We start from the raw sequence: 144,179 nt of genomic DNA, 5'->3' as shown, positions 1-144,179 counted from the left end.
CCCCGCTTACTATGTAGCATCTGAACACCACTTGTGTCAGAGCATGGCAAATACACATGTATTTTGTATCGGTTAGCATTGCTGGGCAGATTACACGCTGCATGCAGCCATTTAAAGAGATACATCTCTGCTACTAAGTTGTTAGTTACATTCTCCGCTTACTACAGGCATACCCGGTTTAAGGACACTCACTTTACGTACACTCGCGAGTAAGGACATATCGCCCAATAGGCAAACTCAAGCAAATGGCAGCTCGCGCATGCGCCTGTCAGCACGTCCTGAACAGCAATACCACCTCCCTACCAGCACCGAAGCTGTGTGCAAGCGGGGAGACTATAGAGCCTGTTACAAATGTGTTATTTACATCAGTTATACACGTATATGACGATTGCCGTACAGTACATGCATCGATAAGTGGGAAAAAGGTAGTGCTTCACTTTAAGTACATTTTCGCTTTACATAAATGCTCCGGTCCCATTGCGTACGTTAATGCGGGGTGTGCCTGTATGTAGTGTTTGTATAACACCATATATGTCAGACCTTGAAATGACTGTTTTGCTGTCCGAGGTACATTTAAGCCGCCTCCTAAAAGGGTTTATTTTTTATTTTTTATGCACTGTAAATATTTTTCACTTACGCCGTTGTTCATGTGTTAAATAAAATGTGTTTTTCTGTATTAGTGGGAGGCTAATACATACTATAAGTTTGGTATTTATGAGACAATATATGACCTCCTTTAAGTATAAAGATTATTTATCTTGGGACTACTGTGTCTATTAAAATTACATTTGAACATTGAGTACAAGATATGGGCTCGTGTGAGTCTAATCTCACACGTTGTGGTGTATTCCTGCTTCAGCACAGGTGGGCCAATCAGTGGCTGAGATTGAGCCACCTGTGTTGAAACAGATATTCTGAAACCCTGACCTGTTGGCAGCTCTTGAGGACTGGGAATTGGCTACCCCTGATTTAAGCAATGTCCTGTTCAGGACATCTTGCAAACAGACGTGTCTCTGTGATAACTAGTCCTTGTGGCCTGTATAATGTAGGTATGATCACAAGTCCAAGGGAAGAGGTATCAGGAAGGGGGGGTACTCACTAAGGATTTCTAACTTTGATATGAGCACCAACTAGAACTCCAATACAAACAGAAGCAGCAAGTGGCTGCAGATCGGTACGATGGGTCACAATGCTCGGGACGGAAATAATTGCTCCTGTTGAAATTACCTCATTGCAGTCGTCCACAAGAATGAAGAAGAGGTCGAATCTGGACATGATGGGAGCGGACAAGTTTACATTTTGCTTGAGAGACTTGGCTCGGTCATATCGACCGCTAACAGGGTTTGCGGCAGCCAAGATGGACGTTCGGGCGTTCAACGTGGCCTACAGAGAAGAGAGACCAGTCAGGAATATGGGACCAGGAAAGAGCAAGTAAAAACGGCAACTCGTGGAAGAGATAAAAGTGCTGCTGTTTTAACACGTGTGTCTCACCTTAACACCGGCTTTGGTAATTGAAATGGTTTGTTGTTCCATGGCCTCATGGATGGCAACCTGATCCCGCAAGTCCATTTTGTCAAACTCATCGATGCAGCAAACACCCTGGCGAAAAGAAATACAAATGTGTATATTTTACTATAATACAGTAAAGATACAACCCCTGAATGTAAAAAGGCAGAGTGAAGGGTGTTCCAGGAAAAGCCTTGAAATGTGCTACAGCAAGGAGTGGCCAACTCCAGTCCTCAAGGGCTACCAACAGGCCAGGTTTTCAGGATATCCTTGCTTCAGCACAGGCATCAATCTTTGATTCAACAACCTGTGCTGAAGCAGGGGTATCCTGAAAGCCTGACCTGTTGGTGGCTCTTGAGGACTGGAGTTGGCCGCCCTTGGTCTAAAGTGTTCAGAGCTAAATGGTAGCTCCTAGCAGCAGAAAGATCCAGAAAACCTTGGACTGGTTGCGTGTGAAATGGCAAAAGCGGAAACTTCAATTCCGACCACAGAAACATCAATGGCTGAAGTTCAGCTTGCCACAAGGGAAGATACAAGACACAACAGTGACCCATTTGGTCAGCTAACAAAGAAACTAAGGCCACGGGCATGGTCAGCGCCCGTGCTGAGGCGCGCTGCTGCTCAGCACTGAGCCCCTGCAGCCGCAATGAGAGCGGCTTTAGCAGGGGCTCGCGCACGCTTCCGGAAGCGTGTCTTAACAAATCTTTCGTTTCGGCGCTCCCCGGAGCGCAGGGCCGGTCACGTGAGCGGTTCGCCCAATGAGCTCCGTGACGTCACTGGCCCGCCCCCAGACACGGGACGGCGCGCGCTCTAAGGCCAGGGAAAGCACCGCTTTCCCTGAGCCTCCGCACGGCTTCAGTCTCTATGGACTAAGCCTAAAGTCGCGAGTCTTCCCTGCACGCGTCTGTAAGTAACATGCAAATAATACAGGTACACAAAGTCCTGAGATTCCCGTGAAACTGGACAACTGGATTCTGCTCCAAGTGCTGTTAATATTTCGCAATCTAAACATTAACACAAAAATAGGAGCGCATGGAAAGGAAACCAAAAAGCCGGAATTAGTACACAAATCTTTATCGCATATAAAAGACACAATCACATAAAATGTGTCACAAAAATGGTACCACATAGATAACACGTATATCTAAAAAATGTCCTAATACACCCGCCTAGGATAAGGTGCTAACACCTATAAACTCGATAGGGGCCCTAAACCAGATGGAACAACGAGCACAGGCTGCTAGGATGATGTAAAGCAGACCTGGCAGCTCAAGGGAACCTCCTAAAGGCGTCCTCGCGGTGTAACAGGATAGCAGCTTGTGAGTCCGTCGTAACGACGCTGCGTATGACGTCACCACCTACGCGTTTCGTGTAATGACACTTCTTCAGGGCGTGGTCATGTGGTGTCTTAGTGCTGCTTATATACCTCTGCAGGTTCATACAGCAACCAATCCTAGACACCTAATGAACTTAAATGGCTAAACCTTCCAACCAGTTACCATACGTAGCACAACGCTAGCAATGAACACGTGACACCAATGACAAAAACCAACAAGAACACAAACAAAATAACAGTGGAATGAAAAAAGAAGGGGGGGGGGGGGGGGGTCATGAAGGGAAAGGTGAACTGGAGGGAGAAAAATAGGGGGTAAAGTGAAAAATAGGAGAAAAATAAATTAATATCACTAAAAAAGTGCAAGAGATGGCAGATATATAATGTCTGCCTATCGCAGCTTGCAAAAAAGGTTAGCAAACCATTAGGGAAAATAGAAATAATTTCTCAATGGGGATAATCACCTATGAAATAACCGTCTAATCTTAACAAGAGATGGAATATATTATTAGTATATATATATATGTGTGTGTGTATGTGTATGTGTGTGTGTGTATGTATATGTGTGTGTATATACACTAATATATAAACATTTCCTGTAAAGCAGAAATCCGGCTTTCCTTTTTTTTTTTAGTGTTAGCTCATTTCATCTCTGGGGATCCTCTGCCTCTCGAGATACTCCCCTCCCTAGGGGGTGACGGTAACAGCCCTGGTTGGGTTGTGTGGGGCTATTGAAATAGCGGCTGTAAAGCTTGCGCGTCACGCGGGCCGATAAGAAGCCGTGAAGTCATCCCATGCGGCTTCCTATTGGCCCACGTGACTAGGAGCTTTAAACCTGCGGAGCTGCTACCGGCACCTACTGAGGCCGCGCTTATAGTGCAGCCGATGGCGACACAACGGGTCACCCGTCGCCATAGGCGAAAGTTATATTTCGCTGTGCGGCGGCTTGAGTTTCCTGGCATTTGATTGGTGACAGCCCTTGAAAAAATCAAATATTGCCGGCTACCAGTTTTTGCGACGTCGCTCCGTCGCGCTTACTATAAGCGCACGCGGCGGCGGCAATGCATTTGTTTTCGGGCGACGTCGCGTCGCCAGCATTATAAGTACGGCCTAAGGCAAATATCTCAGGAAGCAGGAATGAAAGCGGTTCAGCTCAAGAGACCCCTGCTTCAAACTGGTTAAAACACCCTGCTGCATTAATATTATTTAGATGTTTAGAAGCTGTTGGGCAGCAAAGCCAGGAGCGTGTGCAGAACACGGAGTTACTCACATTGTCAGCCAGCATCAGAGCTCCAGCCTCGATCACAAATTCGTGAGACTCTTCATCCCTCACAACAGCAGCCGTCAGACCTGCGGCAGTGGAAGCTTTGCCACTCGTATACACAGCCCGGGGACTGAACTCCTCAACATGCCTGAAGGAACGAGCGCTCTCATTTATTTTATAATCTCTTGTACCAGACGCAAAGAGAACAAAACCCTTGCGTTTACTTGCTGAAAATGGACATTGAATCGACCCACTGGCTCAGGGGTGGCCAACGCCAGACCTCAAGGGCCACTAACAGGTCAGGCTTTAAGGATATCCCTGTTTCAGCACAGGTGGCTCAATCTGTGGCTCTGCTGAAGCAGAGATATCCTTAAATCCTGACCTGTTGGTGGCCCTCGAGAATTGGAGCTGGCCACCCCTGCACTAGCTGATCTTTCTGCTCCTCTGTGAATGTGCAGAATACACGAAAAATTACTGTCATACAACTTTAATAGTTACCACATTATACAATGTAAATAAGAATCCCAGTTTAAAAGTACTCTAAATAGGTTAATAACAGAAGTGAAACATTAATAATTATTTAATATGGGGGGCTTATCCCATCTCTGGAGATCCGGTATAGAGACCACCTGTTTTCATAGGATTTCTCCCCAATAGACTACTCTTACACATTGCATTTCCTATAAAATGATCACCTATAATAACAAGGACCACACGCCAGGTGTCTATATTCACCAGGCACCACATGTACAAGTTCTCAGGTTATTTGCTCGTGCCTGGAACTGAAACTGAAGTTGTACTCACTTGAGGAATTGGCTCTTAGCCGTACTAGGATCCCCAACGATGCACACATTGATGTCCCCACGTAACGATGTGCCTTCCATTGTGGTCTTGGGGACGCCTCCAAATAGCATGAGTAGGATGCCTCTCTTAACCTCATCATTACCTGAATTGGCAAAGAAGTATTAAGGTCAACAGTATTGTATGGACACAGTGGGGAGTAACAGCCGGTTGTACACGGCACTCTAACTGGCTGGAAGAGCTGTAAATGGAGGTGAAGGGACTTACCATGTATAGTAGGAAAGAGACTGGTGCAGAGGTTGTGGTACAGGTTTTTGTCTTGGCTAATTTCAAACACTTTCTCCCACTCCTTCACAGACATCTGGTTTTTGATGCTCTCTGCATTGAGGTCTTCTTCGCGGAGTTCCTTACCACCAAACTGCAACAGGGATTCCAGATGTAAATGACCTTGAACTTCACCTTGAAGTTCAAACTGATCTTCATGGTGCAGAACTGATGTGTCCAACAAGATGCATACACGAATATGGGACGATGTCAACTTATTTACACATCCATCTTCCAACCCACCATAAATATGTTGTCAGGAAAGGAGACCAACAGGGCCTTAATCCCCGTCTAAAAGGGCTTCAACATAAGCCTGTATTTGTCTGAGGAATCCAGCAGGGAGTTGGTTAATTGCAGCTAGACAATTAACCAGTCTCCACCTGGCTCATCAGACACGTAGAAAAGCATCCTGCTTGAGCTGCAGGGGAGATCTCTTGAGCGCACACGGACTGTGTTGCCAGCAAGAGACTCACAGGTACAATGTTTTGCGCACAGGACTGTGCTGCAAGCCAGATTCCAGACCTCTATTCCAGGGCGCAGCGGACCCTGGAACCCGCCGGAGGGTGAACCCCCAACAGACAGCAACCCAGAGACTGACAAAGGGCCCCCTGCTTACAGGTACCTCTTTGAACTTTGGGGTCATAGGTTGGCAAGAGGCCTTTCCTCCCAGCCCCGCAGAGGGACTGGGAAAGGGAGTTAGCCCGTACTAAAGGGCTATTATTTATTTTGTATTTCCTTAAAAACTCATATTGTTTAAAGTGACACGCTGAATAAAAGCCGTGGTTTAATTCCCCCAAATCTGTCGCCCTGGTTGTACCTCCGCACGTCTCTTACAAAGACCCTTTCACTTCTGGCCAAGGCACTGTTACGGTTTCCCTTAGTTGCTGCTAACTAGTTGTCTAAGGACAACCAACGTACAGGCGTACATACAGAAAGCAGTACAGGAGTACATACAGACAGCAGTACAGGAGTACATACAGACAGAAGTACAGGAGTACATACAGACAGAAGTACAGGAGTACATACAGACAGCAGTACAGGAGTACGTACAGAAAGCGGTACAGGAGTACATACAGAAAGCAGTACAGGAGTACATACAGACAGCAGTATAGGAGTACACACAGAAAGCGGTACAGGAGTACGTACAGAAAGCGGTACAGGAGTACATACAGAAAGCAGTACAGGAGTACACACAGAAAGCGGTACAGGAGTACATACAGAAAGCGGTACAGGAGTACGTACAGAAAGCGGTACAGGAGTACGTACAGAAAGAAGTACAGGGGTACATACAGATAGCAGTACAGGAGTACATACAGAAAGAAGTACAGGGGTACATACAGATAGCAGTACAGGAGTACATACAGAAAGCAGTACAGGAGTACATACAGACAGCAGTACAGGAGTACATACAGAAAGCGGCACAGGAGTACATACAGAAAGCGGCACAGGAGTACATACAGAAAGCGGCACAGGAGTACATACAGAAAGCAGTACAGGAGTACATACAGAAAGCAGTACATACAGACAGCAGTACAGGAGTACATACAGACAGCAGTACAGGATACATACAGACAGCAGTACAGGATACATACAGAAAGCGGCACAGGAGTACATACAGAAAGCGGTACAGGAGTACATACAGACAGCAGTACAGGAGTACATACAGACAGCAGTACATACAGAAAGCAGTACAGGAGTACATACAGAAAGCAGTACAGGAGTACATACAGAAAGCGGTACAGGAGTACATACAGACAGCGGTACAGGAGTACATACAGAAAGCAGTACAGGAGTACGTACAGAAAGAAGTACAGGGGTACATACAGACAGCAGTACAGGAGTACATACAGACAGCAGTACAGGAGTACATACAGAAAGCAGTACAGGAGTACATACAAAAAGCAGTACAGGAGTACATACAGAAAGCAGTACAGGAGTACATACAGAAAGCAGTACAGGAGTACATACAAAAAGCAGTACAGGAGTACATACAAAAAGCAGTACAGGAGTACATACAGACAGCAGTACAGGAGTACATACAGACAGCAGTACAGGAGTACATACAGACAGCAGTACAGGAGTACATACAGAAAGCAGTACAGGAGTACATACAGAAAGCAGTACAGGAGTACATACAGAAAGCAGTACAGGAATACATACAGAAAGCAGTACAGGAGTACATACAGAAAGCAGTACAGGAGTACATACAGACAGCAGTACAGGAGTACATACAGAAAGCAGCACAGGATACATACAGAAAGCAGTACAGGATACATACAGAAAGCAGTACAGGAGTACATACAGACAGCAGTACAGGAGTACATACAGAAAGCAGAACAGGATACATACAGAAAGCAGTACAGGAGTACATACAGAAAGCAGTACAGGAGTACATACAGACAGGAGTACATACAGAAAGCAGTACAGGAGTACATACAGAAAGCAGTACAGGAGTACATACAGAAAGCAGTACAGGAGTACATACAGAAAGCAGTACAGGAGTACATACAGACAGCAGTACAGGAGTACATACAGAAAGCAGTACAGGAGTACATACAGAAAGCAGTACAGGAGTACATACAGAAAGCAGTACAGGAGTACATACAGAAAGCAGTACAGGAGTACATACAGAAAGCAGTACAGGAGTACATACAGACAGCAGTACAGGAGTACATACAGAAAGCAGTACAGGAGTACATACAGACAGCAGTACAGGAGTACATACAGAAAGCAGCACAGGATACATACAGAAAGCAGTACAGGAGTACATACAGACAGCAGTACAGGAGTACATACAGAAAGCAGTACAGGAGTACATACAGAAAGCAGTACAGGAGTACATACAGACAGCAGTACAGGAGTACATACAGAAAGCAGTACAGGAGTACATACAGAAAGCAGTACAGGAGTACATACAGAAAGCAGTACAGGAGTACATACAGAAAGCAGTACAGGAGTATATACAGAAAGCAGTACAGGAGTACATACAGACAGCAGTACAGGAGTACATACAGAAAGCAGTACAGGAGTACATACAGACAGCAGTACAGGAGTACATACAGACAGCAGTACAGGAGTACATACAGAAAGCAGCACAGGATACATACAGAAAGCAGCACAGGATACATACAGAAAGCAGTACAGGAGTACATACAGAAAGCAGTACAGGAGTACATACAGACAGCAGTATAGGAGTACACACAGAAAGCGGTACAGGAGTACACACAGAAAGCGGTACAGGAGTACACACAGAAAGCGGTACAGGAGTACGTACAGAAAGCGGTACAGGAGTACATACAGAAAGCAGCACAGGATACATACAGAAAGCGGTACAGGAGTACATACAGAAAGCAGTACAGGAGTACATACAGAAAGCAGCACAGGATACATACAGACAGCAGTACAGGATACATACAGAAAGCAGCACAGGATACATACAGAAAGCAGCACAGGATACATACAGAAAGCAGCACAGGATACATACAGAAAGCAGCACAGGATACATACAGAAAGCAGTACAGGAGTACATACAGAAAGCAGGGAATTTTGTACTTGTCCATTTTACACAGAACAGATGTTCTCGTATAGTTAAATACCACATCACTCATTTTTGGGGTCCTGAACAAACTGATACTTTTCCCGTTTACATGGACAGTGATTCCCTTTCTGCCGCTTGCTGGAACATACCCTCGGATTTGTTGACGAGACGTAGCATGCGAGAAAGACAAGTTTGTAGGACAGGTCTCGGACCCCGAGGGCTCGGAGCCCACGCACTCCCTCGGTCTCATGCCCGTGTCCCCCGCCGACCCGAGAACTTGTTTCTGCGCGAACACCTGAAAAGGGAAAGCAGCCGGTTTCACACAGAACCTTTAATCGGGTCACTGGACTGAACAGGAGAAAAAGAAAAGAAAGTCCGATATTCAAAACGAAGCAAAAATAGCAATAACTACGTCCAGTGAGAGAATGAGATGAGTTACCCCCAAGTCACGGTGCCGTCCCAAAGGAACCAGATGGCAGCGGGATGTTTAAAACATGTATGTTATACAATACAATGTCGCATATATGCTGCTCAATTCAATAGGACCCTCCTTAGATCCTCATGAAGATGTTCGGGGGGTGCAGATCATGTGAAAGATATAAATAAAAATGCATACATAGATAACAGTGAAAGTTCAAGTGATGGTGATAAGGTAACAATTTTGGATGGACAATGCCACTACTCACATGGTCATTTTTATTTATATCTTCCACATGATCTGCGATCCCCGAACTTCATCTTTTCAATTTACGTGTGTGTGTGCGTGTTTTTCTTAAATATACAACCAGACAGGCAGGGTTGGTACATAAAGTCTGGTTATCACTAAAGATAAGCTATGACCCCCAATGTGAGCGATTTAGGGTAGGCGCTGTGGGGTGGCGTGTATGAGGTAGGGCCACAGTTCCCACAATTCATCTGCACAGCGAGAGAAAGTCGGCAACATTTGCATCACATTAAGTTCGACAACACCAGAGGAAAACGTCAACGTCAAGACGCAGGAGCCACATGTTACGGGGGGGATGGGTACGTACCCGGGGTCGCCAGCTGAGATATGTCGGGTACTACAATCAGAGATCCCGTGAAGTCACATTTATCGCCAGCCTGACACGATTCCACCGCTTCAGCCCGCAGAATCACTTCTACGCTGCGTGGAATGCTGCCTCGTGGCAGCTCGGCCTGCGTCTCCTGCATACGGACCTGCGCCAAGACACAAATACAAGGTTTGCTTCACACCCGGGACTGAGAAAGCTTTGGCCTGTATTAAAGTGAAACAGTCCACAAACAGGACGGTTTATTCAGTGTGGTGCAAACGCCTCTATAAAATGTTCTTGAACAGTAGTCATATCTCTATACTTAAATAAAAACACTGCATTATAATTGTCAAGTTGTACACAGTTCCAGGAATGATGGGAACCTACAAGGATATATAATGTGAACGTACAAAGTTCCTGCATATCTTATCACGGTTATGTTGCACTTTGATCCCAACCAGAAGAGAAATATTTAGTCTAAAACTCACCTTTTGGAAATCAACAAATCTGGATTTGTTGGTGTCCAGCATGAACCTCTTCCTGTTGGCGCACACCGGATTCCTGCAGATACTCGGTTGCGTGTATTTGAACTGCTGCTCCACGTCCTTCACCACCGTCTGGCAATCCAAGCACAGAAAGGTCCCGCTCACCAGCTCGGGGTGCACCGGGTGGGTCCGGACAACCTGGCCGCTGATCCGTAGCAGAGATCCCACACGAGGAGTAGTCAACTCCCTGATCCTGCAGGAGCATCACAGGGAGAGTATTGAGCAGGAATCCTGTTTGCTTTCCTTTTTATTTTTACAGTTGTAGGATTGAAGAATGGGGGTTCCCAGAGCTGAACCACATTCATTTCAGCTTTAGGGAACGCCTGCTCCCAGAGTCACCTCAGTAGAGGGTGCCGGTATCTCTCTGCAGGTTTAAATGTCCCGGTCGCATGGGCCGATAGGAAGCCGTAAGAGATGACATCACGGCTTCCTATTGGCCTGGCCCACGAGACATATAAACAATGCCATTTCTATAGCCCCGTCGGAGCAGCTGCCAGCACAGAGATACCGACAGCCCCTATGGGAGGTCAGAATCTCGGAAAGCAGACATTAAACCGATATATAATACACCAACAACACACACACACACACACACACACACACACTTTAAAACAGATGGTAAACGTATGTCGTGACAAGTCTAGAACGCTGGTAGGTAAGCAAGTTACCAATCCCAACTGAATATGTTCATTAACGTTTGCAAACGTTGATCAAAATGGATCAATTTATTCCAGGTGGACAACCTTTAAACATGTGTCAGTCCTCAGCTAACCTACATTTTTAGTATCGGTTATAATATGTGACCAAGTTACACTACTGGATGAAAAGGGACAGGGGAAAAAAAAAATACAGAGATGCTAGAAATAGAAAACCAATATCTTCTCACGAGGATGTTAAGCTGCAGTTCAGTCAATATCCTGCATGTGTGTTTTTTTTTTAATAAATCAGTTCTGTAGTAAGAAAAAATACTTTTAGCATTTTGTTTTAAAAAACAACAACTTCGAAAGACCAATTTTCTTGTATTCTATTTTAACAAGCATGCTTGTTCCTATAGCAACGATTTACATTCCCCATATTTAAAGATGTCGCCAAACTTTGCCGATCAATAGACGGAGAACGAATTGACCGGCAGCTATGCAGTTCTTTAGGTAATTAGAGATTGCCCACATGAAACTATTGAAGTAAAAAAAATTAAAAAAAAAAAAAAGACTGAACTGCAGCTTTAAGCTGATTTACTGAAGCTTTAAGAAACCAAGCCAAAAAAAAAAAAAAAAAAAAGCTATCACTGACAAGTGTGCGAGTAAAGCCCCCTATGGGTCCGGTCACTAGCACTAAATCGCTTAGTTAAGAAATCTCAAATCTTACTTATGCCTGGTAGGAAGATCTTGAAAAGCGACATAGAACTCCTTGTTGGGAGGAACATTTCCATGGTCCCTGGCAAACGCCCGCACTGCTCGGCACAGGTACGGGTAAACCCTAAAAGGGGAACAAATAGCAAATCAGAAGAGCGAGATCTCTTCGGCAATGCAGAGATGAGGGCGATACGAGAGAAAGTTGAGAGGGGGCGGGGGGGATTCTTGAAAACTGGAGTTGATCCCCCCGGCCCTATATTCTGCTCGAGGTCCCACGTGGTAATCACTGGCCCCACCTGTAGAATTCCTCTTGGATGGTTGTTGCCAATTGCTGATTAAACTGCTCCATGTCTACGAAGCTGACAAGCAGGGTGTTCCTCTCGGGGCGGATCAGCTCCTCCGCATCACTGCGATACTTCACCTCGCCATCGCTGCCCTGAAACCTTAGGTTTAAAGAGGCACATAAATCACACTGGTTTTAAAAAGTGACTGCAACGCCACAACGGATCTTGCCCAATTTACAGACAACTAGCCAATTTACCAGTAGAATGTATTAAACATCAGACAACAAAGCAGGGGTGGCCAACCCCAGTCCTCAAGGGCCACCAACAGGCCATGTATGAGGGATATCCCTGCTTCAGCACAGGTGTTCAGTCCTTCTGACAGCGACCTTGCGCTGAAGCAGTGATATCCCCAATACCTGGCCCATGAGGACTGGAGTTGGCCATCCCTGAAAGGGATAATGGCCAAGTGTTATTCTACTGGTTCTGGGAGCAGAGGATGTTAACTAAAATGGACAAGGTCCAGAGTGTGTGTATAAGAGCACTATGCATTATTACATCATGCCAAGAGCAGCACTACATCCCCAGGACTATGGGCGAATGTGCTGCCAACAAATCTTTGCAGTTTGTTCTTCACTGGTGACAACACAAATGTCTCCTCTGCGTGTGCACAGAAAGAATTACCCACGCTGCATACACGCGTGAAATAAGGGTGAGAAGCAGCAGGGAGTTGGCAGAGGTCTGTGGGCATCACTGCAGTCTAATCCATGGCTTAACTGGTCCAGCAGCCAAACACAGACCTTTCCTACAGCTGGGATTCCCCACTAGGCCTCCGATCCAAACTCAAATCTGAGAGGGAAGGTTAGAACTACAGATGTGCAAGCTTCCCCCCCCCCCCCCCCGAGCGAGCTTGTCAAACTTCAAAAATAAGCCATTTAACTTCTACACCTCCCCAAACATCGATCTATACTGATACCTGGGAAATAAGTAAAGTAGCTCATGTGAATATGGAAATAATTATTTTCCAGGTATCTCTCCATCTGTTGTTTAGATGAGTGTTGTGGCAGGTATAAGGCCAATTTGAAATCTACTAAATGTGCTCTCCCCCTACTGAAAACCCCTTATTTCGAGGTATGTTATTTTCCAGTTAAACTGAAATGGTTTAATATTCCAAATTTCACTTGAAAATGTGCCAAAAAGTTTTTTGTTTTTTTTAGGGTTAAAAGTTCAAGCAAAACATAAGGTAAGCAGATTTGGATAAGTTTGCAGATGGCTAGTTGTGGCCTACTGGACAGAGGCCTCTGTAAAGCCTGTGGCAACTAAATATTTACCAAGGATATAGAACAAACACACCTATCCAACTTGTGCCAAAGCATCTGGTCACTATAATAAAGTTTGATTGATCAAGATCCAAGTGTGCTGGACTTTCTACATTGTGGGTGTAGTCACTCTATAAATATGATTTTTTTTTTTTTAATGTAATCGATGTTTTGTTCCCCATTGGGAACCAACTTGTTCCTGTCTAATTAATGCATCGTAGTGGGACCTAGTTTGCCTGGCCACTATCCCACAGTATGCTGCCCTTTAAACCATTTATTGCAGAAATAGATCTGCCTCCTCATTGCTGAGCAGAAGATTTTTTCGCAACCTAATCCTAACAATTTATAGTCTCTTAATGAATTGCATATAAAATGTGATTGTAGGACACCCACACCGGAATTGAACCACAGGAAAATATAAATAAAACACGTAAAAAATATTATACAACATTTTTAACAGAAAACAATGCAGTCATATTGCATGCGATAGTACAAGGTACATGGAAAAGCCAACTCGCCATTCTCCATATACATTAATATATTAGTTATTTATGTGGCATAGTTTGTCTTTATTTTGGTATAAAGCACACAGCACTATACACAAGACCCGGGGAGTTATTATTCTCTCTTTCCTCCTGCTGCAGGACGCAAGACTGAAGCCCTTGTGTTAGAAGGGGGGAGGGGAGGTGTCTCGGCCCTCTGTGTTAGGGGGACCCAGGACTGGCACTCACTCCTCCAAGAAGTCCTGGAAAAGCTTCTGACACTTCTCCGCCACCTCATCTTTAACCTGCTGAGCCGCCCCTGCCGCCTCGGCGCCGGGATCCGTCACGTCCATGATCCGATGCTGCAATGGAGGCGAGTTGTAGCTTCTTGCTGCAGGGAGACAATGCTGCGATTTCGCGCCAAACTCGCCGCCCACGTGTCCCGTTTCGCGCCAGTCGCAGCCAATCAGAATCCTCCGAGGACTTCCTGCTGAATGGGGTTTCGCGCTAAACTGGCAAAAAAAAGGGGCGGGGCGAGTGGAACGTTGGCCCGGCCGCTGAGTTTTTAACCCTATCTTTGCTGCATATATTTGCGCTGGTTATCTGCACAGAGAGCTCCCTCATGCGGTGCTTACACGTGGGGTCTCTAGGTGCTTGTTACTGCAGATGGGAGGGTGCATCCTTCTGCAGGAGCTGTGAATACAGCTAACGTGTGATAACTTTTATTGTATGTTCAGGAGTAAATTCAAATCTCCCATGTGCTTAATAGAGAACAAAAATAGCACTGATTTTATCAAATGGGGGGAAATCCCATTAATTATGTTTATCTTTTATTTGTGCACCTGTTTCACCGCCCTGATTGTTGGTGCACAGCAAACACTTCTTCAGACAGAAAGCTCATGCGTAAGCAGGGACGATGCGTTTTCCAGGGGGGCCAAATAATTAGAACTTTTTTTTATAAGGCGAAGGGCCACTATAATATTTTATTGTAATCTCCCGCTCTCTTTCTAACTTCATCTCACTTTCATTCTCTCACACTCACACTCAGCCTCCCAGTTCTTGGAATCTAGCCTAAAACCTGCTCGGGCGAGAAGTGCGCGCAACTCCACGCGCCCCTGCACTATAAACAAAGCCTAATTACGCCTTAAAGTGAATTGGTTCCGTATTTGGCTGCCTGATATAACACAGAACCAGAATGTGTGATGATGGCGGCTGTGTGCGTTACTAAGCGCGGTGGCATGTGAGAGCAGGAAATAAAACGGAAAAATATAAATAACCTTGTGCTTTCGTGACAAAACCTGCAATCAAAAGAAAAATCCAGTGCTTTTCATTGCTTCTCCAAGGGCAGCGGACGCATTAGCGGAAGAGCAGAGGTGCCTCACGTACACACCTTTAGACACACTCACAAAGCTTGAAGCTGACATTGGCGGATATATTTATGTCTGTGCCAGGGCAGGGAGCTGTACCTTTCCCTGCAATTTAACAAGAGGTAGAAGTGCTGCGGTCTTATCAGTTAATGTGATGTGAGCGGGTGACCTGGAAGACACTTCTCTGCTGCTGATCACAAGAGTGAAGAATTTGGGATAAGGGCTGTTAACCCTTTCACTGCCAAACTGCATTGCTTTCTCCCCCCCCCCCCGTGGACGTTAAGCCACATTAACCATTAAAAGCAGAATTGCCACATAATGGATCATCTTTATTTGTCCACTCATTTCCCACGTCCAAACATCTTAATAAAATATAAATCAGCAATCCTCACGGCTCATTCCGTTTCATTTTCATGTGACCGCGTTTGTCGTGATTGTGTGCGTCCCAGCTTCTGGCCCTGGAGACTATAGAAGTATTCCCATGTTTGTTGTTGATTTACGAAGACAACAGAGTTTGAACAGTGCCTTTCTCCAGAACTGGACAGATCCCAGGGTTACGAGTCTGTTGGCCATGTAACTGTACAACCCGTCCTCTTGGGTTTATCTTACTTAACACCAAATGATAGAATAATCCAGCCTCAAATGCCAAGAATATTCGTAAAGAGTGGACAGGTAGCATAGATACCCCTCCCCTCGAGGGCTGCCATGTTTGATTGGGCCAAGTGGAAGAGAACGAAAACTTCAGCCCAACAGTCAGACTGGAGCCACTACCACTTGCTGCTACACCCCGGGTGTTTTGGCGTTGTGTGTTTGTAGTTTGTATTTTTCCAACCCTTTTGTGTGTATCCTCCTCGCCATCTTGAATATAGCTTTTATTGGTTCGTATATAACATGGATGACCAGCTCCAGTCCTGAAGAGCTACCAACCGGTCAGGTTTTCAGGATATCCCTGCCTCAGCACAGGTGGCTTAATTGGTGGCTCGGTCGTTTATTGAGCCACCTGTGCTGAAGCAGGAATATCCTGAAACACTGACTTGCTGGTGGCCCTTGAGGACTGGAGTTGGCCGCTCCTGGCAAATAAGAATGACTAGGAACCACTAGGTTAGAGCGTCCCATCTTAATGACAAAGGGTTACCATTTGTGGATCGAACCATGCATCATAGTACAGACTAATTCATCCCAACTCCATGCTTCCACATAATTGGAAAAAGAAATACAAACATTTTTTTCTACAGAAATGCACCAGTAAGAAACAATGTTGGCCTGATCAGTAACACCCCTGGTTACTGATCAGTAACAGGTGATCTGCTGCTATACCTGTGTAGCCATGTGTAAAATTGGTGTACATATCTCTTTCATGCTGTCAGTAATCCTGGTAAGTATGCAGGGTTGCCAGTAACAATCATGGAGGTTTGCCCTCAAACCCTGGTGAGGTGTCATATGTCCCAAAGGAAGTGACAACATGCTTTGTGTCTACGATTAGTGACACAGAGGGTGTCTGTTTTCTGGAGGTGATATAAGACACAGAACTGCCTAAAGTTAGAGTTCTGTTGGTGTTCTGACGGTGTTCAGGAGAGTCATGTGGAGGTCTGCAATTGTTGCAGTGTCTGATGCAATAGCTGTGAGTCTGTGCAGCTCAAAGCAGAGAGACAAGCTGGTGAATCTCCCTGAGGGGAGAGGTGGAAAGCAACTCTATTAGAGGAGAAGGAACCTTCCTAATGGAGTGCAGCAGAAAGATGAGCGGCTGAGTACGACCGCTATGAGGGGCAGTGTGAGGAGCTCCATCAGCTTTATTTCCCTTAGTCTCCGTAACACAGTTGAACCAGAAAACTGACAAATTTCACAAAATTTGGGAAATATGGCCAGGAAACTAGAGACCCCATAGAAATAAATTCAGAAAGACCAGACAAATGGGCTCGTCCTACCCCCCCCCCTTCCACCCCTCCCACCCTTCTTTTTGTTCTTTTCTACGTTCTTCTCTTTCCTTTGTTAAGCCCATGAGAGACGCTTACGGAAGCGGCTGCTTCCCTAACACAACCGGAAATAGGAAGACAGACCACACTTATTCAAAAACAGTGTTATAGCAACTATTTTATTTCAGTAATGATGACTAACTGTTAATGCCCTTTGTTGTATGGACAAGTGACACTGTTAAAACATCACATGTATTCCAAGACTATATATTTGTTATGTCTCTCTAAAACAATAAAAAAAAAAAAAAATGAGGGGCAGTGTGACGGTAGCTTTGAGACAGGCTATTAATAATACACACCAAATATCACTGGGTTGAACTGAACGAGGCTTAGATATGATAAAATGTAATTTATTCCTTGAAAAAGGTGAACACACGAAATTATACAAATAACAGACAAAATATAGACACTTACTTAAGATGGAAATGATGAAATAGTCAGAAATCGTGACTAGCAGTTCATACAGCAATCTTGAAACTCACAAAGACACGAAAGACCATAGCCATAGGCTGAGCCTGGTTCTTATACAATTATTTCCCATTGAACACAACCTAAACCCAGCCCCTCTCATAAATCAGTGGTGAGGTTGACAGTTTTCCTCAGAGTAAAACTCCTCCCACCCAAGGACGTTTAAAAACTGCTTTTCCTATCTAAATAACTTCATAACTTCAGTTCAGTGATACTTACTGGCACGCGAAACATATTAATACATTCCGGCACGCATGACGCTCCCAATAAGACTAAATATTACAGTGTAATATTAAAATTAAGAGAGATATTAATATCTGTCTCTTAGTACCGGCTAGACATCATGTGTCTGTAATCCTTATGTGCGAATCAGTCCCACGAATACACATATGTAGCTTTTAGCACGTTCAGCCAAGGACATCTCATAATATTCTTATATTTAATAAGGTCACTCATTCTGATATCTCCTTGGGTAACCGCACCCCTGGCCCCCATCAAGAAATCCTTTGAAGCTGGGCTGTGTGTAGTGAACATTTGTCACCGGTGCTATATTTCACACCCAATGCCCCAGCCATGGGCCTAGCTGTCTCTACCCGCAAGATGTGTTAACATACACCAAACCCCCTCTGTACTTTTCACACCCAACTTCAATCAAGCCTTTTGAAGCCCAGATATTTCTGAAAAGACACACCACATTTGTATTTTCCTAAACTGTAGCTCATTAACCTCTTAAGCCCCAGTGTGTGTGTGGTGCAGACACTGTCACAGAAACAATACATTTATACAGGGGAATAAACAGTTGGATGGCTGAAGCAAGGCAAAAACACATTACTGGACCCCAGTCCAGTTAACCCCTTGCTTCCCAGGTGAGAGTAGAGGGTGGCCAAATGGGGTGTAACCCCTTTAATCCCAGGCCAAATCCCCTCTCTCTTGACAGGCAGCCTGCCCATAAAGATGTCAATAAAGATGCCCAAGTTCACCAAACCCTTGCTGTGTGGGAGTGAAGTTCTTGCACAGGAGGAGGCACCACAGAGGAGGTCCTCATCAGACCCATCTCCCTCCGGACGCAGAGATCCTGATGAGGTGGAGGCGCTGCACTGGATATAGGTAGGACTCTAAGCACACTACCTCAGCGCCTGTCTTGCTGATATCCCCATACCATCCAAGTGGGAGACTCAGGAGTCCTGTAAGCCAGCAGGTGCACCACACCATACATGCATGTAATGGGGACCAGTTAGACCACAGGGGCCAATCTGAAATTGGGTTGGTCCAGAAAAACCATTACACCTGTAATAATTATCTTTCAGTAAACTGGATCAGATATGCCAACTCCACCCTCTACTCTGGTACCTGTCCAGTCTCCTTCAAGCACACAAGTTATACCTTTACTCAAAAACATCAAGCTTGACCTTACCTGTCTCTCTACTTATCGCCCTGTCTCCCTCCTGCCTTTTGCCTCTAAACTCTGTGAACGTCTTGTGTTCTCTCACTTACTCCACTTTCTGATCACCTACTCTCCCCTACACTCTAGCTTCCGCACTGCTCACTCCACTGAAACAGCCCTCACAAAAATAACTAATGACCTCCATGCTGCTAGACAATGGTCATTACACTTTGCTCATATTACTTGACCTCTCTGCAGCCTTTCATAGTGTGGACTACCCTCTTTCTACTTCCTATTCTTGGCATCCGTAACAGAGCTCTATTCTGGATTTCCTCTTACCTCTCCCATCGTACTTTCAGTGTCTTATTGTGTTGCTAACACCGCCTCCTCTATCGATCTCTCTGTGGGGGTACCCTAGGGCTCTGTCCTGGAACCTCTTCTCTCTCTACACTCTCTCGAGGTGACGTTATCACGTCTAGGGTTCAAAAATCACCTCTATGCTGATGACACACAAATGTACCTTTCTACCCGACCTCACACCTGCTGTACAGACCAAAGTTCCCGAATGTCTGTCTGCCATATCAACATGGATGGCCTTTCGCCAACTCAAACTTGACATGTTCAAGATGGAGCTCCTCATACTTCCTCCCAAGCCTGGCCCTACTGCCCCCTTCCACATAACTGTTGGCAGTACCATCATATACCCAGTATCACAAGCACGCTGGCTAGGGGTCACATTTGACTCCTCCCTGACTCACAATCAACCTGTCATTTTTACCTCCGTGACACTGCAAAGATACTCTCCTTCCTCTGTGCCTCTACTGCTAAAACTTTAAGGCCGAGTCCACACTCTGTGCGTGCGGCGTGAACAAAAGGCTGTACCTCTATGAGGCAGGCCATAGAGCGCGCGACTGCACGTGCAATGAAGTGCCGTGGTGCGGGCAATTTTCGAGCAGACATAAGATTTTGCTTTGGTCGAGCGATGGCCAGGTAACAGGAGCGGTTCAGCCAATGAGGGCGAATCACTCATGTGACATCACGGCCACGCCTCCCCATCACACACATCATCGGAATCCCATAGGCCACGGATCTCTCAAACGGCAGGCACACACGTTGCGCTCCGTTGCACGTGCGCCTACAATATCCGCGGCTTAATGCAGGCTCTCATTCTCTCCCGTCTCAACCATTTGTAACCTCCTGCTGTCCGGCCTTCCTGCTTCTCACCTGTCTCCCCTAGAATCTATCCTTAATGCTGCTGCCAGAATCACTTTACGCTTTCCGAAATCTGTCTCAGCGTCTCCCCTGCTGAAATCCCTCTCCTGGCTTCCTATCAAATCCTGTATTATTTACAAAATTCTCCTCTCTTTTAAAGCTTTACCCTCCTCTGCCCCTCCTTACATCTCATCCCTAATTTCTCGCTATGCACCTGGCCGAGTTGCATTCTGCTCAAGGATGTCTTCTATCTACCCCTTTTGTACCTAAAGCCCTCTCCCTCCTAAAACCCCTCACTCACTGCCCCACACCTCTGGAATGCCCTTCCCCTCAATATCCGACTAGTACCCTCTCTCCACCTTTCAGACCTATCTAAAAACGCACCTCTTTAATGAAGCATATGGGTAGCTCCGCTGGCTGATACTACACATCTCATACGCACAACTTCCCCTGAGGAAGACGGACAGTTGAAACGCGTAGGGCGGAGTCGTGCCATACTAAGACTTTGCGGGGGCATTCATTTACAGCCTGTGGACTACACTATTCAGCCAAGTGACTGCCTAAACAGCCGTGCAGCAGGATCTGAAGCTGTTTTTGAGAGTGTTATCGGCTTGTTGTGACCCCGGGGGTCTGGATACCTACCACAAAGACACTTATGTACGTGCATTTCTTTGTGTTTTATATATTGAAAGCAATTTTACACTATATTTGCGTTCACTTTTTTTGCATGTGGGGTTTCCTTCCCTCTATCTCTTTTATGGATCATCTGAGACATTACCTGTGATGGTGTGCAGTACTTACCTGGACGACTCCAGAATTGGTTACTCTTTAATACCCATCTGCCTGTTTATCATGTGAAATACGCAAGTGTAAAATTCAAAGATTATTTCACATTGTGTTATTTTGATATACAGTGTTGCACTATATTTTGTTGTATATTTCTTTACATATCCTGGATGGAATTTGTGCATCTATCGTTCTTTCGTCCTATTATCTAAAGCAGCAATCCCCACTGAGCACATTATTATTATTATTATGTACTTTATAAGATCAATACTTGACCTTTCCAAGGCTGTTTTTTTTTTTTTTTTTTTTTTTTTTTTTAACCCAATGCTCTATTCAGGAGATATAAGCTTTGAAATATTAAGTGTCCGGGAGGTTAAAATGACGCCCAGTGCAGTAAGAGGTTACCGCCCTTGACGTTCTATTAGTATGAGCTGTAATCTTGCAAAGACATGGTACCTCCTTAATCGTTTAACTACTAGCAACCTTAACTTCAAAAGACATCCAGTGAAGCAACGTGAACCCGTCTTTGTCATTCTGCACACATCATTTTAACTTTGACTTTGCAAAATCCCGACAGTCCCAAGTTAGAAGGCAGAAAGCTGAAACTTCAGGGAGCCGAGCTGGCCAGGTGACATTGAAAAGCAAGCTCATAAATCCACACTATCTGGGGACTGCATGGCTCTGGGAGCACGAGTTATTTACTCCAAATAAAACGGATGTTGACGGCCAACTTTCAGGTGCTGCAAGATATCACACTAACTGGCATGTGCTTTCATTTTCCCGGGCTGGGAAATATTACTGTATTGTGAGCGTGACATGACTGCTAGGCGTCTTTGATTGATGGCATTTTGGCAGTTTTGGACGTTTCGGACTCCTTGTTCCAGCCTTTTACCTTGTGCTTGAAGATAAACCAACAGTTTATGCTTTCAGCACATTTTAGTGACATTTTATTTATTTATTTATAAAATGTGTTACCAGGAAGTAATACATTGAGTGTTACCTCTCGTTTTCAAGTATGTCCTGGGCACAGAGTTAAGATGACAAATAATACATGGTTACAAATACATAGTTGCATAACTGAACAGGGTATTAGTTATATACAAGACATTGCGTGCACAGTTAGAGATAATATATATTATGGGCGTATGAAACAGTTACAGACCAGATTAAAATGCGTGGCAGCCTTAGTTTTGAAAGAACTTAAACTGGTGGTGGGTGTGCAAGGATGCTGCCAGTCGTGTAACATTTTTTGCCATTGGCTTCACCATCCACATTGGCACTAGTTGATCAAATGCAGTTCAATAAAAAGACCAACTTTAAATCAGCAACCTGGCCAAATTCTGTAAATTAAAAAAAAAAAATACAACTTGGGTGTTTTGAGTGTTTGTAGCTTTTAAAAAAATAAAATTTTGTGTGTATCTTCCCTGCCATCTTGGATATAGCGTTTACTGGTTCGTATTTAACAGGGGAGGCCAGCTCCAGTCAGCAAGTGCTACCAACAGGTCAGGTTCAGTGCATCCTTGCCTCAGCAGAGGTGGCTGCCGTTTATTGAGCCACCTGTGCTGAAGCAGGCATATCCTGAAACCCTGACCTGTTGGTGGCCCTCGAGGACTGGAGTTGGCCACCCCTTGCATATAAGAATGACTAGGAACCACTAGGTTAGGGCCTTCCATCTTAATGACAGAGGGTTACCATTTGCGGATTTAATCATGCAACAAAGGTGTAGTAATTGCTTTTGCGTTACTCCTGTGGATTCAAGGCAGCAATCCGCACTGCTCATTTACCCCCCACCCCTAAAAAAAACATTGATCCTTACAAATAAAGAATTGTTCACATCAAACAAGTCCTGAGAGTGCCATCCTCCTCTTTTACTCTTCCCCCTCGGCATATATATTGTTACAGTACCTGGACTGAGTGTCGCCCCCCTGATGGTGATCCAAAGCCTGTCGGCCTCCAGGAATGCCTTTTACTGATTACCCTAGCAGACTTTATTTTTATTCTCCTGGCAAGTAATTTAGCGGTCATCTCAGATCTGGTGGTGTAATTAAAACAAAATAATATTAAGGGGGTGGGCGGGCACACAGGGCTATTTTGGGCAAAGCTCTGACATTGTGCCCAAGGTACCCGCAAAGCTTTGCCCGGAATATGAAAGGTATAACGCTGTAAATCTCAGGAGATGCAGATGCTCCTTACACCGTAGTATCAAGGGCTCAGTGTGACAGATGTTGACACATTTTCAGTCCATTTAAAACATGAAAAGGGACATTTAAAAAAAAAAAAAAAAAAAACATTCCACCTGCAGCTTGTGGAAAACAGTTGTCACGGCTTATTTGGCTAACCCGGTAAAGCCCTCTATTTGAAAGTACTTTGAAGTGATTATTAATCCATAACTAGTGGAATTCAGATAGATGTAATAAGGGATTTACTATTGTTTATGCCAACCCATAAATCACATTGTTTTCTGGCACAGGACTAGTGCCGTTACTTGACTTTTAACCGACGTGTGCTTAAAATGTGTTATAGAACCTGTCACAACAGTTGAATATCAGCGAGCACTAAGACGTAGGTTTTTCCCACAAAGGAATTGCTGCAGTTTGCAGTCACGACTCTTTGCAGAAATATGAAGTGTCTGGAGAGCTCAGTTTTAGAGGTGCAACCCTAATTTGAACAGTACAAATCTCCAAAGCAATGTGTATCTGCAGGTCAGTGGAACCCAACTTATTTATACTTAAAAAAAAAAATCTAAATTAATCATAAACCAATTTATATAAAAGTATACCCCACTATAAAAATAATTATGAAAATACAACCACGTCTCAGCAGCATAATTGCTTTACATTGAGATGATGAACCTGCACATTCTCTGCCTCAGAATGGGATTAAGATGAACTCCTGCCTTAACGTTTAGATGCATCAGCAAATTCTCACGTTTATGGAAATATGCACATCGTTGGCATGTCAACGCACTGGCAAAGTAGCACAAGGTGATTGGCACGAGGCATTTTACAATGTCTGTGTGGAACATTGGGGCTTTGATGGGTTAGCCTGCAACAGGACCTTTTTGGGGGGCAGTGTGTGTGCCTCTACATATCTATATTACGTTACTTCAGGGACTTTGCAATCCAATCAGACTTAATTAAAGCCCCAACAGGGTTGGATGATCGTTGTGCTTCACAATATTGTTGCTTATTTGCTTTGTTCACTCACTCAAGTGAGAAACTCAATGACACGGCTAATAAACCTTCACTTTGGCAATAGAACGGCACTGCCCTTATTAGGGAATGAGGCAAGCGTTATACTGTCAGAGAACGGAGAGACGGAACATTATAGCACGGGTCTAATGTACTAATGCGGATTCTACAGCTGCAAGGAGTCTCGTACTGTGGGCTTAAACACAAGTGTATAGATGGAAGTAGTATCTTTATAGATGACAGAATACTCACATACCCAGAAGACAAGGAATCCCTCTGTGTGAACTTAAATTGCTTATTAACGTGCTTTGCAATTTACTGCATCTCAGTGACTGCGGGTTGCTGTGTTTTTCTCTTATTTAAAAAACGACATTAACAGCTCTTATGGCGACAGCTTCATTTCATCTGATGTTATCTCCCACTTGTTAGGGATGTTTATTGAGACTTCCAGCCTTTATATTAGGCTCATTATCGCTGATTGTTCTTCTATTTGACCCAATAACTTATGGTCTGTAGTCAAGTGCTGAAACAGCTGTCACCGCAGAAATTGGAAGCAACAGGTGGCTTTTCCCAGTCTATCTATGTCAGGCCTGCACAACACGCGGCCCGCAGGCCGCATGCGGCCTGCCGGCACTCACTGTGCGGCCCGTGGCGGCAGCTGTCCCCCTCCTCCTCCCTCCCGAGTCCGCTCTCCCTCTCCGCCACGAGCCGAGCCCGCTCTCCCCCTCCTCCCCCTCAGCCCGCTCTCAAGACTGCACGCTCTAGCAGTGCAGCACTTCCGGTGATCTGCCGCCGTGATCTGAGGTGTAGGGGCTGAGGGGTAAGGAGGTGCAGGGGGGTGAGGTGCAGGGGGGGTGAGGTTAGGTGCAGTGGGGTGAGGTTAGGTGCAGTGGGGGGGGGGGGTGAGGTGCAGTGGGGGGGGGGGGGTGAGGTGCAGGGGGAGGGGGGTGAGGTGCAGGGGGAGGGGGATGAGGTGCAGGGGGAGGGGGATGAGGTGCTTGAGGGGTGATGTGCATGAGGGGTGATGTGCATGAGGGGTGATGTGCATGAGGGGTGATGTGAGGTGCAGGGGGGTGATGTGAGGTGCAGGGGGGTGATGTGAGGTGCAGGGTGTGATGTGAGGTGCAGGGTGTGATGTGAGGTGCAGGGGGGTGATGTGCAGGAGGGTGAGGTGCAGGGGAGTGATGTGAGGTACAGGGGGATGATGTGGTGAGGTGCAGGGGGGTGATGTGGTGAGGTGCAGGGGGGTGATGTGGTGAGGTGCAGGGGGGTGATGTGAGATGAAGGGGGGGTGGAATGTGTGTGGTCTGCAGGGGGGTATTGTGTGTGATGTGGAGGGTGAGTATTGTGTATGGGTGAGGGGAAGAGATGGGGGTGTGAGAGAGGGGGAGTCACAAACGTTGATGATGAGGGGTGCAGGGGGAGATATGAGGATGAGGGGTGCTGGGGGAGATATATGAAGATGATGAGGAGTGCTGGGGGAGATATGAGAATGAAGATGATGAGGGGTGCTGGGGGGATATGAGGATGAGGGGTGCTGGGGGAGATATGAGGATGAGGGGTGCTGGGGGAGATATGAGGATGATGAGGGGTGTTGGGAGAGATTGAGGGGTGCTGGAGATATGAGGATGATGATGAGAGGTGCTGGGGGAGATATGATGATGATGATGATGATGATGATGATGATTTTACCCGTGCGGCCCGAATCTGTATTCCTTGGAGCAGTTCGGCCTTTCTCACTTGACAAGTTGTGCAGGCCTGATCTAGGTAATGAAATGTACTATGCTTACTTAACCAAAATAAAGATACATATGTGCATAATGTAATGCTAATCTTTATTCAGTACTTTAATACAACCTGAACTTGTCTCATTACAACTCACTTGGTATTCTTTCTGATTAGGTTTTTGCACTATTAGAATGCAACACATTTTATAGTAGAACAGATGATTAGCTTTTTATCCTTCGATGCTTCTTTACACACCATTAAAATCTTGTTTTTATTTGAAAACAATGTTAAAATCTACTATACCAAGTGATGTTATTATTTTGTTTTCGTACAACAATGTATTAAGCTGTTGTTGTTAATATTGTGGCACTTGAATCCATTATGATGCATATTATAGTGCTGATCAGTAGCAGGTGACTTCAGATTGGGGCCATCGGATTTCTTATGGTGTCAGTCTCTTAGGGTCACGCGGGAACATGGAGGTCTGACGTACATTGTGCAACCCAAGGTACAGCATGGTTACCCGCTCCAAACCTGGAATACAAGTAAACAGTTAGCAGATCACATTGATGTTGCTCATAATGTCAACAGAGAGGGGGGGGGGGGGGGTAAAAGAAGAGATGGCAGTGCACGGCAAAATAATGGTAACTGGTAATAATAGCTGGACAAAAAAAAAAACTTAGAATTTTTTATATTGAAGTTGAAGAAAAATCACATCATTCCAGCAGTCATCCTCTGGCGTGTTCCATACCGCATGAGCACTTTATCAAAGAGTGACTGCAGGGAGACAGGAGGATTCTTTTGTAGCGGCTTCCGGTAAATAATTGAATACAGGTGTATCTAGGTAAGTGCAGACCTCACCTGTAAAACATGGCAATTGGCCCCAAACAATAGAAAGGAAGCCGCTATTCTGTGATACCTCCTGAAGCCTAGTATGAACATAGACAAAACTGCATCGTATTTGTTACATTGTAAAACAAAAGATTTGTATATGCAACAATAAGTAACAAATATAACACATATCCACTGCCAAAGAGAAACCTATTTAAAAAAAACCAACAAGGTAATGTGTTAAAATAAATAAAAACAAATTGCTACTGGAAACCTGTGAGATAATGAAATAGGAGCGGAATCATATATAAGAACTACAATGTTATTGAATTGATAGTGTCAACATGGCTATTTAATGCATGTAGTCGCCTCCACTGTCCCCAACTGTCAGACCCATCACCATGCCACCAACAAGACTAAATCCAGAGACCTGACCCAACCCCTGCCCTCCAACCAAGCTCTCAATGCACCTAACCCATAGCCCAACCATAATGTCCCGTCCCCCATCCATCCAACCAAACAAGCTCTCAATGCACCTAACCCATAGCCCAACCATAATGTCCCGTCCCCCATCCATCCAACCAAACAAGCTCTCAATGCACCTAACCCATAGCCCAACCATAATGTTCCCTCCCCTGCCCACCAAGCAAGCAAGCTCTGAATGCGCCCAACCATAATGTTCCCCCCCATCCACCAACCAAGCAAGCGCTCAATGCACCTAACCCATAGCCCAACCATAATGTCCCGTCCCCATCCATCCAACCAAACAAGCTCTCAATGCACCTAACCCATAGCCCAACCATAATGTTCCCTCCCCTGCCCACCAACCAAGCAAGCTCTGAATGCGCCTAATCATAATGTTCCCCCCATCCACCTACCAAGCAATCGCTCAATGCACCTACCCATAATGTTCCCTCCCTTGTCCACCAACCAAGCAAGCTCTCAATGCACTAGACCATAACCCAACCATAATGTACCCACCACAAAGATATCCAACCAATGACTTCTATGCCCATCACATGAAACGTTCCCTATGTAACCCCACCATTGTTTTACGAAGTAGTATACAGCGCCCCGAATAAGGGCGCTATATAAATGTTATAAATAAATCTTTTGGAACCCGCAATAAAAATGAACATGTCGCAGTATAAAACTATAATAAGTAGGGTTTCTCTTGTGACATTAGTGACTCCAAAAAGCATAATTTGGAAAACTGACATTGCTATTCACGACTGCAATCGATGCCCAACTTTATAAAAACATCTGCTGGGGAATCCCTCTTATTCTTTACTTATTGGTGTTAGAAACACACACACACACATAATGACTATTAAATGTATTTTTTAGCCTAATGTAGGAGGAAAACGTACCTATCCCACCGCCTGCATGAGGAGGAGCTCCGAAACGGAACGAGTCTATGTAAGCCTTGATTTTTTCCAAGTCTAAAAAAAATAAAGTTTAAACGTTCATCAAAACATTCATTTTACCTTTCAAAATATGAAGCGTGATGCGTTATGACGAATATCATTGTACCGACCCAAAATTAAATGCACCCGTTTTCTTAAACTTTTTTGAAGCATGAGACTTCACTTGATGTCAGGAGCCGGTACGTATTTAGCATATTTCTTTGTTTACCCCAAGTTTAGAAATATTTGGGTGTATTAGCCTCCATCACCTCTGCTGGGAGAAGGTTTCATGAATTAACCACCCTTTCAGTGAGGAAGGTCATTCTCATTTTTCCCATAAGCCTTCAGTGCATGAACTTGTTCAAGCATTCATCTCCTTTGCCCCCTTCAAGTCTAGGAAGTTAAAGCACGAGACGCATTCTTATCACATAGGAAGTGGGCACTGCCATCCATATCACCATATAGCAGGGGTTCTCAACTCCAGTCCTCAACACCCCACCTAATAGTTTAGGTTTTTAGGATATCTCTGCTTCAGCACAGGTGTCTCAATCAGTGGCTCAGTCTTTGACCACGGATTGAGTCACCTGTGCTTAAGCAGAAATAACCTGACCTGCTGCGGGGGAAGGGGGGGGTGGCAGGGTGTTGAGGACTGGATTGGAGAACCCCACCTTATGGTACAGAGAAAGTCTGGCAGTCATATCTCAGCTTTGCCTATGGCAAATTGTGTCACTGTAGGTCCGATTGATTGTATCCGAATGTATACGGATCAGCCTTTCGTGTTTTCTTTGCAGAACCCCTCTGGAAGTGGAAGAGTTAATGGAAGATGGGTCGAGCCTTGAAGGATTGATGATATTTGCTTACCAATGCCATGGTGCTGGGCTCTTTCGGTTAGCAGCTGAGCGTCATGCACTCTCTGGGCCCCAGACAAGATTTCTTCTCCCCTCATAAACATATCATAGGAGTTAGAGTATTTCTAGACGGAAACAGGAACATTGAGTTATTCACCATGGCCCGTGGAAGCTGTACCTTGCACAAAGTAATGGGAGATCCCACAGGGCATCCTTAAACAAGGCTATATTTTATCAAACAAGGCATGTTCTATTAAATAGCAGAATAAAATATACAGAGGGCGGTTAATGATCCTGAACATGGAGATTAAACTATGTATTACACTGGTGGTCGTGCACATAGCTATGCAAATCTCTACCCAATGCCTGCATTGCTGGAAAAGAAGTGGTCCCGTGGCAGTGACACTGAGGAACTAGTCCAAATCCCAGCGCCTGCAATCCACCCGGTTTTGATTTTCATACCTGAACCTGTGTGCTTGACAGAACATACTTACACCACTCTTGCCCCCGGGGCAGAACTCTTCTTCAGGATGTGACCAGGAGTGGCCAACTCCAGTCCTCAAGGGCCAGCAACAGGTCAGGTTTTAAAGGATATCCTGGCTTCAGCACAGGTGGCTCAATCAGTGGCTCAGTGCTGAAGCAGGGATATCATGAAAACGTACCTGTTGGTGGCACTTGAGGTCTAGAGCTGGCCACCCCTGTGGTAACTGTTTCACAGCATACTGAAGAGGGTCAGAGTCTAAAGTTGGGTCTTCTTTTTACTTTTTATTTCAAAACTTGCACACACCTGGTTTAGAGTCACAGGGGGCAGACGCAACACCCTCCGATAAAATAAAAAATATCAGGTCTCCGAGTTGAACTTAAATAGACTTTTATGTTGATGTTTTACTCCCGATCGTGATGTTTAGTCCTAGGACTCACACATTTTCAGCACGCAGAGCGCTGTACTCACAGGGTTTTGCGGATCAGGCATTGTATAGAAGGGTCTCACTGCCAGAGGATACTTATCAAGAATATAGAAGTCTGTATCATACTGAAAAAAAGAATAGAAATCATTAGAATAGGAAGTCGGCTATATGCAAATCTGCCTCATCATTTTTACAGTCTCTTGTATCATGTACCCAGTGCTTCTTGCCAATGGCAAACATTAGAAGTGCGTCTCGCATTCGCGTTAGAAGTGCGTCTCGCATTCGCGTTAGAAGTGCGTCTCGCATTCGCATTAGAAGTGCACCTCACGTTAGAAGTGCGTCTCGCATTCACGTTAGAAGTGCGTCTCGCATTCACGTTAGAAGCGCGCCTCGCATTAGAAGGGCGCCTCGCATTAGAAGGGCGCCTCGCATTAGAAGGGCGCCTCGCATTAGGAGGGCGCCTCGCATTAGGAGGGCGCCTCGCATTAGGAGGGCGCCTCGCATTAGGAGGGCGCCTCGCATTAGGAGGGCGCCTCGCATTAGGAGGGCGCCTCGCATTAGGAGGGCGCCTCGCATTAGGAGGGCGCCTCGCATTAGGAGGGCGCCTCGCATTAGGAGGGCGCCTCGCATTAGGAGGGCGCCTCGCATTAGAAGGGCGCCTCGCATTAGAAGCGCGCCTCGCATTAGAAGGGCGCCTCGCATTAGAAGGGCGCCTCGCATTAGAAGCGCGCCTCGCATTAGAAGGGCGCCTCGCATTAGAAGCGCGCCTCGCATTAGGAGGGCGCCTCGCATTAGAATCGCGCCTTGCATTAGGCCTCGGCCATGTTTAGCGCTTGCTTGCGGAAGCGCGCTGAGGCGCGCTCCCGCTCAGCACTGAGCCCCTACAGCCGCAATTAGAGCGGCTTTAGTATGGGCTCGCCTACGCTTCCGCAAGCGCGCGGAAGCGTAGGTCTTAGGGGAATTTAAAATTCCCCCGCTTGCCGGCGCGACAGGCCGGTCACGTGAGCGGTTCGCCCAATGAGGGTGAACCAGCTCCGTGACGCAATTGGCCCGCCCCCTGATGGTGCGCCGGGCAAGCAACCGCAAGGCCAGGGAAAGCGGGAAAGCCTCAGCGCGCTTCAGCACGCCAGCGGTAAGCCTGGCCGAGGCCTTAGAAGCGCGCCTCGCATTAGAAGCGCGCATGGCATTAGAAGCGCCTCCATCCTTACTGCGCTGCTTAGGAATACAAATGATTACCTTCTCTTTGACCAGGCGCCCTAGAAGCTTTTCATTAGGCGTGCTGAAACAAAAGCAAACAATGGCAATCATCAGCATGAAACTGCTCAGCTTAAAGGGGGCAGGCACACCTCTGAATGGGGAAGTGTTTGCCAATAGAGTGTGTGCTCTTCATTTATCCCACCCTGTCCTTAACAATACAGTAAGGTGGGGAGGGGGGACTGGCTGTACAAGCACTTGCTGATCACACAGTGACATCACACACAATGGAGCAGCCAGAGGATTTCAAAACCCTCCAAAGTCTCACTTCAAAACATAAATTAAAAATACTTATAGGTGACAAAAAAAAAAAAATGAATAAAAAGAAGTAACAATTGCCCATGTGAGAGCCCTTAAACAGGTCACAGGAGTTGGTTTACCTTGGTCCTAGGAGGGATTGCCCCTTGAAATGAATACAACTTTAGTGTGTGTTTGTTCTGCAGCAGTAATAAGATGAGAAAGGGGACTCTCTCAGGAAAGGGGGTGAGGGGGAGATTTGGAGAGGATGGACAGCAGCAAAGTGAATACCTCAGGTCTTCTTCGTCTCCCATCTCCACGCCGGCCTCGTGCAGCATGGCGAGACCCTCGCGGTACTCCAGGTGCAGGGTGGGCTCCAGGAACTTGAATGGCTCGCAAGGAAACTGCTTGCAGACCGTCTGAATTTCTGTTTGAAACCTGAGGGGGGGTGGGGGAGGGGGGGTGGGGGAGGGGGAGTGGGGGAGGGGGGGAGGGGGAGTGGAGGAGAGAATAAAAAAGTCAATATTTACATTTTTAGAGACCCAACTAAACATATCACATCAGAAATAATTCAGTCATGTATTTCATTGTTGTATTTTTGTCATATAGCCAAGTACGTTGTGTCGTCTTTAATGAAATTGCTTGTGTGTTATAGTGTGTGCAGAGCTTTCTAAGCATTACCGGTCTCTCCCTTAAATATACAGTATGCATGCAGAGGGGGGCCAGCACATACTAAAACTGGGGAGGCCAACTCCAGCCCTCAAGGGCCACCAACAGGTCAGGTTTTCAAGATATCCCTACTTCAGCAAAGGTGGCTCAAGTAGTGGCTCAGGCATTAACTGAACCACCTGTGCTGAAGCAGGGATATCCTGAAAACCTGACCTGTGGGTGACCCTTAATGACTGGAGTAGGCCACCCCTGTGCTAAAACAATGATGGAGACTTTCTTATTGACCCATTATTCCATTAAACTCTACAGGAACCAGCAAAGGCATTTAAGACCCCTATGGCAGAGATGTTAAAAGCCACAAAATCCTATGAAAGGCATAGGAAACATGTCAAAAAGATATCGATATGAATTGATGCTCAAAACACATGTTAAACCTTTCACTGCCAGAGGAAAGTGTTGCGTACATAGCTACAATTGATTTTACCCAATATCCCAACATAAAAATGCCTCACAGACAGCCAACAGATTGATCCCCTAGAGGGAGCTGTTGCAATTCTTTTGAATCAACACAACAGCAAGTAATAGAAACCAGATGAGCAGGTGCTGCAAACTGCATAGACCAGGAGAGGCCTCGTCCAGTCCTCTAGGCGGGCAGGGGTGCGCAAACTGGGGGTGGGGTGGGGGGTGGGGTGGCGCGGGCGGTTGCAGAGGCCCCACGCTCTTCCCCAAGGCATTACATTTAAATGCTGAGGGATGGCGTGAGGCCTCTGGAACCTCAACTTGCCGTGATTCAGCCGGCGTCCTGAAGCGTCTCCGTCGCAACGCGGCGTCATTTGGGGTTATGCGGCATAACGTCACAAGGTCATTGCCGTAGCAACGTGACGTCAAATGATGCCGCACATCATTTGACGCCGCACTGAGCGAAGGGGTGGGGGGAGGGGGGCGAGCACCGGGGGACACAAGGAAGGGGGCGCAGGAGCAAAGGTTTGCGCACCCCTGCTCTAGGGCCATTAACAGATCAGGGTTTAAGCATATCCTTGCTTCAGCACAGGTGGCTCAATCAGTGGCTCAGATTGAGCCACCCGTGCTGAAGCAGGGATTTCTTTACAACCGGACCTGTTGGTGGCCCTTGAGGGCTGGAGTTGGTCACCCCTGGCTTAGACAAATTCATTTTTTTTAAAACAATATTTTTATTTTTAAACCCGATTTAAACCCGTCACATTACTTTATTTGAAAATCCAGTCTACTTAAGAGTCACAATGGCCTAAACATGGCCAATAAAATCCCTGAGCTGCTACATCACGCTGTTTGAGGCTCACACAAGCATTTCCTCCGTGCAAATAACCGTGCCAATTTCTCAGGGGGTTATGTTGTAAAGTGCGCTAGAAACGCACAAACCTCCCAATCGTGTGGCTCCAGCACATTTTAAAGCGTAACTCCCGTAGTGCATTTTTAACCTTCTGTGGTACACGTCACATTCTTATTGTGGGGCACCCTAAATCGACCTATTTTATGTACATAAAAACTGTATCGCAGTAGTACGTTTTAGTATCATTTGTTAGAAGTTTAGTTTTTTTAATGTTATATGTAATTTATCATATTCCGCTTTCTAACCTTCTTAAGGCTTTTACATGTAAAAAAAAAAAAAAAAAAAATTGAAAATACGGTGTGTGACAAATATCAGCCACACCACGTTATTTTAGATGGAGCCCACTTACAGAACCCCCCGCGACCCATCAGGCTGCCAGTCAGTGTCACAGTGAATACCAATAATCTAGGCCAGGGGTGCTCATCTCCAGTCCTCAAGCCCCCCCCAAACAGGTCAGGGTTTTTAGGATATCCCTGCTTCAGCACAGATGGCTCAATCTGTCCCTGATTCAGCATAGGTGGCTCAATCAGAGGCTCCGTCTTCAACTCAGCCACTGATTGAGCCACCCGTGCTGAAGCTGGGATATCATTATAACCTGACCTGTTAGGGGGGGCTTGAGGACTGGGAGTTGAGCACCGCTGAACTAGACTCAGATTAAGCACAGAGCAAGGCATGATTAGATTGAGTCTAGTTAAATCACGTATCCATGTAACCGCTCTGCAATTTGTTAAATGTGTTTCCTAATAGAGCCCTGTGTTGCCAGCGATCCCTGCAATGCAGTTCTCTCAGTATCTTTAACCCCTTGCTTTGCTGGAGCCTCTGGTGGCATGGATGCGCTTAATATTAAGCTAGTCCTCCCCAGTCATTAAATGGCAGGGGCATGTCATAATGGGCCCATGAACATTACGACTGTCTAATACGACTGCGAAAAACCCCATTCCCAAGTGATCGATGTGTCCAATTTGAATAGGTTCCCCCGTGAATGAACAGCTGTCTAAAAGTTGGGGATTTTATGCCAGTACAGACTGCAGTCACCACAGGGGCTTATTCTATAAAATTCCAAAGCGCCGATACGCACGGAAAGCCCCATTGTTGCAATATGGGGGCTTTCCGTGCAGGCCATGCTGATCAGCACTTTCAGAGCTTGCAGAATAAACGCCAAGGAGTCTTACACAATAGACTCGGACATCGACATTACCTCGCTTGCAGTCCTTTGAATATCTGAACCATGGTGTCTGCAATCACACCCACCACCTCGTGGTAGTGGTAATTGAAAGCCATTTCAATATCCAGACCAACAAACTCTGTCAGGTGACGATGGGTGTTGGAGTCTTCTGCGCGGAACACTAGAAAACACACATGGAATCAGCGACCACGAACCCATAAGCCCCAATGTAGGTAGCCCTAGAACTTTCATTGGCTAAACCAGTCTGAACATTACCAGGAGGGACCACCACAAAACAGCCGATTTAAATAAATAACCCAGTAAAAGCAGAGAGATATTTCATGCATTGTTACAAACTCCCAAGCACGGGAAAGAAATCTCGCTGCAAACTCCCCGTCAGCGCAATGTGTTCACTTTTACATTCAAATATTAATGGCCTGACACCAAGTTTGAGAACAGAAAGGCCAATAGCAAAAACTGTACCTGGAACCCCTTCCCACTGCCCCTAACCCCACCTTTTACCCCACAAAAAGTACCTTCCTAAAACATGTTTCCAGGGATTCTCCTCCTCCGCCCCCACAATGTTGTTATATAAGGTTAAGTGAACCTAAATGAAGGTTATCGTTCTAGGTATTGTACAGTGTGCACCCCGTCCCGTCTTCGTTCTGCCCCCCCCGCTCCCCCATCACCTTTGTTTTTGAATAATGCTAAATAAATTGATAAAGATCTATAGATATATCTATCCATATATTTGGCTTTTCAAGCCGATTGGGTGGAGAGTCATCGGCGTAAAACATGTGAATGTCATCTCAATGGAGGGTGAGGGTTCTTGTTATCGAGACACTATTGGCAAGCTTGTTAATCTTAAAGCACCTCAGTATGCGAGTTAGATTGTAAGCTCTTCTGGGGTGTATAGAACACAATTCAGTCTATTGTTACTATTATTACTATGATACATATACAAAGTTATTAAAGTTATTAAAGTTCAACTGCACCATCTCACATTTTAGGACTAAACACCAACATGAAAATGCCCAAACCTAACATATGAATAGGACAATCATTTCATCTGTGTTTGCATGCGAGTCTCCTAACTCCATTGAACTTGAGGGTATTGCAGTTTAAAGAAAGCTGCATCTTGCCAGACTTGGAATATTATTGCTGCATGACCTAAGTGCTTACAACAAATGGGCTTGCTGAAATGTAGCTTGATGAACTGTCATGTTGTGCTCTTTGCACCATCAATTGAAGGCTTTAAATGCCAAGTGCAGGCTGGGCAGTCTTGCGAGCCTGCAAACCCCTGCTACCTGCATTATTTCATACAACTCACGCATCCCTTCAAAGAAGCAGCACTGCTTAGCAAGATATATTGGAAATGCTATAGCTGGTCTTTAAAAATGTATAATGTATTAAATGGCTTCTAAAATATAAACCTAAAAATGTCTAGTCTACACAGCCTAACAGCAAATGTGTAAGAGTTTAGAGGGGTAATTGATCAGTTTATAGTTGTGACAACGGTATCGTTTTCAGTCTCCAGTTCAAAAGTTATATGTATATAAAGGTATGCACCCCAAACATGGAGTCTGCACAGCACTCACACACGGTGTCCGAGTAACAATCTCAAGCCAATCTACAAAACGCACTGTGGCAGCCATCTGTAGTGAGCTCCAATATATCACTTTATTTGTGTTGCACTCAGAAATCGATGACTACAGGATACTTGCACAATGATGCAAGAGGGCACTAAAGGTGTTCAGGGCTTCTGAATACACTTCGCCTAACCAGTGGTCACCGGTATCCACATTGAAGATGGTCACGCTAGGCTCATGGCTTCGGAGCTGCCAAGCTCATAGCATTTCACCGGGCAAACACCGTTATTTCTTACCCGGCCCGATGCAGAACACCTTCTCAAAGTCAGCACAGATACACATCTGCTTGTAGAGCTGAGGGGACTGAGCCAAAAAGGCACTGGTTTTAAAGTAGGATACGGTGAACACATTGGCTCCTCCTTCGCTGGCAGCTGGAACAAGAAGATAACAAATTGTTAGATCGAACCTAGTTTTACAATAAAGCATTAATTCATCTAAATATCTCAACTCAGGTGTACCCTGGGTCCCATTAAAGAGAAAAACGTAGCCTTATATGTGCACAGATTGAACAAGTCAGAGTAAACAATTATAGAAGGAGCCAGCAGGTTATACTTCATGCCCTCTTCACCTGTTCTCTGGGTTATTAGTTAACAAATTATTATTACCACTAATGATGCTAATCAGAGCAAAAAGACCACCTTAAAAATGTTACGTAGTCGAGGCTTATTACCAGCCATTCACACTTGGGGTGTGGAAGTATTTGCAAGTTCCCATCACAACTAAAGTACCCTATGAAAGAGAACAGAACAAGGATACCCAGACTTCACGTAGCCAACCCGAATATTGTCACTGTTTCAGTTTATATACTCACTCCTTCTGCAACGAACGTGCTATGAGAAGCTACACAAACACGGACGTGATCAGAATGATTACGCCCGATTTTCTATACAGTAGTTGTGTCCTTGAGGTTTAAAAGTGCTGTGTGTTTTCAACATACTGTACGGTCACAAAGCTTTTAATCAGATTGGAAGGTTTAAGAAATAAATTATATGGTTACTATACACCAACTTGTCTGGCTGCTCTGCTGGATTTTTTTTACTAGTAGCCAATGGCAACCTAACTCAAGAAATGTTTAGCAAAAGTGCACAGGGAAAACGTACATAAGGAATAAAATGCATTTTTATTTTTTTAAGCTTCCCCTTTTATTATAATCTAGCAATATCACAGATCTCTCTGCTCCAGTTTCACCCGGGTTCATCAAAAAGCAGTAGTCAAGGATACCAAAAAGGAAAAAGTCAAAACGATCAAGTGAAAGTTATTTTAATGACTTAAAGAAGTCACAGCAGTATCTATGAATGCGGCCAGCACTTCTTTAAGTCACTAAAAGGACTTTCACTTGATCCTTTTGACTTTTTGGTATCCTTGACTACTGCTTTTTGATTACCCCTTTAACCTGACAAGATATTCCTCTTTTTTGTCTCCAATTGTACAATTCTTGAGTTTCTAGACCCTTTTTGGGGTCATCCCAAGTTGCTGGCATTGGACTACTTTTTTTGCGAGCACACTGGTTCAAAATGTATTTCAATTCGCTGTTCCAAGCATTTTGTAGGCCGTCAAATGGACATATTCCAAAATACCCTTTAAAATACATGGAAAAAAAAAACATACCAGAAATTATTTTGGGAGTCTGGATTTCCACAAACCCTTTTTGAGTAAGAGTTTCACGAAAGAGCTGACAGATACCAGACTGGAGACCGAACACAGCTTGACTGGTGGATGTCTGCAAAGAGAATATTTCAGTCAAGACACAGCTAGTATAATAACTGCCCAGATACATCAGCAAGACGCAGGTAGTATAATAAAGAGCCAGATACATCAGCAAGACGCAGGTAGTATAATAACTGTCCAGATACATCAGCAAGATGCAGGTAGAATAATAAGGGTCAGATACATCAGCAAGACGCAGCTAGTATAATAACTGTCCAGATACATCAGCAAGACGCAGGTAGTATAATAACTGTCCAGATACATCAGCAAGACACAGGTAGTATAATAACGGGTCAGATACATCAGCAAGGCACAAAGGTATAACATACTGCTGGTAACATTTAAAACTAGTGAAAAGCTCTTGTTGCAAATTATTTTTGCAGCCCTCGGGGTACTTTTTTTTAAAAATATGACAACGTTCTAATTATACATATATACCAGAGTAGCCTGTACTGCACTTCTGCAGGGGCCCTATTTGGTCATTCCAATGAGCATTAATCCATTGTATGTTACAGCTTTTATATCTGTACAACACAAGTATAGAGGGTTTTATTGTGACAACCCACAACAAGGATGTAAGACTTGACTTATTTCAGCAAAACATCAAATTAACACTTTCCCCATTATTTTAAAATGTGAAATTTTAAGCCTAGAAGCCTTTAAAGCTGCAGTTCAGTCTTCTTTTTTTTTTGTTTAATTCAATAGTTTCATGTGGGCAATCTCTAATTACCTAAAGAACTGTATAGCTGCCAGTCAATTCGTTCTCCATGTATTGATCGGCGAAATTTGGCGACATCTTTAGATATGGCATATGTTTTTCATCTGCTTCTGTCAGTCAGTGGAAGCTCATGAATATTCATGAGAACTCCTGCACTGACATTTTCAAGCGGGAGGGCAGGGCTGACAAAGGGGTGTGCCAGGGCTTGTGACAGGACATGAAGGGGCGGTGCCTTAGTAAATGCTTGTTAAAATAGAATACAAGAAAATTGGTCTTTCAAAGTTGTTTTTTTTAAAACAGAAAATGCTAAAAGTATTTTTTCTTACTACAGAACTGATTTATTAAAAAAAAACACATACAGGATATTGACTGAACTGCAGCTTTAAAAAGGCCCAACAACAAACGCACAGAAAACACAACACATATGATTTTAGTTAGGAGCTACCTAAAAGCTCACGCCAAGAGCAGGAAAAAACACAACAGCAATTCCAAAGTGTGACACACACACACTTTCCCTCAGGAATTAAAAATATATATATTTTAAGCTGTAAAGCGAAGGGATTTATACCTTAAAAATTATATGTACAGCTCTGTGTACACTGTGGTGCAGATTGATTTTAAGAGATCCCTTCTTTCCATTTCTGTGGATTTTTTAAAATACAACGCTTTGTTGAAGCAGTACGATCTGTTACATCGTTACTGCCGTGTTCTGTCAGCCGCACCCTCTGGAATGCTAATGCCCAGGAGGACACAAGGACTCTGAAATCACAGCTGCGTTCATTCCGAACCCCATCAGTCTACATCTGCGTCGCCCCAAAGGCGCAAAGCTGAACGGCAGCCAAAGAGAGTGAGCCATTTGTTGGTGTTAAAATTGCTGTATTTAAATCTGAAGCACTCCAGTCCTTTTATCCCCTGCACCCAATTTTCCAACTCTGTACATGAAATGTCTGTGAATTGACTGTATAACACCGTTCATTTAATGTAACCATGTATTGTTATAACTTTGTGCCCAGGACATACTTGAAAACGAGAGGTAACTCTCACTGTATTACTTCTTGGTAAAACATTTTGTAAATAAATAAATAATAAACAGTTACATATTAGATGAGGTTGAAAAAAAAAAATATGTCCATCAAATTCAAACTATGCTAAATTTAGACGACAGATACTTATGTTTATTTACAGTATATTGATCTAGAGGAAGGCAAACAAAAAAACCCCAGGGAAATAACATCCAATGATGCATCATAAGGAAAAATAAATTCCTTCCTGACTCCAAATATTGTCAATCAGATCTCTCCCTGGATCAACATCCTTCCCATGTTTACTGATTTGGTATATCCCTGTATATACACCTTTCCTTTCTAAAAAGTTGCCCATTGTATCTGCCATCACAGTCCCCATGGGTAACGAATTCCCCATTTTAACTGCCCAGTTGGAATATTAAGGTCCAGATTCACAACAGGGTTATAAGCCTTTGTCCGCCTCAGCTTCTAGTCATATGATTGGCAGTAAAGGCATGCTAAAACTTGGCACCCTTTGTGGCTCTAGTCCCAAGAGTCCAGAAGGTCAAAATGGACATCTCCCTAGTGCAGTTTGCAGTTACCATAGTAATGCTAGTGTTTAAGAAAACAAATGATTATTAAACAAAATAAAATAAATCAATAATAGCATTAAACTTGTTAGCTTCTGGGAGGATCTTTTGAAAAAAGGTTTGCTTTTAGGTCTTATTTTGCACAGTTCCATAAAAATGATTCAAAACATCCACTGTACGTGCATTGGTTACATTACAGTCCTAAATACAGCTCAACCCCCTTATAACGCTGTGCTTGGGGCCCAAAGAATCACAATGCGTTATAAGCAGATCGCGTTAGAAATAATGTACAATCGTAGGCATTGTACAATAAAGTATTTAAGATACCAATAATCGTGTTGTAAAGTATTCATAAATACGAAAATTGGGAGCCACGCTTGCACCGCGTTATAAGTGAATTTGCGTTGTAACGGGGTTGAGCTGTATACAATAAATAAACATTTTGTTTAAAACGGGACCACTGAACTTCTGGTAAAGTTGACATATGATCAGACAGTTGGTCACACAGGTTGTTGCAAGAACCACTTTTTTTTTTTCTTTAAAACCACAATACGTCAGCGAATGTGTTTACTTCTCATTTTTCCCCCGTGGTGCCAACAACGGCTTTTGTGGTTTCTCACTCATCATGCTGCCTAGCTCCAACCATCAACTCGTCAAAACAAATGATGTAAGCTTCTGATTTTAGAAGCGCAGAAGAACCGAAATATACACTATACCAGCAATAAGTAAAAAAAATACCCAAACCCTGTCACCTGTTTTGCGACAAAGACCCGGCAACCTCAAATAAACACTGTATCGAAACCCGAGAATATGTTACATTACTTCAAGATCACCTGCTAGCGAAAAAACCCCAAAACAAAAACACCATTGCCCAACTTGTAAGGTCGTATAAAAAATTAAAATAAAATAATGCTGGACAGAAGTGGCCAGTTTTGAAAATGGGAAAAGCAGTAGAAGATTTCACCCTCGAATTAACCTTTCAATCCGAAAAGGATGATGGTGGAAAAACAAATACTACAGTTGTTTAAGGATGGACTCAACTTTGTCAGTGTGGTTTATTGTGGATCACCATTCAACTGCACGTTCAATAACCCAATCCCTTCCCTCTTACAGAAAATAACAAGCCTTAAAGAAAATGAGACCATTGGTAGTAATTAGAAGGTCTTCAAAAGTGCGGCGCAGCATTTTATTGGGAAATTTTTTGTAAAAGGTCACGCTGTCTGAAAATGAGCAAACATCCTCATCATCATCCATTTCTTAAGTAAATAGAGGCCTCAACTTAAGGGGGCATCGCAACTACTACAATTAAATACAATTATTTTGTTTCACGTGAGAAAGACAGGTAAAGACAGTATAATTATAATTATAACCAGTGGTTGACAAATCACAAAAAAATCTACTCGCCACCTAGTACCAAACGTGTGCTGCTTGGGCCAATATTTACTCGCCCGGGGGTTAAATCCACTCGCCCGGGGCGAGCAAATGTATAGGTTTGTCGAACACTGATTATAACACACCAACATATTCTGTAGCGCTGTACAATAAGGTTGAAGGATGAAATATAGTGAATAGGGCTACAATTAGGCCTAGATTTGCCAAGCGCCATTAGGCTACTGAATCCAGTCCGGGGTTTTGTTTAAAAGAGATTAAATCGCCTAAATACTTGGAAAATATTGTCAAAGTGGTCAGATTAAGCACAAACGGCACATTTGGCCTTGTTTGTAAACAGCGAAAAGAATCTGATCTTAGCAAAGCTTCTAACAACGAAATTTACATAAGCGTTACAATGAAACAGCGCACACTAATATTGATTTTTTTTTTTTTTAAAGCTCACATCTCATGGTTTGGAAAGGTTTCCTTTGCACCCATTGTTTTAACTGTGTTCACAATAAGAGGAAAAGCTACTTAAAGCAAGCGTAGCACCTTTAGGGGGGGAATTGAGAAGGAAATAACTATACATCCCCTTTCTATACACACTTAGAAGACCGAATGTATTTCTGTTACGAGTTATAAATACTGGGTAAAAACATAGGTGAAATCCAAAGAGATTTGTATATTGGAGCTTTCACACTACAGGTCACATGCATTCCAGACATGCTGCACAGACGTGGATGAAACTGGGCAGATGTTGCATGCATCAGAGCATAACAATACTTCAAAGGAATTTGCGTCCAGGAAAAATATAGGTTTATTTTGTGCAAATAATAGCAAGTGCGTTTCTTCCTGTTTACTTAGGTCCCAGCAAGGTCAGCATCCATTCCACTGGTATCACACAGTTGTGGGATCAACTTTTTGTATTTGCTTAGCAGCTGTAGATATATATTTTATTAACAATGAAAAAGGATGCTGTAAAAATATTTAGATTAAAAAAAAAAAAAAACCAGAACGGTTGCTATCGCTTTTCTTGGCACAACTAATTTAGTGACTATAGTTCAAAGGAACACCTGACATTACCCAGCACAACACATGCATTTCGTTACACGAGTCTATGAAATAGTCTTCCCAATGTTGCGTACAACCACAGAGGGATCAATGTTGCTGTAATTACCAGTTCCCAACTAAATAAATATAGTCACAAAGCTCCCCTTCCCCCCCACCTCTCTGATCTATGTAGCATAACAAAATGTGCTTTGATGCAACAGGCCAACGCTTACTGTGGAATGGGAGGGAATCCAATTTATATGTAAAACTCTGCATCTTAATAACCCTAGTTGGGGCTACTTTTGTAGGTGAACTGAATTTAAACTCCCCCTTTAGGGATCTACAAGAAAATTGATATAGTGCTTGTGGAATTAATGGAAATGGACTGGGATGCTAACTGGGAGTGAATAAATGCTTTTTCTATCACATTTGCCAATTTATTGCATCTTATATATACACATCATTTTTTTCTTACTTTTTCAGCACTCTTTTCCCTACAAAACAACCCACTAACTATAATATGTATGTTGGGAACTAGTAGGGCAATGAGCGGGTAAGGAGAATATAAATGCATAAGGTACAAAGAAAGGTGTATTTCTTTGTGGTGTCTGCTGACAAACCATTCAGCTAGGTTCACTCGTACTGCACGTGCCTTTTCATGCTTATCATCACTTTATACAATTCTGCAGACAAGGGAAAAAAATAATAACTCGAGAAAGATTACACAATTGTTGTCTGGGTGAATTGCAGCATGATGCAGGCCTTGTGATTAGGGCACTTGTGTTCAATGTAAGCCTGGCCCAATATGTAACTCTAGTTCAGTCAGTGAGCTTACACAATTTTATCTCCTTGCACCAGGAATTCATTGTGCTGTACATTATATATGTGCAGTGCTGTGTGCACAATCAGTGCTATATCACAACAACATAAATCTCACGCTCAGTTTGTGCTGCAAAGAATAAATGTTATCAGAAAGAGACAGCAAAAGCCTTACATAAAATAATTAATTCTAGGTGATCTCCCATTGAGGAATCGTTCGGCTGTTTATGTTACTTCACACCTGTAGAAATTCTTGTTTGTGATTAGTGAAATGCAACAAAGGAAGTTTGGGTTTTGTGTGAGCAATAGCAAGATTCTTACCCTTAAATCAATGACTCTATTGTCCAGTCTTGTATCCTGGTTTACAGTAGCTCTTCCTTCCTACAGGAGAAAAAAAAAACAACAAAGAAAAACACATACAAAACATCAAGCGATGCAGAATGTAACGGCCAGCTTTGCCGTGAGTTTGATGGAGAGATAAAGACTATAACCGATAAACAAACAGCAGGCAAAGGGGGGAGGTGAGGGGGGGAGGGGGGAGTGTCACCGTGTTGGTCCTTTCTTCCATGTAGTAACCAAGGAGGGAGAGGGAGTAGGGGGTATGATCCCTTTTATTGGACCAGCAAGTAGTTGATATGTTACAAACTTTCCCACCTCTCAGCTCTCAGGGTCCTTCATCGGGTTACCCTGATACTGAGAGGTTGGAAAGCTTGTAACATATCAACTACTTGTTGGTCCAATAAAAGGGATCATACCCCCTACCCCCTCCTTTGTTACTACATTACAAACTCTGTACATGTTTATGAAGTGCAGTGCATGAAAGGTCTCGTCTAACAGGGTTAATGCCGAACCCCACAAGCTTAGATTGCAAGACAAATGTTGCCAACAGCTTCACAGTAATTGGAGCTCTAAAAGTGTTAATTCGGAAGTGCAGGATGCTGTGCGGTTTTAAAAGCGCCAGAACACCTTCCCAGTGGCAGACACCACCCCAGAAGGTATGCAGGGTAAAACTGCTGGAGAGTTTAGCAGCGAAGTATGCGATTAGGAAGAAAGGGAAAAGCCTAAGAATAACGGAGAGAGGAATACGGTTTGTGCATTGTAAGTGGGACTGGAGCGTTACAAAGTCAAGTAAAACCAAGTTTGCAGAAGCAATCCCATCTCCTTCAGAATATACAGCTGGACCCCGTTATAACGCGGTGCTCAGGGTCCACATAATGAGACCGCGTTAAAACAGGGCTCATGTTATAAGCGGATCCGCGTTGTACCGGATCGCGCTATAACGGGGTTGAGCTGTATTACAGACAGAGAACAGGGCCTATTTCTCCGGAGGACTTTGCACGCTCCTCCAGCACAGAAAGGCTTAATGCTACAATATGATTTCTAAAGTTACTAGACAATAAAACACATACGGTTTATGCACGGTTTTAAAGCCATACAGTATGTCCCAACTGCATGTGTAATTCCAAAGTGCGGGGAAACGGTTCTGGGTGAGGAGAATCCTGTGTGTGCAGCCAACACAACACAGACAAACAATTTCTTCAAAGTGCAGGTCTCCTCTAAGACAGATACAAAGTGCAGGTCTCCTCTAAGACAGAGATACTAAAGTAGAGATCTAATCACAAGTGGAGAATACAATTCTCCATTTAATGTGACAGCCAAGAACAGTGGAAAAAAAAACACATTACAGGTCCCTGATGAAAGTTCCATATGGGACCTGAAACGCTGTTTCTACTTTGTATCTCTGTCTTAGAGGAGACCTGCACTTTGAAGAAATTGTTTGCCTCCCGCACGTGTGCCATGTTTTGCAATTTTGGTTTTAAAAAGTGCTGAAAACATGGCAAAATTAGTATAAGATGCTGTGTTTTTCCCAGCTTTTGGAGACATTTTCCAAATTTCTTTTAATGGCTATTTAATCCAGATCCTTAAATAAAGATTTCTTTCTTAGAGGGGGTGGGGACAAGTGACTAGTCCTATTTAATAGTGTACCAATTTACTTAAATACCTCTGAAAAGAATAGTTTATATTCCATGTGACCCTACCAGCGATAACTGGGAAATAAACTCATTTAAATATACAAATAGGCAAATTTCCCACGGTATATAAAGGTGTGTTCACAGGTATCTCACCGTGTGGAACTTTAATGACCATGTGGTGGCAAATAAGCAGACAAGTACTCTACTAAATAGGACACAGACACTCACTCGTTGCTTTTTTGGGGCAAGCACTCACATGTTTTGAGAAAACCAATCAGCAACGTTTTGCAAACTTGAAAAACATGGTCACAGCCACTGTTTATACCGGGGCATTTCCGCATAACTTCTTGATGGAGAACTAAACATATTGTTGACATGTAAAATTACCCGGGAGAAGCATGTAATAAAAAAGGAGTATAAACAATGATGCATTCTACTGGATCAGCAGAAGCTCTTGAACCGCACGAAGCGGCATATTACTAAGCTGTGCTAAGTGGAAAAAAAGACATAATTTGGTCCATTCAAGTGAAAGGGCCGTAATGGTGCTTTATGCTTTAGCACTGCTTAGCAGACAAGGCCAAGAGAGCTTCTGTATGTGTTTTGTAGCTCTAAATCACATCTCCGCGCTGTCACCTCTTCTCCCTCGGTCTCGGGCCGCACGGCGTCTTCCAGCTGCAGGGGCAGGCGGGGCTCGGCCATGCTGATCACATAGATCTGAAAGGCAGACAGGACAGAAATAGCTGCAACAGAAAACACAAATATGTCGGCATACACAGCACAGCTGCTCGCAGAACCGCTTAACTGAAACCCAGCCAGCTCCTCGGACAAGAGAAACTATCAGGTGCACAACCAACGTATGTTTCATGGAATCTGAAACCAGAGGGGAAGGGAGCTCGAGTTCTGCCGTTTAATTGTTTGCTTCTTTCTCGCCGTCGCTTGGTGAACACACAAAATCATTGTGCACATCAATAACACTGGGAGGCCAGCTTCAAACTACTAATCAAGGCAACTTCATGGGTTAATGAGACTTATGGCGATCTCTGCAAGCTCATTGGCACAGTGTGGCTTTAAGGTGGTTTCTTGTTATGGAAGCCATGTCTAACTGGATCCTCAGAAAAGAAACACACACACCTGCTTCAGTGCATTTAATTGAAAGTACAATACAGTTTAGCTGACATCACACATCCTGGGACATCAGCACCTTCCCTCATTGGATTTGCTCAAGTCTTCCCCTTCCCACCTTACATAGACCTCCTGACCCATTGTGTTATTGTGTGTAAATTCATGCTCATCTGTTTGTTCCACTTGTTGTTGTCTTCCCCCTGTTGTACCGCACTGCGGCGATTTATAAATAATGATGATATTCTACAAATGCGATGAAAACACAGATGTTTATGGCGTTGGTACCGGCAAAAAAGCAAACTATTAAACCACCTGCAAACTATTAAACCACCTGCACTGTTCAGAAATGTAGTTTTTATGCTTTATGGTCTAAATATTCAAACTGCGTGGTTACATATGTGCTGAATTGCAAAATGCGCTTACCCTTTCAATGTGCAGCTCAACATCTTGCTGAGTGCAACTTTCAATCCTCTGATCCACCTTTCTTACAAAGCCTTCCACGTCAACGATGCTTTCTTTGGTGATGCTGTTAGCATAGAAATGCACAGTTATTTTCTAAGGCAGCCATCGCATGGTTAAAGCAGCATTTTATGTTTGTGTACTCAATAAAAATAAACCGGTTGCAGCATGAGGCAAAAGACAACACACCTTTTACTGTCTACAAAGTCTTATACTTATTGTGCTTAGGGAACAAATAGAGAACCTATTCAGTGGTAAACTGCAGCCACACACAGGGTTAGTGGCACTGCGAGCTAGAACGCCTCTTATTTCGACATTTCCTTGCACTAATGACAGCGTTTCGGGGGCGCAGACTCGTCATCAGGCGGTACCCTGTAATACTGAATCGATTCTGTATTCGTTCTCAAGGCGTCGCTAGGAACCAGAACATAGTGCGGTAAGGCTAAGGGAGTGCGTCAGTACACTATCTATAGACAGAGAACAAATACTCAAAAAAACATCATTTGAGCACCTGCAAAAGTTACAGCTATTACAGCTGCCCCACTGCATGCTCTCTAAATCCATTCATTCCTCAACAGAGAAGTCTCGCTGTGAGAAGGGCTTTCCGGTGGGTTATTACTGGTGTTTAAAGAGCAGCAGTTGCGGCACAATCAGCATGATCGTTCTCCTGTGATTGTGTTCTGGGGCTACTTATGATTCACGTCTCAGGTCTCCAAACCTGTCTGACCCCATAATAAAACAGCAGGGATTGTAGGGAATGACATGCAAGAGAGCACTTATATTGCCCTCATTTGCATGTCATTACCCAGACTCCCTGGTTGCAGTGTGATTATGGCTTATGGTAGGTTTGGGGACCTGCCTAAAACATGTGAATGTGCTCATAAGTGTTCTTTATTATTACTGTACTCAGTACGGGGGAGTCTCTTTGGCACTTTTTTTTGTAACTTTCTATGAATTCTCAAGGAGCTGTGGGTACGCTCCCCCCTTTAAACCCTACAATCCCCCATCACAGACTAGTATTTGAAGCTTCCAGTGGGTAGGTTTACGGTAGCAGCATCTTTTTGAGTTCCTAAAACCCACCCTTTCCCTGTAGAACAGTGTTTCTCCACTCTGGTCTTGGCTGGGTTGCATAAGAAGAAAATTGAGGCTAACCAAATAATTATCGGTCTCGCATGCACCTAGTTTATTTGCCAACACTTTATTGATAGGTTATTCCAAAAATATCGTCTGGTTAGGGTGGAGGAAAACCATTATACATTATAAACTTCGCTGAGCAATGACCTTGTCATGCACACGCAGTCTGACTGCGTGTAAATAATTTCATGAGACGTGTCACTGTGTTTTCAATATATTTGCTATTGCCCCCAGTTAGTACTTCTTAGAAATAATAATATCCATTAGTCGGGTAGCAATATTAATACTCATCATTAGAGAACATAGCAGTATGTATGTATATATGTACACCCAATGTCATACATTAAGGACCAGATTCACCAAGATCCATTAGCCTATTTAACATGACATTAACCTACAGTATATTGACGCACATTAAGCATAACGTGGTACTCACTAGAGTAAATAATGTGAGGTTGACCAGGACTTACACTCATAAAAAGCACTGCGTTATTTATAATGGCGAATATTCTAAATGATGTGCAAATGAGCTCATTACAGCCTAAATAATACTCATCCCATACTCGCCAAGCTCAGGTTAACACCAGGAAATAATGATGCATTACTCCCATCCAAACCCTGAAACAGGGGAAGAGTGAGGGCATGATTCAACAAAGCCTCTTCACATGGCTTTGTGTTCACCAAAGCAAGGCTCTCTGGAAAGCAATAATGCCAAGACATGAATGACATCTTGTTATTGAACATAACGCGGCGTTTCCTAAAATAATGTGCCGTTAGCTCTACGCCAACGAGCTCAGTTACAGCCATTATTGTTGCATACGAGTACCTCCGTTATTTTCTCTTTAACGCCCTATTCACGGTCGTTCCTCTTTATTTACCATGATTTAGAGCCGCAATCCCCCCCCAGAAGCCTAGCTTAATATAGGTATCTTGCCTGAGCCTATCATTATTTTCTTGATCTCTAGCTTCCTAGGTTACCACTGCCCCTTTTGACTTCAATGGACCCTAGGTAGACAACAATTTCTAACTCCCACACACTTCATATTTCAAACATTTATATCTCCTGAATGGAGCGTCAGATTGAACAAATAAACACAATGTTGGAAAGGGAAAGAAGAGATCTCTTCAAAGACTCCCGCTGTAACGGAGATTAATGAAGCAATAACTTTACACAGCATAGAATTGTGCTGTATACGTTGATCCACCCAGACAACACAGCTCTCGACTACAGAGGTTCATAACTTCAGTCCTCAAGATCCGCCCCAACAGGTCAAGATTCCAGGATATCCCTGCTTCAGCACAGGTGGTTTAATCAGTGGCTCAGTCAAAGACTGAGCCACCTGTGCTGAAGCTGGGATATCCTTAAAACATGACCTGTTGGGTGGGTGGGTCTTGAGGGCTGACGTTGAGAACCCCTGCTCTACTAAACTAATACAGGAAAGATGGCACCAAAATGGTTTTAAGTCAGACCAAATCAGTAAGGAAAACAAAACAAAGGTTTATATCTAACAAGGCGTATAAAGTCGTCTTCTTGCACAGACATTTCTGGTGAGTAACCACACTATTCTGGTTAACTGCAAACCACTGGAACAGATTAAAAGGTAGCAGTAAAGTAAAAGTTCTGCTCGCCAATTAACTACCTCGCTGCAGGAAATAACTAAAAGCAGTGCCGAGTACTACCAGATCTCGCTAGCCACTCAGGTACAGATTAGTATGCAATACGGTGAACAGTATTCGGCTTATTTTACCTTTCAGTGCATATATGAGCAGCCACATGTACAGAATTGGGGATAATTGCAGCACATCAAAAAAGGATTGCTTTTTAATCCTTATTCAAACAATATGAATATTTAACAAAGGAAAATGTTAGCTATAAAAAAATATTAATGAAGGACCAAAAAAAAAAAAGGGTCTTAAATATGATAGTTAGATTAAAAGGGATGTAGTGCAATGTTCCAGTAGCGGAATTGGCCTGCTGTGTATACATAAAGGTAAATGGTCTGTGGGGCTTGAAAGCTCCGAACTTATGATCTAGATTCTAGAATTATGTGGTTAGTTCATTAAAAAGGTATCTATACAGTACAGACAAAAATAACATTGTACATGTTTACAACACTCTGATATAACTCATGACTTCCTGGCTATAGGCTTGACACTGAAGCATGCTGCTGTTAATCTCGAGTTGTAGCTAGAAAAGGTGTAAAGCTTTTTGGCTAATTCAGCACAAAACAATTGAACCCTTTAGGAGCCTACAATGTATTAGCTCTTGTGGAACAAAGCAAGTGGCAGCAAAGGGTTAATAGTTTATGTGAATCCCTGACCGCTATGTCCATACGCATCACACATCTGAGATAGGTCCAGAAACCTACATTACCCCATAACCGCACAGCATACAGTCATTTCACTGCAGCAAGGGATTCTGGGTATTTGACAGGCAAATGAGCCCTCACATGGTTTCATTTAAAAAGGAAGTGATTGGGGTTTTCAAATATGGCAGCCACAGTGATGTTAGGAATAATAGTGCTTTTAACTTTTATTTAAAACTTAAAAAAAAAAAACCCGCGACATTTCCATAAGTTGCAGAATGTAGTATTAGTATTTCAGAGGCGAGTGCATTCCATTGCAACAGTCAGGGTAACACAAAAACAAAACCAGCAGCCTCATTAGGCTAAATCACGGGAATCTTAGCGTCGGTCTGTGAACCTGCAGCCGTTATAACCACACATTTCCTTTACCATGTACTTTCGACATCTCATTGTGTAACTAAAAGGTAATTGAAAGTGGAACTTGTATGATGCTGGGAAACAGGTGACAGGTTAACCTTGAAAAGCAGAAGCACCCCCTCCCAACAGCCTATATTATGATTATCTCTAGACATCAATGGGCTCTGAGCTCCATTTTATCCTCCTGGACACTTTATATATATATCTTCTGAACAGAGTATCAGATTGAAAAAATACGCTGGTTTTCCATATACAAGTTGAACCTCCAGGATGTAACGATAACTCACTTAGGGTGAGTCCCCAGTCAGCACTGTGGCACGCGCGCCCGGCGGGGGGAGGGGGGGGCGGCGCGTGCACAGCGCTACACCGCGATCTGAGGGAAGGTTTGCGACGGGAGAGTGCGTGGCGGTGGGTTTGCCGGGGCGTGGCCATGACGTCCCGCGGCTGGTTCGCCCTCATAGGCTGAACGCCTCCGTCCCAAACTTTGAGGTCAAATTTTCCTGCCTGCCTGAAAACCTGTCGCGCACCGCAGGGGAAAGGTGCGCGACAGGGTACCAACTAGGACCGGCCTGACTGGGTTGAACACACAGCGCACGCCGTAGCAGTCACTGGGACCGCAGCCTAAAGCAGTCGGTTAATTCCATGGCGATTCCTGGATACCACGATGGCTCCCTTCTAGTTCCGTATGTTTGTAATGTATGATGCTCTTTACGGCATCCCTTACATTTTCAATGGGTGCAGACTCCAAAACATAAAATGTTCAATGTATAGTAGGCCCCATCAGCACCAAAAGCTTCTGTGAAGGCAAATACGGATCCATGAAAAGCTTTCGCAACCGAGAATCTAAAGATCTAAAAAAAAAAAACACATTGGTCTGACCGGAGCAGAAACACAGACCCTGAAACTTCGAGTACTCTGCATGTACTGTACTTGGTATTTGTAGAAGTGCAGAAACTGACAATTTTACCTATAAATAACAATTGGGGGAGAAAAAAAAAAAGCATAGTTGACTAAAGTCTGGTTAAGCAGCAATAGGGTGTTTATATGAGATATTAAAAGAAAGCCATATACAAAATCCTATTAAAAAAGCTGAATCCACAAATTGCTTATGGGTTAAATCACTGGCCTTGCGCCCTCAGGGATGTTGTTGTTTTCAATACATTAAGTGGAACAGAGCCTCGTGATTGCAGGAAATTAACACAGCCACAGATAATACATCAAGCCAATTAGTGTGATTGAAGATACAGCACTGTCACTGATCAAAGCAGCATCTGTAATTTGTCCTCCTGAGCTGAAAATAATGGATCCATTCTATAAAGCGCAATACAAGGTATGTGAGAGAAACACAAAAAGGTAAGAGACTAACTTGACCAAGATGAATGGTCTGCATGGATGATATAATGCCATCATTCGGTAGATGAAGACACACTAAAATGCAGTGACTTGTTTTCTGGATGTTCAGGCCTCTAACACCCTCAGGGTTGGATACGACAATTGCTTTCACTTGTTTCACTGTTATTTACAGAATTTCTCCTCACCAGCTAACAAAACGGGAACACCACTTATCAAGGCTTAAAAAGCCCCTGTCTGGTGTGAGGAAGAAAGACAGAAAAAAAAAAAAGAAAAGGACTGAGATAGAAAAAGCTTAGTGTGTAAGACACTTGATTAGCAATGAAATATATTAGCTCATTAAGAGGGTCTCTCCATTTGATAATTGGGCAATCTTGGAGGCCACCAAGTTTGCAAAACTTATTGACCGTCATCTAAATTTGGTTTAAAAAGTGAACTAGTAGTTTAGACCAGGGGTGAGCAACTCCAGTCATCAAGGGCCACCAACAGGTCGGGTTTTTAGGATATCCCTGCTTCAGCACAGCTGGCTCAATCAGTCGCTGACTGCACCCCTATGCTGAAGCAGGGATATTCTGAAAACCCGACCCGTTGGTGGCCTTTGAGGACTGGAGTTGCCCATCGCTGGTTTAGTCCCATGAGCTCCTTTCTTTAGAAATAGATTAGAGTCTACCATGCCTTGATTTTTATATGTCATATTGAATATCATCATGTCCCTCCCTCCATGTTCCTGCAGAGTCGCACCTCTACCTACTGCTGTGCCATTGTACAAGAGTAGCTGGGATTCTGTGCCAAGTACAGAACATAAAAGCGAAAGGACAAAGTGATACAGTATGTATTGAACATGACCAAGACTGAAATTACAAGAGAGTGCTTTTGAAACTATGGGCTTTTATTACGGGCAAGTACTCTTCCCCATCGTCCCGTCATTCATCATCACAATTAATTACGGAGGACAAACTTGAGAGAATCCGTCACTGAACCTTTCGACATAAAGACAGAGGTAGGACTGTGCTGTCAGCTGGAGACATCTGAGCAGATGACAGGTTTGGGTAATGGAACGTTACACCCATTACTAAGACTTCAAGGTTTTGGAAATGTGCTATAAGCAACAACATGATTATTATCTCCCGTCGTCTGTGGAAGTCAAAGAGGCATCTCAATACTATCAATAATACAAAGTAATTAATACATCATTGTAAAAGCAAAGAATCACCACTTTAAACTAAAGGTTAACAGGTTTTTCTGATATGCTGTAGGCGTTATGTCTTGCTTACACGACACATGCGGACCGCAATTAATACATATTGATTGCTCACTTCAAATATCTGACATTCAGCACACACACACATGCATAGAATGCGATACACAATGCACGTTCTTAAAAATGTTATAAACGCACGTCCCAAGTGAGAGGAGTTCAGGAGATCATTTAAAAATACACACTGAATGACAGACACACTGACAATTGTAGAGAATCCATGAATACCATGGAATAATTTCAGATGGCAGGATGTAATTTTGGAGTGGAAGTTCAATACATTTGGTATTTCCCACTTTTCAGCTTATTCCCTTTGGATCTGTAATGTGTTTACAGTGATAGATAGATAGAGTAGATAGATAGGATACACATACACACACAACAAAAAAAGAAAAGAAGCGCCAGCTCTATAGCATAATACTGTGTATAAAAATTATTTATTACAACACAGTAGTCATCAGGACTTGCACTCACATAGTGGGTTCAAAAGCATTAATTTGAGAATTTGTGTGCCGACGCTAGCAGCTGGAGGACAAATTTGATGAGAATACACAGATGCCGAGTTGCCAAGGCTGTGAGGGATACTCATCTGTGGTAGGAGACACCTTGGTAATGCTCCTCCAATGGTAGAAGGCCCTCAGCAGGGCTCAGGCTTCTTCCCGATACTCCCAGTAATGATCATCTCTGACCGGTGTCCCAGACGCACCGTGATCGGTGTATAGGCAGGGCAGAGCAACCTCTCGCACCAAGTCCACGCCCCCAAACTGCACACCAACGCGTCACGACGTCCAATGCTTTTTGGCACGTTAGTAACTTTCTGAGAAAGTCACTAACGTGATAAAACGCGTTGGACGTCATGGCGCATTGACGTGGTGACGTGCAGTTTGGAGGCGTGGACTTAGTGCCGAGGGGTTGCTCTGCCCCGCCTATACACCGATCACGGCGGGTCTGGGACGCCGGTCGGAAAGGGTCATTACTGGCAGTATCGGGGAGAAGCCTGTGCCCTGCTGAGGTTTTTTAACCCACTATGTGAGTGCAAGTCCTGGTGACCACTCTATGTTGTAATACATCATTTTTATACGCAATATTATGCTATGGAGCTGGCGCTTTTTTCTTTGTCTTGTAGGTGTGTGATGAGGCTAGATCACTTAAGAAGCTTTGCCTACTCCATAACAGACTATTCTCTGGAACTAGCAAATGTCCCAGAATCTCTCCAAGGAGTAACTGATGCTACTAATTGTACACATATGCGTACTACAAACAGTCCAAGAAAATTATAGCACAAATAAGTTCATGAACACACTCCCATCCAGTGTCCCACTGATGGATAAGTAATATGAACACCCCACTTGTGCCGTGTAACGTGACTATCCCACGGGTAGGGGCTGTGATGTGGTAGGGAGGAAACGAAGCAGCGGTACTGCCGTGTCCCCTGCCAGGGAACCATAAACGGCTAAGTATGCCGCAACCCTCCGCCACTGCCCTCACTAACCCGGTGTCACACACGGCCAAGATCCCCACACAAGGAGAAGGGGGGGGGGGGGGGAAGAAGAGAGTAATAACTCACGATCTTGACGCGCCGGGTCTCCGCTCAAACAATGACGTAGAGCTCCTCTGATCCGGAAATGTTACAAAGCGTGCTCCAGCCCAGGGAAAATAGACAAATATAGGGTAATCAGGCGGTTCACTGCTGCCGTTGGAGTATGAAATAAGAGATCCACACGCAGATGAATAAAAGGTTGTTTTAATTAGTGCATATACACTGAAAAAGTCTGCTACAGAGAGAACTCTGACGCGTTTCGTCCACAGGTAGGGACCTTGTCAAAGAGTATCTGGCACTATATATGCATCACTAAGGGCAGTGCCAGATACTCTTTGGCAAAGTCCATATCTGTGGACGAAACGCGTCAGGGATCTCTCTGTAGCAGACTTTTTCAGTGTATATGCACTAAATAAAACAACCTTTTATTCATCTGCGTGTGGATCTCCTATTTCATACCCCACGGCAGCAGTGAACCGCCTGATTACCCTATATTTATTCTCTGGAACTAGACTTTTCATCTATTGGGATTGGTTTGATTTAATATTATCACTGTTTACATTACACATTAAATTTAGATATTTATTATCAATAATATTTTTTACACTGTTACATGATCACTAGTTACATATATCTCATCAGCCTTAATCTCCATTTAAATACACGAAGTTAGCGCTACTATTTGTTTGTGTTTTTAATACACACACACACACACACACACACACACACACACACACACACACACACACACACACACACACGTTTTAAGCGTTTCACTGGTAGTTTTGCAGAGAAGTGAAAGTACCCATCAGCCCAAACGTTAAAAATAAAATAAATTCCACATGCGGTTTCTCAAGCCCACACTGCGGTAATTAATGGCAGTGCTGTTTAATGGGGTAAAATCAAGTTATTTAAAGGAAATGGAAACACAAGCAATTTTATTATCGTTGTACGTTCCCGTGTGAATGTTTGCAAAGACAATCATTAAAGTATAGTGTAGATTTTACTTCCCCTATAGCTGCCTTGTCCTACTCTTTCCCTTTCTAGTATTTACAGATGTAGCAAAGATTATTGCACTCGCTCAGAACGCATATTACAGAATGTCCTGAGAGGACACGCCAGCGGGAGCAATAACCCTCGCTACATCTGGATGTTACGCACGAGGTGCGAATAAAACGAATTCACATTATCACAGGAGGTGGAGCAAACTACATTGACAACCGCCTGGTTTGCGCCTGTTACACCAGGGGTGCTCAACTCCAGACCTCAAGGACCCCCCCGACCCCCCCAAGGCAGGTTTTCAGGATATCCCTACTTCAGCACAGATGACTCAATCAGCCCCTGCTTCAGCCCAGGTGGCTCAAATAGTCGAAGACTGAGCCTCTGACCTGCGCTGAAGCTGGGATATCCTGAAAACCTGACCTGTTGGAGAGGCTTGAGGACTGGAGTTGAGAACACAGTCATTAGTCTGGGTAGATCCTATGTGTGACTGCCCGTTTACCGAGGACTAAGCAGGAGCAATTTCTGCCGGAAACCTTTTAGCTCTACTCACATACAGTACTCATCCTTACTTACAGCCCAATGAAGGGATGTTTCCACAAACCCAACATGAACAAAAAGCCACTTTAAAAGGTGCGTTTCTGTCTAGGGCTTTTCTTTTTGTGCTAGGTAAAAAGCAGGGGGTCTCCGGAGCTGAAATTAATGCAGTTCAGCTCCAGGCCCCCCATCCTGCTTCCCACTTAGGGGGGGCATTTTACCCCTTTGCATCAAGGAAACACTCCTTTAAAAAGCAGCAAACCCGACTGGTTTCTTTATTAAAGGATGGGAATCCACAGGGAAACTGCGCTATTTTCACCACCATGCACCCCCCTTGGTTAGCCCCAAGGCCTCCCCATCCTGTTAAAAAAACAAAAAGGTGGGGGGGAAGAGAGGGAGAGGAGTCCTTTTACTTTCCCCACGTGGTTTAAGGAAGAAGCTTGTACCCTTCAGTACTGTGAATTCTCTGATACGTGAATGCTAAGTGATAAACAAGACATTCACCAGTGACTCATTCTTTTGCTTCCCCTGCTTTTAAAGCATGACAGGCTCTGATCTAAACATAGATCTTCCCTGCGTTTGAAGAGGCGAAAGCATCTATTCCTGGTTCTTCCTCGTCTTCCACCGTGAAAAGCAAAAGAAAAACCCACAGGAAATCTGGGCAAAGTAAGAAAGAAAATGCAGTTGTTTTAACAACAACAACAGAGGCAGTAAAACGATTGTTTCCATGTGAGAAAAAGCCATGGTTATAATTGGGTTAAAGCTTAAAAATACAAAGAGGGATCTCTAGAGTGCTGCATAAAGAGGAAGAAGGGCTGTACAATGCATACAGAATACGTGTATATATAGCAACAATGCGTCTCTTTACAGTGAAGGAAAGAAACACCTGCTCTTTCTTTTTTTCTTTAAATGAAACAAGACATAACAGAAATGCTACTGACAAACATGTATTCGATACCGAGCAGGGCTGGAAATCCCCAAACGGTCTTCTCTCAAGAGCTCAGTCATCACACCACAAAACAGAAGCTGAACGAGTGCTCGCATTTAAAAAACGTGATTTTACTAGTTCTTGTTTTGACAAGAGAATCAGACGTGGTCACCAACAAACCACCCACATTAACAAGAAGAAACCAATTTGCTATAAAACGAAAGCAATGTTGGGATTCCTCAGTGGTCTTTGGTTCTGCAGAAAGGATTAATGTCCCCACTTCCTGTATCATCATCAGATTAAAGTCTAATCGTTCCCCATATTCTATAGAATGATCATTCTGGTTCCGAATTGACCTAAGTTCAAAGTGATGACATGGCGGTGTCTTGGCATAGCTACACTTTCCATCATTAAAAAAAAAAAAACCTATCAAAGCACTATTTGTAGTTTATGATCTATAGGTCATGTCTACAAATGCAAAAAGGATTTTCCCTACGGCATTAAGAGGAGGCTACGCTCCTAGACCCAGATCCCCAAAAAGTGCTAAGATTTAGCACACCCTAGGGTCGCGTTTATAGTGTCGGCGACGCGACAGATGACGTCACCCTCGCCATTGGCGAAAGTTAAACTTTAGTTTTAAGCGACGTCGCTGGCGACAAGGCCAGCGACGTCACCAAAGAGGAGGGCAGCGCTCTGCGATTGGTTTAGAGACAGTCACATGTGGCAACTGTATCTCTAAAAAAAAAAAAAAAAAAAAAATCAGAATTAAATGGCTTCAAAATTTTTGGTCGCTCCGTCGCGCGTACTATAAGCGCATGCGACTGATTCAATTGATTTGTTTTGGAGTGACGTCGCATCATCGGGCACTATAAGCGCAACCTTACTCCTATGAAAGTTAATGTGAATAATGGCGGTCTAAAGCTTAGCACCCTTTTATGGATCTCAGCCCTAGAATGTTCGGACACGCACACGCAGAGACACACTGAAGGTCCTGCTGTAAGGACAGAAACATTGGATTTGTGTGCACAATAAACTTTTTTGGATTCACTTTCCTGCAATGTGCTGCTCGTTTTATCCAATCCATGGGTTTGGACTCACACGAAAAAATAGGCCATTTTATTTAAAGGTCAAATCTTCCTAAAGGTTCCATTGGGGACCAAAATGTCATCCTTTAAATATAACTACCTAATTTTTAACTTGCATAGTTAGGGTTTGGTTGCCGTTTCTCTACATACAGTGGCAAGAAAAAGTTTGTGAACCAAAATGCTAATTACAGAAATTCCATAGTTTATCTACAATAACCTTCTTGAATCAAAATCAGTTATTTCTTAAATATTCAATAGGGTTTATATTAACCAATTCCATGTCTTCTGAAACAAAATGATGTATGAATTAGACAAACGATGAGTAATTAAGAGTCAGGGTATGCGCAAAAGTAAGTGAAATGCTGGTTTTATCAGCTAAAATTAAAGGGGGTAATTAGAATCTGGTGTTTAAATAATTAGGTAGATCTTCAGGGGTGCGTTTGGGAGGCCTCGCCCTATATAAAAGATCAGAAACTTTGTAAGTTTGGTCTTCACCATACAGGTGTGTGGAAACATGTCATACCACGATCTAAAGAAATCTTTTCCGGACCTCAGAAAAGCAGTGATTGATGCTCATAATTCTGAAAGGGTTACAAACCCATTTCTAAGAATTTGAGGCTCCAGCAACCCACTGTCAAACAGATATTCTACAATGGAGAACGTCCAAGACCACAAATCGCTCTACCCAAGAGCGGTCGGTTGTCTTACCAAAATCTCTCAGAGAATAAACCGTAAAATCATCAAGGAAGTCACAAAGAACCCCAGAGTAACATCCAAGGATCTGCAAGCCACTGTCGCCTTGGCTAATGTGAGTGTGCATGACTCAACTATCAGGAAAATAATGGTGTTCATGAAAGGATAACCAGGAGGAAACCACTGCTCTCTAAAAAGAACATCGCTGCCCGTCTGAAGTTCACCAGAGAGCACATAGATGATCCAAAAGACTTCTGGAACAATGTTCTCTGGACAGACGAGTCAAAGGTTAGAACTTTTTGGCCTCAATGAGAAACGCTATGTTTAGCGAAAACCAAACACTGCGTTCAAACAGAAGAACCTCACCCAGGAGGGGTGGGGGGCGTGGCCAAGACCTCAAGCTAGCAGGACATGTGGAGACCTAGCTCCGTCCTAGCAGAACTAAAAGGAGCATAATTAGGACCACAAAATTCCCAAAATAAGAGAATATCGCTGGGGAAAGACTTACCCCAAACTTTGCGAGGCATAAAAGAGCAAAAACAAAAACAACAAAACACGACAGCACACTGCAGAAATCCACGGCCGGGCCGTCGGAGCTCCAGAACCGACAAATACACGTGGCCGAGCGCCCAATATGGCCGCCAGGCGCAAGTGAAGTGGCTCTCACCGGCGGTAGCTAATGTAGAGCTCTGATCGGGAGCAGGAGAAGCGAAGGAGGAGCACTTGGCAACAGTCGGACGTCGGAGAGAGCCACCGGCTGCCAGACACCGACCGGCGAGGTGAAAGAAGGACCACGAGTTGGCGAGGTGGCCATTTGACCCATCACTACACTGGGGAGCCGTTGGAGCTCCGAGAAAAGAGAAGAGGGGGATCTGCGCTCCTGATTGGACCGGGCAAAAACCAAGGCACTAGGTGAGGGCTCGGGTGCAGGCTGGTGCAGGAGAGAAACTGTGGCGCGTGCCCCCCTCCCCCCCTTCCTGGGATTCACCTTGGAGGGCCGATAATCGTTGTGGCGTCAAGGAGGCAGCGAGATAAGCTTCCCCTAGTAGATTCAAGCCTCTGGTGGAGCCCTCCCCCCACCCCCCGGACAGGACCGCCCGTAAGGGAGGACGGAACGAGAAGAGTCGGGACCCGGTCCTCCTTCCCAGCTCTGCCGCAAGATGGCCACTGTCAGCCCATAGGGAGAGGGGGAAGCAGCTGCTAGGGACCTAGAGCGGTCATCTACTTTCAGGCCCTGCCGCATCAGCGTCGCAGAGGCAAGTGGATTCTCTCCCCCTCCGTGGAGTAGTGGTGGGCTCAAGGGACCTTTCCCCCAGGTGGTGGGGGGCCCGAATTTTCCTGGTACAGGCCCCGACCGAATCGAGCCACAAGATGGCTGCTGCGGACCTTTGAAGGAGGGAGACGGAGCGCGGTCTAACTCCTGCATTGTGAATTAGTGCAATCGGGGCGCACAGACCCCCCGCCGCGCACCGTGCACTGCTGAGGCAGCAATAAGGAAACAGGGGAGCTGTGCGCCTCCACAGCCAGTGAAAGAAAGCTGCAGCTGACAGAGAAGGCAGCCCAGTTAAAGCAGAAGAGGTTGGGGGCCGTCTAGAGAAAAACACAATGGCTGGAGTCCCCATCTAAGGTACTACACTGGTACCTGAAATAAATATCAAAAGCTCTACTATAAATAAAATAAAAATAAAGAAGCAACAGGACCCTGCTTAGGGTGCCTGTGAAGAAGCTACACATAACCTTCTCCACTAAAAACAATACTCATATGATATCCAAAAAATACATGCAGCTACCTATGATATTGAATGTCTCACTAAAAGTATTCTAAATGGGGAGACTTCCGGTGGCGTCACCGTGGATGGCCACCTAGGTGGGGAGCTCATGAGACCCTCCAACTAAACCAAATCAGAAAGTGAATTCCCGTAAAAAAAAAAAATGTAAAAAAAAAAGAAGAACCACCTCATCCCAATCGTCAAGCATGGTGGTGTGAGTGTGATGGTTTGGGGCTGCTTTGCTACCTCAGGGCCTGGACGGCTTGCTATCATTGACACAACCATGAATTCTGCCTTGTATCAGAAGATTCAAGAGGAGAATGTCAGGCCAACCGTTCGTGAGCTGTAGCGAAAGGTGGGTCACGCAGCAAGACAATGATCCTAAAACATACAAGCAGATCTCCAAAAGAATGTCTGAAGAAGTAATTCCGCGTTTTGGAAAAGGCCAAGTCAAAGTCCAGACCTAAACCCTATCGAAATGTTGCGGCAGGACCTGAAGCGAGCTGTACATGCAAGAAAGCCCTCAAATGTCACCGAGTTGAAGCAGTTCTGTGTGGAGAAATAGGCTAACATTTCTCAAAACCGATGAGACTGACCAGCAATTACAGGAAACGCTTAGTTGAAGTCATTGCTGCTCAAGGGGGCGCCACCAGGTACTGAATCTAAAGGTTCACATTCTTTTTCACACGTGGATATGGAATGTTGAGTCATTTGTGGATAAATACTTTTTTCAACATTTATCATGTTTTCGTGTCATTTTTTAGATCAGGTTATCGTTATCTTTATCTATCTATTATTAGGACTCAAGATCTAATAACATTTATGTGAAAATACTAAGGAGTTCACAAACCTTTTCTTGCCCCTATACATTGTTGATGTCCGTCCCTCGCTCTACCCATACAATACATACATACACACCCAAAGGTAATACAGCTACACTCTGCACTGGCGCCATCAAGCACCATGCAAAATGGCTCCACCCTCTTTACCCAACTGACCACCACTTTGAGGGCCAATTTTGGGACACTGGCAGATTGTACATGACAGAGTTAACTAAAGATTTACTAAAACATGCTATTTGGATTCGATTTAAAAGCAGACAAATTGGCTGTGATGGTTGCAAAAGCGCATGCGTAACAATGTAACTGTATGTGAATGCTCTCCTATGGTAGGCTAATAAAAAGGATCACATCCATCATTTGCATGAAACAATACATTACACAAGGATATTAGCATGTGACTAGACTGACAAAACTCAATTCCTTAAAACTGCTGCGCCACATCTATGTTTAGAAGAGACTGCCCATTGTATGTCTTTATTTATATAGCGCCATTAATGTACATAGCGCTTCACAGTAGTAATACACGTGGTAATTGACCATGGTTCCAAAAGTCTATGACTATCGTCAAACAGGTTGTGTCATCTACCGCACTACGATTATAAAATTGTACATGCTCAATAAAAGTCAACAATAGGTTTTAACCTCCATAAGGATCATGCTTTTTCATCATGGAGGTGTGTTCCAGGTATACAAAATGTGATTGCTTTTCAGGCCTGTAAATTGTACTCTGCACTGCGTAAGGGATCTCATCCATACAACTAAAAATTATTACCATGGCATTTCAGTTTGCAAACAAGCTCGCTGGAAATCAGCATGCTTCATACAGGAAATAAAAGTTCACGAGGCAAACAAGAGATCAGACATACAAATAATTTCATTGATGGAAAGAACCAGATAAGGAGAATGAACTTCCTCCCTTTATACCAATATTCAGTGTGCATTAGCAAAAGATATATGTTCGTTAGCAGTGGTCTGAGAATCCTCTTCCTGGCCAGCTAAGAGTCCCAATGACTGCCAGTTACGGGGGACTAACGAATATGGCAAATCTACATACACACAAAAACCTCGAGCCCCCTCACTCCACTGGGACTGCCAGGCTTTTTGTTCCGAGTCTGAGAGCAATGTGGTCTGTTGCTGGATAGTCTGCCGCTTCAGCAACTCCCAATGAATTTCAGGCCTGGTCTCCATTTATAGCTATTGTGAGCGGAATGTATTCAGTGCAATAGTGAAGTGACCATTTTAAACTACTACTTTTTCCCCCCCTTCAACAAACGGCGCATTGAGGAGAATGTGTGAAAATGGCCCCAGCCCTTTGCAGACTTGGTTCCCACCATTGTTTACTCTGACAACAGGATATAATTGCTTACTTACTTGGCAGCAAACTTAACCATCTGCTTGCTAGCACGGTCTCCCACCGCCACCAGGGCCTGGACGTTGAACTGCTGCTGACGTAGGACTAAGAAGCACTGCTTTCCTGAACACACAAGGGAAATACAGGTGTAATGGGCACTTGTGCAGCCTTTCATGTTAGAGTCGCAAACATTTCCCCAGCCCTCGTAATAACACACAAACGCACAACCCATGAATAACATTGGTATAACTGGCACAACGTGCTCAAGTGCAGAACATTAAAATGCAAACACAACGGGCAATGTGCTATATTAATTTTACATTCAAATCAATAGTCTGTGGTTCACCTTCATAGTATAAAAACAGTTGCAATTAACCTTTTTTTGGCACGCGAGTCCAAGAGACGTGCTTCAAGCAGCTGCCAGCTGGGGCCAAATATGGAGCTCAGCTGAGCTGGAAAACCAACAGCTCCCATTAACCCTGACACGTATTACTTATTGTATGCCCAGTAATGGAAAACAAACTGTGGCCAAGGAAGTGAGCTTTCCACTCAGGATGCTGAAGCCTGAGCCACAAGGAACCTCGAGGCAGCACCCGGAGTGGAGACCTCACTTTTTGGCCAGTCCGTTATTGGGCATACACTATTTGAAGGCAGTATTGCCTGTATTGTTATTTACAAGCAGTGCTGGATATGTGCTTCATGAGGGCTCGAGTAGAAAATTGTAAGGTTTGGACATGATAAAAGTTAATTTCAAGATGAAGACATTCCATACTATTCTATTCCATTCCCATTTCTACAAGACAAAGAAATTGTACCTTACTTTTGTGTATTCTACGGGCTAACACGGGACTATCCACTATTTGTGTCACTTTTACAAGGCAATTGAATTCCCATAAAAAAATATGCTACCTTCTATTTACCATACATTTCTCTGCAACATATGTAAATCAGAAACAGTGCTGGGTTTCCAGAAAGTATAAGTAAATAAAATATTATTTGTGCCAGGGGCATTCTTTATCATTATTTGAACGTACAAGGGTTTTTATTTAACCGTTTCCATCAATAACAAAAAAGGTGATATAAACTGAACAGTAATCATTTGTAAAAGGTTTCTGATATGTTCTTAAATCACTTAGCAGAGCTGACAATCGCCAATGATAGACGCCCTTATAATCAGTTGTTAGGCAATTGTTCTCCGGGCTGGTAAAATGCAAGAATGTTTATTTTGAGAGCTTAGAATAACATGCCATTCTGAAAATGTTCACCGCACCCCAACAATACATTATGTTTGTAAGGCTGGCAAACACTGGTAGAGCTGAGCTAAGAAATATTGTACATGTGGTTTGCAGCTGTATGCTCTGGTACACACAAAGCAGTCCCTCCACCTTCTGTCCCATTAATTAACTCAGGTGTATGAGCTGACACAGTTGTTGATTTAATTGTATATGGTGCCAAGCCGCAGCACAGACACGTGCATACTAATATTGTAGTTTACATTGGGATACTGACCCAGTCCATATGTAACCAGAGAAATCCAAAGTGACACCTGTGTAGCCACTTGAGAAATTAAGCAGAGGATATGGCTACTATTTGCATTTCAGCCCCATTGGCATTGCAAGGGGTTGAAGCACAACATCAATCGATATCAGTTCCTCATCCTTCAATGCAGCAAACATCATGAAATATGGTCAGGGGCCATTTGTTCGAGCAGTGTCCTAAAGAAAAGGTTTCCACTGCTCTTCGAGTTCCTTCAGGACATCACCATTTATCTTCTCCCTCCATCCCCGTAACAATTTAATTTAGTAATCATCAATAGATTCTCTGCATACGTGTAGTGCAGAGCTGGGTCACATCTGTCCCTGTGCCACGGTATAATGCCTGGGCAACGGTATAATGCCTGTGCCACGGTATAATGCCTGTGCCACGGTATAATGCCTGGGCCCACATGCGCGTTCCAGATTGCAGGCAGCAGGTCGGGGAAAGGTTTTATTTTTTGTACAACATACCTTAGTAATAATAGGGTTTTCTAAAATTCACATGGGATGAATGTGAAACTGAGGGACCAAGGAGCAATCCTCCGCTTCTCCTGCAGTCTCTCTCATACTGCGGACCAGGTTCTGACTATTTTTCTAACTTCCCCAGAATCTTACACAGGGGTGAAGGGGGAAGAAAAAATACACCCCAATGTGAAAATGTAAGTTCAATGGTCCTTCTTGCTGTCAAACCCCAGTGCTGTTCACTGTAGCTTATTATAACTTTATTGGCTTAATGTGATAATATAGCTCATACATTTAGTTATACACATGATTTTTAAGACCCTAACAGATCCCTTATGCAGATGTACTGTCACGTAACGGAGAGGTTTGTACGGTCTTTGAGTTCTTGTGCAACTACATGTATGGAGAATGCTCATGTTGGGCCATATAACAACTTGCAACAAACCAACACTTCTCTAAGACCAAAACAACTGCTAGAAATACGCACCGACCAAGGAAAAGTACAAAAGAAATGATGAAACGGTGGAGAACAAGAGGAGCTGGAAATCGCTGGTGAAAATTGAACGGCTGCTTTGAAGATATCCATGCGCTAATAATATAACCATGGGGTGGACAACTCCAGTCCTCAAGGGCCACCAACAGGTCAGGATATCAGGATATCCCTGCTTCAGCACAGGTGGCTCAAATCAGTAGCTGCGTCTTTGACTGACTGACTTTGGCTCTTTGACTGAGCCACCTGTGCTGAAGCAGGGATATCCTGAAAACCTAAGCTGTTGGTGGCCCTTGAGGACTGGACTTGCCCACCCCTGACATAACCCATTCACTAACAGAGAGAGGTGCTCTTTTCCTGGTTCTTTCAACAGTAAAAGTCAAATCCAATGGAATGTAAGAGGACAACAAATAAAATACTGACGGAAATAACATTCTCTAACAAAGCTGGCGACATTGACACAGTTGATCATGCTATCCTGCTTAACAAACTCCAGAGCTCTGGAATAGGGAAGCATGCTTTAAACTGGTTTCAGTCCTACCTTCCAGGAAGATCCCAACATGTGTCCATCTCAGGCTCTAACTCCAACCCCCTGGATATCACCTGTGGTGTCCCGCAAGGCTCTGTTCTGGGGCCCCTACTCTTCTCAGTGTTCATTAATGATCTTCCCACAGCTTGTAAGGAAGCCTCAATACACATGTATGCAGACGACACAATCCTATATGCACACAGCCAGAGCCTCTCTGACCTGCAACACATACTTCAGTCTGACTTTTTGAGACTCGTAAACTGGATTTCCCAAAACAAACTGTTTTTAAACACTGACAAGACTATAACAATGGTATTTGGGACCAAGACTAAATTTTTAAAGCTTCCAGTGACTGAGCTCCTGATTAGAACCAACGCTAACACCATCCTAACCCCTGTCACTAGTTTTAAATACCTGGGCTTATGGTTTGACTCCCACTTAACATTCGGGATGCACATTGATACCCTGACAACCAAGACCTATGCCAAACTAGGGGTACTTTAGAGGAACAAATCCTCCCTAAGTCTCCTGGTCAGAAAGCGTATCGCACAGCAGATGCTAATGCCAATTATTGACTATGGAGACATAGTATATGGCTCAGCACCTCAAACCCACCTTGGCAAACTTGACACCCTCTACAACTCAATTTGTCGTTTTGTTCTCCAATGCAACTACAACACACATCACTGCGAAATGCTCAAAGAACTAGATTGGTCATCACTAGAGTCTAGGCGCAAAGTTCACCTTTCCTGTCTTACCTTTAAATTCTTCATGGGCAAGCTACCCAGCTACCTGAACAAGCTCCTCACCCCTACCACACGCAGCACTTATCATCTGAGATCAGACTCCAAAAGACTGTTTCATGGTCCCAAGGCTCAACAAAGTATCCGGACGTTCCTCCTTCTCCTACCATGCACCCCAAAACTGGAACAACCTACCAGAGACTCTCACATCCACCACCAGTTTAAGTTCTTTCAAATCTAAGGCTGTCTCACACTTTAATCTGGTCTGTAACTGTTTCATACGCCCATAATATATATTTTCTTTAACTATGCACGCAATGTCCTGTATATAATGTATACCCTGTTCATTTATGTAACGGTATTTGTAACCATGTATTATTTGTTTTACTCTGTGCCCAGGACATACTTGAAAACGAGAGGTAACTCTCAATGTATTACTTCCTGGTTCTAAATATTTTATAAATAAATTGCTGCATTCCCTCACTATTTTCCTAGTGAACACGGTGTGATAGAATCCCGCTGGTCTCAGTCCGAGCTTAGCAAAGACACGTGGAAGGCTGTGCTTACCCTTTGCTCTGCTGGTATGAACTCTGGCACGAACCCAGACAACTTCATCCGCTTTCTCTACGGTCAGGTCCTTCACTCTCACTAAAACCCTCTCTGGTGAAGAAGAGCAAGACAAGACATCACCACAGATACATTTAATGTCGGCACACGTGGCAATTTCTGACCTGATTTTGACACACTAAACCTGCACTGTGATTGGCCAGTGTCCCTTGGGGATAAAGTAAAAAGATACCCACAATGCAGCATTCACCATCATTTATTAACATTGGAAGAAGGTTTTAGCTTTTCAGACTTGGGTTTTTAAAAACATATTAACCTTATTTCCCATTTCCACTCTGGTCACCAGCCCTCTGGTAGTTTTCTATTTGAGAGAGATATTGATGTAAAAACAGTTTTTTTTTTTAGAGAGACAGAAAAATATCCGTCAACATGATTTTCTAAAAAATGGCTTTATAATCCCGATTAACAATGTTCTACTAGCGATGACCGCCCTGCTCACTCTTAATGGCGTCTAGAAATCAATATATCATTAGAATACTATGGTGTATGGTTCTCTTTATAATCCCGCCCTGATTAGAACCAGCACCTAAATAGCCCCTAAGAAAAACCGGTGTCTTCTGTGGTATTGGTTATTGTGCTTTTCCCCACACAGCAACGTTTTTATACAGAAATTTACACAGATAATAAATATTCCATAATGTATGAAACAAACATGACTGATTTGTGGCTAAGGGCTTTCAGTTTGCATTAGTTACAATATATGACCTTTGTGTAACTGCGCCATTAATTCCTGCGATTCCTTGACTAACACGCTGTTGTCCCCTCTGGCCACCAAGAAGTTAAACATAAACACACGGTTTAGTGAGAAACGGTTTGCAAAAGTGAAAGGTTTCAGCAGTGGAAATGATCTGCAAGACTCACACTTATAACTGTACACCGACAATTTCCCTTCTTTGAACTTCCCCCGCCATTTGTTGCAGTAATGATAGAGGTAGCTGTGCTGAAAACCTCAGATCACTCCTTGGCTTCTATTCAATATGCGGCCAAGCGTCTTCCCTGTGCTGGACAAGACTTTAATCCCGTGCACTGGAATGGAGCTGAACTCTTCTCCAGCATGGGGGAGACCTCTTCACAGGGATATTGAACATGCCTTTATGATGAATATTATGGGCCTTGTAAACTACAACACTGCATTAAATAAACTGGCCGTAGTGCGGGTAGAACAATCAGCGACATCACACCTTAAAGTAACATGCACAATGGTAGACACCTGGAGATACGATAAATACATTTGAAATCTTCATTATGACTTGCAAGAACAAGTAAGACATTTGTTGGGCAAATGAACCTGGAATTCCCCACCTATTAAAGTGTTTCAGCAGTTGCTGACTTTGCATGAAAGGGTCTGAACCAACTCTTTCTTGTACAATCAATCAGCGCTGGTTTCATGTATCAAAACGTCTACTGATTAGTTCCGTTGGTTTTGGAATCGTTCACCTCCAACATACTGTAATGCAGGAAGCATAACGGCCACTTATTAACGCCTTCACTACGGAGAATGCCTGCAGTGCACTCAATATATTATGTTTAAAGAGGAAATCCAGGCCGTGTTTTTTTTTTTTTAAATACAGGATTGAAGCATGGGGTCTCCGGAGCTGGACCCCATTCATTTTAGGTGCGGGCAGCCCTTGCTTCCGGAGATACTCACTTCCTCAGTGGGTGCCGGTAGCCACTCTAGGATTCACATGATGGCTGCTTTTCAAAGCTCCTGGGCCAATGGGAAGCCGTGATGTCATCCGGTGTAGTTTCCTATTGGGTCATGTGACACCGGCCTTTAAACTGGAGGCAATACCAGCACCCCCTTCAGAGGTAAGTATCTCCGGAAGCAAAGGGGGTCCCCGGAGCCGAGATTAACAGGGTTCAGCCCCGGACACCCCCTGCTTCAACCCTGTGCTCAAATATGAAAAGAAAACAGCTTGGGTGGCTCATTTAAGGTAGATGTAGTAACCCCGTCAGCGACTCTTAAAATTCATTATATTTAAACCTACATTTCCTAAGCCTTTAAATGCTGGAAGAACCTCCAATCAGTTAAAGAGTTTCTTGTGCTTCGCAAAGTTCCCCTTCATAGGTTGTTGTTTTTGTTTACTGAAGGAGTAGTTAAAGTATGGAACAGCACTCCAGCAGAAGTGGTTAGGGACAAACCGACTTAAAGAATTAAGATAATTCTCAGCATAATTCATAATATACAGTGCTATCAGGATATAATGCGTGACCAAGTAAAACAATGCAGGTACAGCAGCTCATAAACGCCACAAATACCCAATGATAAAAACATATATATATACTGCTGTGCAGTGCTAACAGAGAACACTACACAAAGTATAAAAAAGTACTAGTGGTGCAAGGACTTCCCCTGTAAGCCCAGAAGAATCAAAATCGGTCTCATCTCTGAGGCCTAGCTGGTGCTAGATCTTGAACAGGCCTTACAGCAGGGGAGCTCGACTCCCGTCCACAAGCTTCCCCCCCCCAACAGAGCAGGTTTCCAGGATATCCCTGCTTCAGCACAGGTGGCTCAATCAGTCCCTGCTTCAGTACATATGGCTCAGAGGCTCAGTCTTTGACTGAGCCAATGATTGAGCGACCTGTGCTGAAGCTGGGATATCCTAAAAACCTGACCTGTTGGGGGTGGGTGGGGAGGGGCGCGAGGACTGGAGATGAGCCCCCCTGCATTACAGCGCAGTTTCTTCACCTACCCGGTTTCTCTTGTGACTGGATCATGGTGGGCACGCCATACCGGTCTTTAGCAAAGTCCTGGGAAAACAACACGGGCATATTCATTATATCTCAACACCGTCTTTTAAAGGGAACACTGATCCACTACTTCCCCATCTAAAATCAAGAAACTTGGTATGCTCAAAATGTAGAACTTGTCTGATATATTTACACAATTTTTTGACTTTATTACGGTGCTGTGTATATGAACAGCTGATGAGAGGTCCATATGGGACCTGAAACGTTGTCTTTCCTCTGTTCTTGGCTGTCACATTAAATGGAGACTTGCGTTATGAACTTGTGAGTACAGCTCTACTTTGTATCTCTGTCTTAGAGGAGACCTGCACTTTGTACCTCTGTCTTAGAGGAGACCTGCACTTTGTACCTCTGTCTTAGAGGAGACCTGCACTTTGTACCTCTGTCTTAGAGGAGACCTGCACTTTGTACCTCTGTCTTAGAGGAGACCTGCACTTTGTACCTCTGTCTTAGAGGAGACCTGCACTTTGTACCTCTGTCTTAGAGGAGACCTGCACTTTGAAGAAATCGTTTGTCTCTTGCACAACAAACAGGATTATCCTCGCCCAGAAAGGTTTCCCCGCACTCTGGAATTACAGCTTGTATGTGACCAGCCATGCAAAAGCTGATACGATAGCACCAGCGCACTAACCTAAAAGCCGGCTTCAAAGCAAGAACGCTTTCTGTGCGAGGGATTTTTTTTTTACTTCTCTAACCTGGAAGTTCGGCCAGAGATGTGACATAACACCACCGTCTTGCAAACAGAGGCCCTCCCAGATTCAAGAAATATATACCTCCAATCTCACAGCCAGCGGCAGAACTGCTATTTGTGCAGCCGGTTATGCCTCTCTAGATCCCACCACCTTTAGGGGCCCATCCTCCATGTGCTGAAGTGCTGCTCCGGCACTAATTTTAGCAGCTGAAACAGCGTTCCTGCATTATTCAAGGCCTCCCTCTCACTCCGGGGTCCTACCTGTGGAGCAGTTGTGGTGTCCGGAGCCGACCCAGGTGGTGCCAACACGGAAGTCAGTCCCCACTGGAAGTTGGGCACAACTTCCGCAAATTGCCGCCTAGCACGGGCCCTCCATCGCCACCGCTCCACAGGTAGTGCCCCAGGAAGAGAGGGGGGCCTGCGGTTTAAACTTGCACCGGCGCCTGGTTCTGCTACTGCTCCCAGCACTTTCGGTTAACAAAAATAGTTCCCAGCACCGTCATTGCCATGTCAGGGCAGCCCCTTTCATCAGGTCCCAACAGTACCAATGTCACAATGTGTGCTTTGTATTTCCTCCATTGCACAGAGGAAAGGGGTAACAAAACAATGATATAGTCACTAGCATCGGATGCCTGACATGTATGCGGTGCCTCAGGGGTTAAAATGTAGAGGCACTATGTGTGTTGTTTGAGCTAGAATGCAGTTAAAAAAAAAGCAAACGTGACCTAAAAATTGTACACGTTAACCCCTGAGGCACTGCATACACGTCACGCATCCCATGCTATTGTCTATATCAGGGGTACGCAAACTTTTTGCCCTGCACCCCCTGCCTGCTCTCCCCCATTACCTTGTCTCAAGCGTCAAATTACACTACAGGGTAAAGTGACATCACGTGACCCCGCGGTGTCATTTGATGCCACGTTGCCATTTAACTGTGCATGCAATGTCTTGTATATAATGTATACCCTGTTAATTTATGTAACTGTATTTGTAACCATGTATTATTTGTCTTAACTCTGTGCCCAGAACATACTTGAAAACGAGAGGTAACTCTCAATGTATTACTTCCTGGTAAAATATTTTATAAATAAATAAATAAATAAATGGTGATGCGTCGCCCGAAGCCGTCCGAGTCAAGGTAAGGGACTTACAGAGGCCTCACACTGTCCCACGGCATTTCATTAAAATGCTTTGGGGGAAGAGCGCGGGGGCCTCTCTAAGCACCGGGCCCCCCCAAAAAAATCTTGCGTCTCCCAGTTTGCGCACCCCTGGCCTATATCATTGTTTTTGCTTTACTCTATGCAGTGGAGGAAATACAAAGGACACAGTATAGCATTGGTACTGTGGGTACGTGCTGAAGGGGCTGCCTCGACATGTTTAGGCCTAAAAAGATTGAACTAAATGACCTATACTTATGAGAAGAAAAAACATCGAAATTAATCAAATAATTTGGCATATCAGATGGGCATTGGGGCTTCATTGCTTACGGTTGTATATTTGAGGTCACTTCCCCAGAACCACAATTAAATATATAATACGGTGAGACTGGGTTTTGAGCTTGCTAATAGTGTGTGTGTCCAATTGTACGGTGCAGCGAAGAGCAGAAACTCTTGCGCACGCCTTCATAAAGCGCAGCAAAAACGATCAATATGTGAAACACGAACATCAAGGAGCAGAAACCAGGATAAAACGTTATATGTTTTGCATAGTTCAACAGACTCCTAAACAATATTAATGGACACGGGTGCTCACCTCTTCTTCTTCAGCTTGTTCAGATGCCTACATTAAAAATAAACACAACATTATTGTGGACACGGCTAGAAAAGCACACAAGGCACTGCAGTAACACAACTTTGGGGCACACACATGGCCATCCCTATAAACCAGGGGTGGGCAACTCCAGTCCGCAAGGGCCACCAACAAGTCAGGTTTTCAGGATATCCCTGCTTCAGCACAGGTGGCTCAGTTGAAGACTTATGCTGAAGCAGGATATCCTGAAAAGCTGACCTGTTGATGGCCTTGAAGACTGGAGTTGCCCACCCGTGCACCCCTGGGGCAGGGGGTGTGGGGGGGAGGGGTGTGAGGTGGAGGGAGAGGAATTCCCCTCCCAAACCTGATGCTTTGAAACATGACAGTCTGCCTGCGCAAATTGTTTTGCCTTTCTGCATCGTCTCTGTTTAACCCTTGCAGGGTTACAACATGCGCCAACTACTGACCACCTTGGCTTGTTTCTCCGCCTTCTTAGCAGCTTTCTCAGCTTCCTTCTGTTGCTTCTTGGCAGCTTTCTTGGACTGAGCCTGTTCCTCGGCCGTACTACAGGAGGAGGAAACAAAAGCAATAGTGAGGCCCGGCACACAGCGGCAAATAGGATATTAAAAGGTGACCTTGCCACTTCCACCGCTATTTATTGCACTTCCTATAGGAAGTTTTTAGTCAATGGGAAACTGGATACCCATTCATAGCCAGAGGGGCACTTATCCCCCTTTGTTGGATTTTCCCATCACAGCGACAAAATATTCACTGAATACCATTTTCCCCCCCTTCTTCTTCTTCTTCTTCTTCAAGAAAATATAAAAACAGGAAATTTCTGGGGAAATGTGCATGGCAATAACAAGCGTGGGATATTTCTTTTAACACTTACAGCCCGCACACACACACAGACATATCCTTTTTCAATTAGGATGCTGACAAGGATTTGGTTGATCTTGGAATATGGGGACCCCTTTCAGGCGATTTAGAGGCCGTGGAGGCTCTTGCACAAAATCAGGATATTGGGCATAGGGGCAATAATACAGTTTCAACTTCCCTATTTACGTAAAAATCATATGAGGTGACATACAGATGTTGCCCCCTAATTGGATAGGCCCTGCGGATACGTTTATTCGAAAAGGTGCTGAAAAAGCTTTTGAAATTCCAAACAGCTCCATATAACAAACTGGAGCGATTCCGCAGCTGCAGTATTCAAGGCTGAATAAGTGCGTTACTCAGACAATGCCCGGTAGTGGCATAACACCATGTGGTATATATCTATATTTTTCTTTAAAAAAAAAAATATTAATTAAAAAACACTTTAGAGTACTGCAAGAGAGGCTATGGGATACAGCATACAGCTATATTTGCATATTTGCTTTCCTGTGGAGGGTTTTTGTCACTTTTTTTACTCACCATAACTTAACTCAGTATTATGGTTTAGCCTATCCCATAGCCTCTCTTGCATTCCCAGTAAATCCAACCCCACACTGATGAGACCCATCAAGGTCGAAACAGCTGTCTGTGGGTGGTTTTCTGGGTATGCACCTTAACCCTGGCTATGCTCAAAGCTGTGACCATGCAGCAAGCTTAAGCCTATAGGGAACCATGTTAAAAATGGTTATTGAGGCAAAAAGTGACACTGTGTGCTCATTTGCATGTCATTTCCCAGAATCCATTGCTGCAGTGGAAGTGCTGTATGCTGGGTGATAATGGGGAAAGGCGGGGTTGCAGACCTGCCTAAGACATGTAGATGAGCATACAGATATATATATATATATATTTGCAACAACCAGCACTCACATGTCACAAGGTATCCAGATGCTAGTCCCATAAAAAATCAAATAGATGAGATATTACCAGATGGAGGTCCAGCAACAAAGAGACAGCACACCAGGGGTATATTCAAAGTAGTATGTATTGTAGAAACATACAGGCACCTTAGCCAACGTTTCGGTCTGCAGAGCCCTGAGGAAGGTCTCTCTCTGCAGACCGAAACGTTGGCTGAGGTGCCTGCATGCTTCTACAATACATACTACTTCTTTATTGCTGGACCTCCATCTGGTAATATTATATATATATATATATATATATATATATATATATATATATATATATATATATATATATATAGTAATAATATATATATATATATATATATATATATATATATATATATATATATATCTGGTAATAATATATATCTCACACATTTTACTGGCCAAGCAGGAATGCACACTTAAATGATCTTCTAAATATCCATGTGTGGTCATTTGCATGTAATTTCCCAGGATCCCTGGCTGCAGAGGAAGCATTGTATGCCAAGAGATAATGGTGAAAAGCAGGTCTGCAGACCTGTCTGAGACAATTTGAATGTGCTCACACGTGATATTTTTATTTGGTAAATATGTATTACTATTTCCACCAGCTAGCCTAGATCCTCCATTAAACCTAAAGTGCACCATTGGCACAGTATACATAAACTATTCGCGTAAACAATCTTCAGCGTTGATTAAACTAGCAACAATACTTCCCTCCAGGCGTGGAGAACCAAACTTCAGGATGATATCAGTACAGGAATGCCAAGTTTAGAGATCACAGACAAAAGAGATTTTAAAAGGAAATGCGCATGAGAACAGCAGCTGAGCTACAATCCCATAAGCCAGGAAAACTGCACAATTACAGTAACAGGTGTCGGTCCACTTCCAAGCCAATAGTAAAGGTCTGACTCGTGTGTGTCCCTGCCTACAGCTGGGTATTTGTGTTCAAGTTTTGCTACGCTGTGAATCATGGTTAATGATGCCAATCCTTTATTCCACAACATGCCACGGTGATGGTAAACACGTATTTTTTTATGACAAATTCACCCAACACTGCAGATCAAATCTCTGAGGAAGTTACAATGAAACTGCAGAAATCCAAACAATTAAAGCAGCACCCGTCCGAGCCGAATGTCACACAAATCGATGCTATGTTCTATTCTGGGACATAACTATAACAAGGCTAGTTTCTCAATGTCTGCAGCTGTCTACTTTGGCCTCATTGCAATGACTGGACAATCTGAAACGCTACTTTGTGCATATAAAAAGGTCATCAGCCTAATCACCGCTCCACGTGTTCTCAGCTTTGTCCACCGCATAGCTGCTCATCCAGGCTTCAACATATGGAACGGAGTAGAAATTGCCGACCCGAACTGAGCTCACCTGCAGCAGGTTGCTCTTCTGGAAACAAAAAGTTGTAACCCTTTTGCTGGCAGAGAGGCCTGCGTGATGCCATGAGCAAGGGTATTATGCGCTGGTCACCTACCTATTAATGTATCTGGAGTCCGCAAAATAATGAGGTTTGAATACACACATTACCCATGAGCCTTGATTTGCATTTTGCACCATTAATACTTCACCATTTTTCATGTGCAAATTAAATAGGACTAACGTGACTCATTTAAACTTTGTTGAAGCCAATCGATCTATATATCAAAAGAAGTTACTTGTGACACCGTATAACATGCAAATGTGATAGTGTGCTTTTATCACAGGTTTCAGCCTCGTTCCCAAAAGTGCTGGAATTTTCTTTTAATACAAACTGGGTGCATCATGAATACAATCTTTCTAACGGTTGCTCAAATCGCAGTATTTATAGCAAACTGATGAGAAAATATATACCGGAGAAAGAAAACAAATGCCAGTAATTCCCCGACAAGCTGTCGAAGCTGCAAAACCTCCCATATTTGCATAAGAACAAAGAGGTTTGGCCATTATATTTATCCATTTAATATTCCATCTTGGTTGTCTGGTAATACAGATTTCTAACAATGGACACAATGCTGAATATTTTATGGTCCTTCTTCATACTTGTGCCACCTGCTGCTCATTGACATCGAAATAGCAGTTACCAGAACCTTTGACCTTCAGGTAACCAATGTAACAATGGGTGTCATTCAGACTCTGGAGAGAATGTGCCTATTAATTATGGGATCAAAATTACTACCCAGCAACACATCTGGAAGTCAAGACTCAGCTGTGGGTAACTGGTGAGAATGGAGCAGGAGAAATGTATGGAACTTAAGTGCTTCACAGCATGGGGATTGAGACGAATCTACCCATCCATTCAACAGCCATAAATTATTCAACGGCTTCAAGTTCTCCAAGCTTCATCCTGGATTACCTTTCATTCCTGAACTCTCTATGTAAAAGGAAATGGTTTAATTGATTAAAGTCAAATATTCTGCTGTCATCAAAGTGCCATCTGTATAGTGGGAAAATGGCCATCTGCACTTGACTTCTAATTGCATTAACTCCCAAGAGAACATCCAGGGTATCTGAAGGTTCCTACAATGTGGTATTCAAAAGGAACTCCAGTACCAATAATGCGTGTACGTACGGGCTGTACACAGAACGATTTTTAAACATGTCTAGGGGAAAAAATTGTAGTGGCACTATGATCAATGTACGTAACATTCCATCACTCCCGTCTGCTGCTCATCTAAGGATACCGAAGGCTGCCGTCCCACCTACCTTTAGTTGGTCCAACAGCAGAGGGATACCCAATGTCAACCTGCGCTTGCATTTTTCAGGTAATAGTTTAGATGCCCATGTATGGTACTACCCAGTCACCCACACCAAAGTGGGAGAGCAGGCAGTTTTACAATGGCCATCAATTGTACTTTCCCCTTCTTCCACAGGTGTGGTAAAAGCACATTATTGTATTATAACGTTTTTATTTCAGCGTTTCTTTAGCAGTGATGAATCGCCAGTGCTGAAAGCCTATATTCTGCTAGATCAGGGGTGGGCAACCTACTTTTCAATGTAGCCACAGGTGTGGCGAATTAGAAGTGAAAATAGCCACACCATGTAAAAATTGAGGTATTATGTTGCGCATGTGAAAACAAGTTTATAAATTCTCAGGCCCGTTCTATAGTGTGTGCGCGCGTGCCTGTGCGAACGCGCGTGCACGTGACACATGCTTTTTGTGTGTATGCTGTGAGCGAGTGAGATACTGTGTACAGTGTGTACAGTGTGTACAGTGTGTACAGTGTGTACAGTGTGTACAGTGTGTACAGTGTGTACAGTGTGTGTTATAAATACGTTTGAAATAAATAAATTAATACTTTAATAAATTATTTATTAACATTGTACATGCGTACATACACACACATTTCAGCGGCGGTAGCAGCGCGAAATCTTTCTTTTCCTCCTCTTCCCCCGTCGGCTAGTTACACGCTCACTGCCGTGCGCACGCGCGGCACCATTATAGAAAGGCTGACTAACCTCAGCCAACTATAACTGCCGTGCGTGCGCACGGCGCAGCAAGCGCACGCACTATAAAACGGCCCTCAGACCGCAAACTCCTTCATCCTCTCACCCCCCATCATCCTCCTCTCACGCCACCACCACTACCATCACCATCATCATCCTCACCCCAATCATCATCATCTCATTTAATCCCCTCTCATCTCCCCCAGCACCCTTTCCTCTCCCAGCACCCCTGTCCAGCCCCCAGCACCCTTGTCCTCCCCCCAGCACCCTTGTCCTCCCCCCAGCACCCTTGTCCTCCCCCCAGCACCCTTGTCCTGCCCCCAGCACCCTTGATCTCCCCCAGCACCCTTGTCCTGCCCCCAGCACCCTTGTCCTGCCCCCAGCACCCTTGTCCTGCCCCCAGCACCCTTGTCCTGCCCCCAGCACCCTTGTCCTGCTCCCAGCACCCTTGTCCTGCCCCCAGCACCCTTGTCCTGCCCCCAGCACCCTTGTCCTGCCCCCAGCACCCTTGTCCTGCCCCCAGCACCCTTGTCCTGCCCCCAGCACCCTTGTCCTCCCCCCAGCCCCTTTCAGAAGTCCCCCTCCCCCATTCCTACCAGATCGCGGCACAGAGGCGATGGAGGCAGTGGTGGCGGGAGGGGGGGAGGAGGGAAGCGCAGCAGCACGTCAACTTCAGCTGGAGCCGACTCGGAGGGGAGCGCGGTAGCGCGTCAACTTCTGAAGCCGGCTCGGAGGGGAGGGAGCGCGCGCATTCGGAGCCCTGGAGCGGGCGCGCGCGTTACGTGCTGGAGCGCGTGCGCACGGCACGCATGTGCTGAAGCGGCCGGGGGTGAGGGAGGGGAGCGCGTCACACCGCTGGAGCGCGCTCCTTCCCTACCAGGGGAAGAGAAAGGGGGTGGGGGGGAGGGGGGCACACAAGAAGTCCTGGCGGCCCTGTTCGCCACAGTTTCAGTGCCAATTCGCCACAAGTGGCGAATGGCGACAGGGTTGCCCACCCTGGCGCAAGATCATCTAACTAAATTAAGACTTCCTGACTTCTATACAGAGTTAATTACCCTCATGTATATGGTACCAAGAAATGATGCCATAAATGACATAACCAATGTGGCATGGTGACACCTGGTTTAACATGTGCAGCAGCAGACATACACTTATTGAGCTCCAAGTTAAAATGGACATGAAGCAAAAAGTAACACTGCTCATTTGCATGTCATTTCCCAGAATCCCTGGCTGCAGTGGACGCACTGTATTCTGAGAGATAATGGGGAAGGGCAGGGTTGTGGACCTGTCTGAGACATGTGAATGTGCTCACACGTGGTATTTTTATTTGCTGTACAGTGTGCAGTGGAGGGTTTGCGTCACTTTTTTTACTCGCCATAACTTGATTTCTGTGTCCCACCCCATGTTATTTATTTGTTTTTTCTTATTTAAATTATATTGTCATTGTTTGAATCATATTTGGATTATGATTTATATTTTCACCACGGTTCGGTGTTAAGTTCCATAATGTATTTATTTTTGTTTATGTATTATGTACCCCTGTAGTCCCTGTCTGGTTTTTCTGTACCCCATTTAAAAACTGCAAATAAATAAAAAGTTAAAGAAAAAAAATGTAAAGAACAAAAGTACTTAAAATTTGGGGCCTAACCTGTATGTAAAAATAGGTGTCTGATAGATATTAGCTATCAATCCCCCATGAGAATAGGATTATCATATTAAACTGAAGGCTAATGTACACATGTTATACTTGAGTTGCAGCAAATGTGTGTGTCACACAGCATGGTACTAAACTTGAAATGTCGCACAAGCGTATTAACAAAATGACTGATATCTTGTATAACAAAGACATTCACCACATCAAGCTCAATTTGCATTGCGCAAAAATTCAATCTCAGTTGCTTGACCAGAATTACCATAACAATCTGAAAACCTTCTGATGCGAACGTCAATCAGTTTTAGCTTTCAATACTCAGAACACGCATGTCTAAAATAAAATAGGTTTACAATTCGATTTCAACAGAGGACCAATAACTGATAGCAATTGAAATTAAAAGGCAATGGAAAACCAACGTTTAAAGTGTCTCTCCTATTTCTGCGCATCCTCGCCTCTAATAAAAACTATATATTAGTACAAATTTCATAACATTCATATTGTAATTGTCACAGATACTCTTGACATAGCTACTAGGCACAATCTACACTGTATGCAATTCCAATATCCGTAGCTGCACCGGAATTCACCTTTTAAAAACACAGGGGGCACAGATGCTGAATTTTTAACGAACTGGCTTTTCTGCAATACGCTAAAAAAGTTCAGATTTATTTTTGACCAATTTTAACCCTTTGCGTGTTTGAGGGGCATGCAACACTTTGCTCTTGTTGGCCTCTCTGGCACTCAAAGGACAGATGCATAAGGGGTTAATTGGCTTGACGATTGCATGTTATGAAGACTCAATTTAATAATTGTGTACATGTCCGTTTGGTGGCAATGACAATTTATAATACAGTAGGAAAGCTGCTGGAAGCGTTTATTGTTATGAAGATATATTTAAAAAAAAAATACCTTAATTCATGTTTGTACAGATGTTACCTATTTTTAAAAGGTTTTATTTACATCTCTGAAAGGGGTTATTACTTTGTTTCCTTTGACCAAAGTACACCTATAAACAGCTATATCAGAGCATCAAATAAGAAAGGTTTAGGAAGAGGGAGTGTATTTAACATGCAGGACAGACAAGGAACAGAAGGTAAGGAAAATAATCCTCAAGTTCATAAAATATTTGCAACATTTTCAATAAACATTATTAAATGACTGACATAAAATAATAATCGTGTATTCATCATCACCAATATATATATATCCCATTAAACCCATCATTGCCATTAATTTACTTTGGTCTTAATTGCAACTGCACTTTTAACCCATGTTCTATGGGGAACTTGTCCAAAATAGTAGAGAGGTTCAATGAATTAGGATTTAGAATAGCACAGTTGAAAGCATTTCTGAATTGTTTTTGAAACACCCCCATGGCTAAAAGAAAGAATGTATATTATCTATGTAAATGAAGTGTACAGTTCATAAAAATTCTAGAGCAACGCTTGGGTTTGAAAGGAGACCGTGTCTCACAGATGGAGAACAGACAGTTTAGTCCATGCTGAGGTATGCATTATGGGCATGTATATTGACAGGAGCATGTGGATTTGTAACCCAGGAATGCAATACTGTCTCTATGCCACGGGTGGGCTACTCCAGTCCTCAAAGGCCACCAACAGGCCAGATTTTCAAGATATCCCTGCTTCAGCACAGGTGGCTCAACAGTGGCTCAGTCTGACTAAGACTCCTGTGCTAAAGCAGGGAGATCCTCAAAACCTGGCCTGTTGGTGGCCCCCGAGGACTGGAGTTGCCCACCCCTGCTCTATGCTGTGAAATCATCTTAACAGAAAGAATAAAGAGAGAAATAGATAGGAGCCTTTATTTTTTCTACCCATTTGTAAGGACATAGTATGCATATTCCAAACACAATGGAACAGACCCCCTTTTACCAGCTAGCAGAGATTGGCAAACATAAAGCAGCAGTACTGGCTAATGGATGTGTGTGTATTGTTCTGTGTGTACAATATGTGAGGTCTGCATTAACAGCAATTTATACACAATAAGGGTCTTTTCTATTTTGCATATGCAAATTGGCCTCTATATTTGCCAGGAATGTCCTTATTGATGCCAAGTTTCCATGGTATTCGTTTAGACCTGTGAGCGGCATACTGAAAAACACATTACCGGGTTACGTGTTGTATTAATTGCATTCATTTTCAGCAATTTGACAACTGGTGAAATATGAAAATGCAGTTGTGTTGTAAAAACTAGAGAGTTTAGCATTTTGCTGTTGTAGTTTTATGCAATTCTCACTGTCTCAACCCAAGAAAATCTTAGTGTTGAGTTTCACATGAAAAAGTTATGTCCTTTTGTACTTCTCTGCGCTTAGATCTTAAACAGTAAATGCTTTAAATGTTTGAAATATAAAGAAAAATAAAAGATAAAACATGAAAAAGCACCCCCCTCCCCCCTATTTTTGATTATTTTTTTGCTAGAACATAAAATTGCTGTTGCCTTTTACAAATATAGCAGGAAAGAGGCCTGGGTGATTTGATACTTAGCTTAAAGAAACTGAATTGCAGCCAACATCTCTACCTCTATTATACACTTCAGTTCTCATGCAGTCACCTCTGTGGTGGAATCCCAGCACCATAATTTAGGTACAGCTTTTTCAGTGATCCAGAAACAGAGAGGAAGAGAAATAAAATCCTATATTTATAGAGATATTTTTGTTAAAAAATTAAAATCTGCTAAATTTAAGAGGCTAGGCTGTAAACTTTTTATTTTATTAATAAAATGTCCTCTCTCCTGGTCACTCAACATGTGTTGTAACAGGTGCAGGCTAATTAGAAACGCCCATAAGTCTACGTGAACAGCCTCACTGCATCCTCAAGCAGAAGCAAACCCTAGAAAAGCAGCAATTAGCGAACACCCCTAAACAAATATAGCATAGCCAACATGTTGATATATAAAGTATAAGCATGAGTGCATTCTGAAACAGAACCAGGATGTGATATAATTCCAACATGTAGCTTAGCGAAGAAGCAGATAATTGCTTTAACATCGACTCGAACGTCTATTTGATATGAAGCTAAAAAGAAAGCTTTCAGTAAAGAGTAACACAATAGGACTGTGTATGTATCGAAATGGAAGAAGCTGATAAAACTTGCATATTAACCACAACAGAAACCGATTCATGAAGGCAGAAACTTTCAGCAGCTGAGATATGATGAGGGTGGTGACCACACTCAAGATGGCTCAATCCCCAAAACCCCATGCTACCCCGTCAGCTAATCAGTCAGACTAACTATTCTGCCCTTTCTCCTCCGTGTCACAAAGTCAGACTGTGCCACTTTGAGCACAAACATCAGACTGACTCCATGCGTATTGTCCTTCATCAGACTGATCTAGGAATGTAGACCATGCAGAAAGAAAGAGGGCTAATATCAGACGTGAGTAATCAGACAAACTTTCTGAGACAATAACAGAAATGGAGAGCTGTGGCTTGTGGTAAGACACTGGCCTCTGAAGTGGATTAAGAGCCAATGCAAACTCAAGGTGACCACAAAGCAAGTCACCATCATCCTTTGCCCCAACCTCTGCATTGCGATTGTGATATCTGCCGGGCAGTGATTCAGTCTGCCACTGTCGATCTATATATAGCTATTCTGAGCCGACAGGCAGACGGGTTACATAGCAAAACAATAACTATTAAAATTACAATAAGATAATATATTCAGTGTAATTCAAGATCTGATAATTGTTTCAGATGTTAAAATAAATATTATATATATTTCTACAATAGCAGCTTTCATTGCAACCAATGTAGTCTTACAGGAGAAAGCCACTGTAACTAACCTCCATTCTTTACACGATTGGACCTGGGGGTGGGAGGGGTTCTCCAGAGATGAACCACACTATTTTCAGCTCTGGGGACTCCCCAGTTCCAAAGATACTTCCAGGTGAAAATACCAGTATTACTTGATGGTTTTTAAAAGGGTATTTCAACGGAAGTCGAATTGGAAGTCACAAAACTATGAAATTGCAGCGTCCTATTGGCCGGAGATTTGGCAGCTACAGTATTTTGTTTACCAAGGGAGTTTTAAACCTAATAACTTCTCCGGTAAGTATCTTAGGAGGCAGGACGTCCCCGGAGCGAAAAATGGTGGGGTTTGGCTTAGGTGGACCCCCTATGGGGACTTTAAAAAAAAAAAAAGTGTAGGAGGAGGTTCCTCTTTTTCTTTATAAATAACTTAGTCCCGAGTTTTACCATGGGATGTCAGAAGCACCTTTATTAACCCTTTTCAGCAAACATACACCTATTACACACTGCATCATTTTAGCATATTTACCGTAATTGAAAACTGATATGTTTGTCAACGACTATTTTAACAAAAACCCTATTGATGATAGATTGCAGCGAACAGTTACCGCCCCATAATGCACTGCTGGTCTCCAAAGGGTTAATACATTCTGGAAATGTATGTATGTCTTTATTTATATAGCGCCATTAGTGTACATAGCGCTTCACGGTAGTAATACACGTGACAATCATATAAATAACAAATACTACAAATAACAGATCATGGGAATAAGTGCTTCAGTCATAAAAGTAACATTTCGTAAGAGGAGTCCCTGCTCCGAGGAGCTTACAATCTAATTGGTGGGGAGAACGTACAAAGAATGAAGTGTCTCTGATCTTTAATGCAACGCATCCTTGAATTGACAGTATACTGTTCCTCTCTGTCCCCTTGGCTTACGCTCCTTCAATTTTTATCCTGGAAAATGTCTCCCTAAAATTAAAATTGCGAAAGAATCTGCTAATTACACTACTATTTCTCTTGCAAATTGGACTAGTAGTCCGGCATTATGCGTCCGAGCTCAGTTTATAGAAGGCGAGCAGAGCTAAAAGCAGCAACATGATGCAATAAGACACCTGTCAAGTTTTACTTACTTGGAACTATTCTCTTAAGGGCAGTCAGTGTCGCCCACCCACTCATAGACTTCAGTGGGGTCATTTTCATGACATACACTCACTCCCACCCTAATACAACAAAACTGGCATAAGGGGTGCAAAGACGGGCAGTTGTGTCACGCATGCATAATGCACTGAATTACTCAGAGCTGACCACAGTTCAGTGTGCAGTCTGAAAATAGCAGCCAAGTACAGTGAGACACAGACTGCATGTCATCGATGGGTCACCAAATACAATATGTTTGCTATACACACACAAATTATATTACAATACAATGAACCACTGATTAGTGACAGGGAGGGTGAAAAATGCAGCATGACCCAATAGACTATATGTCACCTATGGGCGTTTACAAGGCAAAACGAATACAAAATCTTCTAGAACAAAGTGAATTCAAGAGCAGCCAGTGTATATATTTACATATGTAATACTCGTGCTCAAAGTGAAGAATACAGCAAACTGGATAAAAGCAGCGTATTTTAATATACTGCACCCAGGGGAGCCATCACTCAAACTACTATAGTAAATGCCTAAACTGAGCACATTTGTCGTGTTTAAACGTAGAAACATGGCGTGCACATTTGTAGGCACGGTGGCTGAAAAAGGGGTACACCAAGGCTGAAAAAAAGAGCAGCATGATGCAAGGCACTGCGGGTCACCCATTGGGTGCTGCTCACACAATGCACATATCTCTGCACTAATGAGCAGATACAGTACTTAGTGGCCATGTGTTTATGTAAAATGAAAGCAAGGCTGAAGAGCAGCAGCATGGTGCAATACACTGCATTTACTCACAGGAAATACCAGACAGATATATACATACACACATACAGTACACAGTGTGGGGATTTACGTCTGCGATGCATATGATGCTGGTTTGTTATAGAGACTCTGATAAACAGTCCTGTAAATGGCCAATTGGGGCCAAAATCATTAAGTTTTTAATAGCAACAAAAAAACAAACAGCATTTTAATGTGAAATTACTGGGTTTGTAATCAGTGAGACTGAAGTGTATGAGGCTGCTGATAACACACACACACACACACACACACACACACACACACACACACACACACACACACACAGTGTAAAAGCAGGTCTGGGCGTGTGACCCCATTAGCTGCAGGGGGTTAATGCGCACTCCCCCCCCGGCCTACCCTTTGTTCTCCTCCTTAGTCATGGTGACCGGGGCTGGGTGGACAGATGTCACGGAGGCCGAGTCCTGCGCTGCCGGCCGCGTGCACAGCGAGAGTGGGGGAAGGGACTCACTGCAACACGCTGCCTCAAAGTGTGGGCAGAGTGCAACGTTACCGGTCCGGCAGGGAACACAGGGAACCGCACTACAGTTCCTGGTAGGACAGGTTCCCCCTCATCAGTAGAACTGTGACTTCCTTTCTGTGCATCTCCCTTTTGGGGCTCACGGATCTGTGTTAGCGGCCATCTCACTGACGTACACTGAACCTTCACACTTTGAAGACATCTTTCCATTGAAATGTCATTTGTGTTGGTTAAGAAATGGGCGTTTCATTTGGTCCCTTGCAAGCCTACACATAAGCCTAAAATAACCAGTGGGTCAGAGGGGTGAGAATTGGGCAACGTCGGCCACGAAAAATAAAATGTGTGCGTTCGCTTCATCGCTGAGGGAGAGGTTCACCAAGGCGTGTTACTTAACGTTTCAAGGCAATGGTAGTCAACGCCAGATCTGGTGCGTTGACCCACAAAAGAACTTGGTGAATATTCCCATACATTTTGTAGACTCGCACTGATTTGGAGTCGGTCTCCCTGATTTGGAGTCGGTCTCTCTGATTTGGAGTCGGTCTCTCTGATTTGGAGTCGGTCTCCCTGATTTGGAGTCGGTCTCCCTGATTTGGATTCGGTCTCTCTCTGATTTGGATTCGGTCTCTCTGATTTGGAGTCCGTCTCCCTGATTTGGAGTCTGTCTCCCTGATTTGGAGTCTGTCTCCCTGATTTGGAGTCTGTCTCCCTGATTTGGAGTCCGTCTCCCTGATTTGGAGTCCGTCTCCCTGATTTGGAGTCCGTCTCCCTGATTTGGAGTCCGTCTCCCTGATTTGGAGTCGGTCTCTCTGATTTGGAGTCTGTCTCTCTGATTTGGAGTCTGTCTCTCTGATTTGGAGTCGGTCTCTCTGATTTGGAGTCGGTCTCTCTGATTTGGAGTCGGTCTCTCTGATTTGGAGTCGGTCTCCCTGATTTGGAGTCGGTCTCCCTGATTTGGAGTCGGTCTCCCTGATTTGGATTCGGTCTCTCTCTGATTTGGAGTCGGTCTCCCTGATTTGGAGTCGGTCCGAGTCGGTCTCCCTGATTTGGAGTCGGCCTCTCTGATTTAGAGTCGGTGTTACTGATTTTTTAACATCAGCATCTCATAGACTTCAATGGAGTCTCCGGTCTGAAAATAATATTTTTCCATTAAAATGACATTTGTAGACCCAAATCTGCCAACTCACACTGATGTTGTTTCTTGAACGTTGTCACCTTTGTATGGTCCCTAAAAAACAGGCCCTGAATACGTATCTCCAGTGCTGCAGGCGGTGTTCCCATCCCATCCACTCTTCACAGCATATTGCATACGGTTCTATATTTGCACGATGACGACAAACATTGGTGCCCTAATAGCGCCTTCAGCGACTTTGATGGAAAATATCCAATTACTTTCAATGGAGATTTATTTCTGTGATGTATATGGTGCTGTTTTCAGTTTTGTCCCAGCTTGCTGGAGTTAGGGAGCCCTATCTAGGTGGCACCTACAGAGGCCAAGTATGTGGTGCTGCCCCTGAACTAAACACTGTTACATTAGTGGGCCCGGTGGCAAAAAGGGTTACAGCTCTCATTATTTATCTAACCAGCAAGTGATCATCTAAACCAGGGGTGGCCAACTCCAGTCTTCAAGGGCCATCAACAGGGTAGGTTTTTAGGATATCCCTGCTTCAGCCCAGGTGGCTCAATCAGTGGCTTAGTTATTGAGCCACCTGTGCTGAAGCAGGGGTATCCTTAAAGCCTGGCCTGTTGGTGGCCCTTGAGGACTGGAGTTGGCTACTCCTGATCTAAAAGGTCTAATGATAGTGTTACCTCAATGTAACTCAAGGCCGTGCACCGCCAATGTACTGATCACAGTGTAAGATTAACATCAGCTTCTGCAGCCATCTGAAGAAGTAATCAACATTCTTCCAGCAGATGTAAAAAAAAGGCTGAGAGAAGTGTCCCGGAAGTCTAATTAGCAATGGATACCGGCTACAGAAGGTGATCATAGAGGCCTTGAGATCCCAGTTCACAGCGATAAACAAGCAGCTAGGCAACAACCAAAAAAACATGTATCATTTATCATCACCTCTAACAGCTTTATTTGTAAGACCACCTGCTGGGGTGAAGAAGCAGCCTCTCACCTTCTAGGCTCGAAAGGTTTTTCAGATCATTGATCCGAGAAAATGCTGGTGATTGTGGCTAACTATTTCTGCCATTGCTGTATTTTACTGTTGATCTTTTTTCACACTGAGATTTTGACCCAAATATGATTCTGTTGTGTTCATGGTCACCCAGGTATATATGTTATTGGGCCTGTAAACTGATGGCCCTTGTGTGCAGTAAATGGCGGCCCTTGTGTGCAGTAAATGGCAGACCATATTTGCTTGTGTGCAGTGTAGGGTGACCAGATTTTCACAATCAAAAACTGGGACACTTTAAAAAAAAAAAAAAAAAAAAATATAAAACAAATGACATTACTTAAAAATAAATATTATAATGGTATTTGTCTAACCGGGTCTCCATTGATGGTGCATTGTTTATTTATTTATTTATTTCAGTTTTCTAACATAACACATACTCTCGAGTGTAGCAAAATGAAGGTTTGGGTCATATTAATAAATTGTTTAATTAAAGTTTACCAATATATTTAAAATGTTTACTCTTTGATATAATCAATCACATAAAAAAAAAAACATGCAGTGTCTATTTTTACAGTTTTAAGTGAGTCCAAACAGTGAAATGCTAAAAATCGGGACATTTGAACGGGTTTTGAGAAAATGTAATGAAAATCCGATATCTGATCATGACTGCAAAGGAGAAGGAGGATTTGCTGCTCCATTTCGGACATTAGGGGATGGGTCAGCACAAGGCTATAGTGTTCCCAAGGCCCTGGCGCCAGAATATTTGTGGCCCTCTGTTGCTGCTGGCACTTGAAGTGTTAAAGTTCCTTATGCCATCTGAAAATGTAGGTCCTCAGCAACATTGCTCTTCAAACATATAAGGCCGCATCCATAATCCACGTGACGCGGGCACGGACAAAAGTCCGTACTTCTATGAGGCAGGCCATAGAGCACGCAACCGCACACGCGATTCTCAAGCAGACAAACAATTTTGTGTTTGTCGCACGATGGTCGGGTCACGTGCGCGGTTCAGCCAATGAGGGCAAACTGCTCACGTGACATCACGGCCACGCCTCCCCATCGCTGTGGATCACAGGCCACTGATCGCTTGGCCGACAGGCATGAGTGCCTACTATATCCGCAGCCTTAGGCACGTTCTATAGTGCCGGGCGCGCGCGTGGAATTTTAGTTGGGTGACGTCAGTCAGCCTTTCTATACAAGGGCCGCGCCCACGCACGGCAGGGAGAGGGGAGCCGACAGACAGCGGCGAAGATGAGGAAATTCATCTTTTCGCGCCGCTGTGTGTGTGTGTGTCTGTGTCTGTGTGTGTGTGTGTGTGTGTGTGTGTGTGTGTCTCAATGATTGCAGAAGTTAAAAAAAAAAATATTTATTAACGTCACACACACACACACACACACACACACACACACACACACACACACACACACACACACACACACACACACACACACACACACACACACACACACACACACACACACACACACTACCTGCAGCTCCCGGCACTATATACAGGAAAAGCATGCGGCACATGCACGCGCATTCGCATAGGAACGCAGGGCCGCCTGCTGTATATAACAGCATCAAGTCTCCAGTCTGCAATTAATACCATTTGTCTGCTTGAAATCCTAAAACATACCTTAGAACTAGCAAATGTCCCGGTTTATTGTGGATAGTCCTAGTTTGCATAGAGCTGTACAGAAGCACACACAGGGCAAGGATAGCCGCAGACGGCATCAAAAAGATTGTTAAAATCAGTAACACTTTGTTGTAAGATTAGATATGTAGTTTCAGGGACCTCCTGACCTCCTGTGTTATCATACATCATACATCAATCTGTTTGTTATGCTTGTTATACTCTTCTACCCCCATTGTACTGCGCTTCAGAACCTGTTGGTGCATTTCAATAGAAGACAAAAATGACATTTTTAGAGCAGTTCCTTATTCCAGGGGAGCGCAAACTTTTTAAGCTGTGCCCCCCAGCCAGGCCTCCCCCGGTCTCGCGCCCCCTCTCCTACCTTCCACATGCGTCAAATGATGCTCCGGGGTCGCGTGACGTAACGTCACATGACCCGCGGCATCATTTGACGTCGGCGACGTAACGTCACATGACCCCGCGGCGTCATTAGATACCGTGTTGCCATGGAGACGCGTCTGAAACAAGTTAAGTTTCCTTGTTGCAGAGGCGTCGAGCGATCCCCCAGCATTAAATTAAATGCCTGGGGGAAGAGCGTGTGGCCTCTGCAACTGCCCGCGCTCCCCCAGACAAAACTCCTGCCCCCCCCCTCCAGAATGGAGGTTGCGCATGCGCAGAACGGGGGTGCCGAGGTTGCGCATGCGCAGAACGGAGGTCACGCATGTGCGAAGGGGAAATTGCAGGTCTGCGCATGCACAGACGCAGAAAATCGCCGGTTCCGTTTTCTGGCGATTTTTGCTTTGCGGCGGGGCCATAGAATGGAACCCACCGCATGACCGGGGCCCGCCTGTACATAATTTCCCCCCCTTATGATACATCATTGGATAATGTTTCACTGGGGGGTTTTTGTTTACCTTAGTCTGGATCAGAATACTGTAAATATAACTATAGGATAAGTATCGGTCATCTAAATTTAGCATAGGTTGAACTTGATGGACATGTCTTTTTTTTCAACCTCATCTATTATGTAACTATGTAATAAATAAATAAAAATGTACACTTTGCTTATTTTCTCTTTCTTTCCATGTGGAGCAGTTTTCTTGCACCATTGTACACAAATCACAGCTTCATTGAGCTAGTTTGGGTAGTTAATACCAAATGTTTGCTTAGTCTCAGTTTGTTCACAGGTTAGACTTGGGGCAACATTTACATATGTGTGTTGATTTTTAAGCTGTGTCAAATGAAAGCTCATCCTTGAAATGTCCCCCCCCCCCTTTCCTTTTCTCCCATCCCTAATAACCCAAACTCTGGTGGATCATCAAAAGAGCAACTTCAAAGCTGATGGCTTTTCCAAGTGGCAACAGACAGTCCTTTTTATTTTCCTTTTTACAGCGTAGAAACCCACAATAACGGCAATCAAAAGAAAAATATACTGGCAAGAATTGAGTTGTACATTTATTTATTTTACAATATTTTAGTGGGAAAGAGGCATTTAGGTGAATATCTCATGTTCAGATAAGTTCACATATATTGATAATAGACATGTTTTATTCAGCACTCTACGGTGTGTGTCCTCACAATTACTCCAAATATAGCTTTATTTTTAAAAGAACAGATCATTGAAGTACTCCAACACCCCCAAAAATTACTTTAATTTCAAACCTCCTTAGAAAAAAAACTAAAATAACCATTTAGCTTTGTTACTTTTACTTATATGGGAGGAAATAGAACAAATCTTTTTTTTTTCTGGCAGTAAAAATACAAAATGTAAACTGGAGCTTCTCAATTAAAGCTGCAAACCAAGTCACATCCTATGTGTCTTTTTTAAAATAAATCAGTTCTGTACTATGAGAAAATACACGCAGCATTTTGTTAAACAACTGATTGACATTTTTAATGTATTATAATATAACACACCTTTTTCGTTTCTATAGCAACCATTTACAAAGTCACAGATGCTGAGTCAATACTCCCCTGCAGCCATTTAGTGAACCCCCGAGCCGAATCTTAGCTGATCGATCGGATCGATCGGCAACTTAGCTAATTACTTATCATTGTGTGTATTGTATCGATGGACATATTAAAAGGAAAAACATTTTAATAAAAAAAACAGCAGCTTTGACTGCTGCTTTAAACCATAATAATAAATATTTAGCAATAATTAGGAATCACTAATAACCAAAAGGTTAAAAGGTAATCAAATAGTTTAAAAGACTCAATCACCCCCCCCCCCCCCCCCCAAAAAAAAAAATTAAACCTCTTTGCTGCAATAGGACTTTACTTCAGTTTGTAGAGAGACCATTAAGTGTTACCAGGGAATAATGTTTAAAATGTCATCCCAGACATCAATCCACTGCCTTGCAACAACTGAAATAACTTTGAGGACATTGATTGTTTTTCCACAACAAACAGATTTTAATTGCAGTAATACTACAACTTTTTCTCCACTCCCTAAAAATAATAAAAGGAATAAATGCTGAAATAAACCATATTATTATAACCCCTTATTTGTATTTTCTTTCTTAAATAAACCATAGCCCTTGAAAAGAAGTCATTGCCGCACTTGGTTGAGGCCATCCTTTGAGATGGATATTTTAGAAAGCTGATAGTGTTATATCAGGTTCGGTCTCTGGGCAGTCTGTGTAATGGCTCCATTCTGAGAGGCTGTTTGATATGTGAGAGCACTGCTCCCCTGCCTCATGCTGATCCCAGTTTGTGAATGCAGGAAGACACCGTTCTCTCAAGATTTCAATGCAAATGGGAACATGGGCATTTTCTACTTTTGTGTTTCACTAAAGGAGTTTGGAAGGGGTTAACGCCGATGGGTAAAAAGCAGTGTTGTTTTTGTACAGAAGAAGTTTCTGGAAGAATAGGCAGAGAGAAAAAAAAATACATTTATATCTAAAATATAGCGAATAAACTGCTTTAAATAAGGAATTGTGGCAGAAAAAAAAAACCCGCCAGCCACTGTACGCAGTGTTTACAGACCTATTATCCATTACATAATATAGGGGAAAGGAATACAAAAAAAGCAAACATTGGGGGAAGAAGCCTCTACCCACAAGAGCTTACAATCTAAATGGTGTTTTGGGAGACAAACAGGGACTAAAGGAAGTGCACGATATAGTGCTAGGTTAAGATGGTAAGTGCGTCAACTGAACAACTCTGTTTTGTTAAAGCAGCAATATTACATTATTCCCCCTTTTTTGTATTTCTTATTTGTATATGTAAAGCCTGTGACAATGTATAATTCTATGTTCTTACCTAAGCTGGCAACCGTTTGGTGCTCCTGTTATAAACCTGTTAAAATACTGATTGTGTGACTAACATAAAGGCTGCTTCCATCAGTGTAACTCAGCAGCTACAAGTATCCTTATATTACCATGGTAAAAGTATCTATTGTTACAGTTTGCAGCTCAAACTGTTGGGAACATTTGCAACAAATGATCACAAACAGGAACGTGTTGCAAAGATCTTGCACTGCTTGGGAGGTGAGCTACAACCTGCTGTAGAAATCAAAGGATGCTTTAAAACTAATTACAAATGGCATTGAGTTGAATAATAAAAAATGAAAAATGCAGGGAGTATTATCTAATATTACAGAACTGAATTATTAAAAAAAAAAAAACATACGAGATTTCCCATGTTTTTCTGCTTTAATCTTCAGTCTCTGAATTCACTCACAAAAATGTAGCTCTAAAAAAAAATAAACCCGGGAGGATGCAATGTATCCAGGCACTGACTTGGTCAGTTGTAGTTACCAAGTGCATGTGCTGTGCAGACATCTCGGTAAACGGAAGGCAAAGCATGTTAGGTTTTGTAGGTCTTCTACTTTTATGTTATGTTGTGTTCCACCTAATTGGTTCTGATTTGAATGCAGATGGATAGCACCCATGGGAGATATATGCTGCCTGCCATACACTGTAAAAACACCAGGCACTATTTACCAGAGTCTCTTGGATACAAAACCGGTGTGAGCTGTCGTGCTGAGAGCACTGGCATTTTCATGTAATAATCTGGTGCTGTTGAAGCTACTGATATAACTAACGCAAAACACAGCACCAGGTTTAAGTCATCCTTTTTGGTTAAAGACCAGTTTGCCAGCATGACAGCTATAAAAAGGCTTCCAATAAAATGGTGTTTATTTTTTCCGCAGCGAGATTTTGATATGTAGATCTCCACTTGCTAAATCAGCCATCTGAATGCCGAGATACTCCGGGGCGCATGCGTCACCTGCTGCTATATGGTTTATCGCACCCGTTAAGGTCAGTGAGAGGTAACGCCAGAAGAGGTGTTATAACCCAGGGCTGATCAGTCCTCAACCCCCCTTCCCCCCCCCCCCCCACAGGTCAGGTTTTATGGATTTCCCAGCTTCAGCACAGATGGCTCATTCTTTGACTGAGCCACTGACAGAGCCATCTGAGCTGAAGCTAAAATATCCTTAAAATCTGACCAGAGGGGGGGGGGGGGCTGGAGTTGAGCACCCCTGTGCTGTAACCCATATTAGCAGGTTGTCACTGTGACCCGTAGATAGATAAGTATGAAGACAATGCTGTGCTGTAGGTACTTATTTATTTATAAAATGTTTTACCAGGAAGTAATACATTGAATAATCCAGTATGTCCTGGGCACAGAGTTATGATGACAATACATGGTTACCTGCAATTAATAGATGTTATATAGTCAATTCACAGACATTTCATGGACAGGTACCGTAGGGTGAATATGGTAAAAATCACCCAAACTATGTTTTCTGTTAAATAAAGTATCAGAGAACATTTTTGAGCAGCACCCATATTCTCTCTCCAATATATTGGGAGCTCACTTACACCCCGTACCAAGCTGAGCCTCCAGAAATTCAGAACGCTTACTGTGAATGCTCATGTTTGGTCTTATAAACAGTAGCACCCGCAAGGTGCACAGTGCTGTGCATATCATGTTTGCAGGCTCAAGGAATTCCTGTCCCATGGAGCTTGCAATCTAATTTCTGGGGCACAGGAAGATAAAGTGACTTGCCCATGGTCACAACGAGAGTCTGCACAGGGATTCAAATCACCCACTTCAAAGACAGTGTGCTTCCGACTGCAAAACTCCAGTGGAAAACCCCCCACTAGATTCATAAAAAAAACAACTAAATTTCCCCCCAATTTTGCAGCCCAGTCTTTGGTAAAAGAACTTGAGTATATTGAAATATGTGACCTGTGTTGTTAACTGCCATGTCACAATATTTTGTGTTTTACCGTGCATAGTGTGCGGCGTCTTGGCTATGCCGTGACATATTGCCATATGGTGTGCGATCAGTGTAGCCAATAGTGCAGATCACATCTACAGCAGCAGCTGGTCACTCGCAGGAAGTATTATACATTTCATGGACATCAATAAAGCAAAGTCCCACGAGTTCAAAGTCCAGATGATGAAAGTACCAGAAGGCTGTAAAGGTAGCAGGGAAGATTTTATCATTGTAATGGTGAGTTTGGAGGTCAGACTATTACTGTTAACAGCCTTAACAGGTCTAGCTTAGTCACCAATCATTGTGCGAGACAGCAACCAGGGAAGTCAAAGGGATTGCTTTACTTCTAAAGTGACAAGGAAACGGGGAGTAACGGCACAAATTGGTCATTGAACTTAAAATCGCATTTCACGGCTACAAAGTCGCTGAACGTCTGTTTTGTATATTAAAGCAGCAATACTACATTCTCTCTTTCCCCCCTTATTTTTATATGTGTAGCACGTGCCAATGTATAGTTCTGCATTCTTTGGGTGCTCTTATTATAAATCTGTCAAAATCCTGGATTGTGTGACTAACATAATGGCCGCCTTTCAGTTTCAATCAATCCTTCAGTCAATGTAACTCAACAGCTACAATGTATCCTTATATTACTAAAGTATCATTATCTACTGTTGCAATTTACGGCTCAAACTGCTGGGAACATTGGCAACAAATGATCATAAACAGGAAAGTGTTTCAAAGATCTTGCACTGCTTGGGGAGTAGGCTAAATCCTGCTATAGAAACCAAAGGATGCTTTAAACCTCATTAAAATGGCATTAGGAGTAAAATAAAAGAAAAAAAACTTATCTAATACTACACAACTGATTTATTGAAGAAAACACCCCTCCCCCCATCAGATCCCCGGGGCAGGTGGGTACAGGGAAAATGGAGGTGATCCCTGGATTTAAGCCACTTTATTTTGAGCTCTGGGGACACCCCACTTCCTGATATGCTTCCTGGTGATGTTACGGGGGCGTTACTTCCTGGTTTCTCCAGGGGATTTAAATAGACGTCCAATAGGCTTACTGGGAAATGTGAGCTTTAAAGAGCCATTTCGTTTTGGGGCAGAGAGACCCACTTCTCGGGAATTCAGGGGTCCCCGGAGTTAAAAATAGCGCCGTTCAAACCCCGTTTTCCATCTTGTAAAAGAAAAGAAAACAAACTTGCAGCAGGTCTTGCTGAAAGTCAAGGGGAGCAATACTTCGCAGACACAAACTCTTACACATGTAATCATTGGTTGGGAGTTTTTCTTGTTCTATTTGAACAATGTTAACAAGCGGCCCTATCTTTAGTTCAGCCTGCTTTTTAAAGGTGGCTAAGGGAAACAAATCTAAATACCCCACTTAGGGGCCTATGCAGAGAGCAGCGCTAGAATAAATTGGAGAGTTTAAGAAAAAGTAGCTTAAATGGAGAGTTTTATTCTCCATATGCAGAAATGGGCGAAATCCGCTATTTTTAGCATTACTGCATGTGGAGAATTGTAAATGAGGAGATGCGCGCAGCTGAAAGGGAGAAAAAAAAATCGCGCATTTTTTTTTTCCCTATAGCCGGCGAGCTCCTGCTTCTTGCCAACTTTAGTTGGCGGAGAAAATTTAAGAAAATCGCGCCAAAAACAGCCGCTAGATGGCGAGCGCGCCTTTCTGAATTTGGATATTTTTCAGTCTGGCGAGATGTAGTTTCTCGCCAGCCGCGCGGCGAGATTTTCAAATAGAAAAAAAAATGGCGCTTTTTTCCTACCTCGCCATTTTCAGCTGTTTTTTGCGCAATTTTCCCCGGAAAATGGCGAGATTGTAAATAGCGCTGCTCTCTGCATGAGGCCCTTAATCTCCAAATGTGCTGCAACGGACACTAAATTGTCTTGAACTTCTTTGGAAATTGCTTCCTGGGTATGAAAATAAAAAAGTACCTGTTTGCTACCTACTGCATTTGAAATGGTCTGCTATGTCATGGATAACCTTTCCGGAAAATAACCTTGTTATATATGTAAAAACACCACTGCGTGTATGAAAAAAGCACTACTAATTATTCTAATGAACACTGTAGCACGGAAAGTCAAAGGGTTTGCTATAATTATACGAAATGCCTCCTCCGCATGGCACATTTTTAATTGTGATGTCACTAAGTTGTAAATGATGTAATGCTTAGCACTTCTGAAACAAAAGCGGGACTTTTCTTCTGTATGTCCCTTTCCTCTGTCAACACCTACTGAGGTCAGGAGAATTGCGATTTCTCTTTTTTGGGTTCATATTTTTCTTCCTGTACTTGTCGTTAGCCTCCTGTGATCCAGACATACTGTAACATGTTCGCTGAAAGTTTTCATGCCCTGTCAAGAGCCATGAAATTAAAGCTATTTACATTGTCTCAGGTTCAGTTTGCAGTACGGAGTGACTCATGGATCCTCCGCATACTGCGATCAGACACGCTGTAGGCCCATGTCATACAAACATGATGGAAAAGTATCATGTTATTCACATATTGGGCTTGCATATGAAAGAAGAAAACGAGAGCCACCAGGGGATGTGGCAGGACACACGATCTACCTCAAGGACGGCACCTGGCGACCTTGATCCTTCAAAAGGGGCCGCACCTTACCCACGTATGTACGGTACACGGGCAGAAGGGACGTTGCAGCCGTGGGTGCGAGCTTCTCCCCTCCAGGCAGCTTCTTAATACCGTCACACTGATGAATACGGCCCCATTCCTCTCCGTACACTGGGAATTAGTGATTAGTACGGACATTAGTCAGCTCAGGGAGTGGGAAGAAGCTACGTTTCACACCAGCAATATTTCCCCCTTGGCACTTAGCTGTATCGGCCGCTTCCTTGCTGCCATCCTCTATCTCCTTTGGAACCCCAGCGTCAAAAGACGTCACGGACGTCATCAACGTGACGGCGCACTGCGTCACATTACCCTTTCTAATGCTGCTTTTATTTTTTAGGAGATACAAGTGTTTGAAACATCCGGGAGGTTAAAATGAACGCCAACCCAGAGCCCATTGCAGTCTAAACGTTACCATGGTAACCTCAGAAGCTACAGATGTTTTTTTAGCATTGTCATTTTCTTTTAAAGAGCAGGACATGCAACATACTAACGCTATGAATTTAACTCATACACTTCTGGGGATGATTGCTGCTTTAATTGCATTTTTGGTTTTGCTACACATTGCTAATGCACATCCTGTTCTGCCATTAGAATGATGTTTTATTAGTTGACACTTATTAAAATCAATAATAGCATTAAACAAAACAATGAGTAAGTGGTCTCTATGCTAGGATACAACCCCCCCCCCCTCCCATTCATTAGCAAAAATGACTAATTAGTGTATCTTTGTGCTTGTTGTCCTAGCTGATGTTTTGATGCTTTTTACACTCAGCCATTGTCTTCAATAGCCTAACAGCAAACATCAGAAGTGCCATGATCTGCACCAGTGCCAGACCGGGGACTCTGCATAGGACACTTCTGTAAAGTGAGAGAAAACGTTAACACAGAAAGCAGGTATTAACTTGTTCTTAACCCCCGGTGAGAATATAACCCCTTCCGTGCCAGAGAGGCATGAAAAGCAAAAGCAATAATGTTACAGGGTGTCCCGAAATGATTAATCCAAAATATTATATTCAGCATTGATGAATAATTTGGAGACACCCTGTACAGTGCTCTACTACAGAGCTAATACCGTACATAGTGTAAGGTCTTTGAAGTAGGGACTACTTATCCTAATGATTACTTGTGTGCAGAGCACTAATTCCCATTACGTATGCTATTATAATATATTTTTCACATATATTACTGCTGCAAAGCGCTAAGCACGTGGATGGCGCTATGTTAATACTGACATCTCACTATGTTTATAGAAACGCACAATAAAGCGTTATTAGAAGACCATGCAATCTAATTCCTGGGGTCTGAGTACAAGAAACGTGTCAACGTCACAGGGAGCGGGTATTGCGTTTTCATCCATTTCTCCTACATTACAAATTGCTTTCTTACCAATAGATCAATTTGTTGGTAAAAGAGAATAAGGCTGCGGCCCCGCTGCCTGCGATGCACGCACGTCTGCGAGGTAGGCGGCGTGTGCAGCCGAGTACTCCGGTCTGCAGAGAAATGCAGGGGGAAAGACGGGGGGGGGGCGTGATGGGAGAATGACGGGGGCGCGGCCGTGAGGTCACCCGGCAGGTTTGCCCTCATTGGCTCAACCGCTGAGGGGCGTGGCCTAGCGCTCCGTCGCGACTCCTGCTCTCAATTTTCCTTAGAGCAGGAGTTTCTGTCGGTGCAGCGCTGCAGCCCCTCCCTCCCCCTTTGTGGGGCGGCTCTTGTCCCTGCAGCATCCGCCACAGCAGGCGCTGCAGTAGCCAGCGGGGACCTGGCCTAAGGCGTTGCAAATGTTTGCACAAATCCGAATCATTGAAGACCCACATGTTATAGGATGATGCCAAAGTTGCAGGATTACCAGCACCCTAGAGGTTAACCTTTTTGCTATCATGCATTGCAGGTCACCCTGGCAGAGAACAAGTTAAATGGACCACAAACAGCACTGGCAGAGACAGGAGTTAAGCTGTTTTAAAGTCTCTGGAACCTGTTTGCTTTGCAGCAGATTAACATGGCGCAGACAATGCAGCATTTTTATGCTGTGATGAAAAGAGCAGACTGAATTATCACAGGTGTAAATGAGCCTTAATTGTCCTTGCAGCACATGACAAGCGGGATACAATATTGCCTGATTAAGTATGTGTTTGCTGCCCTGGTGATAATCAAGTATTCTAACATTTGCTTGTTAATTCATCATTGCAAACGCCATTTTTCGCTTTATTTTTTTGTTCACCTCGAGCAACATAGGTTGAAATTGCAATTAATGCAAAATACTCATCCATACGACACCATCGCTGTCATTTTTAACCCCTTTGCTGTCAGAGGAGCTAGTAACACATGGCATAGCTGTGCTGAAACAACACCTGAACCCCTTTAAGCCATTTTAACCCTGTCGTTGCCATGGGTGCCTGTTACACATTGCATCATGTACTGCAGGGGTGGGCAACTCCAGTCCTCAAGGGCCACCAACAGGTCAGGTTTTCAGGATGTCCCTGCTTCAGCACAGGTGACTTATTCAGTCCCAGCTTCAGCACAGGTGGCTCAATCCGGAGCCACTGATTGAGTCGCCTGTGCTGAAGCAGGGATATCTTGAAAACCTAACCTGTTGTTGGCCACTGAGGACTGAAATTGCCCACCCCTGATATCACCACGAGTCTCTCTGGTCGTGAAAGGGGCGAAAAATTATCAAAAAACCCATGGATTTACAAGCAGGGATAAAAAGGAAAAGGATCCTGTGGGAAAAAAGGTTTGTTAGAAAATACCATAAATGTGCATTTTTAAGTCTAGCAGGAGTGACTGAGCCTTTAACAGCCAGCAAAGACTGGCTAGCTTTCCTCTTTAATGTTAAAAAAACCCACCACTGAGTTTGAGATCAGGAGCGGCAGCTGAAGGGAGCAGACTGGCAGTCACAGAGCGGAGACTGTGAAATAGTGCTGGATCTGCCAAGTTACTGTGTAAATTGCACACAGATGAGATTTCTAATAGCAGACAAGTAACACTGCTATTTCTTGAAAACACAAAGAAGTCCATAGAAATGGCACTGTGTTTGATGAGTTTCATCAGTAATGTTGTGTCAGCCCTGTGAACGTAACTCTTTGTGGAATCTGAGCATCTGAAATCCTATACATTGTGCGCAAAAAAAAAAAAAACCTCGCTTTGTAAAGTGTGTTGATGATAATACGTTATGGTAATCGCGTTTCTGCGAGGCCTAGGGAACGAAGGGACGTTCTGTTAACTAGCTTTCGCTGAGCTGACAACATTCAGCATTCATGCAATATCAGGAGGCCGTAATAAACAGCTCGGCACAACGGAGGAGATATTTTAATTTCATTTATCACAGTCTTCCAACTAGCAAAGCATGCTGCAAATATAGCACTTTATATTGGAGGCAAAATAAATTATTTATCTCAATCATTTTTAGTGGCTTAAGCCAGGGGTTCTAAAAAAACCCCAACAGGTCAGGTAATAAGGATATCCCTGCTTCAGCACAGGTGGTGCAGTCTTTGAATGAGCCACTGATTTAGCCACCTGTGCTGAAGCAGGGATATCCTTAAAACACAACCTGTTGGTGGGTCTTGAGGACTGGAGTTGAGAAACCCTGGCTTATACAGTAGCCCCCAAATCTGTGCCTGTTGTGGCAAAAGGACGGAAACTCAGAAGGTTTGATGGTATTCTTGGTTTTACACCTTGTATTTTGCTTGCTTCATGGTTTGTTATTTTGCTTCAGAGATTGTTCACCATCCTCTATTTTCTAAACATTTAGGGGTATCAAGTGTCACAGTCTGGCCATTCTGAGATAACACAGAGTATAACCTGACCGCACTATACACTGACACAGTATAACCTGACCGCACTATACTCTGTCACATAGTATAAATTGACTGCACTATGCACTGAAACAGAGAGGGAGTAACATGTGGGATTGGTGAAAGGGAGTGACATGGCAGGGGGAGATGGAGTGAGACATGTGGAAGGCGGGAGAGTTGGCAACATAGCGAAGGGTGGGGAGTGCGTGGCATTGTGGAGCAGTTGGTTATAGTAGAAGGCAGTGGGTGACTGTGGGTGACATTGGGGGTTGATGGGGGCAATGGGCAACAGGGAAGGTCAGTGATGGACAGAGGTGGACAGTGGGTGACAGAGTGGGGTAGAGGGTGACAGAGAGTGATAGATGTGTGCTGTGGGAGACAGGGAGGAAGTAGGTAGGGTGGGCAGTGGGTGATGGGGAGCAGTGTGTGACATGGTGGGATAAATGGGTGCTGTGGGTGACGGGGACATGAGGTGGACAGCAGGTGATAGGAGGGCAGGAGATAGAGGGTGTCAGGGGGAGCAGTGGGTAACAGAGGGGGATAGAGGGTGCAGTGGGTGACAGAGGGGGTAGAGGGTGACAGAGGGGGTGCAGTGGGTGATACCTTCTCCGTGCTTCTCTCTGCCACCCCCCTCCTTGTACCACGTGGAGCGGTCACTCCCGCGCCGGCGCTGCTCCTTCTATATGAGGCTGCACAGTGCGGGAGTGAGAAGCTTTGTCCGGCCTGGTCAGCGCGTCACATAGGGGCCGGATTTTGTAGTCTGGCATTTGGTGTATCAGAGTGGCCCTCTGCCTCCCCGGCCCTACCCTGGCTATGCCTACGTTATTACATGGAGCAATAGAGGAAATCAGGGGTTGTGACTTAAAAACAAAAAGTAGTGGTTCTGTGCCTGGTTTTAAATATACTAAACGTATTAAACATTGGGGCAAAGCTCTTAGGAGGAATCCCTATGCTCCAATAGGAGGTTTCGCAGCTTGATCTGGTGTTAACCGCCATACAAGTTAACGCCGGATCCAGCTCCTTATTGAAGCTTAGTGAATCCCAGATTTTGAAGAGATTTTTTAGAAATGTCCAACTGCTTTGTTACCAGACGAACCCCTGTTTCTGGCTAGTCTGGCAGCAAAGGGGTTAAACCAATGTTTAAACTGTAAAAACATAAAGGAGAGAGTCGGTCAAAAAAAAGATAATCTTTCTTTAAAGCAGCAAGTCCCCGAGAAACCTGTGCAGGTCTAACTCATGTCACGTAAGTATCTTGGCCTGGGAGCCTGCCCGGCTCTCTCGCTTTCTCTCGCCCATCTCGGCCAACATAATTACTAGGGAAATTCAGGCTGGTGATCCGTGTGGCTGTGCCTGCTTCTGATAAAAATACCACTGGATTTATATTCCACATTTGTTATGCTTTTGCACCCGTTTGCTCCTTGGGTTCATAATACATGAAGAGAAGGGTAAAACCGGGTGTGAAATCAGAACTTACCTGAACCTGACTTTCCAAACCAAAACCCGTTGTGAAAGCAGAACCTACCTGAACCGGAATTTCAAACCAAAACCCGATGTGAAATCAGAACCTACCCGAACCATACTTTCCAAACCAAAACCCGGTGTGAAAGCAGAACCTACCTGAACCTTACATTCCAAACCAAAACCTGGTGTGAAAGCAGCACCTACCTGAACCTTACATTCCAAACCAAAACCCGGTGTGAAAGCAGCATCTACCTGAACCTTACATTCCAAACAAAAACCGGGTGTGAAATCAGAACCTACCTGAACCTTACATTCCAAAACAAAACCGAAATATTATTTAGAACCCAAACCAGAACACCGAGCTATGCGCTCATCTATACTGCTACTCTATGGGCCTCATGCAGTAAGCGTCGATTATGTGAAATCGGCAATCTTACCGATTAGTCATGTTATTGGCGTTTTTTCCTCTCCGTATGCAGTAAGTGCCGAATACATTCAAAATCAACCCGAAAACAAATCCGCCCACTCTCACGATGATTAGCCGATCACACACAGGTGTATCGGCGTGCGTGGCGGGGTGCTGTTAGGTTGCCCAATCACAAATCTTGCTGAATCAGGCGAAACAAGCATGTTTTGGATTGCGCGCCATATTTAAAGGCAACGTGTACTGCTATTCATTCTCTGTGTTGTTGGGAGTGAGAGAGAGAGAGACGCACAGAGCTGGCTGTTTGAACATTTGCATATTGACTGAGAGACTTGTTGTGTATTGGGTGAGCTTTGTCCATTGTTGTTTTGTTTACATCTTTGTCTTGTTTTATATGTGGAAGTGTTTCGTGTGATTGCCTGTACATTTCTTGTCTGTTTTTTGTGAGTGCTGGAAGTATGCCCGCAAAGCGTGGGAAGAGTGATGCTGGTGGGAGTGGGAGTGCTACTCGTGCGAGTACGCGTCGGAGTGAACGTACTGTTCAGGGGAGTGATGTTGCTGAGAGTGAGAGTGGTGTTGCAGGGAGTGGGATTGCTGGTGCTGCGAGTGGTGTTGCTGGGAGTGGGAGTGCTGTTGCTGGGAGTGGGAGTGCTGTTGCTGGGAGTGGGAGTGCTGGTGCTGGGAGTGCTGGTGCTAGGAGTGTGAGTGCTGGTGCTAGGAGTGTGAGTGCTGGTGCTAGGAGTGTGAGTGCTGGTGCTAGGAGTGTGAGTGCTGGTGCTAGGAGTGGGAGTGCTGGTGCTGGGAGTGCTGCTGGTGGCGCAGTTGCTGATGGGGTGGATGGTGGTGGCGTGCTTGCTGGTGGGCAGCTTTTGGAGGCTCTTCCATTGGAAGAAGGAGAGTCCAGTCAGCACCAGCCAAGCTCTGACCCTAAACCTGCTCGGAAGAAACGTGTGGAGAAGCCACGTAATCCTCGCTTCAATGACCAGGAAAATACAGCTCTTGTCACTGGCATTCTGGAGCACTATGACAGTATATATGGACATTTACTAGGTAAGTGTACATTTACATTTATTATTCAAATACATGTGATCCTAGGTCATCTGAGTTTTGTTCATATGCAAATATGGCTTCAGAATATCTTTCTATGTTAATTAGTCTGGAAACACAGCTTTTTAGCATGCCTTACAAGGACAACTAAACACAGGCGGTCAATTTGCCATAACTGCATACAATATGAATGCAACCTTGCTTACATGTATAGGTTTAGTAGTGAATGCTCATGTGCTTCACATATTACACATAAAACAGCATGTTTGCTATCTCTTGGAACAGCTAGCAGTGTAGGAAACTGGTGCTTATATTATTATTCATTTACCTCATATATTTGATATGTTTTTCAAGGGCGGACAAGTTCAGCAAGCAGAAAAGAAATGTGGGACACAATAGTCATTGGTGTCAATGCGTGTGGGAATCATGTGAGGGACAAGCGGAATTGTCACAAGAGATTTGATGATATTAGGTCCAAATTGAAAAAGAAAATACAACACCAACGCATGCATGCTACTGGCACTGGAGGTGGGCCCACACCACAACGTCTCATATTAAGTCCATTGGAGGAGCTGCTTCGGGCAAAATTACTTCCCGTCGTCGTGGAAGGCTTACCTGGTGACCGTGATATAGGAATTTACCCCTCACAATTTCCACCAGGTGAGAAATATTACTGTACTAGGCGTGTCGTTGCTTACAGTTATTTTGCATAGTTACACTGCTTTTTATACTGTCTTCACAATATAAGCATACCTGCATCTATATATGTATATGTCTGATTCTGTATACATATATATCTCAAAATAGACATATATGTTGTAGTCCTACTAAAAGCAGTAACTAATATAGCACGTGCCATTGCGTGCTCATTTACATGTGAATTCCCAAAATGCATTGCTGCAGTGGAAGCAATTGATGGTGGGCGAAGATGGGGAACAACAGGGTAGTACACATGTGTAACACATGTTAATGAGAAATTATTACTAGCTACAGGTACAGAACAGAAATATGTAGAATATTATTGTGTATTTTATTTATTTTACTCCGACAAACATGACATTACTGCCTATTTTAAGCATGCATCAAATATATTGCATGCAACGGCCTACAAACATCACTTGCACTAACACATCTATAGTTGTTAATGAAAAGGTCCATTTTTGATTTAAGTCATATACAGACAGCATAATGAGGCACACGTATCATATTTTATGTCATTGTTTTCATAACTTAAAAACTGCACACGACTATTTAGCTCATCTACCATTGTGTTAAAGCAGCTGCAATTAATATCTCATCACAGCATACACTTCAACAGAGGGGGTGGGGTTCAGCACACACACTAATTACAGCCTCATTTTAGGGGCAACTTAGTTCACACCATTTTCACCTGTTTCAAGTAATTGAAAGGTGTGGCTCATTAGGCTTTTTGGGGAAGGGAATACCGTTCTTACAACCTGACTAGCACAACTGAAGTTAATCACACTCATTTGAAAGCTTCACTTTAGCTACTAAATGCCCCAACAACTCATTACTTATCAAACCGTACGTCACACATTAGTTCACTCATATCTATAGTTGAACTACTATCAACGACACATTATCACACACTGCATGTGTTGTCTTGTTTAGTCACAGCCACATTCATGTGTGCCACATCTTATATTAATGTACCACACATATCCTCTACCAAAAGCAACACTTTTTGCAATATGACCACCTTCATGATAACCATTGTGAATGGTCAGCTCATGATAGTTATGTACATTATGATACTGATATCACTACACAACATATGATTTTTATGTACAAATTTAATGTATTTTTCCTCACGCATTACTGCAGAACCATAGTATGTTGTATGTTAGGGAACTCAAAACTTCTAAGTACACAGGCATGTACATTGTTATTACAACTATTTATGTTCACTTTCACACACACATTTTGGGTTAAGGAAATGATGCTGTTAGGTACTCATAAATACAGAACATACAATAACTGTTTGTTCAATATTTACACATGTAAATGTAAAACTTATGTTATTGTTATATATAGTTGCCCCTGAAGGACATGTGTCACCTGAGACTGAACAAGTGTCTTCACCTGGGTCAGCCAGCTCAACACACCTAGAAGGTGAGTGTATCAGTTGGTGGCCATATAATATGTGCTCTTCTATATGTTATGTTGTCATGTTCATTAATTGTTTTGCACATCTTCTTTAAATAGGATTACTTAGTGTCAGTGAAAATGAAGTGTAAGGCAACTTGTATTGTGTTAGTGATGTTAACTATCATGTAGGAGTTGTGAGTTTACAGCAAGTTTTCATTCACTCATATTTCATTCTGAGTCCAAACATTATTCTTAAGTCAAGGTAGTTTTTAATGTGAGGTTATAAAACGTATGGAAACATGTTAGTTGTTACTTATGACACAGTACAATTACATAGTAACACAGCAGAGATTAACATGACATTTAATAATTTGTACATTTATTTGTAGAACATGATGAAGAGGATTATGATGATGATGATGATGACGCCACCGCCATACACACACAAATAGAAGCAAGTGACCATGAAGACGTTCCAATTGAAACTGTTTTACCGGCAAATCGTCCAGCAAATACGACATACGATGCAATTGTAGCTTCTGAGGGAAAAATTGTGGAAGCAGAAAATCGTCGCCATTCTGACTTCATGACAGTGCTGGAAAGGATGATTGCACTGCAGGAAGAAACAGTTTCACAATTGGCACATCTCCACAGAGTCTTCATTGAAGTGCCGAAACAGTTGCAAAAAATCAACACCTCATTCGAAGCATTAGTTGTTCAGCAAACACAAGCTAATTACTGGAGAATGACTAATGTACCACAATTCAACACCTCCCAGCCAGGATCTGTTCATGCAGGTCAGTTTTCACCACATTCATCTGATATTCATTCACCAGGCCCAAATGTTACCGGTCAAGTAGCAGAGATTGCTGTGCAGGTTCCTGACGACATACTACCACTGCCATCTGTACAAAATCAGCAGCTGACACCTACAAAGGAGCCCACAAAAACAAAATACAAGCAGTTACTACTGACCAGTTTTTGGTCAAAAACAACAAAAGACACACATGAAACAGACCAACCATCACTTGTGCAGTGTCTACCAACTTGCTCACAGTCACTACCCAAAAGCCCTGTAGGTGAATCACTGCCCAAAAGCCCTGTAGGTGAATCACTGCCCAAAAGCCCTGTAGGTGAATCACTGGCCACAAGCCCTGTAGGTGAGTCACTGGCCACAAGCCCCGTAGGTGAACAGTCACTGCCCAAAAGCCCTGTAGGTGAGTCACTGCCCACAAGCCCTGCCCGTGAAGTGCCAGAGGCCACTCAAAGTGGCTCTGCTGTGCCTAAAGTTGGTGGCAAAAGAAAAAGGAAAATTCAAGAGACAACAAGCAGGCCTGTTACTCGCTCGCAAAAGGAACAAAAAAAATAAATGTTATAATTCAGAAAATATGTCTTTGGCCTTGTTTTGTTGACTTCACATTATCTAATTACTATTGTATGTATGCTGAAGACTGTGTTGTTTCCAAACTTTCAAGTATGTTCTTGTACACGTGAAGTTTTGGAAATGTTAACACTCAATTAATGAATAGTGTTATAAATATTTATGTATTAATCGTCTGTTCAGTAATGGTCCACCTGGAACCAGTTGCAAAGTTTAGAGAAGCTGCCATTGACTTTGCAGCAAAACATTGCATTTGGGTGTGTTAATTGATGTAAGAATTGCATATGCATATTAGTCACATGCATTTATAAAAACACCTAAGTAACTGCAAACATCTTTCTTGTACGTGTACAGCAGGATTATGTGTAAATTATTACTTACCTTTGCCTTGCTTGGGCATTCTAATTTTGTCCTTTAATCATTTGTGTGTTCTTGTTTCAATAACATCTCAGAATGTATAAAAATATATATACACACACGTGTGTGTGTGTGTGTGTGTGTGTGTGTGTGTGTGTGTGTGTGTGTGTGTGTGTGTGTGTGTATGTATATATATATATATATATATATATATATATATATATATATATATATATATAGTACTATATAAACTGGTATACATGTATTTTACAAACTAATACACTTCATGCTTCCTTGTGAAAGCACACTATTTTAATAATACAGGCATAATGTTTGAGAAATATCCTAAGTATGAGACTCTAACAGTATTGTGCTTAAACAAATGTTTATTACTTCATTCAATCATGTTTCTCACCATTTAAATAGGTTTCATACAAGGTATACTTACTGCCATCAATGTTGTGTGTACTCCTGCAATATTAAAAAAAATAAAATATAATATATAAATATATATATATTTTTATAAGAGAGATATATTTAGATATATATATATACACACGTATTTAAACTCATGCAGACAGGGAGTTAACCAGACTTTCACATACACACAGAAATGTAAGCGGGGAAAAAACATTTCTTTTTGCAGGTGTGTGTTTGTACTGATATGCCTGGCTAAGAACTATTTTCACACAGTGGTCTTTGTTAGTTTTCAAAAAAACACTATGTGAACGATTTCAAAGTCTAGGGATGTTTTTCAGAAACGAGATAAAAGAAGGAGAAATGTTTCTCCCACAGTCCCATATCACTAACCACAACTGTTAACCCAATTAGATTTACAAAGCCAATTGGCGTTTGAAATAAGGAGTCAAAGTAGTTAGTTTTGATGACCTTGACAAGGAAAAACAGGAGTTTGTTAGCCATTCAGCACATTCATTTTGATGAGCAAATAACACAGACCTGCACACAGCTTTTGTGCTACTCAGACTTGGCTGATGAATTCGTTACCAATATTAATCCCCTTTTAGGGTATAAGTACATGATCTGTGAAGCCATCTTGAACAGTCGCGGACAGAAAGCAAGCACACGCCAAATCGATGATTTCATTCGAGCAAAATATCCTTATTACCAAGACCGTAAGCATGCACGGAATTTTAATTCCTCAATAAGATTCACTTTATCAAGTAATGACTTTTTTGAACGTGACCAGGATAAGCTACAACACACCTATGGTTTCTGGAAGATTGCCCAGGAAAAACAATTTCTCCTGAAAGACGGCACTTATATTGTCGTGAAAGGCATATTTATTCCTAATGGCAATAGCAATGTATCCGCTACTACTGATCCGTTTGAATCGATACGTGCTGCAATATCTGCAGCCTCCATTCCTGAAACCCACATTGTACAAGAACAAAAGTACTATGATTATGTACCAAGCCTTTCAGCTGAAAATGCATTGGAATGGGAACCCGAAGAAATGAACCTACCTCCCGACCAATTATTTGAAGAAAGCAGTGGCGATTCCTATGAGCGCTTCCTGGAGGAGATATGTGTCATACTGGATTCAGCGGTTGGGTCAAGCGTGGATGAAAATGCCTTGCATTTCTGGAGCGACCAGTTGCAGCCAGGCGAAGAGTTAATTCTAGAAGAATGGTAAATATAACAATCGTTATGCGTTGACTCTGCGTTTAAATTTTTTTTTTTTTTGTAACCACCATTTTCACTTTCAATGCGTGGATACAGCGTAACATTGCAGACTGCATAACATGTAGCGATCACAAACAAATTGTTTCCTAATACAATATAGTAGAACCTGAAAGAGTAGTACACATTGCTGACGGTATACATATACGTACTTTCCTATCCCTTTAAACATATTAGCAACATTTTTCCATAACTCTAACACATACCTGTTTTGTTATCATGCAACATCTACAACATTGAAAACCGGGTCCACCACGTATGACGTGGGACCCTTGTCATGGGCCAAGGCGTCCTTAAAAAGGATTACGGATGTAAGTCCCGCCCCCAAGCGACGTGCGCGCCTCAAAGCCTATTGGCTGTCATGTTTTGTTATAGTAACGGTAACTGCAGTGTGTGATGCGTGCGGCTCAGTGTTTGTAGGCGTACCCTGGGCGTTAGCCGAATGTTAATTGAGTGGGAGGAGTGTTAGCGTGCGTTTCACGCTGGCTTAACATGACGTCACACGTATTGCATTTGCGCATTGTGTTATCGGCCGTCCTTTCTGTCCAAACACGTCTGGTTTAAAAGAATACAGATGTACTCGTTTAGAATGATTTTAGTTTCATCTTCATTGTATTTGAAATAAAGATGTGATGTTTACTGGTATTTTCTACATGTATTGAACGCACAACGTTCGCTTTGTTTTGCGCATGCGCTAACAGTTAGTGGAGCCAAGCGTGAAGTGCGTGCGCACACTAAGATGTGCGCGCACATTTTTCAGTATACAGGCAACGTTCACTTCATATACATAGTTATGGCTGCTACAAATGATAATAAAAATTACATACTGATGTACACTTGTAGTTGTAACATATAAATGAGTGACGTGTGTATGTACACAATCATATAGAGCTGTGTAACGCGTTGTCACGGATACATATATAGTAAGGTGCCATATTTGACCATCATGTGTTTGCTGTATTTCAGAGATGTCGGGGAAGATACAATCGGATCAATGTATGATTTCAGAAGAGTCTACCTTTATATGAGATGATTGTGAGGAGGAGCCACCGACTACTATACTACATATGGAACTAATTTTATATTGCTTGCAGCGCTTATTAACAAACAATTAAAAAAGTGATACCCTTATGCCTATATTGCATAAGCACTTAATTAACATAATGATGTTGCAAAATAGTGCCTATTGAATTTTTCTTGAGTGTTCTTTAATGACTACTAACATTTTATGACATGGTGTGTTTTTTATATAACAACCATTCCCACTCTGCTAACACATTTGTGTATTCTATTGTGTAATGGAACCTATGACTGTCGAAACTATGTAACAATAATAATAATAATAATATGAGCATGTTCATGTATAGGGCTGCTAGTTGTACGCAGCGATTTACAGACACATGTTTCAGCCTGAGGTCCCTGGCCCGTGGAACGTACTAATGTTTTTTTGCCGCATGAGGCACAGGGAGATAAAGTGACTTGGCCAAGGTCACAAGGAGCCCACACCGGGTCCCCTCCAATGCATGATGTTCTGAATATGACATCACCATCATGTTATGAAGTACGTTTCTGTGTATATTTCATTAACCTAACTAACTATAGTTTACGGTGTTTATTAATCGTTTAAAAATACATAGTATAGTCAATATGATGATATAAGCTACCATAATAAAGCTGGTGTTATCATTTGTCGGTGTTATACATGGATCCTACACCAATTGATAGAGACACAAACAGTTGTCTTAAAAAGTGTGTCTATGCTAGTGATGAATGTGCTCCCGTAAGTAAACAAATAAGTACAGTTATCCCCTTTTCTCCAAACACCTCTATATTACATTAATGGAAATTATAAGGAAACATACATAAAATGTGATGAAATGTGAGTAATCATTTTGTAATACAATGCACATGATACCTCAAGAGTAGCTAAATGCATATACATGATACAGAAAGTACATATATGTAACATTTGTGTTTAAACCAATATGTTGGGTTTTTAGTTCAAATAATTATAGGAAGATTGAGGTAGCCACATCTTATGAGAGATGTCAGCAAATATACATACCATGATCAGTCATACTGCAAATATACCTATAATGCAAAGGAACAATATATAAATTGCAAACATTGACATGCCATCTTCAGTACCGTAAACAACACATCAAAGTGTGTATTTGGTGTTAAATGTGCAACACCATGTATATTTAATGACATTCAAAATGTAAATGAGCCTGGTGTACACATCATATGGATGTACATGTTACACTGCACCAATAACATTGTATGTAAGCATACTAGAAGCATGAATGAGTATGGGCATAATATGTGTATTGTGTTAGCATAAGGAACAACACAATGCTAAAATATTAGTGCTTTGTTACCCCAGTTGTATTCACATACACACAACTAAAGTACAATTGAAGAGGGATTATATAACCTGTGCAACAATAACATACCGGTGCCACATCCCTTTGTGCACACAGCAGAGAAAAGAAAGGTGTGCAACCCATATTCATCTGTGTCCTAACAGAAGGTTATATAAAAAAAAATTATTGTTAAGATAACATAATGTAAGTATAAAAGTAGAACTTGGAACATATCTGTTTTTACTTACAAGAAAAAAATGAATTGATGAGATTCTGGCGTGTCTGGCCACCACTGGCTGTTTGTTCATTTTCAGCAGCTACATGGGTGGGATGCTCGTCTACCAAAGGCTCAGCTAGGTCTGATTGTACATTGTGCCTGAGTGCAACATTGTGCAAAATGCAACAGGCAAGGATAATATCAGAGACTTTTTGAGGCTTGTATAGAAGAGCCCCACCAGTTCTGTCCAGACACCTAAATCTGGTCTTGAGTAGGCCAAATGTCCTCTCTATAACAGATCTTGTAGATATATGGGCTGCATTGTACCTCTCCTCTGCTTCAGTTTGAGGGTTTAGCACCGGAGTCAAGAGCCACGGCCTAATTCCGTATCCTGAGTCACCTATAATGAATGGAGCACACATAAGCTTACATTAGTGATCAAATTCTACAATGCCAACATTCCTAAATAAAAATGTGTTTTGTGTTATAACATGTAAATGTGTACTCACCCAGCAGCCAACCATATTCAAAATGTCCCTCTTCGAACGCATGGAAGACTGAAGAGTTCCTCAGGATAGAGGAATCGTGACTGGAACCAGGGAATTTGGGTACCACATGCATTATCCTCATCGTGGCATCACATACCACCTGTACATTGAGTGAATGGTAGTGCTTCCGATTGCGGTACACATGCTCACTCTGACTAGGTGCAATCAAAGCAACATGTGTGCAATCGATTGCACCCAGCACACATGGTATCCCTGCTATATTATAAAAGCCAGTCCTGACTTCCAGCCACTCTGTCGCCTCTGTAGGAAAATGAATATAATTCCTAGCGCGTCTATTGAGTGCATAGAGAAACTGGGTCAAGGCCCGCGAGAATGTAGATTGCGAGACCCCGCCCACTATGCCCACAGTTGTCTGGTATGACGCGGAAGCAAGATAATGTAATGAGCACAGCATTTTAACAAGCCCAGGGACTGCACGACCTCTGGCTGTGAAAAAATCTAAATCTCCCCTTATCTCCTGATAAAGAGCTAAGATTGCTGCTGAACTCAAACGATAGCGACTTACAATCTCCTCCTCACTCATCCCATCTAACAGGGTTCTCTCCCTGTACAGACGCGGACGAGGCACAACTTGTCTCCTCTGTCTTCTCCTCTGATCTCCTGTCCCTCTCCCTGTCCCTCGGCCTGTCCCTCTCCCTGTCGTATCCGCGTCACTGTCCCTGTCACTGTCCCTCGGTGTGTCCCTCCCTTGCCCTATATGATTGTCTTCATCATCAAGCATGTCATAGAAAAGAATGTTCCTCCGTCTCCTAAACAATCTCAACATTTTGAAATGAGTAGCTGTGAATGAGCAGGTAATGGGCGTCCTTTAAATAGGTATAATGATGTCAGGTGACATAGTAAAATGCAAGGTTTTACATGAACATAATAAAGTACTTGTGTGGCAAGCTGTGTGCAGTTGTTGTGTGTATTCTGCAGGGAATGATGATATTTGCCAATGATGTGACGTGATGCTTTGTAGAAACATTGCTTGCAAATAAATAGTTGCATGTGCAATGCATGTAAAACTTGTGAACGCAAGAGTCAGTCATGTAATGAGACAAAAAGGCTGAGATTGATGTGGGAAAAGTTTTGTGTAACATGTGTAATTAGCCATGTTATTGTGACATGTTGCCAACAATGAATAGTCGTGTGCATATGCATGCATTTCTGTAAGGAGGATAGTTGGTATAGAATGAGTTAACAAGGTGTCCCAATGCTGAATTACTGTACATGTGTGTATAAGTTAGGTTGAAGTGCTTGTAATGCTACGGTTACAATGTAAACATGCAATGTGATTGAGCGTCCAATAATTGACGTCATGAAAATAGGGAGGACCAAACGTAGATGTAAACATGAGAATTTAGATGTACATGAACGTTTAAAGATGCGTGACACATTACAAGCATTGTGTAATGTAAAGGAACATGAATATACGGTGTATGTGTGACATGTGTGACATGTGTAACATCATGTAAACAATTGTCGATCAATGCAGTAAAATGTGTGCTATGATGTGAGGTTCTCCTTTAAGAGTTGAGTATAGTATTTTCCCTTGCCACATCATCACATGATGAGTAATGTGACCCGCAAATGCTGCAAACATGTAAAAGTATAATGTTATGCAAATAATACACGTCAGCCGTGACACAATGCAGGGAATGCCCCCCACACTGTAATGCAAATGACGTTTGTATTGTGAGCAATGAAACGTAAACAGTACTATACTGTTATACGTCCCCGCTCCATTGACTCCATTGATGTACAGAAGATTTTTTTTTTCTAAGTGCCGTTCCGGCAGCCTTAGCGATCGTTCTCCCGTCCAAACTGCCAACTTTAGTTGGCGGGAGAAATCGGCCATAACATCTCAATTTCGTAGTGCCGATCAGCCCCGATAAGCTGTTTTTTTTTGTTGAATCCAGCCGATTTAAAAAAGTGGCGATCAGTGGCGAAAACAGGCTTATCGGCAGCCGACTGGCCATAACAAAATAATCGGCTCCGAAACCTGGCGAAATCAAGCACTTATCGGCGCTTACTGAATCTCAAACCCAATTTTGGCTATAAAATGGTGATAATTCCCTTATCAACGCTTACTGCATGAGGCCCTATGTCTCCTTTTACATTATTTGATGTTTTTAGGTAATTTCCTAAATGATTTTTATTATTTTGTACTAATTTAAGCATTTTTCATGTTTTATCCCATTATTTTCTCACGTTCTTGCCTATTTTCAGTTTTTCTATCATTTGGTTAAAAAAAAAATCAAACAAATGAAAGATTTGGTAGAATCAGAATCAGAATCAAAACCAGGAAAACATTTTTTAGAACCAAAACATGTGAGAAGTGGCTACGCTTTGTTTTGATCCATTACTCTTATAGTTTGGAACTCTGTGGAATGGTCTCAGCTCATAGAGACGGGATCATGTGTGGGACACTTTTACCAATTCTATTGTCTTTGCTTTTCATGCCATAGGTTCCCCAGCCAGACTCAAAAAATGAGAACATCTCACTGAGTGTTTAAAGAAAGAACGAAAAGGCCCCATGAATGTTACCCGTGTCTTGGTCACGACCCACCAGCTGCAAAGTTGAAGCAAAAATGCCTATTGTGTAGGCTGTGATACCACCTTCTCCTTGCTAGGTAAGATACAGTATGAGCTACATTCATGTAGATGGGTTTCACCAGTTCCTAGCAAGGATAAGATGCCTATGCAGCATATTGTATAGGGACCATGGGGAGTACTTTAAACATATGATCTCATCTTTTAAATTAGATTAATTAAAAAATGACCCAATCTGTTCAATACACCATGGTAATAGAAAGCACTGACATGTGCAGGGAGGAGAAATATCACTGCATTAAGTTCATTTTCTGGGCCTCTGGAGATTTCAAATGGACTTGCTTTAGTAATGACTTAATCTCGTCTTCTGCTAACATGGCGTTAAATTATTTTTAGTAATTTGACCATCTCAGTGGAACAAAAAACTGTGTTTAAAACCATATTGAAAAAAAACCTCACTCGAATGGAACTGCAAAAAGACCCTGAGCTTTTCTGTCCAATTTTATGTCTGGAAACCAATTCTCTTTTTGTTTAGATGCGAAATAACATTATTCATGCCCCCGATCCTTTGCATTGTCTGCCATGCTGTTTTGGGATATATTTGTATGGTGTCCCATACCACCCTCACACCCACTCTAACCCCTCTCTGCTTTAAAGACCTCCTTGGCAACAAAGTAGTTAATGCAAAAAATAAAAAAAAGTCATTTTCTCACAACAGAGACTTCGACGTAATGAATAATCCATTATGGATCTAGTACTGTCACAAATTGATTTTGCTGTGGGACCTGAACAGAAGCTAAAGCCTCAATAACCTTTGTAAAGGATTCTGCTCAAAGTATTGGGGTTTTCCTAGCACTTACTGTGTCAGATTCTTAAAGGATTACAGGACAAAATAACTACCCAGAAAACTGCACATGACTTACAGTATCAATGAAGGAAATACCATAGAAAGAAATAGGATTTGCATTATTTGATATACAATTAGTTTTCATTTTTGCATCAGTATTAGCCTTCTTTTGCTTTTCATATTTATATATTTCTATTATACATTTATATGGCGCGGATTGAATGATTGCACATACTTTGTATTTGTAGAGTGCGCAGTTGGTCACTGATTAAATAAGTGGATTTGGAATTATTGGCTGTATCTCCAAATGTTTCTGTACGTAGCGGGAGTTGAAGACTTTTTTTCATCTCGCACAACAGTCTATAAAATATTTTTTAATATTTTGATTATCGCATTACATCGCTTTTCAATATTCTGCCTTTCGTGCCCTCGGGAAATGCGTTCCGCTCTCTGAGACGTTATTTGCTTCTGAAACACAATGATCATTGTTTTGTCTCTCAATGTAACTGAGTTTGTTTATCTTAACCAATTCAGTGCAACGGGTCGCAGAGACCAAAGAGTTAATTCTTGCCGTACTTTTGACATTATTGTTTTTCTATACAAACCGTGCATGCAACACTTTACAGGAAAAACAAAGAAATGATGTTTGCGACATGCTTTGGTGAACACAACACTCGTTTAATACAATTAACCTTATTTGACTGTTTTTATAGCTTTATCTATGTATTTTTTTTGACATGTACTTTCTTCATGGGTTGACCTTGTTCTGCTGTTTTTCAGGGCATTACCCTTGCAGTCATTAGCTGCGCATTTGATGTCAGAGTTCATAGTAAATAAAGTTGGATGTAAGAGAGAGGCTTTTCAGTTTCTGTGTTTGGAAGAGCAGGCGTCAATAAACCCATATTGGGTGAGTGCAGGCTTCTACACAGTGGCCTGTGTGTCATAGGTCAGGTCACACGTTACAAGTCGCACGTGCAAAGAGAATCACATCTGAGGGTCGCAATCTCAGACCAATCCTCAGAGACGATCATCAATATCTGGGCTGTTTTCCCCTACCTATTAAAGCTGCAGTTCAAGCTCCCGTTTTTTTTTTTAGTTTTTTTGTTTTTTACGTCAATAGTTTCATGTGGGCAATCTCTACTTACCTAAAGAACTGCATAGCTGCCGGTCAATTAGTTCTCCGTCTATTGATCGGCGAAGTTTGGCGACATCTTTAGATATGGGGAATGTAAATGGTTGCTATAGTAACAAGCATGCTTGTTTAAATTGAATACAAGAAAATTGGTCTTTCAAAGTTGTTTTTTTTTAAAACAGAAAATGCTAAAAGTATTTTTTCTTACTACAGAACTGATTTATTTAAAAAAACACACATGCAGGATATTGCTTGAACTGCAGCTTTAACTAGATTGGGTTACATACCGTGCTAATTTTCACCTATTATTGCAGTGATTCCCAACCAGGGTTATGTGGAACCCTGGGGCTCCTTGAAGCAGTCTCAGGGGTTCCTCCTATGGACCATAGACCCCCCTGGGTCTGTGTTTTGTATGTATTTTGTATGTATTTTGTAGGGTGGATTAAGAGAGAGTGGGGTAATTGACAGAAGGAAGGGGCGAGTGAGAGAAGAGAGGGGGGCAGGAGGGAGTGAGTGAGGAAAAGAGGGAGTAAGAGTGAGACGCAAGGGATAAATACATGCGAGGCGGGAGGGGGGAGAGTTAGTGAGATGGATGGGAGAGAAATACATGGGTAGAGGGTGGGAAATAGAGGTGGCTCGTGAGGTGTGAAATGTGTGACTGACCCCTGCCGAACCTAATATGTGTCAGCGAGATAGGAGTTCCCTGAGATTTTTCGAAATACTTCAAGGGTTCCTCCAAACAAAAAAGGTTGGGAATCACTGTGTTATTGGTTTTCTTTGTAATGTTATTTTTTTTTTCTAACATTAAATCTCGTTCGAGGTGAAAAAAAAAAAGTTCTTTCCACTTTGGAAAATGAAAACGTGTAATGGTGTAAATACTATTTAAAAGGCTGCCAGTTACATCTACAGCCATGCCTTCTTCTATTAGTAATCGAATCCACTTCAGGGTAGCAGTGCCACGTACAGTATTTGAACTCTCATGGATAAGTGGTAGAATGGATGGTGCTATTAGGTACTCCCGGCTCTGGCAAATTACCCGTTGTTTCCTATCCTATGAGTTGTACTGCACTAACATCCTTTCCTAACTGTCACAGACAACAACCCTTGTAATATACACAACAATATTCCTACAGGTATTTAGCATGAGAAGAGGTAGTCAGGCGGTGCACAGCTGCCGTCTGGATATGAATAGGAAGTCGTCACGCTTTAAATAATAAAGGTTGTATTTAATGAGTGCATACACAGAAGAGGTATACTGCTTGCTGGAGACACGGCGCCGCCGTTTGTATATATCCTCCCTACCACATCTTTACCCCGTCCCGTGGCTGAGTCATGAACACACGGAGCTCATCAGGAGCTCATGAGGGTTTCACATTGATCAACATTTAGTGAGACGCTGAACGGGAGTGCTTTCATATGATTATACATCCACTAGATTTCTTTTGGACTGTCTGTAGAGTTTATGTGTGCACAATTTTGGCAGCATTGGTCATACCTGGAAGCAATTCTGGGACACTTCGTAGGTATTTAGCATGGGCAGGGATGTCCGGCAGCGATACTGTCGGACTATTATTTAAAGATCCTTTTTATTTTGTTCCTGAGCTTGTATTGAGAGAGGATCACATAGAACACCTAAAATTGGGGTGCCCCCCTCCTCTGCCGTCTATGAGAACATGGCTATGCAGGATACAATACAGGCATACCCCGGTTTAAGGACACTCACTTTAAGTACACTCGCGAGTAAGTACATATCGCTCAATAGGAAAACGGCAGCTCGCGCGTGCGCCTGTCAGCACGTCCTGGACAGCAATGCCAGCTCCCTACCTGTACCGAAGCTGTGCGAAAGCGAGGAGACTATAGAGCCCGTTACAAATGCGTTATTTACATCAGTTATGCACGTATATGACGATTGCAGTAGAGTACATGCATCGATAAGTGGGAAAAAGGGAGTGCTTCACTTTAAGTAAATTTTCACTTTACATACATGCTCTGGTCCCATTGCGTACGTTAATGCGGGGTATGCCTGTACTTCTTTTCAATAGCTTCCACTTTTGCCTGCCATATTGATTAAGTGGTATCTGCCTTGGCTGCTACCCAACCAATGCACACGGATTCATACCACCTACGGGCATGTCAAAACAAACTCTAACAGCTGTAGTGCTTAGTTAGTAAGAAGGCTTAATGAATCTACCCGCTGGAAACTATCATCCAAGACCCTCCATCATTGGGCTCATGAAAATAGGTACACTTTATTCCGCAGCTATTGTGGGATACATGAGCTTACGAGCAAGTGTGAAGTAATGATCAATTCCCTATAACTGATCATTACATAAATCAATCACTGATCTTAAATTCTGTAATTTAGCTGAAGGGTCTGATCTTCAACCAATGAGAGAGAGGCGGAGGCGTGCCCCTCCGCTCTTGCACACAGGCAGAAATAGATACAATAGGTACACCTGGTTTTGATAGGTACAGGGCACAAAAAATAGGAACAGTACCCTCAAAATAGGTACAGTTGGTGGATGTGTCAGTCTAGTCATCTAAACCACTTATCTCTGTATCCTTATATCCACACATAGTACAGCCTTGAGCCACTAAAATAAGTATGTTATGGAGGCAATAAAGAACATGATGGCCAGTGAGGCACAATGCATTTTGGTAGAGCAGAGTTATATTGGTCCTGATGAATACTGTTTTATTTCTGCAGCTATTGAAAACAAAACAATTGATGTTTCTTGTACACAAGTTTTTTTGAAAGAGACCATGTTGGTATAAATATCTCATGTAGAAACAGCACCTATAAAGAATGTTTGCATTGGTCCATTAACACCCTTGCTGGTGTTGCCAGTGGGATCAGCAAACCATGGCATTGTTCTCTGGAAAGCTTATTTCAGGATGATTTGGTATCAAAATGCAGGAGTTGTATAGAACACTCATTGACGTTCATTGGGATTAGGAGTGGAAGCATCGTATGCTCAGAGATGATGGGGAAAGACAGGGTTGTAGACCTGTCTGAGACATGGAAATGTACCACAAGTGGTATTTTTATTTTGAATGATTTCCCGAAGACCGTACACTTTTTTTTATTGCTAAAAAGAAGGAACTTTCCCTCCTAAATAGAGAGTTGGACAGTATGCCCTCTACTACATCAAATACTATTGTATTGGATGTATCAATGAAAAATCAAGTCATCTTTTCCTTTATTTTCTAGACAGATTTGGTGCTGTTTTGGTATCATCTGTAACAATGGTATTTGGGACCAAGGCTAAATTTTTAAAGCTTCCAATGAATGAGCTCCAGATCAGAACCAACGCTAATACCATCCTAGCCCCTGTTACTAGTTTCAAATATTTGGGCATATGGTTTGACTCCCATCTAACATTTGGGATGCACATTGATACCCTGACATCCAAAACCTATGCCAAACTAGGTGTACTTTATAGGAACAAATCCTCCCTAAGTCTGCTGGTTAGAAAGCGTATCGCACAGCAGATGCTAATGCCAATTATCGACTATGGGGACACAGTATAAGGCTCGGCACCCCAAACCCACCTTAGAAAACTAGATACCCTCTACAATTCAAAATGTTTTGTTCCCCAATGCAATTACAACACACATCACTGCGAAATGCTCAAAGAACTAGATTGGTCATCACGTGAGTCTAGATGCAAAGTTCACCTTTCCTGTCTTGCCTTCAAATACTTTCTGGGCAATAACCCACCTATCTGCACAAGCTCCTCAACCCTACCACATGCAGCATCTGAGTCATCACGTATCATCTGAGATCTGACTCCAAAAGACTGTTCATGGTCCCAAGATTCAACAAAGTATCCGGCCGCTCCTCCTTCTCTTACCATGCACCCCACAACTGGAACAACCTACCAGAGACTCTCACAGCCGCCACCAGTCTAAGTTCTATCAAAACTAAAGCTGTCTCACATTTTAATCTGGTCTGTTACATATGTCTATAACATATATTATCTCTTACTGTGCATGCAATGTCTTGTATATAATGTATAACCTTGCTCACTTAATGTAACTATGTATTTGTAACCAGGTATCTGTCATCATAACTCTGTGCCCAGGACTTATTTGAAAACGAGAGGTAACTCTCAATGCAATTCTTACTGGTAAAACATTTTATAAATAAAGCATGGCTAGTTTTGCTGTTGGGAGACATACATAACCTGCTGTATCTCACTAGACCTACTGGCCCATGAAATACATGAACACCTGGAGTTATTATTACTCACGCTACTATTGTATCCCTTTACAGCACCAACAGTGCTCGATGGGCTTCCCAATTGCACCATTGCAAAGATACTCCTTTTCCTCTGTCATTCTACGGATTTAAAACTCTAACGCAGGTTCACCTTCCTGCCTCTCACTTGTCTCCCCTACAACCTATCCTAAACACTGCTTCTACAATCACTTTAGGCTTTGGTCCCGCTGCGTCCGGCGGTGTGCGCGGCCGCATGCGCGTTACTCACTATCACCTGGTAGCCTCCCGAGCCGGTCCCAGTCCCCTCTCGCTGCATGGCTCACTACGCACTGTGACGCGTCAGCTGGCAGGGGATGCAAGAGAATTGAGATCCCTAGCGTTGACGCGTCACGTGGTGCTGGAGCTGTCAGAGCTTCCCCCACCTCCAAAAGGCAGGGGAGGGAAAGTGTGTGTGTATATGTATCTATATATGTGTGTGTGTGTGTGTTGTGGAAGAGACAGAGGGGGGGGAGGGGCGGATCGATGGTCCCCCGATGGGAGGGGGGGGGGGAGAGAAGCACGGAGAGGAGGGCATGTGTGGGGGGGAGCTGCTTACCTTCCAGCATACAACCGGCAGCAGCACCCTCCTGCAGCCCGGGAGAGCCCCGCTGCAGCCATCCACTCCAACCCCCCCGCTCCAACCACGCCGCTCCCTACAGACCGCGCAGATAGCGGTTAGGTGCCTTTCCACGCGCTGCCTATCTGCAGTGCGGGCGCGCGGTCTGAGGCAGCGGGGCCTTAGCCTTACTCTTTCCTAAATCTGTCTCAGCGTCTCCCCTGCTGAAATCCCTCTCCTGGCTTCCTATCAAATCCCGTATCACACACAACATTCTACTCCTCACTTCCAAGACTTTACACTCTTCTGCCCCTCCTTATATCGTGCTATATGCCGTCCCGACGTGTGTTCTGCTCAAGGATGTCTTCTCTCCCCTCCTATTGTGACATGAAACACAAAATATCACATTGCTTTGGCGTAATATTGTCTATAATGACAGAAGTTAAAATGATTAAGGCTCTTTCACTGTAAGTGTGAGTTAAATGTACAGTTATATATGGAAACAATATTTTAGAATAACGCTGAAAGGAAACAATTTGACACAATGTCTACCATCTTCTTCAAGATATGTTAAATAACTTTTCAAACTTTGGACTGAATGGCTAATTCTGAATAGCGCACATTGATTCATAGAAGATTTAACACTAATGTTAAACGTCCTCAGAAAAAAGGCTTCTCTTTGTACAACAGTTCTCCAGGATCGGACACTGCTGGGTCATTTTGCATGAACTGTGTATTGAGAAGGGGGAAAAAAAAACTGTGACTCAGTGAGTGAGGTGCTGAGTCTGATGAGCACGATCCTGAGTTTGAAGCAGAGGAACTTGGTTAACATCCCGGATTCAGCTCCTGGTGAGCTAGGGAAAGTCACTTTATCTCAGGCACCAAAAACATAGATTGTAAGCTCTATGGGGCAGTGACTGTGTCTTCAAAAATCCTATGTGCTGCGTACCGTGCGCTGGACTGTAATTGTGACGCGCTTTGAGTCCCATTGGGGAGAAAAGTTCTATATATAAAAGAAAGGTTGTTATTAAAAATAAAAATACATGTTTAGACCCAGTACCCTGACACAGACAGGGTTAAGTATACTTAACTTATACTATGTAAAATGTTTAAACTGAAATATATGAGTAAATGAGCAGTCAAAACATTCTGAACAAAAAACACAAGAGTAAATACCTTTTTTTAAGGGGCTAAAAATAACTCTTTTTCTTTAGACTTCACTAAGCTATGAGCCCAAGTGATGAAACAAGCATTGATGAGCCAGACCCAGAGAGAAACCTGCCCGGGCTCAGTTGGACATTGTTCTTACAGCAGTTCCTTTAGGCTATGTTGTGAAAGGGCTCTTTTAAGAGGTTTTATGCATAATTTGGAAATAAAGATCAAACCAGAGAGTATCAAAGATGTTCATGAATACAAGCGTCCTTTTATTTGGAAACACATTTATCAACTGTATTCAGCACTCTGGGGCTGTGTGTAGATCATAATACAATCACAGCGCTAGGTCGCTCTTGGCTACAGAATAGGAACAACAATGTAATGTGATATTTTTTGCAGTTGAGATCTGCTGTGTGCTTGCAAACAAATGCCTTGCCCTTGTGTCTATTGAACGAAATACTCCACTTAAAAGAATACAGCAGTTTTCAGTTTCTGAGGAAATATTGATGCAAGCTTGTTTTTGACGGGTCACTTTAATATGGGGACCTTGATGAATTTTCTACGGAAGAACTTGCAATGCATTGCAGGCCCCATCTGGTAGTGAAAGAGTGATATAGACCAGGGGTGCTCAACTCCAGTCTTCAAGACCTCACCCCCCCAATAGGTCAGATCTTAAGGATATCCCAGCTTCAACACATGTGGCTTAGTCTTTGACCGAGCCACTGATTGAGCCACCTGTGCTGAAGCAGGGATATCCTTTAAACCTGACCTTTTGATGGATCTTGAGGACTGGAGTTGAGCATCCTGGAAATAGATCAATATAAGTACTCTGTTGATTTTAACTCTTCCCCCCCCCCCCCCCCCCTGAGTATGAAACGCTGGTAAACATATCTTCAACTATGAGACAAACATTACACATGTTAGACAAGGGGTTTCATGCATCAGAGCCTTCTCTTACTTTAAATTCCACTACATGGTGCTAACCCTATTGGGGATCCACACTTGAACCCCCCTGTGTACCTGTATACCCTTCCCTGTGTCCGTAAAGTTATTATGGGGTGAACTTATGGCAGGTACAACGCTATTGATGTACAGGCATACCCCGCATTAACGCACGCAATGGGACCAGAGCATGTATATAAAGCGAAAATGTACTTAAAGTGAAGCACTACCTTTTTTTCACTTATCGATGCATGTACTGTACTGCAATCGTCCTATAAGTGCATAACTAATGTAAATAACGCATTTGTAACAGGCTCTACAGGCTCTATAGTTGGCACAGCTTCGGTACAAGTAGGGAGTTGGTATTGCTGTGCAGGACGTGCTGACAGGCGCATGCGCGAGCTGCCGTTTGCCTATTGGGCAACATGTACTTACTCGTGAGTGTACTTAAAGTGAGTGTCCTTAAAGCGGGGTATGCCTGTAGTTGAGCACTCCTTAAGTTTCTTCTTCAGATGTATTGTGTTTCAGCGCCTACACAATGTATTAGAAGAAATACTGTATAATGGAGTCACATATCCATTCAACGTGTTTTAAACAATCTAACACAACATTAGCTAGTTCAACTTAATAACTAACTGCAGCTGTTTCATACCTTTCTCTGAGTCTGTCGCGAATGTTTATAGAGACTACCTTTGTCTGCACAGCCTTCACTTGCTATGCTTTGTGTTCACTAGCACAGCGTTACAGTCGCCAAAAGGCAGGACGTGCATATGGCGGCTGTTGTAAGATTTCTTTATTCAAATGCCAGCAGGAATGCAGTAATAATAGTCCCCCCCTTCTTCCACGAGACTGGGGGGCCATGCTCATCTTTACACAATGATCCCCTCTTTTTGCGGGTTTGTGAAAACTGAGACCCAAGTCTTCCTAACAGGAATGTTCTGAAAAACAGTCATTATTTATGTCTTTTGTATCAGTTTGTGTAAAGCTGGTAACATTTGTATTTTACATTATGCTGTTGTTTGTAACCGCATTTTACTGCACTGCAGAATATACCTAATAAATAAATGCTGATGGTACTCATACGACTATCTGATGTATAAAAAGGTGAAATAGGGAAAAAAGTATAATGTTGTCATTGAAAGTGATAATCCATCAAAAATATTTTTGAAAATACATTTTATTTAATTTTGGCGGTGAAAGGCTTAATTATCTCCAGGGCCAAGGAGCCCTAAATGTAAGTTAACGTTAAACCTAACTTAACGCCACATTAGAAGTATTGTTGTACACAGTAAGGATAATAACATCGTGTTTTCTCCCGTAAAGAGCATATCGTTATCTATAACGGTCGTTAGTGATAATGACATGCAAATCAGGCGATATCATCTTCTATCCACTAAACTAAAGTGTGTTAAGGTTAAGGTGGGAGACTACATTATTTAGGTGATTCCTAAAATTAATGTTACCCCCCTCCAGAAATAGGGCATCTGCAGCGTTTGGATGGGAGTAACGCCACAGTTGGGCATGATTGAAATAACATACTGTAGTGTTTTTTCCCTGTACTATTTTCCTCTCTCTTTTCTCATTAGCTGAAGCCCAATTTTGAGGTCTGGATAGGAGTAACACCAGACAACATTATACTATAATGATGTTAGGCCTATAATGAGTGGTAGTTCAAACACTGTCTTTCCATGTAATTAGCTTGGTGGATACCATGTCAGGGAACATAACGTGAAACCGTCTTTTCAGTAAAAGTGTGTTCTGTTCCCTGATGTAACTGAGCGTGGTAAACCTGTGGAGAACACATTTTGCATTCTCAGCTTGACCAAAAGTGAGCTTTATTCAGGTTTCTATTAATCATTGTTCTTCACCTTTATTTTTAATTAGCTACAAATGTTTAAATATAATTCCTGAAACATAGGTATTTCAGTGCAATTGTTTAAATCTCCTACTGCAGTAATGTCAGGGGCAGTATCATTAAATCCCAGAATGGAATTTCTGACAATATATTTTTCCTGCAAAGTTTAGTGCCTGTGGCTCTATATATATCTCACTATTTAGCACACAACTGTTTGTGTGCATAATGTGACAAAATAATGAAGTGGACCATTGGCTTGTGACAAACGCTCATCTTTGTTTTAAGATTTTCATGGTTCACCCTCCATGGAATTGAAATAAAAGCCATTTCTTAATGGGCACTGAGGATTTCAGAAGCATATTGGGAACCTGGCTAAGCTTAACAGATGCCATCAATTAAATGAGGCCAGGGGAGCAGCATATTAATAACTATCTGCCAGAGAAAGAATTGTAGACATATGTAGCAATGAATGAGTTAAACTGGTCTACTTCTTTCTTCCCTTTTTATATGACTGCAGGGAGCAGTATCTAGTAAAAAGCAAAAACAAACAGTATCTATCTATAACATGGTCCTTAGTTTCAGGTCTTTGTGTTGTGTGAAAGGGCGTCGGACAAAAGGGCACCATTGTTGAGTGACTGAAAAGTATTTTTCGGGGCATGTTCTATTGAAGGAAATATTTCCCCAGGCCATTTCCTTTCCCCAACGAATAAAACAAAAAAACAAAAAAGATTTAAATGGCAGTCTGGGACTGGTAATATACGTATTGTCTAACGCAATAGCTTGGGCCATCCTATCAACACCAGTTACAGACTTTTATGTCAATGAGATTTATGCCTCTAAATTGGAATAAAATATTTGACTTTCTTAACTTTTTTTTTTGCCACTCATCTACATTATCACATGGACTGCAAAATAATTACTTGTGCAGAAATGAAAACTGGATCTATGTACTGATTCTGTAAAAATCCTATGTCCTGCGCTCAGTACAGGGACGGATTTCCCACCAGGCTGACAAGGCTGTAGCAGCAATTTTTGGGGGTTGGCAATTTTTGTGTGTGTGCGTTGAGAGGTGGGTCTTACCTTCCTCTGAGCGGTCGCTCTCCTGCAGCGTCGCATTGTCATGGTGACTCGACGGTACATGACGATGCATTGCCATGACAACGCAGCATCACGCGATGCCACTACGCTGCAGGAAGAGGTCTACCCCCGCTGCCAGCGGGAGCCTATGGGCGGCAAAAGGATAAATCCGCCACTGGCTGCGTACTGTGAATTATATTGTAACTGTGAAGCACTTTGAGTCGAATTGGTAGGAAAGCGCTATGTGAAATAAAGTTATTAAAATGAATGCTATAAAACTGGATCTCTGGAACAGAGTGAAATGAACTAACCCTACGTGACATTATCTCTACGACATGGAAATGGAGGTATGGATGACTATTGTTTTACATTGTAAAAAAAAAATATGATTACCTAAAATGCTCTCACTCACTTAATTCCTGGGAATAACAAAAAACAAAGAAAGGTCTTTGAAAAAAAAATGTGTGCGAAATCACAATCCTCATGCATGGGAAATAGTATTACAAGGAACATTATGACAGGCGTTAAAATGAGGGCCAGTGAAAAGAGAAAAATAACATCTTTATCTAGCTATCTATGTTTATGGTGTTTGCTTTTCTTTGAATTTAATGAATGTGCACTCACACAAAGACCCCTTTTGAGTTGTTCCCTGAAACAAATGGATGTTTACAGTGACCATTTGCATTGGGGCACTTTAATTTGATCAATGGCATGGACTGTCGAATAACAACCGTTAGTAAGATAAGAGTCACTCATACCATGACAGCTCCCATGGGCCCCTCTGAGAGTCTGTGTTACTTTAAAAAAAAATGTTGTTTTTTAAATGAAGTAACGGGTATGAAGGCCAAACGGAAAATGACCCAATATACTGACTGAGAATAGCAATATGAATGAATATGTACTTCCCCTTCTACTAAAACTGAAGCTATAGGTCAGAGGTCCTCAACTCCAGTCCTCAAGCCCCCACAAAAGGTCAGGTTTTCAGGATAGCCCAGCTTCAGCACAGGTGGCTCGGTCTTCGACTGAGCCACCTGTGCTGAAGCTGGGATATCCAAAAAACCTGACCTGTTGGGGGGCCTTGAGGACTGGAGTTGAGTGAGCCCTGCTATAGATGGTTGTGTAATGACAAACCAACCACTACATTAGTTAGCAACGGTTTAGTTGAGAGGGCAATTTCCCAATACATTATTTAGGTGCCATAAAACCACTGAAAACAAAGTGTCAAGTCTCCTCTCATTGAAACAGTTGCTTCACAAACAGACATTATTTTTAGGCTTCGATTCAAGATGCTGAGAAGCCATCTCTGCCATGCTGGGAAAATGTTATATTCCCCATTGAATGGGAAATGGGAATGAGAAAAAACATACCCTGTCCATTATAACGGGCAAGAATTCTCCTGTCTCTGCAGCAATACATGATTTATGTATATTATGTGAGAATGAACACATTTGTCTTCCAGCATGCTCCAATATTCATGGGTCTATTCAATGGGAAGCAACATTTAAAGTCAGCTGTGCATATTCTAAATGACTTCATGCATTAATTTGAAGCTTCTGTGTAAATTTGCTGCATGTCAAGATAACTGAAATAATCTGGCCATCACCCTGCTCACCCAGGCAACATAATCCTTTATCACCCTACAATGTATTAATTTATTCTGCGTGGGGGGGATCTACAGATTACTCCATGGTAACAGCACAATGGAGATCTAGGGTGTAAGTGGTTTCAACAGAGAAGCAGCGACAAAGAAATCACACGTTTGGGTCCTATTATTTTTATCCCAGAGTTACGTTACCTTCAATCACACGGCAATCTCAAATAAAGCTGATCTGCCTTTCTGCAGACTAGGATTTATTCCTGTGTGGCGTGTTGCAGAGATCTACTTTATTATTTCAATGCCTTAGACTAGGGGTCCTCAACTGCAGTGCTCAAGCCCTCCTGAGCCACTGATTGAGTCACCTATGCTGAAACAGGGACTGATTGAGCCACCTGTGTTGAAGCTGGGATATCCTGAAAACCTGACCTGTTGGGGGAAGGCTTGAGGACTGGAATTGAGCACCCCTGCCTTAGACAATGGTCTTCATTGTTTAGTAACAAGTAGACAGACTGTGTATACGAGGGGTGGCCAAATTCAGTCCTCAAGGGCCACCAACAGGTCAAGTTTTCAGGATATCCCAGCTTCAGCCCAGGTGGCTCAATCAGTACTGAGCCACCTGTACTGAAGCAGGGATATCCTGAAAACCTGTTGGTGGCCCTTAAGCACTGGCGTTAGCTATCCCTGGTGCATAGTCGTACAAAGCAGAGTTTAGCAGCACTGCTCCAGAGCACATAGAGCTGAGTAACATGCCAGGATGCGGACCCCAGGAATGGAACCCGATCTCTATATTTCAAAGCCTGCATTTATATCTGCAGGTACTTACATTGATCGTTTCGTGCACCCCTCCCTTATTTTACAGACGCGGATTGCTTACAGAAGCGCAGTAACACGCCGTTCCCTCCCCCCCCCAAACTGAGCAGCTCCAGAACTCGGCCATCTTCAGACAGGCGATCTTGCTCACTTATTTCATTGCTCGTCTTGTGGTGGAATCAACAATTTCCATTATGTTAGATGTGTTAGATTGTAAGCTCTTCAGGGCAGTGATTTCCTTTCCTATTGTCTGATTTTGCTGCACTTATTGTATAATTATAATTCCCTGTACTGTATTCTTTGTGAAGCGCTGAGTACACTTTTGGCGCTCTATAAATAAAGACATACAATACAATATATATATATATATATATATATATATATATATATATATATATATATATATATATATATATATATACACACTTAGCGCTTTACTATTTATTTATAAAATATTTTACCAGGAACTAATACATTGAGAGTTACCTCTCATTTTCAAGTATGTCCTGGGCACAGAGATAAGACAAATAATACATGGTTACAGCAGTAACACACGTGACATATTAGGAATAAATGCTTCATACATAAAAGTAGAGATGTAGAAATTAGGAAAAGGAGCCCCTGCCCTGAAGAGCCATTGGTGCAAGTCACTGGGGGCCCAGGAACCTTAAGGGACCCACTACATGCTGCAGTCAGAGGTAGCAGGATTTGTGAGGCTCAGGGCCCCCTCTTGCCCTTGTTCTGCCTCTGCACACCATTATTTTGCCAGCGCATAAGATGACATTACTGGACCAAGCTGCAGTATTCCTAGACGGTTTTCTTGTATATCTAAGGCGAGGCTCCCAGTGGCCGCTGCTGTGTGCGTTACGGTGAGCGCGCCACACCAGAGCACAACTCTCTATGGGGCAGGCCCCAGTCACTGTGTGTGCATGCAACCGCTGGAAGGGAAGACAAGGATTTTGTCTTTCCCAGCGACGCGGTCACATGGTTGACTGGTAACCAATGGTTGTGCAGATAGTGTAGACAGTCATGGCTGTGCCCCCCCGCGCATCTCATCACTACCCCTAGACCGCAGATTGCTGCTTTTACCTGTGCACGTGCCGCCAAGCACTCTAATGCACGTGCAGCTGGAGCCAGAGGGGACTCAGCCTAACACATTGACTGAAGGAGAAGCTTAGCAGGAAGAATACTGCCTTTGTGTTTGAATCCCACCTCCATTCACCATCTCCAAGTGCCCCTGTGCCATAATTAAATTGTAAGCACTTTGGGGCAGAATACATGCAATACTCTATATATTGGGCTGCATACATCAATAATATTCATTGCAATAAAAACCAGCACCAACATTTTTTTTTCATTTCATAATGTTTTATTAACAAACATAGTATATACAATGTACAGTAAAATGTTCCTCCCTTCTAATGTTTGTGGTACGCAATGTATCCAATACTGAACAGGAAAGATACAGACAGAAACCTGCACTGTGTAACGAGATGAGGGTGTGGTTATAAGTGCCATCACTTGCAGTATGGATAAGGTAATACAAATCGATTCCGAGCATCTAGTGTGGGCTCTGTTTTATATTGAGGAGTTTCCAAATGTGTTACACACACACACACACACACACACACACACACACACACACACACACACACACACACACACAACACGCACGCACGCACGCACGCACGCACACACACACACACACACACACACACACACACACACACACACACCATTTATTTTTCTTTGCCAAATGTAATTTATATTGTGACATATCAGAAGGAACAATTAACAAAGGTTTGGAATCTTAATGTCATGCACTTTCCTCTCTTCCACTTGGAATTAATTGTAGTTTGGGGTGGGGGCGGGGGTGGGGGCGGGGGTGGGGGAGGGTTGTTAAGAAAACCCTGACTGGATCAGATGCTTAATATGACATGGGACAAGCGGAATGCATATTTTCATGCCTTCAAAATGAGCCCAGTTCATGTCTCATTGGACTCAGGTCTTGTGTTTCTTCCGATCTCCTTTTGGATATTATAAAACTACTTTTAGATAAGCACCAAGGCACAAAAACTAGAGGCTAAAACTACTGTCACAAAAGTGGTCTGGGGTCAGTCGGTAGGTCTACATTTACTAATCTGATGAGGAATTCTCACTAGTATATGAATTATTTAATGGTTTACCCCAAACCCTTTTTTGTTTCACAATAAAACATTTATTCCTTCACTGAAAACTACTTGCTACCTCTCATGCTATTTAGTATAGGGATGGTATTTGAATGGAATCTATCCTGTTGGTGTTCATTGCCGATTGACACTCCTACAGTTGCACCTCCTTGATTGATTAGCTTTCTGGCACAGAGTGCTCCCAAACATTTGTATTCTAAGTGTTATCCCAAAACATATCGGGAAGTATTTTTTGTAAAACCAAATATAGAAATGGCAGAATAAATAGTAAAGCAGCCTACAAACGACTTTGTAGTTATTTAAGTACATTGTTAACACTGTGGGACGTTGCTTTAGTAACCTTTGTGTACAAAGTAACATCTCCCTCACACGGGTGCTTGTGTAGTGTTTTGTTCATAAGAAAGACTAAACACTGGAAAGATGGATGAAGCTTAAAAAAAAGGGGTTAAACGTGACATGAATTTCTCTTTACAAGACAGCTAAATTGGCACTGCAATGAATACACAAATGTAACAAATTTATTGCGGACCAATCAATAGTCCACAGGGCCTGCCTACAACAATTATACAGAAAACATGAAGATTCATATAAATAATACAATGAAACTTTATAGTCCTTAAAAAGATAGTCAATAGAAATCCATATAGCAAATACAATATGTACATAGTGATCAGTTTATAGCTGCCAATAAGAGAAGCAGAGTGCGTTATTGGCCATCAGCTGCTGTTAGCTGGAATGGAAACTTGATGATTCGGATTCTGTTGAAACGGATGAAAGCCCTGCCCGCTTTTTGGATAATATTTTCAGGCTCGAACCTCTGCTGACAGAAGTGAAGGCGTTTTGTGCCGAGGTCTTGAATTTGGCCCCAAGGAAAGCATACAAGATTGGATTGAGGCAGCAGTGGAAAAAGGCCAGGGCTTCAGTGATGGAGATCCACTTGTGCACAGCATTCTCCAGAAGGCAATCGTACTTCACTATTCCAAGTATAATGAATGTATCAGTGGTAAGACATATATAGTAAGGCAGCCAGCATGCGAAAAAGGCTAGGATAAGAATGACAGTGGTCTTCAAGGCTTTGCGTTTCTGGTGACCTTTGGAGTGCGACAGCTTTGAGATGATGACACAGTAACATGTCAGGATTATAAATCCAGGCAAGACAAGTCCAACATTGATGTGTAGGAACCGAAAACCTATGGTCCAGTTGTCACGGTTCTCAAGTGGGTAGATGCGATCACACACAGAGTATCCATCTTCATCGCTCACGCTGGCAAACACTAAGTCTGGCACGGTCAACAGCACAGCTGGAAGCCACACACCAGCATACACCACTTTTTCGGCTAACATCTTCCTTGATCCTTGGCTGTTGGTGGCATGAACGATTGCCAAGTAACGATCGAAGCTGATGAATGCCAAGATCAAGACGCTACTGTATAGGTTGACTGTATAAATGACATGGACGGCTTTGCACAGGAACTCCTTGAAGTACCATCCAATGGCAGCATCCACTGACCAGAATGGAAGAGTGAATACGAACAGAAGGTCAGCCACCGAGAGATGCAGCCTATACTTGTCAGTCATGGTTCTGGATTTTTTCTGATAGCCCATGACTATTACAACCAAGCCATTCCCGATTATGCCCATCACAAAGATGACAGAGTAGATGGTTGGCAGAAAGATCCGGTTGAAGTCATTGTTTTCATGCCTGTAGCACGGTCCTTGAGAGTCTTCATAATCATTGGAACCGTTTGTCTCGGAGTTGTTGTCTTCTGTAAAATTGATGTCAATTCCACCAGTCAACTGTAAAGCAAATAATAATAAAGAAATGAGTTAAAGTCCAAAAATGATGTACAAGAAAAGCATTACTTAATCAAGCACATATGTAGAAAATTCTATGCCAAAAGATTCAATATCCCTATAGTTTAATGTGCAAGTTAATAAAGTGAATAAGGGAAAGAGAGTAATCTCACAAGTTATTACATTCCCTGTGACTCGGGCTAAAGAGAGTTTTGTACAGGTACATGGCAACAATCAAACAAAGTGCTAGCACAGAGTTATACATTGTTATATCCTTCAGACATTCATGCAAACATCATGAACAATGTATTCCTGACACTATTAATCTAAGAAACTTGAATGCAAGAATAGAATGATTGTTATTGCTGAGATGATACATTTCATTGCTAGGAGAAGCTTTATTATAGAACTGTTTTATCACTCAAGTACAATACAAGTCCATCATTTAAGAATGAGGGAACACACACAAACACACCTTAAAGCTGACAACTTGGAAAATAAATCAAAACAAAAAATCACAACCTAGGGATCAACTGCCAAAGTGGTACTAAGTAACTCACAAGCACTTGTGAGATTTATATACAAGTGAAACTAGTGCAAACAGCAAAATTGCCTGATTTTTGCTGCTCTTATTGTATTATTATAATTCCCTGTACTGTATTCTTTGTGAAGCGCTGTGTACACTTTAGGTGCTATATAAATAAAGACATACAATACAAACAGAAGAGGGGTATAACTGCCAACATGGTGCATTGCCTTTAATGTTCCCAAGTTATATTAAAACAGTTATTGATTTTTATTATTAATGTACTATATAACAATTATTATTGAGTATTGTTCCCTTACATTTGCAGACATTTCTGTCTTCTACTTGTATTAATAACAGTAGGTGGCAGGTAGAAGCTAAGGCTACATTCCTAAAAGCCCAATTTCATGTTCGTGGGGTGAAACCAAACGTCCTGTCTGTGTATGCAGAACTGTGCACAAAATGATTGCCACTCGCTTTCAACGTTTCTTATCCTTAAATAAAATCAGCCTCATGCGGATTTACTATGCTCTGTAGTAATAACCAACAGGAGGGTCCAGCCCCAGAGCAACATATTGAGTAGTGAGGGTCTATGTGGTATTAGTGAGCAGGGGGTGATGTTGAGTTAGACGAGCAATCTTTGCTGGCAGATGTTGCAATGCATGGTTTCCTCTGCTGAAATAAGCAGGGACACTTTCTGTTGCTGCTGTTACACAGATACAGTAGAACCGGGTTTTCATATTATGCTTGAGACACAGGAGGGAAGTCAGCATTGCAAAGTACCAACGGTTTTTGGGGGCAGCAGGGCGTGGGACATCAGGGTTTTTTTTTTTTTTTAAAAAGGGGGAAGGTTAAAAGGGGGTGAACAAAACAAAACAAAAAAACACCCATCCCATCACAGAGCAAGGGCTCTTTCTTTTAACCCGTGCTGTGCTGGTGAGTGCAGCAGTAAAGGGCAATTGAGTGAGCTGGGTGCAATGGAATATTAAACAATGTAATGGTTTTTTCTTTGAAAAACTAATAGCATTTCAATTATTACCCTCTTCAGAGCACCATGCTGCAAATATCTGCAATCCAGTGTTTCAAGGGGTAGCAGTGAAAGTATTAGACTATTCAATACTGAATAAGCTTAAAAGTTACTTTAATGCTGCTTTAGGTTAATGCTTCGGGAGCCGGTAAGGTGCAAGTGAAGAATAAACCTATAAGCTCCATAAGCAACATTTTCGTCTATCAAGAACTCGGTCCCCTAAAAAGGTATCACCACCTGCAATTAATCTACATTTCTCAAGTACTAATACCGTGGGTAAGACCTGGGGGCACAGATACCCAGCACTCAGCTCCATGCCTGGGCACAGATACCCAGCACTCAGCTCCATGCCTGGGCACAGATACCCAGCACTCAGCTCCATGCCTGGGCACAGATACCCAGCACTCAGCTCCATGCCTGGGCACAGATACCCAGCACTCAGCTCCATGCCTGGGCACAGATATCCAGCACTCAGCTCCATGACTGGGCACAGATACCCAGCACTCAGCTCCATGTTCAACCCATGTGGGTGTGTGCCCCAAATACTGCTATATACCCCTCACTGCATATTGCTCAACCCCAACACTGCTATATACACCTCATTGCATACTGCTCATCCCCAACACTGCTATATACCCCTCACTGAATGCTGCTCAGCCACAAACACTGCTATATACCCCTCACTGCATGCTGCTCAGCCACAAACACTGCTATATACCCTCACTGCATGCTGCTCAGCCACAAACACTGCTATATACCCCTCACTGCATGCTGCCCAGCCACAAACACTGCTATATACCCCTCACTGCATGCTGCCCAGCCACAAACACTGCTATATACCCCTCACTGCATGCTGCTCAGCCACAAACACTGCTATATACCCCTCACTGCATGCTGCTCAGCCACAAACACTGCTATATACCCCTCACTGCATGCTGCTCAGCCACAAACACTGCTATATACCCCTCACTGCATACTGCTCAGCCACAAACACTGCTATATACCCCTCACTGCATGCTGCCCAGCCACAAACACTGCTATATACCCCTCACTGCATGCTGCCCAGCCACAAACACTGCTATATACCCCTCACTGCATGTTGCTCAGCCACAAACACTGCTATATACCCCTCACTGCATGTTGCTCAGCCACAAACACTGCTATATACCCCTCACTGCATGCTCAACCCGAACACTGCTATATACTTGCGCCGAGCATGCACTGAGGGGTATATTATCTTATCCACAAGAAATAGGTGCCGCCTATATATGTGATTGTACCCCCCCACACACACACACCTATATAGATATATGTGCCAAGCTTACATGTCCTTACTTATCCCCCCACATGTGATCTCCTGGGCACACGCAGATTACCCAGCATGTTCAGACCACATGCTGAGCCCCCGGGGGCACTTTCTGCCCAACAATGCCCCACACGTGTCACTGGCACTCTATCCTACCCCTAACCCCACACGTGTCACTGGCACTCTATCCTACCCCTAACCCCACGCGTGTCACTGGCACTGCATCCTACCCCTAACCCCACGTGTCTCACTGGCACCTCATCCTACCCCAAACCCCACGCGTGTCACTGGCACTGCATCCTACCCCAAACCCCGCGCGTTACTGGCACTGCATCCTACCCCTAACCCCACGCATTACATTGTAGCAAAATGACTCCAAACACCATTGCCCCCCCCCCAACTCAATCCATTAACCCCCTCCATGCCAAGTGGGCTTTGCAACGCATTGGTCCGCTGGCACTGAGGGGGTTAAATAGCCTGGCATAAGGTGAGCATATAGGTGCACTGTACTTACATCAAGGTCATCCATGCCTGCAGTGAGCAGGACCTCCGCCGGTGACTGGGTTACCGCAGTGAGCAGCACACAGAGTAATGAGAGGTGTGAGCCTGGCAGCAGGGGACAGCAGGGCTCTTATAATGTGCCCGCCCCGCACTGCGCATGCGCCTCCTATCCACGCTGGGGCACTGACGTCTGTCCGGGGGGTCCTCACCCCCCCATACAATGCATTAGCACTGTTACTGCAAACCCACCTCCTGTTATTTATCCTGCAGCTGGCAAGGGGGGGGGGGTGTTTTTTTTTTCCTTCTTCAAGATAAGCATCTGTAAAAAACATCAGTTGCAAGGAACACTGCAGCTGCACCTTAAGGAGGGGTGGGCATAACATTGTATTTTTCCAGTTATTAATAAATAAATAAATGCAATTATATATATATTATATATATATATATATATATATATAATATATATATATATATATATATATATATATATATATATGTGTGTGTATGTGTGTGTGTGTGTGTGTTTTATATATATATTTAAAGTGTGTATGTATATATGACTATCTAACTATATATAAAGCAGAAAATATTATATATATAACTGTACACTTGAGAGAGAGAGAGAAGACACGAGACACTAAATATATATATATCATTTTTTAAAATATGTAATATTTTTCAGAAAAAGCTTGGTTACAATTTAATCTGTTTGATTACGATTTATTGGGACGTGTTTTCAGTTGGTTGTTGGTAAGATGCTATACAGTAAGTAGCAGTGAGAGGATGGGATGTTATAGAAGAAATGGGGCATGTAAACAAAACATCAAAAAAAGAAAGCACAGGAGCGCACCAAGGTAAGAGTATAATATTGTGTATTAAACAACAAAAAATGTAGAAACTTACATATAAATAAAAGTTAGTACGTGTCCAGGTCAAAACATGTTGGGAATGAACCTCGTTGGAAAACAGCCAAGAAAACAGCATCAGATTTATGAAAGAAAAACAGTTACATTGCTTGCAACTGTATATTTTTTTTCTTGGTGCATCTAAATGTAATTTCTTTGACACTATACTGCATATTTTTTTTGCAGTAAGCAGACTTACAAATAGCCCATTAAATTCCCCAATGTGAAGCACCTACAGCTGCTTTCCCTCCCAATACATTATGGTCAGAATAGGTTTTAGGATTTGCCTAATTCAATAAAAAGGGTTCGGCAGAGATTTTGGCTTGCTTCCTCTAACTTCATTAGCAGACTAATTAATGCATATTGCCCCAAGCTGTCATATTAAAACAGATACAGTATGACAGTTAGATGATTGCATTTGATTCCTACAAGCTAAATGAAATAACATTAGCAGACATAATGACATCCAAACTCAAAAATCTAGTACACCACCCCTATCCATAACTCTAGTCAGCTCATTAACTAGAGATAGTATTTTAGACTGGTTGCTGCTTGCCTTCCATTTACTAACACATGGCTATGTATCAGTTTCTCACCTGCAAAACTGGAACTAACACAGCACCAGTTTAGCACCAGTTTAAAGCTGCACCATTAAAGCTGCACTTCAAGCAATATCCTACATGTGTGTTTTTAATAAATCAGTTCTGTACTATGAGAAAATACTTGTAGCATTTAAAAAAAAATGTTTTAAAGAAATTTTGAATGTTTGTAATGTAGGAAGCATTTCCAAAGTGACAGACCCTTTCCCTTCTGATAGGCTCTGGCTTTTGAGCCCCGCCCTCTCTCTAGCAGTGCACCAATTGTATCTAGTAACTGCCCAGTCAATCATATTCCAGGACTACATTGCCCACAATGCTGTGCAAGAACTGAATTAAATAACCCAGAGCAAGCGATCGATTACAGGAGAACGGATCGATCTGCAGTTTAGCTAATCCCTTGCCAGTATGCAGATTGTATTGATGCACACATTGAATGGGAAACATATATATATTTTTTTTTTATAAAAATGGCAGCTCTTGAACTGCAGCTTGAAAACTATAGTGTGTTTTTTAAGTATATAACTCTGGTGCTATTTTCTGTTACACATCTTGTAGCTGGGAAACAAACAAATAACCTTATTAAAATATAATACAAATGATGTCTATTTTAGTGTACTTATCAGTCTCCTAGAAGCTAAAGTAATGCAAAAAAAAAATAATAAAAAAAGATGCATCAGCTTTATCAAAGAAATACAAATATTAAAGGGCAGTTTTTGCCCTATTTTAGAAATGGCTAATATTTTAAAAATAGACCCCCTGATGTTTCTTTCCACGTAATATTAGAAAAAAGAAGCTATGCTAGATTCTTGTATTGTGTGCTCAACCTCTCCTGTTCCGCTAACCAGGCTACCATTCATTAACCTGTTTTCCACTAATGATAAAATATTGAAATCCCTCTAAAAAAACAAACGAAAAAAAAACCACTCAGAAGTCTAACTGTAGTCACTGATTTACTGGCTTTTGTCTGATTAAGTTCACTTCCTGTATTAGCCAGAAGATAACTTATCAGATTGAATGTATGTCATAATAACTAATAATCATGTCCTGAAACGTTTCAATAATGCGATTACTTTAGTAATGCGGAGAATGCTATACATACTATTTCACCCCGAGTTAAACTGGTATTTATAAATTAGATGAAACAATTGTGAATGCACATTTTGTAGCCATGTGAATAAACTGCAACATACCAGTCACAGATAACCTTTCAATTTTAAAATCAAAATTTTTAACCAAAGGAAGCATATTATATAGCAAATAAAATAGATATCTTCAAGAAAAGGTTGTATATGTTTCTAGAGAGGAAAAGTATAGAGGGATATAGAAAATAAGTAAACATGGGAAGAATGTTGATCCAGGAGTAATCTGATTGCCATTATTTGATGTCAGGGTGGAATGTATTTTCCCCCCCTATGAAACAGCATTAAATGATATAACACTGGGGTTTTTTGTTTACCTTCCTCTGGATCAATATACTGTAATTACAAATATAGGATAAAGTATATGTGTTGTCTAAATTTAAAATAGGTTGAACTCGATGGACCTGAGTAGCATCGTGGCTAATACTATAAATGATACATAAAGCTTGGCCCCCTGCAGACGCACTTACCTGGACGCCCTCCTACTGTCTCTGTACGTTCTCCCCACCAATTAGATTTTAAGCTCTTCGGAGCAGGGACTCCTCTTCTACAATGTAACTTTTATGTCTGAAGCACTTATTCCCATGATTTGTTATTTGTATTATTTGTTATTATATGATTGTCACGTGTATTACTACTGTGAAGCACTATGTACATTAATGGCGCTATATAAATAAAGATATACATACATACATGTCTTTCTTCAACCTCTTCTACTATGTAACTATTTACACTTAAAAGCATAGTTTTTTGGTATTGTGAATTTTCTGCTATATTTAGTGTATTTTATCGCTTCTTATTCTCTCGGTCCCTTTTCTATCTCCTAGTACAAGCACAGTGTATTGCACATTTACTGATCTGTTACTGTACTATTCATAATTCGATTTCAACATACCTATAAGGAGGTCATTTTTTTTAAATCCCAATCTCCTGGCTGCAAAACTGATGCAAAATGACTGCAACAAATGTACGGGGACAGGGCAGGGTTTAATGGGATCCCAGCTTCAAAACAATTGGCTCAGTCATAATGACCAAGCCACCTGTGCTAAAAGCATGTACATCCTTAAAACCTGACCTGTTGGTGGCCCTTGAGGGCTGGCGTTGGCCACTCCTGTTATAGAAGAACATGCCACTTGTTTCAATGGAACTGTTTTTCCTTAATAAACGTAGTGCTGTCTTTTGCACCAGAGTTTCAGCAGGGGGGTGACTGATAAATGGACTCATAAAATGTAATGAAACACGAAATTAAAATGTTAGATTAGGCCTTTCGTGGCTGGATGCATTAACTATAGCGTGAGTAACGCCTGCGCAAGGTACTGCAGTCTTAACACCTAAAGATATTGGTGTTCACATAAATAATTTATGATAAACAAGGGTGTACATTTTAGCATGGATGGAAAATTAGGTTGTAAGATTAATTGCATGCAAACCTCCTTAACCTGTCTCACATACATCTTCACCTAATTTGTACGCTTCAATCTTACATTGTACTCTGCTGTATAATGGGTCAAGTTAGAAGGGTTTTTTTTGTAGGGGAATATGTAACAGACCCCTAAACAAAGGAAACATTATTTTTTTTTATCAAAAACTACAATAAATAATTCAGTTTTAAATAAAATATGTGGTAGACGCATTTATCCAAAGCCAGTTAGTATTCCAGACCTGTTAATAAGTTCCTAATCACTATTTTAAGTGTCTTTTTGATCCCTAAAAAATGGTTGCCCTCAAGAAATAGCGCTGATTATCATCATATAATGAATTACACTCTTTTGCATAGATAATTACATGATAAGAAGTATATATAAAGGTGCAGTCCAGGGTATTATTTACTTTTTTTGGTTAATGTAGCCATTTAACAGAGTTACTTGTGCTGTTTAATGTAATATTTTACATGTAGCTTTAAGATGTTGCAATCTGGAGATATTAATGTGACAATGTATTATCATATCTCTGTGCCCAAGACTTATTTGAAAACGAGAGGTAACTCTCAATGTATTACTTGCTGGTAACACATTTTATAAATAAATAAAGAAATAACTATGAGTGTCTATAATCATAGACTTTTGACTGAAAATAAGACGTCTGATATTTCCCTCATATAACATAACTGGATGAAACTTGAGTGATCAATGGTCATTTTTAATGATGATTGAAAAGCAAAAACAAACAGGAGGATGTATTAAAAAAAAAAAAAGTATTTCAATGTTATATGTTTTTTTTGCTACGTGGGACTGAAACTATTTTACATATGGTCATTCTGAAATCGTTACAATGAAACTGTAGGTATTGAAACCCAGCACAGCCCCAGAAAAGTAACACTTCTAAACAATTAAGAGTCATTTAGAATGATGGACTTTAACGATGAAGATAAAACAAAGCAATCAAACGAAAAGTGTCCTTTAATCACCGTATTTTAAAATGGTAGATGTGGGAGAAAGTGCGGCATGAGGAAAATGATATGTTTGTGTTATTAGCAGACAGGAAAATGACATTGAATTGTCTGCGAAACGCGTGATATCATTATGGAATAAAAGCAACCAGATAACTAGGAGATTATGTAAAACCCGTTAAGCAAAGACAAATAAGAGCCAGATTTACATGTTAAGAAGAGGAGTCTGTCAGTGTCGCCTTGTTTTGAAACCCTTTGGCTTCCACAGGAATTCATTGCTGGCCCCTCTGGCAGTGAAACGGTTAAAGGTGGAGTTTTAATCATCTTGTTCAGCACGTACAGCCTGATGAGTTCCTCATGCAGGGAAGTGTTTGTATGTGTGTATATCTTTATGTTTACAGCGCCATTCTGGTATGTGTGTATATCTTTATGTTTACAGCGCCATTCTGGTATGTGTGTATATCTTTATGTTTACAGCGCCATTCTGGTATGTGTGTATATCTTTATGTTTACAGCGCCATTCTGGTATGTGTGTATATCTTTATATTTACAGCGCCATTCTGGTATGTGTGTATATCTTTATGTTTACAGCGCCATTCTGGTATGTGTGTATATCTTTATATTTACAGCGCCATTCTGGTATGTGTGTATATCTTTATGTTTACAGCGCCATTCTGGTATGTGTGTATATCTTTATATTTACAGCGCCATTCTGGTATGTGTGTATATCTTTATGTTTACAGCGCCATTCTGGTATGTGTGTATATCTTTATGTTTACAGCGCCATTCTGGTATGTGTGTATATCTTTATATTTACAGCGCCATTCTGGTATGTGTGTATATCTTTATGTTTACAGCGCCATTCTGGTATGTGTGTATATCTTTATATTTACAGCGCCATTCTGGTATGTGTGTATATCTTTATATTTACAGCGCCATTCTGGTACATAGCGATTTACAATACACGTGACATCATATTATAACACAAGGGGAATAAGCGCTTCAGATAGAACAATAGGAAAAGGCGCCCCTCCCCCACAGAGCTTACAATCTAAGTGTAGAGTTATATTTTCTAGGAGGTCTTTAAAGCGGTCTTGGAAAGTTGGCTGCCGCTGTTTTGCCGCCATCAAATCTCCGCCGGTGTTCAGCCGCTAGCCACTTCACCGCCGGGACATCTCTCCGCTGCCAAGAGAAGTCTTTAACTGTACCCTAAAAACCCCAAATACCAATGCTACCCCTACCCTAAAAAGAATAACCCCTTACCCTAAACCCCTGAGGTCCAGCGGCGGAGAGTCTCTCAGCGGCTGAAAGGCCGGTGGAGACTTGGTCGTGGCGAGACGCTGATGCGTTCCTACTTCCCAGCTCCGCACAACACACGGTGCAGGGTATGACTAATACAGGCTCAAAGCTATGAGTTGCTGGCCCTTCTGGCAGTGAAAGTGTTACCCTCTTAGGTATAATCCACAGTGAAATTAGACAAAAGGACCAAGAGAAAGCTGATGGAATTGGTTTGACATCCCTGGCAGATGGTTTTGCTGCAGGATAGATACCACTAAGCATCCTTTGCATGGGATCAGGTGCGGGTTGGGGGCTTCAATTCAGGCACTGACAGGGTTCAATACATGTCAACTGATCTGGTTATCTCTGTGGGGATGGGTCCTCCCCCCCCCCCATTAATTTAGTGCTACAAGGATATTTCTCCTTGGACACATACAAAGGACGTACATATATGATACATGCATGTTTAACACTGAGACAGTTGACAAATGTAAGGGGTAATTTATTAATGAGCGGTGTAGGCTAAGTAGACTAAAGAGTCATTTATCAAAGTCTCCCAGGTGCAAAAACACTGCACTTTAATCATCCATCAAGGCAATCCCACCGGCGTCAAAGGGAAGGGAGCAGTTTCTTGGCTCCAGTTTTGCAATAGGGAGATTGTGTTAAATAAACCCCCAAATGTGCAGCACGTAAAGGCGCAGCACACCATATACCCATTCATAACCACGAAAGAGTTAAACGGTTCAGCACTTTGAATATTTGCAAAAATATATCAATCTAGAAATCA

The 144,179-nt window shown here is 42.9% G+C and overlaps 3 protein-coding genes across 7 annotated transcripts in view; all 3 read right to left on the bottom strand.

Annotated features, from left to right (window-relative positions):
• MCM6 (minichromosome maintenance complex component 6) overlaps positions 1–14,247 on the bottom strand; it is a 19,043-nt gene extending 4,796 nt beyond the window's left edge. Inside the window, exons 1-11 of the mRNA XM_075609509.1 lie at positions 14,026–14,247; positions 11,991–12,137; positions 11,708–11,818; positions 10,286–10,535; positions 9,798–9,963; positions 8,916–9,061; positions 5,172–5,322; positions 4,908–5,049; positions 4,110–4,251; positions 1,492–1,599; positions 1,228–1,383 (exon numbers count right to left, since the gene is read on the bottom strand). Of these exons, the coding sequence (XP_075465624.1) occupies positions 1,228–1,383; positions 1,492–1,599; positions 4,110–4,251; positions 4,908–5,049; positions 5,172–5,322; positions 8,916–9,061; positions 9,798–9,963; positions 10,286–10,535; positions 11,708–11,818; positions 11,991–12,137; positions 14,026–14,129 (1,623 nt within the window). The 5' untranslated portion in view covers positions 14,130–14,247. The remainder of the gene's footprint in view (positions 1–1,227; positions 1,384–1,491; positions 1,600–4,109; positions 4,252–4,907; positions 5,050–5,171; positions 5,323–8,915; positions 9,062–9,797; positions 9,964–10,285; positions 10,536–11,707; positions 11,819–11,990; positions 12,138–14,025) is intronic.
• Positions 14,248–25,971: 11,724 nt separating this feature from the next.
• DARS1 (aspartyl-tRNA synthetase 1) lies at positions 25,972–85,960 on the bottom strand. Of its 4 annotated transcripts, none has more exons than XM_075609494.1 (18): positions 85,801–85,960; positions 73,285–73,381; positions 72,821–72,847; positions 70,323–70,380; positions 67,570–67,662; positions 63,264–63,366; positions 46,999–47,101; positions 46,087–46,167; positions 43,802–43,861; positions 37,830–37,941; positions 36,458–36,592; positions 34,606–34,753; positions 31,661–31,807; positions 31,115–31,157; positions 29,923–30,003; positions 28,984–29,095; positions 28,087–28,158; positions 25,972–26,419 (listed from the first exon to the last, which is right to left on the bottom strand). In XM_075609494.1, exons 1-18 carry the CDS (start codon positions 85,821–85,823, stop codon positions 26,328–26,330), a joined length of 1,587 nt encoding a protein of 528 aa, XP_075465609.1. In that variant the 5' UTR covers positions 85,824–85,960; the 3' UTR covers positions 25,972–26,327. The 4 variants fall into 4 exon arrangements, with proteins under 4 accessions (XP_075465609.1, XP_075465610.1, XP_075465611.1 ...); XM_075609495.1 differs by having other exon boundaries at positions 73,288–73,381; XM_075609496.1 differs by lacking the exons at positions 70,323–70,380; positions 85,801–85,960 and having other exon boundaries at positions 73,285–73,382.
• Positions 85,961–131,102: 45,142 nt separating this feature from the next.
• On the bottom strand, positions 131,103–137,244 carry CXCR4 (C-X-C motif chemokine receptor 4). 2 transcript variants are annotated; one of them, XM_075609493.1, is made up of 2 exons: positions 134,569–134,952; positions 131,103–133,725 (listed from the first exon to the last, which is right to left on the bottom strand). In XM_075609493.1, the coding sequence occupies exons 1-2, from the start codon at positions 134,578–134,580 to the stop codon at positions 132,655–132,657; spliced, it is 1,083 nt and encodes a 360-aa protein (XP_075465608.1). In that variant the 5' UTR covers positions 134,581–134,952; the 3' UTR covers positions 131,103–132,654. The 2 variants fall into 2 exon arrangements, with proteins under 2 accessions (XP_075465608.1, XP_075465607.1); XM_075609492.1 differs by lacking the exon at positions 134,569–134,952 and adding an exon at positions 137,096–137,244 and having other exon boundaries at positions 131,104–133,725.
• Positions 137,245–144,179: the final 6,935 nt, after the last annotated feature.

The sequence above is a fragment of the Ascaphus truei genome, chromosome 7 (assembly GCF_040206685.1).
Source record: "Ascaphus truei isolate aAscTru1 chromosome 7, aAscTru1.hap1, whole genome shotgun sequence".
NCBI lineage: Eukaryota > Metazoa > Chordata > Amphibia > Anura > Ascaphidae > Ascaphus > Ascaphus truei.
The sequence above is the reverse complement of the archived record's forward strand: the minus strand, read 5'-3'. Positions and strand labels throughout refer to the sequence as shown.

What these genes read in the sequence shown, in the direction of transcription:
- DARS1 (XM_075609494.1), bottom strand. Translation starts at nt 85,823, where the DNA reads ATGACTAAGGAGGAGAACAAAGG. An exon ending in GGAGACGAAGAAGACCTGAG is followed by an intron (nt 31,158 to 31,660) that starts GTATTCACTTTG and finishes CTTTTGTTTCAG; the next exon opens with CACGCCTAATGAAAAGCTTC. An exon ending in GGCGCCTGGTCAAAGAGAAG is followed by an intron (nt 30,004 to 31,114) that starts GTAATCATTTGT and finishes TCTTTTTTTCAG; the next exon opens with TATGATACAGACTTCTATAT.